This window comes from Sturnira hondurensis, unplaced genomic scaffold (genome assembly GCF_014824575.4).
Source record: "Sturnira hondurensis isolate 20B ecotype Veracruz unplaced genomic scaffold, ASM1482457v3 Scaffold0004136, whole genome shotgun sequence".
Lineage (NCBI taxonomy): Eukaryota > Metazoa > Chordata > Mammalia > Chiroptera > Phyllostomidae > Sturnira > Sturnira hondurensis.
This window is the reverse complement of record NW_028076767.1, coordinates 47857243-47979138: the sequence shown is the minus strand read 5'-3', so window position 1 is coordinate 47979138 and position 121896 is coordinate 47857243. Positions and strand designations below refer to the sequence as shown.

Genomic DNA, 121896 nt, shown 5'->3' with positions numbered 1-121896 from the left:
ACACTGAAAACCCCTAGACACGATGGTAGCTTTTGACTCTTCTAATTCCTATTATGATATACATTTGCCAGATCTTATATACTCAATGTTACTTTATGGATAAATAGTAAAAATACATCAGTTATGATAAGGTAAGACTTAAGACTACTAACATATTTTCTACTATATCATTTTAGTAAACATACTTTTTAAAAATGTGAATAAAGAAAGTATAGGTCATAACCGATTTTGCTTTTCGCTTTTGTTCTACAAACAAATGCTACTGAAGAGTTGACATAGCTGAAACTAGCCAGAAACGGGAAGCCAGGAATCCAAGAGCCATGAAACAACATTAATTCCCCATACCCCAAACAGAAGGAATGAAACAGAAACAGGGCTCCGATCAATCTTTTTCAGATATGGTTTGATTCAGCCCAAGGTCTCTGTGGCTGGTCTCAAAGGCACTTTCTAAAAGACAGCCCTTCCTCTCCCCCCAATTGGCATCTGTGTAGGAAAGTTCATGATTTAATGGCCTGTAGCATTATACTGCTTTTTAAACACCATTCAACATTAAGAAACATGGGGACTTGGATCCCGTTAAGTTAAAGTAGACATAAAATATACAAGGAAGACTCCTTTGCTACTAATTTATACCCCACCTCCCCATCCTCCAGAAGAATCACACCCTGTGAAAATCCTATGGAGAAAACAAGCTTTGGATTATCGCGTGGCACTGTAACCCACCTTAACTCCCTGCAGTGATTTCAAGGGATGTCTGTTTACACCGAATGGGGAAGGGTAAAAAAGTGAATTTAACATGGAGTCTTGTGAAAGCTTAACTTCCATGAGTTGTAAACAACTGATTATGAAATGAAATCTTTCTCTAATCTTTGCTTTTATTTCTGATTTAAACTTTTAACATTTTTTAAGAGATGTAAAGAAAGTGAAAAGGTGGTTAGTGGAATTAGATATGGCTTTGGATAGTTGACTTTTGCTAAGCTTTCTCAGGACAGGCATCTTCTTTGGTAGCTTTGTCTTCCCTGTCATCATCTATCATATGGATAGCTGATGCATTTTTGTCATTTTGCCTCAAACGGTAACTTTTATAAGCACGCTGAATGATGGTTGCCGAGACTGCCTCTTGTTTTCGTTTCAGAGTAGTTGTAATTGGCTCGTATGTGACCTTAAAAGGGCTGGCTAACAAAAACCCAGACTCTATCTCCGAAAGCATTTTCTCCATGCTCACATCTCTACCCATAACTCTCTTGGTAAAAGCAAGTAAGATATCAAGGCAATGAATTCTGTCCCCAACAGCCATCGGAAGATCCATGGCAACAAGCTGACCCCTGTTTGGCTTTGCCATGAAAAGAGGAGGGTCCAGAGCAGCTGCAAAGTCTGAAAGCTTGCTAGAATCTATATACTGGGTCCTGTCAGGATCGAACCTTGTCCATACCTGAAAGAATTTCCTAAAATCATCTTCGCTCAGTGTCCTGGCTTTTTTTTTAGAAGCAATATTTAAAAACTCCGTAACAAAAACAATGTACATGTTTACAATGATCAGCCATGATATGAGGATATAACTGACAAAATAAATAATTCCAACAGAGGGACTACCGCAGTCTCCTTTAACCTGAGTCCCGGGGTTAATTTTTTCAGGATCACAGTCAGACCATTTACTGTTGAAAATGGCATGGAGCATCCCATCCCAACCAGCGAATATTGTGACTTGGAAAAGACAGAGCATACTGCTGCCAAAGGTTTCAAAGTTGGACACGTCGTTAATCCCAGCTTCTTTTTTAACGTAGGCGAAGTTGTACATCCCAAAGATGGCATAGATGAACATGACCAGGAAGATGAGCAGACTGATGTTCAACAAGGCTGGGAGGGAGAGGACCAAAGGAAGCAGCAGATCATGGAACACCTTTGGTCCTTTCCCAGGACGCAGGATGTGGATGATCCGAGAGAGAAGGATGAGTTGCGCAAAGGAAGGAGGTATGAGGTAGTATCCTGCCAGAGGCAGAAATAGTTCTGGGGTGTGGAAGGATAAAGCAGACAATAAAATTCGTCAGATTCGGTGGTATTTAGAGGAATGTAAATTATTTGACATTTGATTTCTTTCTATGTGTTAAGATCATTTTACTCATCCTTCTCATATAGCATTCAGCAAATATTTTAGGTTTGGGTTGGCCAAATTCCGTGGAGCAATGCTCAGAGTATCTGGCAAAATTTGGAAGAGAACTGTTTGTACCATCATCCTGTCAGTATTATGTATCAAGTACTACTGGAATCACAGATGGCATGGATCTGTAATATGACAGTAGTCATTTTTTCTAATTGGAGTTAGATCAAGAAATTTAGTTTAATGCAACTTTCTTTCAATACTTAATAAAGGTGTTGTGCAATTATGCAAAGATGAATGATGTGAATTCTGTCCTCAAAGCCTTTCTAATCTATAGGGGTAGACATTTAAACTAATTATAATGCGAGGCAGAAAAACATGGTTGATAAATATTATTACAAAAATGTTTGTTAAATTGAATTTATTGGGGTGACACTGGTTAACAAAATTATACAGGTTTCAGGTGCACAATTCTACAATACATCATTTGTAGTTCAATGACACAGATTTTAATTTAATTTACTTATTTCATGAATAATATTTGGGCCTTTAAGAGCTTTCGAAGTGAATTGAATTAGTGAGTCTTTGCCCAGAACTCTTTTTCTGACAGTGATGGGTGAATGAGGGAACTATGAAAGTGAGAGAGAGAACTATAAAACAAGGCAAAATTATAATTACCATGAAAAGGGATGTTCTCTGGAGGTACCAGACAGGATGTGGTGCCTTTTGAGTTCAGGAGGTAGGGGAGGGGAGAGTTATATGAAGCTTCTAAATGAGACGGTACGCTTACTGAATCTGGAAGGATTCTGTCTCACATTTCTGTTGAACTTTGTCACTGTTAATGTCGGCGTTCTCTCTGATGTTCTGGTGTATCTATATCCTCATCTCCACAGTGCTTTAATGACTTTCTACTCTGGCTCAAATTTTCACATCTCCTCAATCTTCTAAACTCTCCCATTATGCAGGAGGTAACCCCCTTTAATTATAAGCGTATTTCTCTACCTCCTCTAGAGGGCAGACAGCTTATTCTGCCCCACCCCATATTTCTCAGGGTAGAAAGATGGAATAAGCAGGCATCTTTTTTTCTCTTTCCAATGTGATTTCCAGACACCTTTCCTTCCCATCATTTTTATAAAGGAAAAAAAAAAACAGACACTTTGTGGGTCATGTCATTTAACAATACCTTCCTTCTCTTACCACTTCTTGGCTCTATGATCTACTCATTCCTCCTCATTAATATGCAACCTGAGTCTTTAGTATTTGGCTCCTGTTGCCCTTTCCCTCCCAGCACCTACCATCATCAACACCCGTTCAAGGCCAGCCGCTCAATCTTTGGCTTTCTTAATTGTAATAATCTCTGTCATTTATTACTTCAATCATATACATCGATGGCCACCTTCTGAACCCAGGCAGGAGAACCTGCCTTCTGAGTTCTCAGATACAAACAGCTTTCTCTCCAACTGCAGTTTCCTCTCTCCAGGTCTCTGTTTCAGTCTCTCACTCCAGTCTCATAAGGCTCTTTAATTCCACATTCCCCTGGTACCTTCCTATTGCCCTCTCCTGCCTTTATGTACTTTTAGTCAGGCTTCTTGTACTTGCCTGTTAATACTTCCTCTGCTTTGACTACTAGGTGAATGAGTGAATTTTCCAGAAGCACACCTGGGCTGACAGTTTATCCACACTTTTTACTGCTGACTATACCAAATAGTACGTGACAACAAACATTAAATGCCATTCCTATTTTCATGGAGCTCACATTCCAGTATGTGTCTGATAGGAGGCAGACAACAAAGAAATTTTTCTCTGCTGAAACACTTTTCTCCTAGAATATTTCTTTGCTACCTCTTAATCCAATAAGTAACTGTTTAGATTTTTTTGCTTCATCTGTGAAGTTTTCACTGCCTTCTAGTTACTGATTAGGTGTCCTCACGAACGTGCTGCTATAACAGCCCTTACATAATCTTATCCATTCCTTCATAGCACAGTAAAATGAACATTTTCTGTATCTCTTAACAAACTATAATAAAATATGGCCATAAAGGAATTATGCCTAACTTGTTGACCAATGAATTCTTTGCATACAGTATAATATCTATGCACAAATAGGGTAAGCAAATACATTGGTTAAATAAAAGACTGACTTCTCCAGAATAAAACTAGTGATCCATTTGTTAAGGCCTTACACTCTACTGTTATGAAAGTTGTAAACAATTAGAGATTTGAAGAAAGGGAGAATCGTGAGCTTGAAAGGTCTTATCCTGCTAAGATAAAAAGATACTTGGTGTCATCCTAGGAAACTAACCTAGGTTAATAATGTTCTGAAAGGGTAATTATTTATCTGGTGGTCTGTGAAGTAAAACCTGTGTATTTTTTCAGACAAAATTTTTAGTACCTCCTATCTGTCAGGCATGTGTACAGGTATGAATGCAAACATTTAAAGCATTTCTGTTGGTAATAACAAGGGTCCCTGTCTGTTTTGCTGATTGAGAGGCTAGGTCTCAGGAGATATTTACTGTAAGTACTCGCCTGAATTAACATTTCTACAAACGAAAATCTGACTACACAAAATCTTACCTGTAATGGAGAACACAACCACCATAAAATCAAAAATGTTCCATCCGATAGCGAAATAGTTACAATGGAAAGAGATTAGCTTCAGCACACATTCTGCAGCGTACAGCACAACAAAAATGAAGTTAACCCAGTGGAGGGCAGTGTCCATTTGCTGACTCTGTTCATCACTTTGTATCATAATGGTTATTGCTTGGAAGCAGATAAGAACCATGATGATGATATTAAAAACTTGACTTGTTACCAAGTCAAAGATGAATCTTCGGAACTTGTTCTGCGGGTAAAGAAAAAGGTGTAGTATCCTATTAATAGGATACCTAAACACACACGCAGGCTTTAGATTTACTACCTTACTCCCAGCACAAATGGGAGAAGAAATCGAGGCCTAAGTTTTTACTAAACTAGAACTACAGCATACAGTCAAAACAAACAAAAAGACCATCAAAAGTTTTGTCAAAAAACATATTTTAAATTTTTTTTCAAAAGCATTTGTTGGTGATAAGTTTAAAACACATGTTATTTAGCCCTGGCTGGTGTAGGTCAGTGGATTGAGCGCGGGCCTGTGAACCACATGATCGTGGTTTGATTCCCAGTCAGGGCACATGCCTGGGTTGCAGGCCAGTTCCCAGCAGGGGACGCACGAGAGGCAACCATACATTGATATTTCTCTCCTTCCCTTCCCCTCTAAAGATAAATAAATAAAATCTTTTTAAAAACCCCACATGTTATTTAAAAGATGGATCTATAAAGAGAACTTTTTTAAAAGCTTCAAAAGAAATGGACATGCTTTCTTACTCTTGGGCGAGGTATTGTTTTCAGAGAATCCTCACACATCAGCTTCTTCAGTGCGTGGTATTGCTTGTTCTGCTTTCCTGTTACAAAGATATTTGAACCTCCTTGGTAAAGAAATGAAAGAAATGCATATTAATCACATTTAATCCAAATTTCACTTTATACTAAAATGCATTTTGGAAAGCATGGCAGTGCTTGATTTAATCTTCTTAAAAAGTCTTAACTGCAATGAACTAAATCATAAACACATCTGACTTTCTGCAGAGAAATTCATATAAAACATATATAGAACATATATACTGGTGGTGATTGATAGGCGATTATCTTTTGGTGCACTTCCCTGTGGGTAGTCAACCCTATTTTAACTTTTCCGTCTGCTGAGGCTACCTCCTGCAGACCGAGACAAAGGAGAAATGGAGTAGAGTACCTAGAAAGGTTTACCACTGACCTCTTTAATCCTATCTGATTAGTGAGGGCTCTGAATGGTTTGTTTCCAAGAATTTCCACATGGCTAAACTTGATGATAAGGCTAAAGTTGCAACCTCAAAATTAAACTATTCTTTTCTTTGATGTGTTAGAAGGCTTGTGTGTGCCAATTAGGTCCCTGTGATTAGAAGAAGCAGATTTTGATGACTTTTGAGGCCTTTGCAATTTGTAGAAGCCCTGAAGGGAATATTCATGTGGAGGCACCAACGGGCTGTCCCATTCTGCCTCTGCGTTCTCTCTTATTCTCTTCAAACACTCTTATTTAGGCGACCCAATCAGAATTTATGACTCTACTTCTAGCATAAAAAGCTACTCTAACTCAGAAAATATGTATGCTAGTTATGACTCTGAAGGCTTTGAAAATTTCAGAGAAGAAAAAAGTATGATTTATTTTTCTCAAACTACAAATATTTGTGCAAATGCACAATGATTTTTATTTTTTAGCATGTCATTATTTGTGAACATACACACAGAAATATAAAATTTTTACCTTTTAAACTTGTCTGTGTATATCTGAATATAGAAAACAATGTACAGGATGAATATTTTAGCAATATTTATGAATATACAGGAACATCACTTGTTTTTTAGCTAAGTACCAAATAAAAAATGACATTAAGTTGAACTCGAAACCAATTATTTGAACCAGGACATTTTTGTCAAGGTGTTTGATTTTCTTAGGCGTTGAATGAAACAAAGACTATTTGTACTTATCTTTATTTTATGCTTGTTGAAATTAGCAATAATGACACCAACCAGCATAGTCAGAGGAAGAAATAATCCAATGATAACAAAGTTAATGAAATAAATATACATGTAGATGTTGTCTTCAAAATTAGGCTGCCTATTTACCTAAAAATTAAGTTAAAAATAAGCAAAATTAGGAATAACATTGAGGACTTATAGGGCAGTGAAAATACTCTATAGGACATTGTAATGATGGGTCCATGTCATCATGCATTTGTCTAAACCCACAGACAGCACCACACTGAGTGAACGCCAAGGTAAACGATGAACTTTGAATAATCATTATGCGTCAATGTAGATTTACTCTTGGTAAAAACTACACCATTCTAGTGAGTGATGTTAATAATGGGGAGGGTATGCATGGGTGGAAGAAGGGGATATATGGGAAATACCTGTATCTCTCTCTTAATTATGTTGTAAACCTGCCCTGGCTGGTGTAGCTCAGTGGATTGAGGGTGGGCCTGCGAACCACATGATCGCGGTTTGATTCCCAGTCAGGGCACATGCCTGGGTTGCGGGCCAGTTCCCAGCAGGGGGACTCATGGGAGGCAACCATAGACTGATGTTTCTCTTCTTCTCTCCTTCCTTTCCTCTCTAAAGATAAATAAAGTCTTTAAAAAATAAAATAAAATAAAAATAAAAATAAAAAATTATGTTGTAAACCTGAAACTGCACTAAAAAATAAATTCTTTAAAAATAAAAATAAATAAAAAGTGAAAAATAAGGAAAATACTGATACTGACTTTTTAAAACAAAAGATTTATAAAACCATTTCTGACAAGAAAATCCAACAATATTACTTGAGACAATGTTTCCATCTTTGCTCATTGGATTTCAAAGTTTATTATATTGCTTTAATGATTGTTATGAAGTCTGATAATCCTTGAAATGGTCCTATTGGGGCTCATACAATTTTATATAATCCTGAAAAGATTTCATTGCCCATGAAATACTCAATATAAACTGTATTAAATTTTTGCCTAGCATAAACATTTACTTGTACACTGTTAATTATTGTTATTGCTAGTGCTCTGTTTTGAATTACAAAAATGAGTTTGCTTGAACTTTAACAATGGCTTTAAGATTACATTATACTTACTTGAGTAGAATCAACAGCCGAATTCATAATATCGATCCACCCATTAAATGTTGCCTATAAAAATGGCATGTATTTAATGCTTATAGAAATCTTATGCTTCATAGCAAATAAAAAGTAAAACTCAGTCTGGTATTGATATAGTAAAACATTTGATTAGTAAAGCTAACCACACTTCAATATACTGTATAACTAAGATCTTTACCATTTTCATCATTACATTTATGTTGTCTGTTAACAACCATTTAAAACTACTTGGTGTAAATGTAGTCAATAAGAAATTTATTTTAAAATAGTATAAAAAGAAAGAAATATAGGTAGAGAGATAGAGAGATAGTGAATAAATACATGCTGGCTGAGTATCATAGTTCCTTGTAACTTCTCTCTATGTGCTTTTCTATGGGGAAGCTGAATCAGGAATGGTTCACCTGCTCACACCTACCAGATGTCGAGTAACTGAGTAGCCATTCCTCAAAGCACTAAGAAGAAATAAAACAGCTGGACCAAAGCACTAAGTAGAAATAAAACAGCTGGTCAAAAAAATGATGACCCTATTACATGATCGGGGACAGAAATAGGTTTGGCTAGGAGCTGCCATTTTCTCAGTCAGTCCTGCCTTCACCTCCACTGCCTTCTCCAAAAAGAGCAGAAACTCTTCCACTTTTGTGTCTCTAAATGAACTGATAAAGTATCTGCTGTGTGTCTTAATATTCATAATATGTATCTGCTAACAAATAATAGCTGAAATAATTTATAACCAGTTCTATTAATCTCCCACTTCATCCTTATGTTTATCCACAACATGGACGAACATATAATAGATCACACAATCAAGAACATACTTACTACTTGAAGTAACGAAAGGAAAGCATTTCCAACATTATCGAAGTTCAGTTTTGCATTCTCCCATGGCATGGACTCATTAAATAAAAGACTTTCACATTGATTCTTACTACTGACTTCATGTATAGGAAACCTTTCTTCTCTTGTTGGGTCAATGCATTCATAAAACTTGCCAGCAAATAAGTGTACTCCCATGATGCTAAAGGCCAGCCAGACCATAAGGCAGACCAGGACCGCATTCCAAGTGGGTAAAGTTGTTTTGATCAAAGCTCTCACAACCACCTGGCATATAAAAAGCAAACACGTAAACTTGAGGTAAGAAATGTGAAAGTATTTTCATTAAATTGGGAATACTAATTAATGTGATGTCATGTTGAAATAACAAAAAAAGGCCATCTCTAGAGATTTAATAGGCCACATGCTGGTATTTGAAGAACCTAAGTAACAGATTTTAATTAAAAATACACATTTAAAAGTCCAGATAGTCTCAAAATGTTTTAGTAAAAAAATCATTAAAAGAACAACAGAGCTGATTAGTATAAATACCAGCATAATTAAGTATTTCACTGATTGAACACGTTCATCAACTATTGTGCATGAAATGGGCAAGACAAGTGAACCTGTGTGTATGTGTCAGATTATCTACACGGAATATAAACTGCGAGCAACACAGACATAGTTTGGGAGGATTCTGCCCTTCAGGAGGAACATCCTACCAAGGAGAGAGAAGGGAAATAAGGAGCAGTGGCAGGGAAATAAGAGAAGACCAAGAGATTGTAAATCAGTGAAGTCACGAACTGTGTCAAGAAACATGGAATAGAGAGCTAGACCTCGCAAAACCACAAAGCACCTCATGAACCACTCTGTCATTGGTGAGACACTCCAGACTGGAAAACTGGGAAGTGAATTCACCACCTAAACTTGAATGACAGCAATAGTGTATAATCACCATCTCCATTTCCTTAACTCCCTTCACTCGTTAATACTGCAATCAAAATTTTATTCTCATGACCCCACTAATGCAGTTATGCAATGTAAACCAGTTGTTATATCCAACAGAATATTTCCAGTTTTTGCCATTTCTTTATCTTCTACTTAGCATTCACACTTTTGACTCCCTTCCCCTCAGTCACTTGATTTTCTCTTTTTTTTCTGAGGCGCCATTGATTTTCTCTTATATGAGTCTAACCCTCCCTACCCTCAGCCATTCCTGGATACATATATTTTTGGCTGTAATTATTTGTTTTTATGTTCCTTAATTTTCTGGCCTTGAATTAATATTTTGACTTTAAATTGTGTTTTCAATAAGACTTTTTTATTTCTAAAAGTAAATTACTCATGTATCTAAATTTATTAGGGGGTGCCCTGGCTGGCGTAGCTCAGTGGATTGAGCGCGGGCCTGCAAACCAGACGATCGCGGTTCGATTCCCAGTCAGGGCACATGCCTGGGTTGCAAACCGGTTCCTTGCAGGCTAACTACCAGCAGGGGATGCACAAAAGGCAACCATACATTGATGTTTCTCTCCCTCTCTCCTTCCCCTCTAAAAATAAATAAATAAAATCTTAAAAATAAATAAATAAATAAATAAATAAATTTATTAGGGGAAAAAAACCCTAGTATTATTTTATAATATTTTTTACAATGACAAGTAATTTATTTTAGTTACATTCATTATTATTTCTGTGTGTGTGCTTCTCAGCTTTATGGGGGTATAACAGAGAAATAAAAATTGAATACATTTAAGGTATACAAAACCGTGATTAGATATATGTATACATTATGAAATGATTACCACACTCAAGTTAATTAACACATCCATCACCTCACATATTTCTTCCTTTTTTTGGGAGGGGGGGTGTTTGTGAAAAAAGCTTAAGATCTACTGTCTTGGAAAATGTCAGGTATACAGTATATCACCAACCGCATACAGTCGCCATGCTACACAGTACATTCCAGAGCTTATTCTTCGTATGGATGAAGGTTTGTGCCTTTGACCAACATCTCCCCATCTGTAACCCCCACCCACCACATTTTGACTTAATAGGTCCTGTGTAGTTTATAGCCCCAAAATAGTCTATGAAACTTTTTTATTATTAAACAGTATTTATGCTGCAAATGTGGTTGTCTTGTCATTTTAACCTCACTCTTACAGACCTCTCTAACCACACTTTACTCTTCAGCTTATTTTCTTCCTTATTTTGGTTTAAGAGCAAACCCATGGAGATAATGCTACTTTATGGACCTCCATAACATTCTTAATAAAATATTTCCTAAGTTATAATACAAATTACAATTATAAGCTAATCAGGATTAAATCCTATTATAATGAGTCAACCAGATTCATATGAATTACAAAAATATTATCATCAATCATGTTCTTGCATATATATTAAAATGTAATTAACATACTTAATAAACCCAGTTATATACATATATTTACATATGAGTACATATATATGATATAAAGGTGGTAGGATTAAAATTTCTGCAATATGCTTTTGGTAAAATTCACATTTTAAGTTTTTTTATATTTCTGTGTTGAATTTTTAATAATCTCTCAAATTTTTAGATAAAAAACAAGTGGAAAAATTCAAGTGTTATGGTTTCCTAATGAATGGCAGTGTAAATGTAATGTATAATGTATGAACTATAAAATAATACAGCTTAAATAATATTCTTATTGGATCCTACCTATTTGAACATGTGGCTTTCTGTAATATTAAATTGGAAGGATAATGCTAAATAATATATGTAAATAAGAATACAAAAACCCAAAAGTATAATTATGAAATAAAAGACAAAATTATACTTTTTCTGCCTTTTCTGTATGCAATTGGTCTTGGTATATCTACAAAATCGTACTATTTGTGGTGGCCAAAGACTGGTTTTTCTATTAGGTTGAGCCACAGTATAGTTCCTTTATAGGCTCAAAAGATTAAACATTAGCCATTTTATGTGGTTCGACTTATTAGTTTCTCTCACTGCTTGGAAGAGGTTTTGGTATGAAAGTGATGGAGAGACAACTGGTAAGAATTCAGAATTCGTGATGTGTGGCTTTTAAAAAGTAAATTTATTTTTAATTTTATTTAGTAAATATTTAGTGTATACAATGTTCTTGTAATTTTTGGAGAAAAGGCCCTAGACTGTATGGAACTTAATGGAAAACTGAAGTGCATCAGCGTGCAGCAGAAAGAGCACTGGGCTAGGAACCAGGGAGATGGAGAGTGGCGAGCGGGGAGGTGGGGGGGCTGGGGGCAGGGGGGTGCTCTCACTGTCTCAGTGAATGTGGACACTCCACAATCTCTGCTGACTGCACCTTCCACACCTGGATAAGGATGTGGTCAGATCACTACATGTTCTTTCCAACTCTAAAATTATTTCTATTTTAAGAGAAAAAAAATAAAAATAAAAGTTAGCCAACTGATTGAAGTTCCAACTGCTGACAGTTAAATTTTTAATTTCAGATCATTTCATTAATACTCATACATATCTATGTGGATTAGAATGGTTTTACTTTTGAAAATATTTTCTCTCTCTTATGGACATAGACAACAATGTGGTGATTGCTGGGAAGAGGGGGTGTAAGGAAACTAAATGTTCGTGGAAAAATACAATAAAGATAAAAAAAGAAATATTTTCTCTGAACTATTGGTGTTGTTTTTGCTTATTTTTAATTACTTTTCATATCTTATAAACAATGAAGACCTAAAATCCTAGTAAGTATAAACATAGTTAGTATTCCTTTTTTATCTTTAGCAGAATTAGTATTGGTATTGTCAAAGATAGAAATGAGAAAATCACAGAAGTTTGCAGCTGCATAAATTTGGTAATCCTACATTAAAATTATAGATTAGTTTACAAACCTTCCTCTTACCTTCAATCTTTCAAACTGAGATAGAACTCTAAGTGCTCGAAGGAATTTAATGGAAGTAAGTGGTTTTAGTTCTTCCCGAGATTTGCCTATTAAGCTAAGACAAAACACCTAGATAGAGGAAAATAAAAAATAACAGGATTTAATTTTACTTTAGCCAAAAAAACTATAAAATGAACTTTCTATTTATTACATAGAGATACCTAGTCAAAGCCTACCAAGAAATATGAAAAATCTTTAATATGTATTTAAATATATCTTAACAATGACTTATATAGAAAGGCATACAAAAATCATTTTGTGTTGAGGTCACTTAAAAGAAGATAAAAAACAATTTTCTGGTAATGAGAATACATGTTATTGAAATAAACAAAATTTAGATATTTGACATTTTCTATAATTAATGATTAATAATTATATCTATTTTAGTTTGAAATTAAATAAAATCAGCTTCATGATTATTTTCAATATAGTAATAATATACAACATATTTATTAAAACAAAATTTAGAATATGTTTACACATGAATCTATATATAAATAGTTAAGACAATATGGAGAATTAGATTTTAGAGGAGAGGTATCAAGAAGGATCTAAATATTGTTACATCCAAGTACAAAGTATAGGAAGATAGTAAGGTAATTTTTTAAAGTAAATACATGCATAAAAATGATTCGAGGTTAATAAATGTTAATGGAGATTGAGCAAGGTGGTAGAGTTATGATTAACTTTTACTGTGCCTTCATATTTTCTATATTTACAAGGCAACATGGTGAACAAAATTTATCCTCTATTAAAGAGAAGGTCTTGAAGTAGCCTTTGAAGTAAGGGTTATCATTTACCTAAGCATGGTGAACTGTGGGCACAGGAACAAGGAAGGTGAGTTGCAGTCTGGTTTGGGTGTAGTAGAAGGTTACTTTGAAAAAGTTAATTTGGAAGACAGAGGTCAGATATTTTAAGTTATTATTTACAGACTGAGATGTTTCCATCATTACTGTTGGAATTGGGAGTCATTTGTTTATTCAGCAAAATTACTAAATACCTACCATGTGACATACATTATTCTAAAAATAGGGGATAAGGACAGAACCAATTTAAGGGTAAAAAAATCTGCCTTAATGGGGCTTATCTTTCACTGGGGGAAGAAAGCAATAAGCAAAATCAATTAATAAAGTATATACTATTAGTAGGTGCTTTGGAGATGAAGAAAGCAGAGAGAGGAAAAGGAAGTATTGGACTGGTTGCATTTTTAAATAAGGTAATGTGGAAAGACCTAACTTCAAAGTTTCATTTAAACAGACATAAAGAGGTGAGCCAGCAAAACTTCCAGGTGGACAGAAGAGTAAGTGCAGAGGCACTAAATGGACGCAACCTTGGCGTATATGAGGCACTTCAAGAAGGCCAGCTGGTGGCACATAGACCAAGACGGGGAAAGGGAGAGTGGTGGGAGATAAGACTGGAGTATGTAGAGACTTGTAGGACTTTTATTCTGAGTGAGACATAGCATTTATTGGAGGGTTTCAAGAAGAGAAGTGACTTGAGGTAACTTCCATTTTACGACAGTAAAATATGCATGGCTGCTATGTGGAAAATAGAATGAAAATGTGCAGAGATGGAAGCAAGAATAGTACTTTGGCATGTATTACAGTGATCCAAATGAGCATTTTTGGTTCTTAGATCAGTCTGATACCAGTGCAGGTAATGAGGACTAGTCTCATTTTGAATATATAATGTTAAAAATGTTAAATGTTTCAGGATGCTGATATTTTCAAGATATTGTGCAATAAGTCTGTCTTGTCAGCAGTGGGTACATACTTGACTGTTGGAAACTGCCCTGACTGATTTCAGAAGCTGTAACCCCCCATGGCTAAGGCTGAGTAAAAAGACCTTGGGACCATAAGCCATTACGGAGACAAAGCTTATTTTCCTTGTAGAGACCCTGCCTCTGCCCCCTTTTACTTCACCCTGCTTGGCCCCCTGTGCATGACTGGTTAGCCAATGATGGGTAAGAGTCCTCAAAGGAAGGATGACCTAAGACAGACATGGTCATGAAGGGGCCCTCAGGGAAGGACTTTGGGGGATATAGAAAAAGGGAGTGATGGGCCCTCGCCCCTTGGCTTTGACATAGTCTGAGTCCTCATTCTATCTGCAAGAAATCTCCCAATCTCTTGTCTGCCTTACTCCCCCTGTCTGATTTAAGCCTGAAACAATGCCAGAGGTGGGTGTGGCCCTGTGCTGGAAAGGGCAGGTTCCCTGGGGCAATCAGTCCTAAGAAAGAATGTATAACATCCTGTGACACCTGCTATGCTAAGACCCTCAGTTTAAATGATAAGGGACCAAGCATGAAATGAGTTTGTTCCCGCAAAGTTTTATGGCCCTTTAGCTATCTGACCCTGACTCAAAATAAGCCCTCAGAGTTTTCTGAATGTTATATATAGTTTGATCATTACTGCCTGACAATGATTGATGAGCTTTACATATATGCCCTTTATTCCTATGCAAATTAACCCCAATAAAAGCCCATGGAGGAACAGGCTCCCGGCCCTTCTCTTTTGAGAGATCAGCCACCTTTCCTCCCCAGGCAGATCATGTGTCTTGGCAGACTTATTCTCATCAGTGGTGGCCTGGGGGCCATGTGGGTGGAGCCCTCCCACACTTGACTATTAGAATAACCCAAGAAAGAAATAAGTGCAGGATTTTCAATTTTAGAATGAAAAGACAAGGATGAATATTAAACATTGCAAATGAAGAAACATGGGATGTTGATGATTAGAAGTGTACAAAGAGAGAAAAAAAGGAAGATACAAGCAAATAGAATCATAAAAAAGTAAGCGTAAAAAAGAATCAGCAAATCAAATAGGTCAAATTATTTTTTAAATACGTACAATAACAACCATGAAGTCTAGCCTGTACCAGCCATTAGTGAAATAGGCTTTAAAACCATACGCCATCCATTTTAGAAGCATTTCCAGAATGAAGATGTAAGTGAAGATCATGTCAGCATATTCTAATAAGGTTTTAATAGTCTTTCTTTGATCGATATATATATCTTCAAAAGCCTATGGGCAAAAATTAAGGATTAGTGTACATGTAATTTCTAAAAAGCCTTTTGGCATGGCGGGGAGTGGAATATCATCTCTAGTAAGCAGATGGTGAGCAAAGTCCCAGGTTATAGTCCCAAGGGCTGGTTAATTTTGCTTGGATTTATTCACATGATCCCTAAGTATCATTTTCTGATTCTATTCCTGTAACAGACATTATTTGACCCTACAACCACTTCTTATAGAGATTGAACTTAGTCTCATAATGGTTGTAAATAGTGATCTAAATCAGTTAAATATAATGTAAGAGGCAGAAATTTCAGTCACATCTGATGCGGCTCTTATCTCTAATTCCATGTAGCCAACTTACAGATATACAGCACTTGCTAATAACAGAGTAGATATTTTTTGATGCTTTCAGATATCCATAAGTTATATAAGAAAATGTCACAAAGCTTGTTTCACTACAGAAATAATCAAAGTACACCAGTGGAAACATATAAATATTAAATAAATCTATAATAGTTTCTCCAAAGATTCTCATCTGGCAACTATTAAAATGGTCTCTGCGTTTATGAGTATGTTCCTGTCCTGCTTGTTTTCTCTTCTGTTTCTGTTTCTTTTGTTTTTTAGATTCAGTTGTTTATATGTATGTATTGTCATTTTATTATGCATATTTTTATCTTTTTTCCTAAAGAAGATCCTTTAATATTTCATGTAATACTAGTTTGGTGATAAGAAACTCCTTTAGTTATTCTGTCTTTTTTTCCCTGTCTGGGGAGCTCTTTATATGTCCTTCATATGTCCTTCGATTTTAAATGATAGCTATGCTGAGTAGAGTAATCTTGTTTGTGGTGTCCTTGCTTTTCATCACTTTGAATATTTCTTGCAGTCCCTTCCTGCCTGCAAAGTCTCTGTTGAGAAACACCTTACAGTCTTATGGCAGCTCTCTTGCAGGTAACTTTTTTCCTTCCTGCTTTTAACATTCTTTCTTCATCTTTAACCTTTGGCATTTTAATTATGATGTGTCTTGGTGTGAGCCTCTTTGGGTTCGTCTTGTTTGGGACTCTCTGTGCTTCCTGAACTTGTGTGTCCACTTCCTTCATGAGGTTAAGGAAGTTTTCTGTCATTATTTTTTCCAATAGATTTTTAATTTGTTTCTCTGTCACTTCTCCTTCACATACCCCACGATGCAACTATTGGTTCACTTTAAGTTGTCCCAGAGGTTTCTTTTACTATCCTCATATTCTTTCTTTCCCTTTTTGCTGTTCTGATTAGGTGTTTTCTACTTTTTTATCTCTCATATCTCTGATTTGATCCTCTGCTTCATCTCTCCATTCTCAATTCCTTGCAATCTATTCTTTGTTTCAGTTAATGTAGTCTTCATATGTGACTGGTTCATTTTTATTTTCTAGTTCCGTTTTTGTTTCCTATTCTTTGTTGAAGTTCTCACTAAATTCATCTACTCTTCTAAGTTTACTAAGTATACTTTTCAGCAGTGTTTTGAACTCGATATCCAGTAAATTGCTTGTCTCCATTCTGTTTCATTCTTTTCCCTAATTTTTGTTCTATTCTTTCATTTGGGACATGTTTCTTTGTCTCCTCATTTTGGCAGCCTCCCTGTGTTTGTTTCTAAGTGTTAGAGCTGCTATGTGACCCCAGGCCTGGTAGAGTGGCTGTATGTAGTAGGCATCCTGTAGGTTCCAGTGGAATAGGCTTCCCATTTACTTGATCTGAGCACTCCAGCTGTGCCCCCCGTGAGGCTGAATGCACCCTCCTATTGTAGTTGGGCCTTGACTGCTGTTGGTACATCAATGGGAAAATTTATTTCTAGGGCCATCAGATGGAAGGATTACCTTCAACCAGTGTGCAGGATCAACTGTATAGCAGCTGGCCCCACAGAGCAGGGTTTACTTCATTAAGGCATTGGTAACTGGTGACTCCACCCTTTGAATGTGTTGTTTGTGGAAGTGGTTGGGTGGTGCTTCGATAGAGTCTGAAGTTGTCCACCAGGTGTACTGGCTCTGGATCCTCCAGGGAGGTGCAGACCAAGGTCAGTACCACCTATGTTCTGCCTGGGACCATCTGGAATGAACTACAAAGCGATGTGCAGGTGGCTGCTACTTGTGCTGGGCTTGGAGATGCCCAAAGAGGTCAACTGTGAACCAAGGCCAGCTGATGCTAGTGCTGAACTTGGGGGGGCAGTTAGTAAGAGGTACAGGGTTCATGGAGGCCAGCTGCTATTTCTTTGAGAGATTTTAGGAAAGTCTGAAGCATGAACCAAGATAAGCCTTTCCTATGAAAAAGCCACCAGAAACAGCTATGATGGACCCAAAAGTTGGGTGGGGTGGAGTCTCAGGGAATCACCAGGGCAGGGCAAACAGTGATAGCCAGGTTGATGGAGACTCTGTGGGGGGAGTGCTCTGAAAAGGAGCAATGGCCAATGCCAGCACTTGTATCTGGGAGAAAGCTGCCCCTCCAATGCATGTCCTGATGCATGGGAATTCAGTTCCTCTCCATATGCCCCTGGAGGCTTTCAAGCTGCTGTCCCAGTGACAGAGCTCAGAGAAAGTGAATAAAAAATCCATGCATGGGACCTTGAAGAGGAGGGGTCCTTTAAGAGGAACACCTTGGACTCCAGGAGCCTCTGTTCCACTCAGGCACAGTCCCTGCTGTTTTTACAGTCAGAAGTTACAAGGACTTCTCTTGCTAATACTGGAACACTGGGGTGGGGGACTTGCTACAAGGCTGGGACTCCTGGCTCCTCAAGGGCAATATCTGCATCTGAGATATCCCTCCTGATTTTTATCTGCCACACGTGGATATGGGATCAGCCTATTCCATGTCCCCTTCTACCAGTCTCAGTATGGCTCCTTCTTTATATCCTTACTGGCAGGACTTCTCATTTAGCTGAATGATGGTTTTTCTATAGTTTAGTTGTAGTTTTGATGTGGTTGTAGAAGGATGTACCACATTTACCTATGCTGTCTTCTTGACTGAAAGCCTAAACTTTGCCTTTTACATGAAACCTTCTTAAAGTAAGAAGAATTAAGTATCTTTTTAACATTCCATTTTCCCACTGTCATTCACGTTTTTTAATAATGCATGTCTTTCAAAACTAAAATCACAGACTATGAACTCCAGTTGTAAAATAAGTATTCTGGGGGAAACTCATTTGATATGGAGACTTTGCCAGTTAACAGATTTCTAACATACTTTTGCCATAAAAATCTCACCTACTCTCACTTACCAGAGCACCTGTGCTGAGCAAAGTGACAAGGCCAATGAAACACTTAAAAAAACTGTTTTCTACTATCTTGCAGCAGGTTTTCCTTATGTTTGGCCAAACTTTTCCTTTCTTGGATTCTCTACTGATTTGACCTGTTGAAGATCTTTGTTCATAACCTGTCAAGAATAAAACTGTTAAGAAGAAAAATCTTGGAAATTCATGACAAAAATCCCAAAGTTTCTACCATATGCTCTCAATTACTTATTTACAGAATCTAATATAGGTGGTCTCTGACTTAAAAACATTTGATTTTTACCCTTGCTGTACCAAACACACATAAAAATGCACACATACAACATTTTATGATTATCACATTTTGGTATAGTGCCTGGAAGTTTTATTCTCTTAAAATTCACATGGCAAAACAAACATTCCCATTTAGATTCACAAACTCGTATGAAATATTAAAAGGTATAATATTAGTTAAGTCAGTTAAGTTAATTTCAGTTATTACATAGCATGGAAATGGGAGTCTTGTTTGAGATTCTTTGAGGAGCAGTCCTGGGCTACTTTGTATGTAGGGTACACGTGCATGGGACTGGGACTCTAACTTTCAGTCAAGAGTTAGCATAAGGAAACCTAAGGATAATGGAATGATCAGCCTGTAAGACAATGAGGAAATGAAGGTGGGTTGAGTTATTTTAGAATTTCACTTAATGTCAATTTATACATCTTTGGTAAAAAAATAGGAAATACTTCTTTCTTTGTTTTGGATGATACAAGGCCTACAATTGAAGCTACTAAGAGCAGATTCTTATTTTGACTATAAGAATTTGAGCATTTAACAGTTTCCATTTTGAAGATTTCCAGTAATTTCAAATGTCTAGACCATGTAGTCATTTGTTAATCTTTCTAGGAAATTAACTTTAATTATAAGTTATCAAGAGAGGTATCTTACATATCTAGTGAGTCAACCAACTGGAGTCTTGTAGATTTGTTAATATTCATGTGGTATGCAAAAATATATCACAATTACATGATTTGTTCTACAAAAATTATAAGATGTTTTCATATGAGTATTTAAATGTTTACTCCATTCTAAGAGGCATAAAACTATACACACACATAATCTTTTTAAATAATAAGGTAAGTTGTATCATTATCTTTAAGTGTACATATTAGGCAATGAGTCAGAGAGAGGGAAGTAAAAGTAAAAGACTGGGATTTGAACCCAAGCTGTCTGATTCCGGAGCCCACACACTAGTATGTTAGACACCTTCGGAAACAGGCCCTTTTCCTTTTTTCCAAATGTTGACTTTTTCTTGACACTTACTTTAATTTTCTATCAGAATTCATGTGGACACTTGTACGTGTGTGTGCATACTCACTGTGTGTATTCCTCAACCAAATGAATAAATTATCTAAAATTAAAAGCATATCCAATAGTATTATTTAGTTTAAATAAAATTTAGTCTGATTTCAATATAATAATCAAGGGAACTTTTCTCTTACTGTTTTTACGATGCTTTGGCTTTTCATGTTCATAGATCATTTCTTCTTCAGAGACAGCGATGTCGACTGTACTGCATTCGGATGAGCTGGATGGCTTTACTTTCTGAAAAGTCAAGTCCCACCAAAAATGTGAATAAAGTTTCATTTACTAATTTAAAGTTTACTCAGTTAAAGTTTACTCGTTTTTAGAAATGAGAAAAATTATGCACACAAAGACCATTATTGGGCCAAGTTCATGATTGATGTTAAAGTGTGTACATATCTTAATGAGCTGATGGTTTTAAAAATTATTTTTAAAAATTAATTTAAGATAAAATAATTTCAGATTAAGTGTAACATTTAGTTAACAACACTGTCCTCCCAAATAATGTATTGGCTATCTTCACTTTTCAAAAGTGTTTGAGTTCCAAGCTTTCCTGAAGTTATTCATAAGGTCTTAGTATGCTATTTCAAGTAATGAGTAACATCAGAATAAATTACCCCTTTATGTTAAAGATGGGTAGATAAGTACACTTAGTGTTTATTGTAAATTCCATTCTAAACATTCTTATGTATGTCATCATAGGACAAGATGGATGTGATGTTATCTTGAAGTGAAATGGAGAAATGGCGCAAGGAATAAGGTCAAGAATAGACATGAAAAGTGGTCCCAGCCCTATGGAAAGAAGTTAGTTGCAAAGACTGTTCTTGACTGAAGTTCAAGACTGGCTAGAGTAAGGTAGTCAGGACTTTGTACACGTGGTAACAATGCAAGTGACATGCTTGGCCTTGACTTGACAAGATTTTCTTAAAATGCTTTATTTTGCTTTACTTAAAATGAATATGGAGTATACCATCCTTTAAAATTACAAAAATCAAAAAGTTAATAGCATAAAAATTATTTTCTAGTTATAAAAATTAAGTATTTAAAATATTTGGAAGCAAAACAGTTATTTCTTTTTTTAAAGATTTTATTTATTTATCTTTAAGGGGAAGGGAAAGAGAGAGGGAGAGAAATATCAATGTATGGTTGCCTCTGGTGTGTCCCCTGCTGGGAACTGGCCTGCAACCCAGGCATGTGCCCTGACTGGGAATCGAACCACAATCGTGTGGTTCGCAGGCTTGTGCTCAATCCACTGAGCTACACCAGCCAGGGCCAAAACAGTTATTTCTTAAAAATTAAGAAAAGCTTTATTTAGGTAGGTTATCTAAAAAATTATAAATATTTTGTCCTAAGTCTTTGTCTTATGCACAAGAAGTGTCAATGAAATGTAATTAGAAACTTTGTTTGCTTAAACCTTAATGGTAATTGTTAGTAATATATTATAGTGCTCAATTAAAAATATATACCCATGTGGTATTTTTCTTTCATTGACTGGCTTATTTCACTTAGCGTAATATTCTCCAGGCCCATCCATGCTGTTGCAAAGGGTAAGAGTTTCTTCTTTTTTACTGATACATACTGACATATGATCTTATTTATATATGGAATCTAATGAACACAATAAACTAATGAATAAAACAGAAACAGAAGCACAGACACATGTAACAGACTGATAGCTGCCAGAGAGGAGGAGGGGGACTGGATGACAGATGGTGATGGAATTAGTCAAAGAACATTTATGCATGATCCCTGGACACAGACAATGATCTGGGGATTGATGGAGGGAGCAGAAAGGGTGGAGCTGGGTGAAGGTAGAAAAAGAAAAGAAGCAGGAACTGTAATAGTATAAATAATAAAAAATAAATAATTAATTAAAAATATGAAAGCAGATTACTATTAAGTAAATAAGTTATTTTATTACTTCATTTATCTTAAATTCTCTTTATTTCTTATGAACTAAAGGCTATAGCAATGCACTGTTTTAGAAGTGGACAATAATAAATAAATATTATATAATGTTTGGGCATTCAATAATTGAAAATTTTATATCTTATATTTATGTGTTTTTTAGAGGTCTCAAACCAATTGCACATAAAATTCTTGATGTAATTTTCCCTCAATCTCTATTTACTATACATTATTTTAAATTTATAAATAAATCAAGAATCAAAATTATAAATAATTTGTTGTAGTAGGTGATTAATGGCATAACAATATGACCATGATCTGTAGCTACCTTGTGAAAGTTATAAAACCCAATGCAAAGTTTGATGTTACTTTTATAAAATCTATATAGTTATATATTTATAATAAAAAAGGCTGAACGTTTAAATGCCAAAGATATAACAATATATAACTCTGGCCCTGGCTGGTGTGGCTCAGTGGATTGAGTGCTGGTCTACAACCCCAAAAGTTGCCCTGGGCTAAATCCCCAGTTGGGGGTGTGTGAGAGACAACCAATTGATGGTTGCCTCTCTGTCTCTTTTTCCTTGCCTTTCCCTCTCTCTAGAAATGAACAAGTAAAATTTTTAAAAATAGTATATATCCCAAAATTATCAAATCACATGTGGTATTTATAGTTCATTCTTTGGCTCTTGGTAGATTAAGATCCTAAATATTCATGACCTATATAATCTGGAAAGTGTCTAATTAAGTATATAACTAAACACACAAATAATTGAACGAACCTATGAGTAGTTAAGCAATCAACAGGACTAAATAATTATGCAGAAGTAAATTACAACTTCTACAACAATATTTACAATCATATTTAATTCCTTCTTTCCTTTACATTTTTATATCCCAGACTTTCTAATAAAATTTCAAAAGGGGTTTCCCAGAACATATGACATGATATGCTGTGACAAATAGCAATTTTTCCTAAAGATGGATGGTTATCAAGGTCTTAAGTAAAGATACAGAATTGTGCTGGAGAGGAATTTTTCCTATTGCCTCATAATGATATAAACTAAAGGAAAGTGAAACTGAGAATGGGTATGCTAAGGAGTGAAAGTTTCTCTAAAAGAAAGATAACTTCACTAAGATCTGGAAAGACTTTGAAAAATTAAAACTTGACTTCTACTATTAGGCCAGTTTCACAAATTATTGCCCAGAGCAGCTGTTAAGCCAGATGAGGTTTGGAAAACAAGATGGTGCCAGAGAATTTGGGGACCTAGAAGGAGACGTTCTTTGATCTTCCCTCCCCAGTGTCTACAAGTGATCTGAGTCCCTAGTGAGGCCCAATGCAAGAAGCCTACAGCATGTTGTGATCTATGTAGATGTAGTTTTCCGTTAAACTACATCTCCTACTAAGACAGTAAGCTGCTTGCAAGTGAAGACACTAAAACTGTATGCAGTATGGGTGTATATATGCATGTGAACAGCAGTATCTACCCTTCTTTGAATGTATCTTCCTCTTTTGCCCAGAAGTTTATAAAGCAGGTCAAACTGTTGGTTTCTCTTCATTTTTTAGCCCAATTAAATTTGAATGCATACGTTATATGTTCCTGAAATAAACTGGCAAGAATCTTAAAATTTCAGCAAGCAAGAAAGTATCTTAGGTAGACTAAGGTACTGGATACTGTTGTAGCCCAGCTTCACATTTTAAGGATGCTGGAGAGTTTAATGATTTCTCCAGTAATACATATTGATTTTGAAAATGTAGTTTTTGTCAGTATGCCTTTTATCACCTCACATTGTCTGCTTATTAATTTACAGGATTTTATATTTATATATCTAATATTTATGAAGTGCTTATTATATACGGCATTTATGCACTACTCAACTATTGTTCTTAATTTTTCTACCTTCCCTTAGAAATAGATGCAGTTTTATCCTTATCTTTAAACTGAAGTTTAGAAAGTTTAAGAAACTTAATCAGTAGCAAGGGGTACTATTGCTGGATTGAGTAAATAATCTACCTCTGGAATTTCACTGTTGATTCACTTTCTTATCAACAATGCCATAAATCAATAATAAGCAATCACAATATTGAACATCTTACCTCTTTGCTGCTGCCATAACCCGACTTGTTCTGAATCTCCTTATTATCCAGATTTTCTATATCAGAGTCTCCTGAAGCAATTGGTATAGTTTCAGAGACAGTAGGGCTGGAGATAAGTGATTGATTTGCATTTTCAGTCATTGTGTTTTTCTCCCTGCTACTGCTTCTTTCCTTGTCCTTGAGGAAATCTTGGGTGTTGCTCAAGTCAGAAAGGGTGTGGTCAGAAATATTCTCTTTAACATATGTATCATTTACACTCTCCACTGTGTCCTTGGGAACATTTTGTCTTTTACATAATATTTTAGAAAGCACATAATGTATTCCTTTCTTAATCCTTGCCATTGCACGCTGGAGATTTTTTGCTTCATCATTCTCTTCAATTGTTGTAGCATTGTATGAACTAAAGGAGGTCACCAATGCGAGAAACAGGTAAAGTATCTAAATAAAGAAGTAAATGAGGTAAATCAGGTTAAACATATCTCATTTTTGTTTCTTTTTCAGCAATAAAAATCCTCTAAAAAGGCTGAACTGAGATTTGAAAACAACACGTGAACTACCATGTTATTCAGTTCTTACGTATCCGCAATGGGTTGGGGACTGTGCTAGAGGTTTGCATAGTCAGAACTCATCTTAACATCACACAATTCTATGAAATATTTGTTTCTTTTTTATAGAGGAAAGCAGCAAGGTTTACAGATGTCAATTTGAGCATTTTTCCTATTATGGATGTTTCCTCTCCTTTCTTTAGATATTTGAGTTTAAGATGGCTAATTTTATGCTTTACATATTTTATGCTTTTAGAGGGCAATGTTCAAATGACATGCATATATGTTCAAATGATATATATATATATATATACACACACACATACACACACACACACACACACACACAAGTCCTTATTTAACATCATCCACAGATCCTTGGAAACTGCGACTTTAAGGGAAACATATTGTTTCCCTTAACAAAACCAATTTCACCACAGGCTAATTGGTATAATAAGAGCTAAGTTCCTACAGCATATTTCTGGTCACAAAACATCACCAAACTTCTAAATAAAGACCCAAAACATTTCTAATATGAAACAACAAAATAAATGTGAGCTATACATACATTTAAGAAACATTAATAAAAATAAGACAATTATTTTCCAACTCGCTTGTTTTACTTCAGTGTCATAGGTGGGTGGCCTAAATGACATGGAGCAAAATGACATTATTGGAGGAACTGCTGTATATGTGACTCACAGGAGTCTTTCCTGCCTGTGTTTGATTTTTTTACACATTAGGATCTACTGTTTAAAATAATTATACCAACAATCTATGTGCATGTAAGGTAAAATGAGTATATAAAAATCTCCAAACACTCATTTGTTAAAACTTCTTTCAGAATACTGGATCTATCTGAAGAGATGAAGTTCTCAGATGCTCTGGTAATTGCTTTCTCATGGACACACCTGAGAAAATATGAACTGCCCACCATATGGTGTTCAATCTTAATGGACCACTTTTACTTCTCTATAACTCTACCTTCATATACATAGAAATAGATACATTTTAAATAAGACTCATATAGGAAAAATAAGAATATTATTGCACATACAAATGTCATCAAATATATCATCTTAATCTTAAACATATTTTGGTGTAGCAATAAAATGTAGAGTGCACGATGGCTCAAAATTGAAAATTTCTTACAAGCAAGATTATCTGAACAATTCATGTGTTTTCTATACCGTATAATGACAGAGTTTCAGAAGGCAAACTTAAAAAAAAAGGAAACAAAAGCATAACTGGAAATACAATGACCAAATGCTAATACCCCAGAGATTCGTACAGTTGTTCTCATTCTAGTTTTTTCTTTGACAACAGGTTTACTTACAGATTACGTGAGCAGGGACTCCATGACCCTTATAGAACCTACACTACTAACACCTCTATCATTTTCAAAGGCAGTAAGTTCTAGATATAAAAGAGAAAGACCAAATACAATTTAAGGTAGTTGGTTGTTTCTTTTCCCTCCTTTGTTTAGTTAAGTATTAGGCATGTGGACAAGTAAGAAAAGAGTGTTCAGTAAAAATGTCATGACTAAGCCTCATCTGACCAGGAGCCACATTTTCTCCTAAGTAGACTAGACTAGGGCAGTGTTAGGCACAATGCGAGTGACAAATAAATATTTGTTGGAAAATTAATTAATTAATTGGAGTAAATAAAAGAATAGATTCTGTGCCAGAATTTGGACAAGTGAAAATCATGCTACAACAATTATATTTTTAAGAGTTTGCAATCTAAGCTTTCTTATATTGTAGGTATACACACACACCTCCAAATGCATACCCCCCACATACATGCATAACTACCTAAATAATAGCAATGTTAAAAGGCTGAATATAAAGTTTGAAATACTCTGGAACTGTGGTACAAATGAAGAACTTTTAAAAAATGTAAAATGCTTCTGCTCTGTTCGATGGGCTCTGAATTAAAAGTAGCCCAGTCTCTTAAAGGATTAAAAAGGAAAAAGAGGATGTGTAATGATTAAAGCTGGAGATTCGACTACCTTTAATTTGAGGATTAATAAAGAAGGGGGAACACATAAATTATATTGTATACAGGGTTACTTTCTTTCAGTAACAGTCCTATAATGAGATTCAAAACACATTTTTATTGCTTTTGTGTTAGGAGGTAAAAGGTGAAATAATGTATGTAACACAAAACATTCAAAAGTCTCTCTCAAATTTGCTCTCTCCTTTACCTCAAAGATATCTACCTATTGTGTGAGAATTGAGTAACTCTCAATTCTTTCACACTACATTATAAGTATGGAAGCGAAAGAAAATCAAGGTTTACTTAAGTAATTATTTTTCTGATTATTGTTCAAAAAATTTAAATGTATTAAGGTTCTTTTATTTCAATATTGTTCTAATTATATCTTAACTTATATTTAATTTGGAAATCTATAAGTATATATGGAATAACACACATATTATGATCAAATTTTTATTTCTAAAAGCAACTGAATTTGACTTCAGGTGGTAAACACACAATGCAATATACAGATAATATATTATAAAATTATGCATTTGAAATTTATATAATTTTATTAACTGATGTCACCCCGGTAAATGTAACAAAAAATAAATAAAAAGCAACTGGATTTTACATTGTTTTCTATTTCTTTTTGTGTTTCTGTCCCTCTGGTTTTTGTGACCTTAACCAGATACCGCAATTTACTTGGTGACAACTATTTAAATTGCAGGCAAACCATCTGGAAGGTACCTAACTGAACCTTCTAAATAATGTTAAATAATTAACAAAACTCTGTAGATATGGGAGATGTAATTTTCTAGAGGCTAAAGAAAATAAAACAGACATTTATGAATATTTATAAAGTGCTGATTTTATTTAAATTGCAATATCCTTAAGGCATATATTACTGTTTTGTTGATGCTCTTGTTAGATATTGTCAGGGTTTAAGAAGTTGTATAATATGCACAAAGTTGCTTAACTGGTAACTAATAGAACTGAAATTTGAACCTATGCTTGCCTAGATCTGAACTCTGTACTTTTTTCTAAAACTCAACACTGTTGAAAAGGCACTTTAGGTACCTGCTTTTGTATATGATGAGTTTTTTAAGGCTTCCACTTATGACTCTGAATCACTATTAAGAATTGTACTGAGTAAATAAGATAAAATAAAATTAAAAAATTCTGAATACCTTCTTTATATACTAAATCTGTAGTTTTGGTGTGAAATTATAATGCTTTAGCACAATGAGTTAGAAATATGTGGGGAAAAACCTACAACTTCAAAAATTCTCTCCTTACATTTTTACGTTGTATTTTCTCAATTGTCATTATCATAATGCCCCATAGCTAGATGACTCTTGAGGGCTATAAAGCTTAAAAGATTTAGGAAGCCAAGCAATAGGATGGCCAATCAATTAGCTGTGGAAGAAGTTGATACAACTCTTTATCCTGAAATGCCTCTGTCCATAGACTTGAAGTTTCTGATCAGTAGGAATAAGAAAAATGAGAAACAGGGTGGAATCCAAAACCAAAGAAAAGAAATACAATTACATAATTACCTCAGCATTTTTGTTTCTTTGCTTTTGATTGGGTGTGTGCGGGTGTGGTTGTTCACCTCGACATCCATCAGCCATAGACGTTTCTTTGGGAATGGAAACATACATTTCATTTGGGAAACCACCCTTATCCCATTATTTGGGTTTGTATTGACACCATCTCTACCTTTGAGAGAACTCTGAGTGGAATGACATAGTAACGATATTCCACACCCTGGGCAATAGAGATTGGTTCAGAAATGAGTATTTAACTCAGAGCCAATGAGATCATAGGAGAAACTCCCTGGAACTTCTAAGAAAGAAATAGGAATTTTGTCTTCTATTAGACTTGATGTGATAGGAAGACATGAAGCTTCAAAGAAGCAGCCATTTTGTTAAAACAGACATACCAGCCAGTAAGAGGCATAGAAAAAGGAAGATATGAGATGTTACACAAAAACCTGTTTCTAAAGATCCTGTTTGCCCATATGTGTCAGATGAAGTGAAACTCTGATATTTTGAGTCACATATGCTGATATACATCCTCATCTTTGTTTCAGCCTGTTAGAATGCTGTTTATGTTGCTTGGAGTTGAAAATGTACTAACAGCTACAAATGCAGAGGATATCGAAGTATGTTTACTCGTTAGGCACTGTTCTGGACTTTGCTGATACAGACAAGTGTCTTGATCCCACCTTTCAAGGAGATGTTTAAGAAGAAAGATAGACAAGTACATCAACAACGAAGCATAGCAGTAATGTGATGAGTGTATGCTAGGGGCCATGACCGGGGTGAACAAAAGCAACAAGGAAGGCTACCACTACAATGGAGTCTGACTGGTGATTTTTTTTCAGACTTTTGGGAAACGTAGTTAATCTCTATCACTTATAAGTAAAAAGCAAATATTTAGTCTTGTTTTCTTTCCCTGTAAGAATAATTTTCTTTTTTTAAATTTTATTTATTTATCTTTAGAGGGGAAAGGAAGGAGAGAGAGAGAGAGAAATATTGATGTATGGTTGCCTCTCATGCTTCCCCTGCTGGGAACTGGCCTGCAACCCAGGCATGTGCCCCGACTGGGAATCGAACCACAGTCTTTTGGTTTACAGGCCTGCGCTTAATCCACTGAGCTATACCAGCCAGGGCAGAACAATTTTCTTTTATAAGCCATTTCTTTTCTTAGGAGAAGTAACAGCTACTTACTCAATTCATATAGCACCACTTCAATTAAGGGAAATTTAAAAGTGAAAGCTTTCTCTCTTAGTTAATGCATAACAGTTTTATAGACCAGTGGATCTCAACCTTAGCTGCACAATTTAATTAAACAAGGATTCTCAAAAAATTCTGATGACCAGGCTATGTCCACGTACCAATAAAATAAGACTATTTGTGGAACAGGTTCAAGATATTAGCATATTTTTATTAATACCCTAATATACACCCAAGTTTCACAATCAGTGTTATGTTTAAGTGCTTCTTAACATTTACAGTGCACACAAATCACCTGGGGATATTTTTAAACAGGATTCCACTCCCATAGCTCTGGGACGGGGTCTGAGAGTCTGCACTGACAGCTCTCCCCCACATGGTGCCAAGGCTACTTTGAGTAGTGAGGTTAGAAACCAGCGCTATCCAATAGAAGTATGATGCACATCACATATGCAAATTTTCAGGAGCCACATTCAAAGCATAAACAAAAAGAGGCAAAATTATTCTGCTAATGTTTTATTTCACTAAATTTATAAAAAATATTTTTAAACTGTAATTCAATATAAAATTATTAATGGACTAATTGACCTTTTGTGGGGGGTGAGACTTCAAATTCAGCAGATGGTTTTCTTACTTGGGGCACACGTGACATTAGACCACTCATATTCCAACTGATCAGTAGCCACATGTGGTTAGGAACTACCATACTGAACGACACAGGTATAGACCACTGGATCCCACAAATTGTCATCATGAAAACACTAGGCTATACTACATCAGTGTGTGAAGGAAAACTTGAAAACATGGATTACTTACCAGTAAGTTTCCAATTAAAATGACCATCATGTAAAAAGGAACACAACTGAGTTGGCCTGCTACATTAAAGCAGTCCCACAAAGTCTCTACCCACTCTCCACAGAGAATCCGGAACACATTCATGAAGGAGTGGAAGAAATCCACCATGTGCCAGCGTGGGGGCTGACAGTCTTCATCTAAGTTGTAGATGTACTGCCTGTAACTGAAACCGAACAGCTTCGTGCCGACCACAGCAGAAAAGAACACGAATGTGGACAACAGCAAGATCAAGTCCTTCAAGGCCACCAGTGAGTTAGTAAGAGTCAGCATCAGAATCTTGAATGTCAGCCAGTATTTCCCCAACTTAAAGATTTGAAACTTGTAGAGCAATGTAAAAAACAAGAATCAGAAACAAAATTTTTAAAACTTGGTTACTATTTATTGTAATACACATTTAAAATTTTTATCAGCATTGTATACATTCACATATATAGTCTTTAATGTAATATTCAGTTTTGAGCATTGTTAAAACTAACTACTGAAAATTCATTTTATGTACAATTCTTAGTACATCATACAGATTCTGTAATGTTTTACATGAAATCCATATATGACATATGTCCTCTTCTATTGATCTGCAATGCCCATTCAATAGTGTACTACTAAAATTGCTCTAGCTTATGTTTTAATACCTGGTGGGACAACTATCCATTCTCTGTTTTGCTTTTCATGATATATCAGATATTTTTCCACATTCCAACATACAAATAATATTGAAAAAAAACTTGTCACTTTTCACTGAATTCCACTGAAGGTTCTATTGTGCATTTCTGTTTTAAAGTAACACATTAAAGACCAAACAAAATATTCTAGTTTTAGTCTGAATATTTCCCCCCATTCACTAAATTTTTTATTTCTATGGACATAGCACAGATTACCTTAATATTTTAGCCATAATATAAAATGAACTTAGTTATCTGAAACCCATACATCATTTTTATATGCGTTATACCTTCCCTAACTTTCTGGACTCAAGAATAGAACTTTCCATTTATCCATGTAAAACTTAATTATCTTATATTCAGTCCATTAGTAGCCTCTCAGATATTTTGATCCTGTCTTTGATTGCATTTTCTATATTTCCCAGTCTTGTTTCATCCATATATGGTGGTAACTACATCTTGCATATATTCCTGCCACTCATTAGAAAAGCGTATGTATGAAGATTTTAGACAGGTCATTCTTGATTTTTGCCGCATTCCTTCAACTTGTTATCAGAATCTGACAATATATTACTTATCAAAAGCTTAAGATTTTCATAAAAATCAGTCTCACAACAATATTTCCTTGCCTAGTTTTCTGATTATTAACAACTACCCTTCACAGCAGACATATACTGATTCTGACTTAATAATTTTTGTAACAACTTTCTGCTGGCCTCATTGGTGTTATAAAAAGTTTTCCATTGTACACTTAGAAATACCTGATTCCGGTTTCTTAGTTACAAATTAACATTCAGCTTCTGGGGCTCTTTATTACCATGCTCCTCAAAATGGGCCCAATATCTGGCCCCCATCCCTAGAACTCACATCTCAAATGCTACATATATGGCTTATTTCCTTTAATGCTTTGCTGAAATAATAGCATTGGAGACTCCTTACTCTTCCCTGGGGCAGTATTAACTCATGTCTCAATGGCATTATCATTACTATTCTTCCCGTTTCCTATCTGAGGAAACAGATAAATTTTCATAAAATAAAAATTTGGGTCTTGGATTCTACTTACCACCTGGAATGAATGAAAGGAAGACAATCCATAAACACTCATCACAAAAAGCTCTGCTAAACCATGGAACACGATTAGGCTGTCATAAATGTTCCAACCTACTTGGAAATACCTATATGGATGCATAGCAATTATTTTAAAAATCATTTCTGTTGTGAAAATTCCAACAAAAACCTAAACAAAAACAAAACACATGGATGAGAATGTGATTTCAATACCTCAGTCAGAATCCTCCTGCACAAAAACTGTAACTTTTCCATGTTACTATGTTGTTCTGTGTTCCTCTGTTAATATCTGATTAGTTTTGGAGTCTGTATTACAATAGACTCATACATTTTATTTAATATCAAGCATTGTATACAAATCTTCAATTATTTTTAAAAGCTGGTCTGGGAGAAAATAAAAGAAAATTTGAGGGTAAAATCTTTTCATTTTTGATAGTTCCTGTTGGTTTATGGAATATTTAAGATATTTAATTTTCAACTTGTAAAGGAATAAAAGAAGTACATATGAAAACAGAAGAAACAGAATAAGCATATGAAAACTGTCTTTTAAAAACTATATTGGCAATAATAACTAAATTATGGTTTTGGTATCAAGTAAATGTATAATTCAAAAATGGTAGCAGTTTGGCTATTTGTATGAGTACCAAGCAACTAAGCAATAACAACACTAATAAAAGGGAAAAAAATCAAGCACTATATATTTGCTTAAATGTGACTTGTTCTTAAATTCATAGGAATGTTTTGCCTCTTGCATTGTATGAGATGAAAAGGATAGGTGAATTTCAATAATACCTTGCTACAAACAAGCTCCAATCTAAGGCAAAGACAGCTGGTGAAAGTAGACCGGGTCAGGTGCAGCTGTGGTCAGGAATCAGAATGAGGTAAACTTGTATCTGTTGTTTGGCTCATGCCCTACTCTGATCTATCGGGCTATGTTACCCAGAGAGGGTACACTTGGGGAGAGAGAGGAAAGAAATAATTTCCACTTAACCCGACTACCAAGCAGCTGGCGAGAAATCCCAAATTTAAATGGCAGAATTTTAAACTCTAGGTATAAATCTACTCAGTGATAAGAACATTTATAAAGCAAGGTTTGGGGTGGTGCAGTGGGGAAGCATAACACAATACTCTACCTAGTGATTATGTAATGTATTTGTAATATATTATAATTATAAAATAAAATAATGGGATGACAATGACTTAAAAAATTGAAATTGCAAGTGAAAGTAATGTAGAGTAAGAGCCTTACCAGGTTTCCAATGCTGAGTACATTGATGGTTTCTTCACTCATTGGGTGACATTTCAAGGCCAAAAAAAATATGTTTAGAATTATGCATACAGTCAGAAAAAGATCGGTAAATGGGTGTGTCACAATCACATGGGCAAACTCTTTCAGTTTTAACCAACAGGGAGAACAATTCCAGATCAGAATCATTTTAGCAAATTTATACCAACACAAGGAACATCTCTTCCGAGATTTTTTATGTTCTGAAATAAAAGAGAAGTCAAGCTTAAGCAAGTTGTTTAAGTTTAACTAATAGAAAATTTTCACTTTGCATGCAAAGAGATTTGAAACTAAACTTCGGATATGGAATTAGCAAATAAGTATTTTATACTAATAAAAATCAGAGTAAAGCAAATCCATTTATTTTGTTCATGCTTGTTGAATTGGACAAATGAAAATGAGACAGACTGTATACTAGAAGCAAAACATAGGAATGCCTGCCCTGGTTGGCATAGCTCAGTGGATTGAGTGTGAGCCTGCGAACCACATGATCGCGGTTCGATTCCCAGTCAGGGCACATGCCTGGGTTGCAGGCCAGTTCCGAGCAGGGGACTCACAAGAGGCAACCATACATTGATATTTCTCTCCCTCTCTCCTTCCCTTCCCCCTCTAAAGATAAATAAATAAATAAAAATATTTTTTAAAAAACATAGGAACGCCTGCCAACAAATCACCCAAATATGGGATATAGTTGAGAGTATCACAATTTATGGTTTCTAGATCTATATGTTTTACAAAATAATGTCTTTCAATATTGGCCATGATAATAAGTTTCTTGTTAGATGTTACAAAAGCAGAGTCAATATAAAAGGACCTTAGCATATTAATGTTTTATACAGCTTCGCATTCCAAGCTTTATTTTTAGTTACAAATTGCCACTTCTATGTCCTTTTCAATGTTAAAAAATTTCCTTGGCACTATTTGGTAACCCTTTCCAACACTTTAAAACACTATGTTTATGGAATTTTTATAAATTGTTCATCCTAATATTCTATGTTATTCCTTAAATTTTAGTATACAATAAAATTCTGAAGTAATTATACAATTTCTTTAAAGGTCAATCTTATGAATAGTACCTTTTGTAGTGTCTAAATATTTTTTACTTTACCTTCTTCATGAGTGACAGCAGCAGCATCCGACATATCCAAAGAAGTGATCACAGAAGTTGGTGATCTTTTCTTCATTTCCATTTCTGTGGCTTCGATCTAAAAAAAATTTGATGAGTCTAATACTGGCTGTTTCTCTCTGTAGATCCAAGACTATAATTGCAATAAGTTTTATACCTTCTCAAAAATGCTGATTTTTTTTTTTTACTTCAGAAGTTTTTGTTTAACTTCTGGAAAATGTGTAAAACTTGCCACTCAACAACGTAATTTTATAATATGAGGTCAATTATAAAAAGAGTAAATAAGAGAATGACAGTGGTGTTACCCATATTTGACAAACAATTCCATATATAATTTAGGATTGTTGTAAAATATCACATTGGCTAACATGCTATTGAATAACAATATTATTCTAACATGCAATTTTTTTCTATGGAAACACATCAAACCTCCTCTTAGAATCAATCTAAAATTCCAACTAAATTGTACACAAGTCATCCTGAACAACCAACTGAAGACTAGCTGCAGAGAAGCCTTGTAACAAAGGACTAATGTAAACAATCACATCACCACGTAAGACTGGTAGGAAACGTGGAGGCAGAAGAGGGCTGGCTGAGCTCTCACAAGTGGCAGTTGAAATTTCTGAGGGATGTTTCAGTGGTCAGGAGTTCCCTCTGAGAGTGTGGTAATTAAACACTAAGCTGGGCCCTCCAGCCTACAGCAAATAACCCCACCCGGAAAGGAACCCAGATAACATTCAGCTGTGAAAAGCAGCAAGGTTTCTTTCTGCCAGGGAGAGACAGCTGGAGGGGCAGAGAGCCTCTTAAAGGGCCAGTGCACAAAATTTGCAGCTCCTTACACACATTGGGCTCCAATGGGCAGAAAGAGAACATAGTAGACTAGAGATGATTGAGGATAGTCTGTGGCTGGTGGCTCTGGGGAGAGAACTGAAGGAACAGCTGCCAACATCTTTGTATTGAGTCATTCCACATTCTGCAGAAACCACTTTTCTCGGGCAGAGTACTACTATCAAAGTAGCATCAGCCTGGAGGGGAAGCAGTATCCCCACCCACAGGAATTGATCTGCCACAACCTGTGGTGCTTAAACTGGGTTGCTGATTATAGCTTGAGACTATGCCATTGATTAGTTTAACAACTAAGGCACCAAGGGCAACCACTGAATGCATAAATAAGTGGAACAACTGATGTTTCTCTCTCAATCTCCCTCCCTCCCACCTTGCCACCCTCTCTTCTTCTCTTAAAAACAAACAAATAACCCCCCCCAAAAAAAGATAAGGCAAAAAATACAAAGAAGTAGCCAAAATGGGAAGACAAAGAAACAGACCCCACATGAAAGAACAAGAGAATTCTTCAGAAGAACTAGATGAAACAGAGGGAAGCAATTTATCAGATAGAGACTTTAGAGTAAAGATTATAAAGATACTCAACAGTATGAAAAAAGACATAGAAACCATAACAAAGGAACAGTCAGAAATGAAGAATACAATATCTGAATTAAATAATACATTGGAAAGAATAAACAATAGGTTTGAACAGTAGTAGACAAAGCAGAGGTTCAAATCAATGATTTAGAACACAAGGTAGAGAAAAACACCCAAGCAGAGAAGCAAAAGGAAAAAAGAAGTTTTTAAAAATGAAGAGAGCTTAAGAAATATTTTAGGCAACACAAAGCATAACAACATTCACATGATGGGAATGCCAGAAGGAACAGATAGATAGCAAGCAATCAAAAATCTATTTGAAGAAATAATGGCCCAAAACTTCCCTAATCCAGTGAAGGAAAAAGACATAAGAGTCCAGGAAGCTCAGAGTGTTCAAAAAAAGTTGGACCTAAGGAGGCATACAGTGAGACACATCAAAATTAAAATGACAAGCCTTAAAGACAATGAGAGAATCCTAAAAACAACATGGGAAAAGCAGGTAGTTACATACAAGGGAACACCAACTAAACTGTCATTTGATTTCTCAACAGAAACATTTCAGGCCAGAAGGGAATAGAATGAAACAGTCAAGATGATGAAAAGCAATGACCTACAACCAAGGCTATACAATACAGCAAGGCTATCATTTAAAATTGAAGGAGATATAAGGAGCCCCCTAGACAAGAAAAAGCTAAAGGAGTTTTTTAACACCAAAACAGTTACTGCTACAAATGTTAAAGGGCTTGCTATAAGGAGAAGGAGGAGGTGGAAGAGAAGGAGGAGGATGGGGGAGGAGAAGAAATATACTTCCTCCAAGAGACCCATCTCAGAGTGAAAGATATACTCAGACTAAAAGTAAAGGGTTGGAAAAAGTTTTTCAGGCAAATAAAAAAGAAAAAAAGGTGGAGCAGTGGTCCTTATATCTGACAATATAGACTTTAAAATCAAGGCTAAAGAGATAAAGAAGGACACTACATAATCGTAAAGGGAACAATCCAACAAGAAACTATAACTCAAGGTATATTTACACAACCAACATAGGAGCACCTAAATACGTAAAGCAAATCTTGAAGGACATAAAGGGAGACGCTAATAGAAATACAGTTACAGTTGGGGATTTTAACACCCCATTGACTTCGATGGATAGACATTCCAGAGAAAAAATCAACAAGGAGACAGCAGCCTTAAACAAAACACTAGATTAAATGAATTTAATTGATAACTTCAGAACATTTCACCCCAAAGCAGAATATACATACTTTTTAAGGAACTTGGAAGATTTTCTAAGATAGACCATGTGTATGTTAGGATACAAAACAAGTATCAATAACTTTAAGAAGATTGGAATCATATCAACCATCTTATCTGACCACAATGCTATGAAACTAGAAATCAGTCAGAAGAAGAAAACTGAAAAACACAGAAAGATGTAGAAGCCAAATAGCATGTTATTAAACAATGTATGGGTTAACGATGAGATCAAGCAGGAAATCAAAAGATACCTTTAAATGAATAAAAATGAGGACACAATATTCCAAAATCCAGTAGGATACTGGGGAAACAACCCTAAAAGGGAAATTCATAGCATTGCAGGCCTATAAAAAAAAAAAAAAACAAGAAAAAACTCAAACTATTTAAGTTCACACTTAAAGGAATAGGAAAAAGAACAACAAACAAAGCCCAAAGTGCGTAAAAGAAAGGAAATAAATAAATAAAGGTCACAGCAGACATAAGTGAAATGGAGTCTAAAAAAAACCCAATACAAATGATCAATGAATCCAAGAGTGGATTCTTTGAAAAGATAAATAAGTTTGACAAACCTTTAACCAGACTCTTCAAGACAAAAAGGGAAAGGACCCAAATAAATACAATCAGAAATGAAAGAGAAGAAAAAATAATTGACAGCAAAGAAATACAAAGGATTGTAAGAAAATATTATGAACAACAATATGCCAACAAACTGGACAACCTGGATGAAATGAATAAATTCATACACACATACAATCCTCCTAAACTAAATTGGGAAGAGTCAGAGATTCAGAATAAACAGATTACACCTAGTGAAATGGAAGTAGTCATCCAAAACTTCCAACAGACAAAAACCCTGGAGCAGATGGCTTCACAGGTGAATTTTACCACACATTCTGAAAAGAACTAACTCCTTTCCTTGTCAAACTATTTCATAAAATTCAAGAGGAGGGAAGGTTCCTAAGCATATCTTACAAGACCAGGATTATTCTAACTCCAAAACCAGATAAAGACACCAGAAAGAAAGAAAATTATAGGTCAATATCCCTGATGAACATAGATGCTAAAATCCTCAACAAAATATTCACAAACTGAATAAAGCAATGCATCAAAAATATCATACACCATGATCAAATGGGATTTATTCCAGCAATGCAAGGTTGGTATAACATTCACAAATTAACAAATGTGATTGGCCACATAAACAAAGTGAAGGATAAAAACCATTTGATCATGTTAATAGAGGCAGAAAAAGTTTTTTATAAAATCCAGAACCCATTTATGATCAAAACTCTCAGCAAAGTGGGAATAGATGGAACATTCCTAAATATAATAAAGGCCACATATGACAAACTCAGTGCCAGCATCGTACTCAATGTGCAAAAACTACAACTGCCCCTCTTAAGACTGGGAACAAGACAGGGATGTCCACTTTTGCCTCTCTTATTAGATCTCCTTACCTGGCGTTCTTAGGCTAGTGGGAGGGGTTTTCCCCTATCAGTCCTAGAGTTATAATTTTGTGCATCTGATAATTTTATGATCCATCTCCTTACTAGATCATTAGCTTCATGAAAATAGATACTATATTTGTATTTATTAAAGTTTTTAAAAATCTTCAGTGTTCAGTACAATGTATGAAGATTGACAATAATGTTTTATTTAACTTGGACAGAATTATAGAAATGTCAGTTTGGTGTGCAAATAATTTGAAAATATTTACAATTCTGCAGTTGTATGTATCTGATTCTCTTCCTGAGGTTTTTCCAGTAACTAACAATTTTTAGAAAAGTTTCACATGAGAACTGTGTAATTAATGGTATAATATTGTTTCAGCATTGGAATAATGAAGCAAAGTGGTGAACGCTGGGTTTTCTTCCTCTGTGTTGGGAAATCAAATACCAATAAATATAGATCAAACTTTGCAACTAGAACTCAATGAGGATTTCATTTGAGAATTCATGAAGGCACTCGTGTCTAGTAGAGAGCTGATGTGCAATAAATATTACATTATTATCATCATTATTATTTTAACTTTCACTAAAAAGGAATATAGTCAAAGACTTAACATTTTTAAAAGTTCTTAATATTTTATTTATTTCTTTTTAGAGAGAGGGGAAGGGAAGGAGCAAGAGTGGGAGAGAAACATCAATGTGTGGTTGCCCCTCATGTGTCCCCTACTGGGACCTGGCCCACAACCCAGGCGTGTGCCCTGACTGGGAATCAAACTGGTGACCCTTTGCTTCAGAGGCCCATGCTTGATCCACTGAGCTACACCAGTCAGGGCAAGACTTAACATTTTATGTCAATGAATTATTCTCCATATACTGCTGAGCCTTTTTATGTTTGTTTTCTTGTGTTCCTTATACTTAGCCATTGACATTTTTTAGTTGCTTTGTACATTCTAAGAAGTACCAAGTGCTTAACATGAATTACTTCATTTGAATCCTACAAGAACCTATGAGACAGATACTATTACATATTGCAGATGGAGAAGCTGAAGTTTAGAAAAATTAAAAGAATTGGCAAATATCATACATTCATTAAGTGACTATGATGGACTGATATCCATTTTTACCTGACTGCAAAACTGTGCTTTTAAAAGCCAATATAATCTATTGCTTTCCTATAATGTGAGAATATGAAACACCTAAATACTCTCCCCATAATGTCAGCACTGCAGTTAGAGTCTGACTAGCCTTCATTCAGACGGATCACCTAAAGTGTCTGCAGTGTGTTCCATTTTGAGTTCTCTCTCCAGTGTTTTCTTATTAAAAAAAACGAAAAGACAAGAAATCGTATAAAAATGTTTCTCCCTCTTACTTCCTGGAAAACCTTTTGCATGACAAAATGTTCTAGTACTCTTCTAAGAAAAGAAATCCTTTACAATGGATACATTTTAATTAACATCAGAACGGCTCTGTGTGATCCAGAGCAGCCGAATGAATGGGGATATTGGGAAATTAGGAAGTCATCCAAGTTCTTAAGCAGAGTTCAGGGCACATATCCCAGGATAAGAGAAGCATTGTGCTCTTGGATACATTTGTGTGTAGCCCTTGACATTTGAAATGCCACTTCAAAACGAATGACACATTCAACATATCATTCAGGCCATAATCATTCAATCTCAAGGACCCCAAACTCATTTCTACAAACAGAAAGCTTTTGTAATTTGTTTTCCTGAGACTTTCTCATGAGTGATATAATGGCTATACTCAATAGCCTCTTTTTATACGTGTTTTTCTCATATGGTCTATAACTGCTTCTTGTCTCAACGGTATGTGTGTTATCGAACATGGAGTCACAAGTATCTATCAATAAGTCGTCATTTGGAATGATCCAACCTCATGTTGTTCAGGCCTCACATTTTGGAAGAATGCCTTTCTTAGGGCTTCTTTATTGATAATGGCTTAATAAAAAGGTTTATATATGTAGGCCAGTTAGTATTTTCCTCCTTTTGATTCAGGACACTTTGGTACCCATGAACCTCTTAGCCAGCTTTAGTATCCATTCCAGTTAGTGCCAGAGTGTTTATTGAGCTTTTACTTTTCCCCACATCTTCTACATGAGAGGATTCCTGGCACAGCACCTTTCTATCATTTGTCAGCTCCCTCAATCCGCCCCTTTTCCATCTAATAGAAAGTGTAGTTTGGAAGTTTTTCCCCCAGTATAAACAATCTTTAATAATAGGTATCAAGAGCACAATGTAGTAACAAGTCCAGAGGGGTCCAAAGAAGGCAGGACATAGCTCCCTTCACCCAACCGAGGGCCTGCAACCAGACCAGTGGAGAAGCAGCACTTGACCATGGCCACTTTGGAGCCAGTCCCATTCAAACAAGATCTCAGCAGAAAAGGTGCAAACCCCCTGGGGGGCATGAGNCATCTAATAGAAAGTGTAGTTTGGAAGTTTTCCCCTCCGTGTAAACAATCTTTAATAATAGGTATCAAGAGCACAATGTAGTAACAAGTCCAGAGGGGTCCAAAGAAGGCAGGACATAGCTCCCTTCACCCAACCGAGGGCCTGCAACCAGACCAGTGGAGAAGCAGCACTTGACCATGGCCACTTTGGAGCCAGTCCCATTCAAACAAGATCTCAGCAGAAAAGGTGCAAACCCCCTGGGGGGCATGAGCTGTGCACCATCATAGGTTGCCTGGCTTCTGCTCACCACACAGCTCAACAGCTCAGGTAGGGTGTTAGCAGACTGGGCTGAAACTATCCCTCTCCAAACCAAGGAAGAGGTGTGAGACTGGCAGGGCCTGTGGAATATAAACAAGCTACTTCTGATTGTTTTTCCGGCTCTTATTTTCCCTTTTAGCAAACTCAACAGCACAATATAGATTTTAAGATAATTTTCTACAACTTCTTTAATGCTGCTTCTGTCAATTCTTTTAGATTCATAAACCAAATCTTTTGCTAGGGAGCAAAAAATCTGAAAATGTATTCAAACACAACACTAAAATAATTGAAAATTTGAGTAAATCCTGGTTAAGTTTTACTAAGCATGGATTTAATGATTCCGTGAATAAATAAGCCCTTTTATTTTGACACACAGTTCACTTTCTCTTGAAGGAGCTAGAAAGCCCATAAAGCAGTTTCTTTTCTCTCTTTACAACTTCAATACTGTACCTTTACCCATATTGTTAGTACTTCATGATTTCTAAACTATGGAAGGCATTATTACTTTGAGTTGGACAACAAAATTTTCCAAAGTTAATTCTGAAGTGCTGTCTGAAGCAAGTTTGAATAAACTGTACCTGCATTATGAGAAGTCAAGTTAAAAAATATATCCATAGTTTATCAGCAGTAGTAATGCAAGTTTTGTAATATATATCCATATATATATACACACATATGAAAACTTTCATATATATGTATACATGTGATTTTCATATATATATGAAATCTTCAAACATAAGGTTTTCTTACCATAGTGTATTAAGGAAGGATTGTTATGTAGCAAAAGCAGCATTACCAACATTTTGCTCTTCTGTCATGTACTATACACAGATACCGATCATCCAACAATATACTCCAAGACCTGGAGAAGGTAACTCAAACTCTGTGATTCTAGGAAACATCATACCTCAGCCGCTTTATCTTCTTCTCGAAGGTCTTTTAAAGTGTGCTGAAATTTTGGGTCAGTCTTCTTAGCTTTTCCAGTAGTTGTCTGCTTTTCTTCTTCATAAAACATAACTACTATACCAAAGAACAAGCTTGCTATATAAAAGGCAAACCAAAAACTTATTGCAATAAAAAATACCATGTAGACCTTTCCAGAAGCATAAAGGATCTAAGGAGAGATGGAAAATGGACAAAAATAAAAATGTTATTTGTCTTCTTGTAGTCTCCTGTTTTAAAATAAAAAATGAGATTTTTATGAGAATAATTTAGTTATAAGTGGAATGTAATTATAAAATGGTCCAACTAATGGCTCTCTGTAGAGAAATAAGCAAATAGCTCTTCAACTTTAGACATATCTATGGTATAAAATATATGGCACAAACCAAAGAAAGAAGTAATTTAATTAACACACAGTGAACATTTGACTTTTATGTCTTCATTAATAAACATAATGGAAGAAAAAAGTTGTCTTCTCAATAAAGAAAGATGGATGATCTATATATGGAAGATTATTTTCTTTGCAGTAGAATCTTTAAATATATGAAATTTCATAAAGTTAGAGGATTAATGTTTAAAGATTACTGTCTTCTAATAATCACTTTATGGAAATATCACAAGGAGATGCCAATACCAGGCATTCAAAATGGTGGGGAACAGAAATATTTCTGTTATCTGCTTTGGTAAACAACTTTTGGATGAATCCCAATGGAAAGTCATATGATTTATAGATAGAAGAATACAAAATTTTAGATTTCCAAACTGAGCTTTACTAGCTTTTATTTCATAATAATTACCTAAAATCAGAAAATTTAGAAAATTATAAGGAGATTTGCAAATAAAAAATATAGTTCATTGATATATCCTCCTCATTAATTATAAATATAGAAATATAAAGAAAAAAGGGAATAGTTTATTTTTTCCTTAAACCAAAGTATTCAGTCTCTGTAGAGACCTGTCAAAAATTGCCAGTGCCAACTGTATTTCAACATCACAGCGGGGTATTGGGAAAAGTTTTCAATTAGCAATAATCATGCCTTGGATATACCTCACTGGCTACAATACTGCCACTGAGCAAAGCTGGAATAGTTTAATTTTTAAGCATCCATTTGTATCAACAAATAAGAATTATTTACAGAAAATATTGTGTTGCTATAAAGAGTTAAGAATGTTTACAGACTGACAGGAAGTTTTCACATTCAATCAGAGATAATTTCTTATTAATCTATAGTATACTGTCTTTAAAAATATTTTTATTAAACCCTATTATCCCAGTAGGATTTGGTTAAATATTTTTCCTACTGAAGTAGCTGTTACTTATACTATTCAGAAGTCAGTAGTAGATTTTATGGAGTATATTGCAGGCCATGCACAATAATAAGTACTTTATGCCATTATCTCATTAATTCTGTGCAGCACATTTCTGTGGTGCTTACTATTATTTCCAAAGTATAGTACAGAGATGAAAATTAGATAGGCAAAATGAGTGATCAAAGATCTCGCAACTACAGAAGATGACTGAGTCTAAAATTTTTGCTCTTTTCACTCTATGAAGCTGGTGAATGAGAAAAGTATATACTCTAATTAAGATGAAAAATGTACAAATTCTAGTTCTATTATATTTTAGCATAGAATTGTGGCTAATTTAGCCCCATCTCATGGTTTTCTTATGAACATCAAATAAAACCATGAATGCAAAGATCTTAGGCTATGGAAAATACGCAATAAATCTTAACTACTGTTAAATATAATTCTATTCAATGAGCCAGGTGGTATTTTGTTCTGTTCATTTCTGTACCCATAATATATCAAAGAGTACATGGATCTAATTAAATATTTGTTGAATGAACGGAGAATAATATTCTCCAAAACATGAGCTGTGTTTTCTTAGGGAATAGTTGCTGATTTTCCCTGGCCATAGTTAACTTAGTTTAGGTCAATACTCAGAGAACAAATTCAGTCCAAATAAAAGAAAACCTTATGTACACTGATCAATAAAACTCAGAGTGTAGTGATGATTTAGGAACTGCACAGACACCAATACCAGGGCACCCCCAGACTAATCTCTCATTTCAATGGTAGTGGAAAAGAATTTACTTTACTTTCTTGCTAACAAGAAATTAGCTAATCTATTTTGAGGGTTAACAAAAGGGAAGACATTTGTTAATACATAAAATGACTTAATTCAAAATACTTAGTTTTTTTTTCCTTATTAAAATTTCATTAAACATTCCCGTGTGTTGGATACTGAGGACACAAAAACTAAAAGAAAACAAAATACTTCTTCATAGGTGGTATATCTCCTAGTGGAAGAAAGAACTGAACAAATGAAAATAACCACTATCAGAGGCAAATATAAGGGCCAGTGGACTCCTGCTATAGAATATGATATGAGCTATGGAAAAGCTCAAGAAAGAAATCTGGCTCTGAGTTACAAATTTGAAGCATGAAACTTGAAGATAGATAAAAACTTGAATTTAGGCAGAGTACAACATAGATTTTAAAAAAGAACTTATGGGGAAAGCTCATGTAGGAAACAGCAAATCTTTTTTACACAAATAGAGTAGAAAGTATGTACTGAGATGTTATTAGGAAGTAAATCTGGAGAAGTATGCAGAGACTAGATCTTTAAAGGCCACTGTGTACCATGCATACAGACTTTGAACTTCATCCTATGGGAATCTGGAAACTATGAAAGGATTGTTAGCAGGAGGGTAACAAATGATTATCTTAGAAATAAGAAATTCCTAGTGTTGTGGAGGAGGCACTGAAATTTGTCAAAACATTTGGGAAATAACAATATGTATACTAATATTATAAAAGTAAAAAATATAGTTTGCATAAAAATAATGTCACTTGTAATATTGTCATGTACTACATGTACTACATCTCTGTTTTGTTTACTTGATTTTTATTTAATAATGTATCACGAACCTTTGTGCCAAAAACATTGCATTATCCTATCTTTACTAACGATCTATATGCACACACACACACACACACACACCATTATTTATCCAATTATAAAACCTGTGGGGGTGTTTTTTAAAAGATTGTTCCTCAACTATAAGTACTTTTGAACTTTAAAGTAATTATTTTATCAAATATCTTTTTATATTAAAAGGATCCTTTTATGTATATCCTTTTATATAGTATGCTGCTAAAATAGTATTGCATACTATGGTGAAATATCTCTTAAAAGAAAAAAATGTATCTTTGTTTTAATAGATTCTGGGAAACTATGGCACACAAATAATCAGTTATGAAGACAGACTTTCAGAACTTAGATTTCAAGTTTTATAACAAGAAGCCTTCTGTTACAAGTGAAGCATGGTTGAATATCAAAGAGAAATGGGAATAGAAGAATTGAGAAGAAATAGCACATTCTAGGTATTCAATAAATAATTCTATAATTATTTATTGGTAATCTCACAGTTTCAAATTTATGTTTAAAGAATTGGTACCTAGAAATGTTCTTAACTTAATTAACTATCACAGAACAGGAGAGTGATCCCCGGCACACACATGTGTTGTAACTTTAGGGAGGTTACCAACCACTCTGAACTTAGTATCTTCATATAAGAGGCACACACACACACACACACACACACACACACACTGACCTCGTGGGATTGTTTTAAAGACTAAATCAGATATCACGCATAAGAGCACAGACTTCGGCACAGTTTTAGAATATACGTTCTCTTTCCTTCTGTCTTCAAGTCCTCCTCCACAAAAATACATGATAAACTGTGTTACATTTGACCATTATTTTAGAAGGGAGCAGCATGGAGCATGGTACCGTTCTTATGTGCACAGCAGATTCTCTCTGCTCTTACCTGATGATACAGTGCTTCAGGATAATCCTGTGTCATTAACCGGAATAGGGCTAAGAAGGCCCAGCCAAAATTGTCAAAATTTGTGTAGCCGTTATCAGGATTTTTGCCAGCTTTTATACACATATATCCTTCAGGACACTGACTAAAAAAGACAAAGAAAAAAACCTGTTTATTCTTAGGTGACTTTCAGATTATGGCCAAACCATAAATATAGAAAACCTTCCCATAAATAATAAAGGGCTCCCATTTCCACACCGATCAATCTTCTCCCAAACATCCCAGTGAAAAAGCTGCATATGAGCCCTGGCCGGTGCGGCTCAGTTGGTTAGGCACTGGCCTGCAAACCGAAAGGTCAGGGGTTGGGGCAAATGCTTAAGTTTCCGGTTCAGTCCAGGTCTTGTTGCACACAAAAGGCAACTGATCAATGTTTTTCTCTCAAATCAGTATTTCTCTCCATCACTTTCTCCCACCCTTCCCCTGTCTCTAAAAAAAGAGGGTGGAAAGTAAGCTGGAAATGAGTTAGATTTTGCACTGATGTAAATAAAGTGTTAAGCTAAAAGGAAAAAGGGCTGACAAATAGTTTTTGTCAAGCCTTTGTTAAAGGTTTCTTTATTACCCAACATCAAAGTGAAAATGTAACTGATGAAATATCACACTGATAAAAATAAAACTGTAGTACAGCGGAATGATCAAATATTATTTCAGTTTCTTTCATGGAGTCTTCATACTTTTATCTACTGGGAGCTTGCGTGTTGTGGTCGGTTAGTCCAGTGGTGCCCAATAAATCATGCTTCCCTCTCTCCACATGCCTGCCTAGTTCCCGCCCACATTATTTTGGCTTTGGCCATGAATATGTTTCAGACATTTGTTAATGGTTAATAAACATGATACAAACAAAATTTGTAAAAGTAATTGTGAGTTGAGGCTTGCTAAATTTTTGACCCACATAATCTGAACAAATGAATTTTCATTCTTATCTTAAGGCGCTGACTTTTTCTTTTTTTGGCACTGACTTTGGGGATCATTTACCCTGCAGCAAAGTATGATGACTACAGGTAAAATATAGTGTGACTTGTTCTTCTGGCCTTGAAATATATCATTGTGGTTCTAACTATCCATGACCAGGTATCTTCAATATAGGCTTGGAATGTCCACAAAAAAAAGGATAGCTGGAGTTGCATAGAACAGACACAATGGGATAAGATCACAATTTGGGTTTGAGAATATAGTATAAGCCCATCAGTAGCTGGGAAAAAGAAGTTGAGCAAGCAACAAAATATCTACATCAACTGAATACGAGACTCGTCTGGAAAAAGCTCAGCCATTGTTAACATAACGAGAATGATTTACATGACATTGACATTGATATAACCTGGCAGCCAAGATCAGTGGACTGGAATGCCCATGGGTGAACAAGTACAACTTCACTGTACTAGTCAGCGGGGGCAGTAGATCTGATTGAGTGAGCATGTGTACTGTGTGGCCATCACATTCAAAATGACTGAGCAAGTAGAGCAACAAATCTGCATTAAATTTTGCATTAAGCTTAAACATTCCTGCACAGAAACTATCTGGATGATTCTGAAGGCCACAGTTAGGGAAAAACCATTATTGGCAGTTTCATCACCACGATATGCCTGCTCATGCATCACATCTCATGCAGAGATTTTTGGCAAAACATCAAATCAACCAGGTGACTCTGTCCCTTTAAAGCCCAGATTTGGTTCCTTGCAACTTCTGGCTTTTCCCAAAGCTAAAATCACCTTTGAAAGGGAAGAAATTCCAGACTGTCGAGGAGATTCAGAAAAATATGACAGGGCAGCTGGTGGTAATTGGGAGAACTGTGTGAGGTGCCAAGGTGCCTACTTTGAAGGGGACTGAGGTGCCATTGTCCTATGTACAATGTTTCTTGTATCTTATATCATCTTTAATAAATGGCTGGGTACCTTTGGACAGATCTATAACTAAACTATGTAACTGACCCCTGACTGGTATGGCTCAGACATTAGGCATTGTCCAGAAATCCAAAGATTGCTGGTTCAATTCACGGTCAGAGTACATGCCTGGCTTGGAGGAAGGTCCCTGGTTGTGGGTGTGTGAGAGGCAACCGTTCGCTGTTTCTCTTGCACATCTATTTCTCCCTCTCTTTCTCCCTCTCTTCCCCACTTTCTAAAAAATGAATAAAATCTTTAAAATAAATAAATAAACTATATAACTCATATGCCTCTCCCCATCATGTGCTTTTTGCCAATTGGGGCTCTACAGCTGAAGAGAGTTGAGCCTACAGATAGGCATCAAGTCATCCCAGCTGAGAAAAGTAACCTAAGGAACTACGTAAGTCTCGGCACTGCCAAGAAGCATTCCACTGCTACTTTATCTCTTCACTTGAAATTATAGAGCAAGAAGCCACGAAAGTTGGGTTCTCACTGAAGAATTACGTATAAATACTGTTTTTAAGAACAATAAACTTTGTGTTAATGTAAATTTTAGCCATGAAAGACAGCCAAGCCATAAAATAAGCAAAATAACAGCATATATTTAATATTTCTTTCTTTAAAAGCTCTGGCCAAAGAAAAGATTATGTGTCTTTTGGGGTAATTTCTACTAGCTCTGAGGCACACTGAAAACAAACAAACAAACAAAAAATAAGGTCGTGTTTAAGTCCCAGCTCTGCTCTTTACTAACTTCTTGATCTTGAGTAAGTCATTTAACTAGTTTGTCTATTGCTTTTTTTTGTAAAATTAGTTTAATAGTATTCTAAACTATTCATGTTTTTAATGTTAAAATTTGATAATGTAATCAAATGGGAAGCACAATGAAAATGATGAGTCAATAAATACTATTGATTGGTGATACTGACTCCATAGAAGAAAACATTAACATCACTCACCTGGCATCTGTTCTGTTGCCACAAAGGAGGGCATCTCTTTCTCCTTCCAAATAATAAAAGTTTTCTGTTTCTAAAAATAGGAAAGAAATGATATTCTATGTTTAATCTTGAATGAAGCGCCTATCTAGAATCCGTTTAAACCTTCTATAGTGAGAAGAAATAAGCAGATAGCCTGGCTTTCTTCTTTAATCTAGGAAACTGTCTTAGCATCTTATGTACAGGCAAAAACACCTCCGGCAATCCATCTACCTCACCAACCTGACAGCGATAGAACTCAGAATAGATAGAGGAGGATTCCTTTCAAAATTAGAGTTCAGGAAAATGAATATAATCTGTTAGGTATGACAGGCTCCTGATGGAAAAATTCCCAAGACTAATATGTTTGAAAGCAAGGACCTTTATTTCCAGAATTCATTCCTGAAGCTTTTCCTGAGCCAAAGACCATGTTTTTCTGTCTTTATGTTTAATTTCCACTCTCTTCCCTTTGAAGCTTATTTCTCTACATTGAGCATCCAATGCCGATTTTCTACTTGGTGTCACCTAATTTTGACTACAATTCAAGTTTATTTGAACCATAGCCCATAGAATTTATCTGGATATCCTTGCCAGGCAATTAAAATGTAAAATGTGTATTTATAAATATAAATACACATTTATACACACACATTTATAAATACCAGGATTGGAAATGTGTATGATTAGGTGCATTGGTTTTTAAGTTCTAAATTCAAATCACAGAGATCAAACCCATGAAAGCAGGACCGAGTGTGTGTGTGTGTGTGTGTGTGTGTACATACAAACATATATATATGTACACAAAATTGTAGGTATCCTATATATACAAAATTGAATCATTCCAATCTAAAACAATGTCACATTTGTCACCTAAAATAATTTTTAAAAATTTAAAATAATAAATAATTAGAAACCATTGTTGAAACCCTTTGAATGGCAGTTAAAAACCAAATAAAATTTGACATTAGTAAAACCGAGTAGTCCCAGATACTTTTCTAAGTACAAGCATTATGACATGACAATTAGGTTAATAATAAACATTTTCAGCAATTCCTAATGAGTATTTCAGGAAATGGGCTGACAGATTTTAAAATGGTCATCTTTGAAAAGTGATTTCTTTGTAACAAACTTTAACACAGATGAAAAGAACCTCTTTTCTTAACACTAGTGAAACAGAAAAATTGTTTATTTTCAAGTAAATAGCATATTTTTTACAATGTCAAATAAAAATTTTTAACATACTAGGCAAGCGATTCTCACCTCGAATGTAACACGGGTTTCTGGTTCTGTTGTGCATGGTTTCAGTTGCGTTTTCGTGGGGCCATCGGAAACATTTATGCTTCAGCTTGCCCATGAAGAACCCCATCCCAATCACAGAAAATATGCTCAGAAAAAACAAAGCAAGGATAATGGCACCGGTAAGTTTCTTCAAGCAATGGAGCAGGATCCCTACATAAGACTTCAGGCCTAGAAAGAGACGGTTTGTTCTCAATAAAATAAGATATCTTAGTAAAGCAGCATTAGCCAAGTTTTCCCATGGCAAATACATATTACATGGAAGTCAGTAGCTTTGTGTTTCATAATCTAATTTATCATTATTTGGATCTAATAAATAAGAAGAATAAACCCAAACTTTGAGGGTTTTGTAACATTGCTAATTTATGGCACCTAACAAAGTAATTCAGACACAATATATTTTAAAATCAGTTATTCAATTGTTTCTCTTTACTACATAAAGGACAGGCTCTCTCGTCTACTGCTTTTTCATACCAGTCACCATTGTTTGTAAATATAAGGTATAGAGTTAATCAAAATGGGTTGCAAATGTTGAAACAAAAAATAGCTTGCAATAGCAGTATTCTTTCACTAATTTTTAGAAATTTAATTTTTGGAGGTGATTAAATAAAATGAAAATTTTTAACGATTATAAATTAGACTAACACAACTGTGATACATGCAGGCTGTATTTATATCAGAATATTTACTAATTGAAAATTCAACCTTACATTTAAGGTTGGTTCTTCATTTAAGAACATTTGTTTTTCTATTTAAATAATACATGCTTAATTCTGAAAATGTAAAAAACAGGAAGAAACAAAAACCAAATGAACGTAATTGTGCTTCATAGATGAAACTACAATTTTCCTCCCTCCCTCCCTCCCTCCCTCCCTCCCTCCCTCCCTCCTCTCTTTTTCCCTTGGTCTCTTATTCGTTGGTCTGTTTGCATTTAGGATCCTAATCACTGCTCAGCTCAACAACGAATGAGAATATAGTAGCTCTGTGATGCTGAGCAAGTTACTCAACATTAAGTCTCTGTTTATTATCTTTAAAGTGGAAATAATAATACATATTTCATATTTTATTGTTAGGATTGAACATTTATTTTTTTAATTACCTCCTCAGATGATTGGATACAAGAAAGTTACTCCTATGGTTAAAGAAATGTGATATCTAGATTAAATATATTAATATTTCAATTGTTAGACTATTAAAATACATTTTATTGCCTAGAAATTATAGCATTAGGTTTTATACAAGTCTTTTTTAAGTGTAATATAAGAAATGAAATTTCTGCGTCAGCATATATGTGGCCACACTTAAGTGTTGATACATATGTTCAAATTGCTTTTGAGAGACGTTAAACCAACGTTTAAACAAAAGGCTATATATGTGTGTAGCCAAGCCTTCATTAAAAAAAAAACATTAAAAGTTATTTCCAATTTGTTAGAAGAAAAATGGGATCACTTTAATGCATTTTCTGTGATTACCATAATGAACTTTTNTCCCTCCCTCCCTCCCTCCCTCCCTCCCTCCTCTCTTTTTCCCTTGGTCTCTTATTCGTTGGTCTGTTTGCATTTAGGATCCTAATCACTGCTCAGCTCAACAACGAATGAGAATATAGTAGCTCTGTGATGCTGAGCAAGTTACTCAACACTTTTAAGTCTCCGTTTATTATCTTTAAAGTGGAAATAATAATACATATTTCATATTTTATTGTTAGGATTGAACATTTATTTTTTTAATTACCTCCTCAGATGATTGGATACAAGAAAGTTACTCCTATGGTTAAAGAAATGTGATATCTAGATTAAATATATTAATATTTCAATTGCTAGACTATTAAAATACATTTTATTGCCTAGAAATTATAGCATTAGGTTTTATACAAGTCTTTTGTAAGTGTAATATAAGAAATGAAATTTCTGCGTCAGCATATATGTGGCCACACTTAAGTGTTGATACATATGTTCAAATTGCTTTTGAGAGACGTTAAACCAATGTTTAAACAAAAGGCTATATATGTGTGTAGCCAAGCCTTCATTAAAAATAAAACATTAAAAGTTATTTCCAATTTGTTAGAAGAAAAATGGGATCACTTTAATGCATTTTCTGTGATTACCATAATGAACTTTGAAAACATGTGTATTTGCACTATTCCTTATTTTTTTGCTAACTGTCCTGACTTCTCCATATATTATTTTACTGATTTTTTTCATATTGTTCTGTTGGAATTATTTTAAAGAATTTATCTTAAATAAGAATATATGTGTGTATACAGTATGTTAACATGATATACATATGTATACATACATGCACACATATATACACACATATATATACACCAACTTTTTGTAAGCTTTAATTTATTGGTGACATTTTGTTTGAAGATAAAAAAGTCACCATCCAATTTTACAGAGTACAATTTATTAATAATTTTCATTGTTATCTAACATTCATTGTTATCAACCAAATTCTGAATGAATTTTGATTTTGACTTCCTGGTATAATTTTTCCCTTCATTTTAAATTTTTATTTTAGTTTAGGTATATGTGGTAAAGTTCAATTTATTTCTGATTTAATATTAAAGCCTCTACATCTTGACAGAAAAATTTAGCTCAATTATTTTTATTTTCATAAATAGGCTTTATTTTGGATTGACCTTCAAGTACAAAGCATGCATAAATTTGGTGTGCTTCCTGGTGACCCAGTGGACAAAAATTGCTTATAGATCTTCCTTTTGGTATTATCACACCTGCTTCTCAGTTTATCGATCTAGCTATTCCATAATACTCTGACTCTTAGCAGTCAAAGAAGAGAAAAAGAAAACACACCCTGAAAGACAAAACTTGGAGTGGAGTTGTTTCTATCTGATTCCTTTTATTCATTCTGAATAACAAATTGGAAGATATTGGTGGGCTTCTTTAAGACTGTTCAGGAATGGGAGCTATAAAGTAGTCCCGAGCATCCTCCATTGGTGTGGGCACAGCCTTACTTAGCAGGACCTCCTCGAACTTTCTGGCATGTGGAATGCACCCTCTCCAGGCACTCAGAACAAAGGGGGATTTATTTTATATTACTCTAGTCATTTCATCTGGTTTTTAGATGTCACAAGGAAAAGAAGACAGTAGGTTAGATATCTGTGTAGACTGCTATATCTCTCTGTAGTCTAAAGGTAATTTTATAAATTCATATTTAAGATGTAAGAATAAATAATGAAGATAGAAAAATAATATTTTTGATTGATCTCTACATTTTATCATAGTTAATGAACCCACTTTAATGAAATAACAGTCAAATGTGATATTTTTTCTTGCCTTTCCTATAGTGACTGAAATAAATTTTAAGATCAGATAATTCACGGACTTCAAAATTAAAACTGTATTCAAATTAATATTTCCCCAAACAATAACAAGAATACAAATGACTATATGGGAGTGAAGAAAACAAAATGAAGAAAAGGAACTCAATGCCATTTCTTACCTTGGTTTAAAGGAATAATTTTCAAAATTCTCAAATTTCTTGCAATACTAAGTATTGGATTGAAGTTTAGAGGTGAGTATATTGTTATATGCCTGTGGAATTAAGTGCAGAGTTATTTAGAAAAAAATTATTGGTCCTACTGAGATTATGTTACTTAGGTTTGACTTGTTATATTCTTTGAAACTTATGTTTAAAGCCATATATCCAAACATTTCCCTTGCTTTCATCATTCCATTTTTTAAATAGCTTTATCATTGACTGCAGGACAAAGACTGCTACAATGTGTGAAGTAGCCAGGTAAATATTAATCCACAAACATATTATGAGAGTTGACAAAATTCTGGTACTGTGAGCACTCTGAATTCCATATTTATATCATGTTCATAAATATGTTGTTATCTGACTAATAAAAGATAATTAAAAACAACCAAAAAAAAACCAAAATCTTTTAAAACAATGAGTTTGAACTTAAGGATTTAAACCATTAGGCTGATATTGATGACAGTGATGCCGGTGATGCCGGTGACGACAACGGTATTGATGACTGCAGTGGAAGGCTGGTACACGGTGGCTAAGAGCACAGACTCTACAGCCAAACTGCCTGTGTAGAAAGCCAGGCTCCAATCTTTACTAGCTGTGTGGCAGAAACTCATTTAATTTTTCTTGCCTCAGTTTCCTCAAAAGTGGGGATAATAACACTTTGTTCATCAGCAGCTTTTTTGTGTGGAGATTAAGTAATACGTGTAAAGTGCATAGAAGAGCAACTGAACATGCCAAGGGGTGGACATCTAAGTGTTAGCTGTGTCCGTTAAATGTGTGCTAACCGCAACAGCAGGAATCATGCGAATGATGGTAGGAGTAGTAGTGATAATAATTGCAGTGATTTTAGCCACTATTTTTTGAACGCATACAACATGGCAGACACTAATTATTCACTTTTATAAAGATTTAAAAAACTTTTTTGGTCCAAAAATGTATAAATATGATATTATTTTACATTTCTTTAACAGGGACTTAACACCAGTGATCATTTACTCAGCCACAAAGAACATTAAACAAATGCATTGAAAAAATAAATAAACATAAAAATCATTTTTATATTTATTTAAAAAGTGTTTTTAAAATATCTTATTCTGGTATCTAACATATTTAGTGGTCTTAAGAAATGCAGCTAAGTAAAATATAGATTTGAGATAGAACGAAATATGCTAGGATCCTTTCCTGTCTCCAGGAAATTTTCTTCTCACTAAAAATAACTTAGAAAGCAAAAATTAAACCTCTATCATCTTAACTTCATATAGAAAATGTAGATAATATCTGTTGCTTTTATATGTATTACATAGTTTAAGGCCTCATTCAGTTGGAGCTATCTGGGAGAACTCACTATAACTATAATTTACAAAATATTTTATTTGCAACTTTTTTCCAGGCAGAAAATTTTGTCAAACTCAATTTTTTAGTGAAAGCATTTGCTTAGCAAGGTAGTAAGATGTTTGCAACTTAAATAAGTACTCACTCAAATAAAGTTACACTGAAGTCAAGCCAGTTCCATGGATCCCCAAAGAAATAAAATGGTCCAGTCCAGGTGCCTCTGGCAATGAGTTTTACAAGGATTTCAAGAGTGTAAATTCCAAGCAAAGTGATCCTGCGGAAAAAAAATTTTTATATATACATTAAAAGTAATACATTGCCATTTCTTAAATACAGTGTCTATGATTACTATCTGGAAACTGACCAACAAACAAACTAATCAACCAACCAGACAATAATCAAAAAAGCATGTGCCTTTGTCCATAGGATAGCGCTTTGCACAGGGCTTTGAGAGTGGCCGAAGGCTCCTGGTATTAACCACAAAATTTGACTACCAGTGTTTCAACAACTCCTAGCTCAGGGTTATAGTCTTTATATATATATTTAGGTAGATGATGAAAATATCAAATATCAAATGTATTTCACACTGGGAGTCACACAATAAATAACTCTGAATTGTAAAGGAGTTTAAAGAACTAATTTTACTTTATGTATATATAAGGATTTTTATGGTAAATCAGAATTTATTAACTTTCCAAAGTCAACTAGATTTAAGAACAGAATTAAACTTGAAAGGTAGTATCAATAAAGCTTTCATTCCTGGAAAATTTAATGAGTCTTTCCATCATTGCAGACTAGTGTAAGTCAAACTACTCATATTCCCCAGGAAAGAGAAAATAAGTACATAGAATAGAAAGGAAAATTACTTTCTTAAAGAATAAAAAGAAAGTAATTTGCATTTGAAGCAAATCAGGTATGGGTTTGCAATAGTAAAGAAAATCTGAGGCACTGGTATATTAAATATTAGTAATTAACTTTAAAATGAAACTTCACTTGTATGATTGTATGATGCAACAGGCATAAACTTATAGCCAAAACCTCAAACATTTACATAATATAACCTAAGAGGTTGGGAAATAATGAAAGGGCAGAAAAACTTTAAAACTGATTAACCGACATGTATGTAGATTTGTTTCAACTTGGAAAATTTATTAATAATGGTATGTGGATAAATATTACATTAGGTACAATGAATATATTCTAAATGAAATAAATGAATTAAATTCACAACATTATGATATTGTAAAGAATTAAATATACAATATTATAATATTTAATATATTGTATTATAATTATATATATTTATTTTATTTTATGGTTCTATTTATTTATCTCCAGAGGGGAAGGGAAGGGGAGAGGGAGAGAAATATCAATGTATGGTTGCCTCTCGTGCATCCCCTGCTGGGAACTGGCCTGCAACCCAGGTGTGTGCCCTGACTGGGAATCGAACCACGATCCTATGGTTCACAGGCCTGTGCTCAAGCCACTGAGCTACACCAGCCAGGGCTATATTTTTATTTTATTATAATATTTAGCATATAATATGCTATAATGCCATGTATTAAATATAAAATATAATCATATGAGATTATGTGAATAAAATTATATAACATACTCTAAATTTTGCCCCCAGTGTGGAAAATCAGTCATGGTCATAAATATGCAGTCACTCAGGACGCTAATCAAAATGAACAGTCGAAAAAAGGTAGGTTATAGTCAAGGAATAAAAGACAATGCACAATATTGGAAACCTGTTTCTAAAATCTGCTTATATGTGTATACATACATGAAATACAATCGTTTCTTAAATTATAAAAAATATATTATTCATAGTGAAAAACAATGAAGATTATGTTTTGTTAATATTTATTGCTGTTGTGTGTATGAGAACACATTTCAATGTATTTTTAAATATGGAATACTTAGTACAGTTATAATCCAGACTTCAATATGACATACAATGAGATAACACTTCAAAAGCGAAAGATGGCAGCCATATTTGAACAGAAGCGTTGCCTCTGATTCTTGCACATTCTAAAGCCAATGGAAAAGGATATGGGTGCACCAACATCTTAATAGTTATTCTTCTGATTGGATTGAAAGGGGACAACGTACACCAGGTGGCATTAAATCTGAAAATTGTTCTCTTTTTATTTAATACCATGAAAGTCTGCAAAGAGAAAAAAAAACATCAAGTGACATTAGAACTATGAACTACAGTCAGACCAATCATGCAACATATTGACAGTGGTCATTTCAGTCATGAATGGTAAGTCACATTTCCCTTATATTTTGATATTCTTTTACAGATAAAATAAGTGGAAAGGTCTTTTTTAAACCCTTTCCAGTGATTTTTAGGTTTATCCAAGACTTTTTTGGGGCAGTGTTCTACCTGAGAAAGCTATCACCACACACCAATCCTCAAATAGTATACACAAATAGTATGTTGGGATATAAAAGCATTAAAACAAAAAATAATGAGAGATCAAAAGTATCCTAAAAACAAATCATATATGAGGAGGATCCCCTAAAATACAGAATTATCTTTTGTAGAGCAGGTCTCTTATAGTACGAGTTTTCCCCACTAGGTGAGTGTTCCAGGAATCCATCAGTATCAGTGTACCATCTGGTGTTGTTGTGAGAGGCTGTGTTTGGCTTCAGTTAATGTTTTTTGAAGACTCTTTTAACACATTTGCCTATTTCACGATGGGTGATTTACCAGTGTACCTGACCACATCATGTTTTCTTCAGCAGTTTTTGACCAAAAATGGTATGGCCCCCATTCTCCACCCTCTCTATTCACCCTATCTTGCCCCAAGCAACTTTTTTTTTGTTTCCTTGGATAAAAGAAGTCTTCAAAGGGAAATGTTTTGATGATGTGAAAGAGGTGAGACAAAAACATAAAACAAAAAATGGCAGAAGCACTAAAAAGCATAAAAATTAACAAGTTCAAAAACTGTTCTGAGCAGTGGAAAAAATGCCTTGATAGGTGTATTGCATCAAATGGAGAGTACTTTGAAGGTGAGTGAAGTTAAACATGTAAGAATAAATACACAATTTTTACAAATAAATTCCATTTTGGAGGGTCCCCTCTAGTATCTGCATATATGTATATATGTGTCTACAATATAAATGTGGGCAAAAGTAGGTTTACAGTTTTTTATATTGAAAATAACATAATTATAAATAATGATACAAAAATAAACTGTTTTACATGATCATAACTGTAAACCTACTTTTGCTCCACCTGTATACTATAGCATTATATTTTATATTATATAATATATAACTATACATAAATGTATAGTAACTATATATTGATATTTGTATTTGTGTATATATGCAAATATATTAGTGTATATAAATGTGTATTTGTCAATCATTTATGAATACATGTTCTAAATGGAAACTTTTTCTAACATAATAATCTGTGGATATTTGGCCTAGATTGTAGATATTTTTCCTCTTTGCATTTTAAATGCAACAAGAAAATTATAAAGGGGCCCCCAAATAAATCTGACTAGTTAAAATGTGCTTTCTGTGTAATTTGCAGAACAATTTCAAAGTCCACAGAAGGATGTGCAACCAAGCAGCTGGTATGTCACTGTGAAGCAATGAGCAATTCCAGGCATGATATTTTCCAGTTGATGATGAAGTGCTAAATTGTTTGTTTAATTTTAGAATCACTAACTTATATGTCATCTTAAACAGAATAAACTGAATATAACTCAAAATTTTAATAACTATGCCACCATTAATAACTACTTTTATACTAAGCTATACTCCAGTTTTTGACTTGTTTTATTCTTCAAACTCCTTGTTATTTTCCTTCAGTGGGAAGCCTGATCTGCTTACCACTTCTGCATATACTGTTCAGCACTCAGAACTCTGTAATATTAGAGTTACCTCTAAGGTTACTGTGTTGTATTAATTTTTATGATTTAAGCATAGCAAAAACTGAAAACAGAAGTAATTGAGATGAGGATTTACCAAGATTTTACAGGTGTTTAATTAATAATGTTGTATAATGTCCATGGAAGTTACCACAGCTACTGGAGTCCTTTTTATGAATACATTAACACTGTAAAATGCCAATAGTCTTCTACCAGGCAAAGATTCAAAAGAGTTGTGGTTATATAATAAGATCACTTTGCCTTCCATCCAGAGTCTTGGTTCAATCTCATTTCACTACTTGTTACTATCTGTTGAGTGTTCTACTTACAAGAATATCAGATTGCATTTGTCTACACTGGAGCTAATCCTCCTCTCTAGATCTTTTCTACAGTTATTGCATTTTTATCAATGGGGCAACTATTTTTTCGGGCTGAAAACCTTGGCATTATCAGTCGATCTTCAAATCCTGCTGATTCTTCCTGGGATTTTTTACTCTTTCTCTTCCCCTAGACACTCCAAGAATCCAGACCTTTGAACATCAGGCCTGGCTTCCCACTTCTCTCCTATTTCATTTTTCTGATGATACCTCCTCCATGCAACAGTCATTTAGAAATCTTCATAGTAGTCTTATTTAAATATTGTATTTGGCCATTAAATCTATGCTGAAATTTCCCCTATTTCATCTATTTCCTACAATGTGCAACACAGCTGCGGGGGTTCCATGCTATCATCCCGCATTCCTTCTCCATTCCACAATTAATCTCTGTGGTTGCTTGTTCATAGATCTTCCCTTTGCCTTGTTAAAATGTGAAAGGTTCTCTAAACTGTAATTCTCGTTCTATTTCCTTAATGAAGATTCTTCAGCTGTCAGTCCACACAGATCTCTGACTTTTCTAAACATAATTATTCTTATTTTTATCATTGTGTGCTTGTCATTAGATTGTTCAAATATTTAATAGGTTTCACAAGGTATTCTGGAGATAAAATGGGGTGTGAATGTATGAATGAATAAAAATGATAAATAAAATACAAGTTAGCTTTATTTTCCTAACTACTGAGCAAGCTCATCAAGTTGAGCATGTGAATTTGTGTACATATTATACAAATTTTATACTATAGTTATTTTAAAATTGATAAACTTTAGTAGCCAATCATCATACTCCCATAAAACAAATAATTATATTAAGGTATAACAGTATAACCTATTGCAAAGTAAAGTAACCCCAAACAAACTAACCAACCAGGCAAACAATGAGTTTTGATAAAAATCTGAAATATGTATGAAATTTCTTATGTAGTTTTGTATAACTTAAAATTAGTTGTTGATCTATTCTTCATTCTCCCTTAAAACATTTTTATTGTATTTTTCCATTACTATTTAGCCTCCCCGCCCCCCACCCCCCGCAATCACCACACTGTTGTCCAGGTCCACGAGTCGTTTTTCCTTTTTGCTCAATCCCTCCACCCTCTGAGCTCCCCCTCATCCTCTTTTCTCATCCTATCTCAATTCTGTTTTTAGAATTTCTGCAAAGTAAAATAATAAAAATGTAGTCATGACAAGTCCAATTAAACCTTACATTTTGATTATGGTAGTATGCGTCCACATCTTCCAAGGGTTCTGACACCATTTCTTGAGGAAGAGGTCCATAAACAAATGGAAGCTCTTTCCCAACTTCCAAGTCAACGTTTGGCTTTAAATCTTCTTCGTGTTCCTCCTTGTGTTTTTTAGCAATACGCTGTTCCATACATTCAAGAGACTCTCTGGTGAAGGGTATGAGGCCCTTTGGTTCTGGGGAAGCCATTTTTAATTTTTTACCTGCAACAAATGTATTTTCTTTAGTTCTGTATACTAAAAATTTGTGTATACCGTATAAAAATTTTAAATTACAAAAGTTTAGAATATAAATAAAATATAATAGTGAACTAGATACATGTATTCAAAGGAAGTTCCTCAGTTTTGTAGAAAGCCGAGTTGTTAAGCTAAGTTCTTTTATACTTAACAACAGACTTAATTTGTAATTTCATGAGTTACTCATTCTGTTTCATTCACTTATCCATTGAATCCTTTTCTGTTTCCTGAAATCTTCCTTTCCATTTCTTCCTTGTAATGAAAGAATTCTAAAGTTACTAGAGATTCGGCAGTTGGAGGAATCCAGTCTTAGCTGCATTTAACCATTGACTGGACTTTTTTTCCCTAAAGGCAGTCTTTATTGGCTCTAGGCCCCTTTCTTCTTTCTTTTTTTTAAATTAAATTTATTGGGGTGACACTGATTAATAAGATAATTTTATTTTGTTAATATGTAGGGTTCAAGTGTGCAATTCTTCAGCACATCATTTCTATATTGCACTGTGTGAAGTCCAATCTCCTTCTATCACCATACACTCAACCTCCTCTACCCTTCACCACCCCACCACCCACTTTCCCTCTGGTAACCACCACAGTGTTAACTATGTTCATGAGTTTTTTTCAGTTTGTTTGTTTTGGTTGTATCTACACAAAAAATGTGAAAATATTTACTTGCAAAGATATATGCACCCTTACGTTCCTGGCAGTATTATCTACTCTTCTCTTTATACAGCTCTGTTTACTCCTCTTGACTCGGTTCTTCCTTCAACTTTAACTCTAATACCCCATAAAGTTATGCCTTTCCCCTCTGTAGTGTCTTTCTTTTTGGTGAGTGCATAGGGAAACACAGGGTTTCAATTACTGTACACGGATACTTACTGAGTACACTTCTTAAAACACTGTTTTTCCTCCATCATTTATGGCAATCCCACCAATCACAACAATTTAACAAGTAAAAGTGAAATTTATTGTTTTTCCCCATGACTAAAATCAATTTTTAAGCTTCTAGCCATTGTAAAAACAAAAGCACAAACACAAAGTAACCCTCTTGAAATTACTCGTGAAATGTTTTGTCATTAATTCCTCTGGAGAAAATAATGTTCTTTCAATTATTTTTCATTATATATTTAAATATGACCCAACATTTCTATATCTACATAAAGGCAAGTCATCTTTGTAATTCTATATATGGGTTGCAGTGGTCGTTTTTACAGGTTTCCCTCAATTCTAGTCTTTATCTATTTTAAATCATCCTACAGGCCACTCAAATTTGTGTTTATTAAATATAATTTTATGCATCAACTCCCCATTCATAAACCTTATTCTTTTATCTCACATAAAAATACGTGTTTTGCTAATTTTCTCCAACCTAATTCTTGTCAAAAGTGATCCCATTCAGCAAAAACTGATTAGCACTTATATATTTCCCTCAACCCTCTTTGTAATTTTATTATTGCAGTTACCCCTCTTTGTGACTTAATCTTTGCATTGAAAGATAAGAAATTTTGTACTTGATATTGTGGCTTTTGTATAAGTATATTTTGTTTCTAATAGTGCTGTTCTCGGTTGAGTTCCTTCTATACGGGTTCCCTAAAACAGAAATCACACACACATGTTCTGCACCATACTTCTATCCTGTTCAGTGAAACTGAATTGTTTAATAGTTCAGTCCATTACTTATTTATTAATGGAAAGTAAGAAAAGATGTTAGTTAATCTTAATGGAGTACCAGTTGTTATAAAATTCAGACTCTTATGCATAGCTTAGATAAATGGTGTTTGGCAGACATTTCAAATATACAAATGGCAATCTCACACACATCCAAGGAGACAGCACATAGTCCTTTTCTGTGTGCTGGGAAATAAAAATGAAAATCCAGTACTTAGGATGACTCCTTATACCTTTCATGGGACCACAGTTTTCTGGGCTTTTCCTTTTTTTTTCTTTTCTTTTCATTCTTTCTTTTTTTTTAAATTTATTATTTATTTATTTATCTTTAGAGGGGAAGGAGAGAGGGAGAGAAACATCAATGTATGGTTGCCCTCTGTGCGTCCCTGCTGGTAGTTAGCCTGCAAGGAACCGGCTTGCAACCCAGGCACGTGCCCTGACTGGGAATTGAACCGCAATCGTCTGGTTCGCAGGCCCGCGCTCAATCCAAATCCACTGAGCTACACCAGCCAGGGCTACATTCTTTCTAAAGAAAGGCTTCCTTTGCTTACTTCTAAGACTACATTTAACAATGGCATCCCAGCTTCAACTTTGATTTTTCAGTTTAAATTCACACCATATGCCTATAACCTCTAACTCAAAAACTGTAAATAAAAAGGTATTCTTAATTGGTCTAACCCAGCCTATTGGTTTATTTCCCTTGGTTCAGTCATTCATGACCAGAGAGGGGACATTTTTACAATAGCAATAGCTTCTCGTGCCTACTTTCCTCAAGTGACGTCACAAGAACAGGGTGTGAAGAAATTTTAAGGAGAGGAATATGGGGTAGGAATATTGACGTATATCTCCTTGGAAGTATCTCTCCAGATTAGCAGTATAAAACCTAAAACTTGTTCATATTAAAATTTGCTTTTTTCAAATACCTTGCTCAGTATTATGCACAAAACTAACACATTAAACATTGGTCAAGAATAATTTATATATATATATATATATATATATATATATATAAAATGCATAAATACAAACACATCTATAACAACATCTCACTTATCAAACTTTACTGAGAGGAGATAAATTCTTTGCATAAGTACAACTTATGAACATAGGCTACAGATACTGAAGTTTGTTCTTATACATAACATTTTCTTCTTTTAAAATATTAAATGTGCTTTCAAAATTGAGCTCCTTACATGGAGTTACTTGAATATATATTAAATAGTTTCTTAATGATTCATGATTCTAGGCTAGTGTAAACAAATAAAATCATGAACTTTGGAGTTAGGCAGACCTACATTCAAAACCTAAAAAAAAACCAAACAAACTAAAAACCTAAATACTATTACTAATGTTCTAAGAGGTCTCAGTCAAATCACTTACTATTCTTGAATCTTCAGTCACAAAATTGATATTCCTCTTTGGATTTGATAAGAATAAAATAAAATAATATGTTGAAAATGCCTCCTACAATGACTGGCACCTAATAAATAGGAAGTAAATGTAAAGTTTGAACTGTGATAAAATCTGTAAATCTTAGAATGATGGGCAAAATCTAATAAAATAATATATAATGGAAATATATGTAGGGTTATGAAATTTAGGCCAAAACATCCCATCTACACAAGTATGGTAAAGTTACATTTTTGTAGCCAAGGGATTTTACCTAAGAGTAGTTGTGATGGAAATCAATATGGACTTGTATCTGCCAAGGAAGCTATATAACCTGTATGTGCATCGAAGGAAGATGGCAGCCCCTTTCTATTCTGCTGTAATCCAAGACCATAGCCAACAGGCACGTTAGTAAACTGGAGGGTCTTCAAATAGAATCCAAATAGTGATTCGACTCAAATCACAGCATCTATAGACCACATAAAAGAATGGAGGATATATTCATTGAAGTAGAAAAGACTCAAGTGAAACACTATTTTTGTCCAAGTATCATAACGTAGCCGGAGTCATATTTCCTCACACGTAAACTTTGGAATCCCTCACGTGTTGCATGAGGTCATAACGGTCAAACAGACCATACAGAGAAAGCCTGCCCCACAGCGCTGGTCAGGGCTCATGCTCTGTCCTGACCCAGTCAGCAGCAATCCACAAGATTTCTTTAGTGATAGTTTTGATGTTGAATGAAACTATTCTGGGTTGTTGACTACGTAAATGAGTTGATAGCAAGTCCTTATCAAATGGAACTGGCTTGCATCTGACTTCTAGGTGGCTAAGAAAAGATGGTAAATTATTCATCATTAAGTCATAATTTGGTAAAAAGCATTTCTGTGGGTAATTTATAAAATATGGTCCAGGCACTATGCTTTCCAGTGAGTGATCTTAATATAGTGCACTAAAGCCTGAAAAATATGTCCAGATTAATAAATAGTTAATTTGTCCATTAGACTTCCTTTCTAAAAAATCGAAAGCTAAAGTAAGCTTCTGGCAAGAATCGTATCAAATTCAACTGAGGCTTGGACTCTAACTAAAGTTCTAGTTGAACTAATATTTTATATTGTTGATTAAAGTGCAAACCATGTATCTTGGATAACAGTTGGAAGTAGCACAACTAGCAACAATACAGGGGAAAAAGGTGCATTATTATAGGAAAAAATCTCCTTAAAACAGTTTTCAAGCATTTGAAAAGGAGCCAATATTTATTATAATTAAGGCAATTATAATTTTGGTAACACTATGTGACTACCATTTGCAAAGCACTGGACTAGATATTTCTATTATCTCGTATTCTCACACATCGTCCTTGTGATCAACATTTATAAGTGAGGAAGCAGACTGATGAGTTTCATGACTTCTCCATCATAGTGTAGCCAGTTGAGTGGTAAAGATAAATACTCACCCAGGTGTGTCTAAATCTAAATTTAGGTAACATTAAACTACATCAGAAAACTCACAAGCTGTACATTTCTAGACAAATGCAAAAAATCAATACCTCAGTATGGCTACCAGAGATGTCCAGAAACCAATTGGACTTAATGGGGTAATTTAGACACCAATTTGCATCACTGGGTAGCTGACAGATTCATCAGGTGAGATTGTCTAGAAAACTTACTTATGTAAATGTTGTCAAAGTCAAATATTTTGTAAACTTGAAAGGGAGCAAGAATATTGGCAATAATTTGGAGCAGAAAAGGTGCCACCTAGTATGAAGATCCTCTACATAGATTTAGGATTTGCTATCATGTGAATTATGGTGGAAGACCACCAGCAACAGAATTGGAAAGGACCAGATAATGCACTTAATGACTTTTCCAGGGTCCCACAGAATCTAAGAAGTGAACACATGATGTTGGCAAGCCAATCAAATGTATCAGGTCAAGGTTACAAGTTTGGATTTAATGACATATAATAAGACAGGCAGTGGAGAATCCATTTTTACAAGACAGACAGAAGCTTCAGCAGCCACTTTCAGCAATTTGGGAAACATACTAGTAATACGGTAGCAGTGCCTGGTGCTATATTTTTGGTAGATTGAACTGAAATATTACTAATGCTCACTGGACTGCTCTGCCATATGAGATCAGCTGTGATATTGGCTTTGACTTAGTCCTTCCTCTCTCTCCCTCTCCCCGTACTTTCTTCTGTAGATGGCCAGATTTAGGATGATTGAGAGTTGAGTTTAAATGTATCAGTGGTTTTATTTCTCCCAGGCTGATTTATTACTGTCATTAAGCATATTTTGAAGCATTGACAAAATATACGATCTACATAAAACCTTAGAAGTTTATTTCAAATCAGAGTGATAAAATAAAGCCTACTCAGTAACTAATATGAAGAAATTAGTGGAAAAATGCTTATATTCCCCAGTGTTTTTTCACTGTTAGTGTGCTCTCTTTTGTCTGCCATTTTAATTTTCAATTTAGATCCCATTTTCCATAAAGCCTTTGGAGCACAGGAAAGAGTGCAAATGAATTGGGTTTTACTTCTCCTTTACAGCTATACAGACATTTAGAAGTCTGAATATTCTCTGACTTCTAGTTATGCTGATAGTGTGGGTTTTGCGTAGTTTAACTGTTTTTGTACTGTATTGTTTGTGAAGCATATATGGGGAGGGTCAGAATTGGACAATTCCCATTATTCTTGGCTCCATACACTTCTAACAGCCATGCACATTTTGGATGGCAGAATGATTTAAATGCAAAGCAAAATTTAAATTTTAAAAGCACAAACTAATAAAACTCATAAAAAAGCATAAATAAATGGTTTTATAATGATTTAAAATGGAAGTCCTAGTTTGATGACGCAAAGCGATGGCTAGGACGTGATGAAGTAAGTACTCTAACATAAAAATGTGACGAAGTACTCTAATATAAACTTTTTTGGTAGTAGAAACTGGTGCATCTTTTCCAGAAGGAAACCTGGCACTAATTCTTGAAATTAAAAATTATAAACCTTACTCTAGCAATTTGAGCAGTAAGAACTTACCTAATGGGTACTCCTTTAACCAATTAATGTGTACAATGTTCAGAGTTGTATGTTTTGTTCAATTTATTGAGGTGATATTGGTTAATAAAATTATATGTTTCCATGACACCTCATCTATATATTTGCATTGTGTGTTTACCACCAAAAGTAAAATCTTCTGTTACCATACATTTGATCCCCTTTACCCCTTACTACCCTCCCCACCCAGAGCTGTATTTGAACAGCTAAGAATAGAAAGTCAACATGTTTTACAGGTACCGCTTCTAAACAAAATATTCTAGAATACACCCTTATAAAGGAATAGTGTTAGTTTCTGTGCTTCTGTAACCACGTGGATTTTTTTTTAAGTATATGTGTGTACAGTTATTTTAAAAATAGAATCAGGTGTTAACTAAAAATGACGTAGTTCTTCTTAATATGTTTACCTTAGTGAAATAACCTAATACTTGATTCCTAACCATATACATTGGTCACAGGCTTTGACAGTGACATCTGTGAGATCTTGATTGTATTATTGTCAAGCCACATGGAGAACATGGAATCTGGGAGAAGTGCCAGTTTAGAAATTAGGGGAGGGAGGGATAATGCTTTATTTTTTGGTGTTGAATGCACATTTAAAACATGCAAAAGTAAAAATTCAGATATGAATTGAAAATACAGACTTGGAGTTGAATAAAGATAATAAAATTGTATATATGCATGCATAGGTTTTACATACCAGTATAAGTGTATGTATATATATATGAGTATATGTGTATGTCACATAATATATGGTTATATAACTACATGGATATATAAATAGGTAAAATCAATGTAGTACAATAGATCACGTGTATTTGCAAAATGTGTGAAATTCCTTACATACTGATTGTAAGGACAGCCAACTGAAAAGCTTCTACCCATCATTTAACAGTTTAGAAAGCAAGTGGTTATATATCACTGCTAATAAATGTTTTAAATCACATGGGTTTAATATTAATGAGAAATACCACAGTTAAAATATTGAAAACATTTTAAAAATGGACATTATATATTAAGAAGCAATGATGATAATGATTACTGGCTTCTCATAACAATAAAAGTAATACCAGAAGAGAGAATAACAATATCTTTAAAATAAAAAAGAAGCTAGCACTCCACATATAGCAAAAGTATACTTCAAGAATGAAGACAAAATAAAGATATTCTCAGATGTTTCAGATGCAAATTTAGATTTTCAAGAAGGAATAAAGTGACAGAGAAATGAAGAATATGCAGGAAAATATAAACCATAATTAACAAAGAGTAGAAGCATCCCAGGTAACCATCGAGAAAATAGACAGAAAAATAAAAACTGATATATTTATACAATAGAGCACAACTCAGCAATAAAAAAATGAATGAACTACTGATACACATAAAATGACTGAGTTCAAACCATTACATTAAGTGAAAAAAACCGTATGCCAAAAGTTATGGCTTACATAATCTCCTTTATGGGAAGTGGTGGAACACACAAATATAATGTCCAGGAGGGATGATGGAGTTTCCTGGGGTCAAGGTAATGTTCATCCTGTTAGAGGTTTGGAGCACACAGGGGTGTACACTTGTAAAAACTGACAGAATGATCCTCTTAAGGTTCATGCATTTTACTTTTACCTTTTAAAAAGCCCATAAACAAATACTGAATTCTAATAAATCATATGGATTATGAAGTGTTTATGGGTGAGGACTACTAATGTCTGCAACTTATTTTGAAAGACAACAAAATATAAGAAGAATGAATGAAGTATTTGAGGAATTCATACATATTTATGTGATAAAGTAAATACTATAAAGTGACAATGGAAGATTCTAGGTATTGAGTGGGTATTTCTTGTCCAATTTTGTTTACTTTTCCATAGGTTTGAAATATTTTAAAATAATTATTTGAAGACAATTAGCTTCATAACCAAATGGATTCAAATATAGACTTTAGAACTTTTTACCTGTGACTTTGGGTAAGGCACTGACCCTCTCTATGCTTCTGTTTCCTGAACTATAAAAATGGGAACAATAAAAGTACTTACCTCATGGAGTAGTGTGAGCATGGAATGATTAAATATGAAGCATCTGCCAGGTAATATGCACTCAATATATACTAGCTGTTACTATTTTAAAGTAGTGTACTTTAATGTTTAACCATCTTTTAAATTAAAATCACTGCCACATCTCCTGGAATTTATAGAGAGAATATGCTGAATATAAATTTAATTTCTTCCTCATAAGTTAAAGTAAGAATAATATTCAATAAAGAAGCCACTGCAATACTGTGATTTAGATCATTTTAAAAGAATTCTACTTTTGACATTTTTCATCGGCTTTATTTATTTGTATCTCCTGTAGCACTAGACTTTCAAATTTTTTTTCTGTTGCGTTTGAGTTGCTTGTTTCTGTTGGCTTCTTCTTCTAACATTCCTCTCTAATTTGCTAGGGGTAAACACCATAGCAATGGCCCATGAGTGAGAGCACAAAATCTCCAATGGAAAAGAAATCAACCATACAATAAAAGTTTTAACCCTTCATCAGTCTTCTCCCTCCTCCCGAACCCCACGCCCCTTACTTTCTTGTCCCGAGATAGAGCTTGGAGGGTTGACACACAGGGCAGAGCATATGTCACTTTAGATCCCAAGGTTTCAGTCTTGTTTAAAAGAAGGTGATGGTATTTATTTTTAATTATGAATGTAATACAGTGCTTCACAGTTATTACTCCATGACTTTAAGTCCCAAGTAGAAACTTTTCTAGTAGGAGGCGTTAATGACAGGCAACTAGTTGGACAGACCTACCATCTAATAGCAAATAGCCATAGACCCCTGTGAATATAAAATCTCTAGTCTCCAAAACTTGCTTGGATTTCATTTTATTTATTATATAATTAATGTATATGCTTAGATTCTTCCAGAATTTGCATCTTTTTAGTCAAGTATAGCTAGCAAGTTTTTTTTAAATTTCAGCTCTTCTTCTTGCCCATGAGATTGTTTTGCTCTTTCCTGCCTAAAATGACTTTTGATTTATAGCTCTTGTTTTTCACATTATCTGCAATTATTTTCTTCCCAGGGTTCAGTTGGTCTTGGCTAAGCTCCTCATATGTGTGCCTGACCTAGGATTGACCCATTCTGGATGGATTTTCTGTGCTTTTTGGTGGCTTCAAATTTCCCAATTGCTCAACTCTATCCTTCCTTAGTTCTCTTGTCCTGACCCCTCTCAGAAGTTTTGGAACATATTATTGAAATAGGCTCTCTTACAGAATGAAGTAGTAAATTAAAAAAAATTGAGTCTCTCAAAAAATATATGTACATATATATGTATATACTCACATATATATATGATCATCTTTACTCATTTAAATTATATATTCTAACATTTTAATATCAGATATATTTTTAAAAGTGAGCTCTAATTTTCCTTAAAGATTGTTCTTACCATTTGATATACTATGTAGGGCAACCATGGTATTTGTTTTTGACATTCATTTATTTGGCAATCATTTGAGGAATATATATTTGACTTATTAAGTGCCAATCACTATGCCAGACAGCAGTGGCATAAAATCTAATCACTGAATTTAAGGAAAATGGGAGACAGACTTGCAAACAAATAAGAACCAAGTCATCTCAGTCATCTCTGGAATTACTAAGTTTTAAAAGCAACATTGACTGAAATTAAAAGCATCTCCAACGCAGGTGGACCTGGATTCTAGACAGTGTTTGCCAAATTTCCTAATAGTCTGTAAACAATTAATATCTCTTATTTTGAAGTAGGGAGCAGTCTAGGATAATATGCTTCAGAACACCACAGTCAGTATACACAAAGCACTAGAGGTCTATAACCAATGTCAGATAACGAAGATTTCCTGTCTGTATCTGAGTGCAAATTTGTTGAGAACAGTGAACAGGAGGAAAACTTAGTGGCAGCTGAAACACCAGGAACGGGCATAGATCACTGGAGAAAGGATCCCAGTGAGGGTCTCCTGACTCACTCACAAATGCCACTGTAAGTGATGAAGACGACACAATGTGAGGCTCCTAGGAAGACAAAAATAAAGTTGATTTTATCTTAAATATTCCCACTTTAATCTTATAAGACAAGTCTTAAAAGTGACTTTTCCCAGCAAGTCTGGGAAAGTGTTCCAAACCAACATTCTAAACTGTTCAATGACTCCAATTTCTCCAGATGTTTTTTGAACAGATGTTCTTCAGACAGATGTCCTTTGTAAAAGTGGCCTCTGGGGTTTCTGAATGACCCCTTGTTACTCCAGCAAAATGAACAAGTTGTAGAGGAGCCAGGGTCTTCCTAGAACTGTATTTCTGGTGAGCCCAGTCTGCCAGATTCTTAACCAAAAATTCCTGGCCAGTGGTCACATCAGGGCTCAACAAGTAAAAGAAAAGTACCATTTGTCACTTCCCAGTGGAATGCATAGGGGTTTTGTCATGCAACCTGATTCTAAAACTTGCTTTCAACCCTGAAGTCCATGATGCAACTGGCTCCCCTGAGATGCAAGACCTGATCTCAACTTCTGTTGAATAAAAACCCGACTGGAACTTTCCCTGGAGCTCTTGGGGACCATTCACAACCAATTGACCTCTGTGAGCATCCTCTTCACCTGCAGTGAGACTCTTGGATTTCCCTGAACCCTCATTGTTGGCCAGGTTCTGAGCAGTGGAACGAATCATGCCCTAAACCTGTGACCAGCTGAAAGAATCTGAACCAGTTGCCACATAAGACAAACCATAAACCTCTAGCACCTAGTCTGGCTGTGGGTTAGTTTGAGATATGTACAAGACCTTCAACAATGTGTCAGATTCTGGATGGCTGTCAGGATGTCACAGGGTCTAATCTACAGTTCATAAATCCTGGGGCCTCTCAAAGGACAAAGGTAAAAGAATGGTGACATTGGGTCAAAATCTTGGTAGAGTTGTAGGGAAAGGAAATTCTCTCAGTGCAGCTGATTTGAATTATATCAGCTCCTGACTACCTATTAGAAATCTCCTAGTGCTAATATTAAAAATCTGGGAACTGGAGAGCATCATGTCTGAAATAAGCCAGGTGGTGAGGGACAAATACCATATGATCTCACCTTTAACTGCAACATAATCAATAAAAGAAAAAAGCAAGCAAAATATAATCAGAGATATTGAAATTAAGAACAATCTGACAGTAACCAGAGGGGAGGCAGGAGGGGATAATGAGGGGAAGGGTTTTCAGGAACTACCATAAAGGACAGAAGGGCAAAACCAAGGGGGAGGGTGGGAGAAAGGAAGGGAGGTGAGTTTGGCCAAAGTTGGAGGAGGGAGTGATGGTGGGAAAATGCAGACAACTGTAATTGAACAACAATAAAGTAATTTTAAAAATCTAGGAGCAACCAGCCCAACCCAGACAGGCAATTTCAGATTATGTCGGGCTGAGCCCCTTGAGATGAGTCTAATGCAACCTGTCAGACACAAGGATTCCTTTGGATGATAGCCAGGCATCATCCAACCACCTTTATAGAGCAAACGGAGGCATCCATCATCACATGTTCTTTTGTTTTTTCTTATCTGATATCCAAAGTATGAGAGATGAAGCACATACTGGAGGCAAATGCCTGCTTTAGAACATTGCTTCTCCAGAACAGCCACATTCTTTTCACCTCTTTGAGCACCTCTCTCCCTTAGTTCTGGACTTCCCTCCTTCTCTGGGTGCCTGTTTAGCAATGACCTTACTGGACACTAGCAATATGCCACACAGATCCTGTTTGAAGAACAGCTCCAAAGCTGTTTGATTTCTTTGAAATCAAAGAAGTGCAGTTGGCACAGTCACGTTATCCCGCTGCTCCCGGTTCCTACAGAGGAAACATATATCTCTTTCCTTCCACCCTTTTCTCTCATTTCCGACACATCCAATTTCATATTAAGTATGGTGATTAGAGGTCATGGGTTCTGGGGACAGTTTGGGTTCATACTTGTTATTGAAAACTAATTATTAATGGCATCCTCTTTCCTTTTCAAAACATCCTGAATTGGAAGATGAATGACACGGCCACCCAATCAGTGAGGCCACCCAATGACTGGCCTCTGTTCAGCTTTGTCCTCAGGGAAGAGGCTGTGTGGATAACATTTTCTATCAGCAACTGCAGCTGCATCTTCTGAGAAGTAATGAAGGACACCAAAGAAAGGTAATGCCAGAAGTCAATGTTTTTCCTTTGTCCTCCCCCTCCCTACTTCTTCTCTTGTTTCTCAGTTTGATTCTCAGAGGATAGCCTGCTAGGAATGCAGTCAGGCTAGGAAGACAGATTCTTCACATGTAGGAAGTGACTACCTAGGGCAGTCATAGCCTCCTCACTCATTTTCCTCCCCTTAGTTAGTGAAACTACAACATCTATGAGGGGTGTCCAAACTTTTGGCATCGCTGGGCCACACTGGAAGAAGAACAATTGTCTTGGGCCACACATTAAATACATTATGACAAGTAATCACAAAAAAATTCTCATAATGTTTTAAGTAAATTTAAGATTTTGTGCTGGGCCGCATGCATAGCCTTCCTGGGCTGCATGTGACCCACGGGCCACAGGTTGAACACCTCTGATTATTCTAAATAATCAAACTCTCCACTTTCTGGGAAGCTGAATTTGACCCCAGGGATGAGAGACGGATGCTGGATTAGCTTGGCCAAAAGAAATTATAAAATATTCTACTGTATACCAGATAGTATGCATTCATGTATTCTCCTAATTTATTTACCAAAAGATTTAAGGTAGCTTACAAGGGTGTAGGCCACAGAACAAGATAATGTAAATTAGGAAAAGTGAAGAAAAAAATAGTTAACTTGAGACTAGAATGTGCTACATGCATAAGTGAAGGAGACAGTTAATGTGCTCATCAAATGGAAGCTATATTGTTGAGAATGTAGAAATCATACCTACGTTAGTGAAGAGACCAATTTCAATTGACATTATTGTTCATTTAGGGCTACTTGACTGCACTTCATAGATATTTTATGGCTTACGTTTCATCTTTCCCACATTCTGTGAACACTCACAACTAAATTCTCTAATGCAGAGTCTCTTCCCTCAGAACTTTCTATTGTCTTTTTTTTTCTCTCTCCAGAGTTTAGAACTCAAATGATATTAGATGCATTGCTTCTTATGGAGGACATGATAATATTATCATTGTCCTTTGGGATGCAGAAGAATATGAGCAGAGGTGATCGAAACTCATGAGATTCTGAAAGACGTGGATAAGATTAAAATAATCAATAACTTCAGCAGTAAAGCTTTAGAGACATAACCGAGACTCTTCTCAGTGGATATGACCATTGACTGGCTGGGACATGAAAACAATGGGTACCTTCACACAGTTTAGGTGAAAGAGTAATTAAGTCCATTTTAAGCTGAAGGACTTTGTTTGTGAATAGTTACATGCACTCTTGGGCGCCCAAGTTAAACTCTTTGAATATTCTTGCTGAAGTTCAAGAAGTCATGTTTGCAAAGATGTTAGTCACAACAGGCTTTTAATTTCAAAGACTGGAAACAATCAAAGTGTCCACTTTAAGGAGCTAATCTCATAAATTCCAGTAGGCTGCTATCATGAAGAAGAGATATGTCTGTGCTCATATGGAAAGATTCCCAAAATAAATTACTTAGTGAAAAATGTAACATTGAGAATGGCTTGCCATGTTTACCTTTGAACAAAATGTCTTATAAGGATTATATACATGGTACTATATATGCTACCAAATGTATAATGTTTCCCTCTGGAAGAAACTAAACTGCTATATCTATAGCAGTTTTAAAAAGGGTGTCAGGAGATTCTGTTGCTCTCTGGCTAATATTTCTCTACTATTTGAATGTAATTCACCATGTATGTATTACTAAAATCTGGAAATGAAATGCTTACACACTGAAGGTTTGCAAATAAAGGGCAGATTAACTAAAATGGCATCAGTCCACCTGCAATTTTGTAGCTGCATGCTCCCCTTGACTTCAACCTGGGTAGTGTTGTGCTTTGGGGTCATTTTTTTCCACTTGAGCTGCTTACTTCCTGTTTAATTTCAATTATTCGACTCCTACTCTTTAATCCTTTCTGGCATACACTTCATCTTGCCTGCCTTAGTTGACATTTTTTTCCTTTGTCCCTGGACCTGGATTCTGACTGCAGATGTTTCTGCTCCCAGGTCAGCCTATTTGGGCTGCAGTGTCTCCACTTAATTCTGGTCTCAACTCCCTCACTTTGACAATTTCAGCCAACACATTCCTAGAACATGTCATCTGGCAGAGGAAAATTATAAGTAACTTTTTCAAAAACATAAGTATGCACTGCCATTTTGTCTTGTTTTCTATTTCTTCTGAATTTTAATGGATTCTTATTCATCTATTCTCTAGGATTCAAAAACTAGGAAAACAGCCGCGTAAATAAATAAGCACCTGCAAAAGTCCAAAGGGACAGGTCCCATCTCTCCCCAAACGAAAAGATCTCCTTTGAGGACAGAACTCCCCTAAAAGTCTGATGAACTTGGATTCCAGGGATGGTTCATTCAATAATCAGGAGCTGAGGTCTTTGCAAATGTCTTCTCTCTGAGGAGGAATCTATATCACACACACACATTCAAATGGTACAGCTCGTACAAGGGGAAGAAATCTGGGTAAGTGTCATATGACAGTCTTAGCACCCAGTCTCAAATTCACTAATGAGAATGAGCTCAAGGAAAGCTCGGTGGGAGTTCCAGTGCCTTGAGAGAATACGGGACAGTGAGTCTCTATGGTAGACAGAGTCTCACTAGGGTTCCTGGTGAGGCGGTGGAGGCAGGAAGAGACTTCCAGGAACACGAAGAAAAGCTGCCTTGGTTTTCAGCGTGTCCTCTTAAGCTTCTCTATGGCAACCTCATGGTTCACTAGCAGGGTCCCTTGTTTCTATGAATATGACAACAATTTCCAAGCTGTACCCGTCCAGCCCACCAAAAGGCCAGAATATCTCCAGAACTAACTGTTCTGTGACCCTGGTCAGTCAGACCCTTGAGAAGAAATATCTGGCCACAGGCCATTTAAGAGCTCAAGAGAGAAGAATGTATTGTTGCCCCTGCTAGAGTAACACAAAGGAGAGCCTATCATGCATGCACTTCTGCACTAAGCAGCAATCCTAAGACTTTTTAACCTATGGGTTTAGGTGCCACTGGATCTGTGGAATACAGATACAGATTTTTTTTTAAAAATTCCACAAGAGGTACATTCACTGGAGCCCTAAAGGCCAGAGCTGGCTATTCATCTTGGCTCCTGATCTCTCCCAAAGAGTTTGTCTGCTCTTCCAGGACCTATTCCCACACCCCAAAACTACTCTAGCTTTTCAAATGAGGAACCAAACACAGATACCCATCCACTTCTGGAATTTCAGAGAAATACGAGAGGAGCCTTGAAACATATTAGGGCAAAACTAGATATGGACTAAAGCCAAAGTTATGGCCTATAATTAAGCACTTAGATCATGTCACTTCCAGAAGAACTCAGAGAATGAGAGACTGGTGGGCTGGGAGCCTCACCAGTATCTAAAGCAGAAAGGAAGGAATATTCCATTCAACACCACATATTTACCGAGGGACTACCCCCCCACCCCGCACCATAAATCAACATCCTCTTATGTTCTACTTTAAAGTCAGATGCCCTGACCTATTTTCAGATTTTAAAAAACAGAATTTCCCTGGGCAGGAAGGGCCCTAGCTTCATCAAGCTCTTGTTTGATGCTAAGTTTGGCAGCTGCCTGCCACCACAGAGCTGGTTACCCTCAGTCAGCAACAAGCCGGGGCAGTTGGGTCAGAAATACTGTGTATACAACAGGGATATCTGTTAGCCAGACAAATGAGCACCCCATCAGCATGGAATACGACCAGAATAAGCCTGTATTATAAATATCAATGATTGAACAAATACATGGAAATCATAATGCCAGCTAAGCCAAGAGATATGGACCAGCTAAAAAATAGCTGTAGAAGCCCTCAGGTGAAAATTTTCTCTTCAGCCTTAAAGGTTCCCTCTTTTAGAGAGGGATGAGAGCTTGAGATGAGACCTTGCTTACCTGGCCTTGATTAGCCCACACTAATAGAAGGGAAGGAGAAAAACTCAGGGAAAAATGAGATGTCTGTATAAGTTAGTGTCATAGGATGGTGGGTGACTATGTATTGCTGATGGCTAGTCAGGGTGGGTAGGGTTCACGTACGTCCTCCCACAACTGACCAGTGTTGATATTGGTTAGTGGAGATAATGGGACCAATTATGAATGTCCCTTTTATGCTAATGTCCCCACTTTCAAGTGAGAGTCTATGCTGGTAGGGACAGGATTACAGATCAGACTTTGAGTGTCTTGTCCTAGTGAGATCTAGGGCTGGGATGTAGTAGGGTACCTCTCCCTGGGCAAGAATTGAGCAAAAACTGTTGTTTCCATTTCCTGTGTGCTTTAGACCTCTATTTATCCTCCCCAATCAAATGCTATGAGCGTATATAACAACCACCCTCCCAGAGCTTCTCCCACAGGGGGCCGTGAGACAGATGCCAGGTTCCTAGATGCCTGGCTCTACTGTCCACTCTCCAGGGGGAGACGGCATGCAGTGGCAGGTCCTGGGGCCTGCCCACGTTACCTGGGATCTATTGGACTCTTTTTCTGAGCTTATATCCAATTCTAGGATTTTCTCCTATTGTTTTAAACTCATTGACAGGGAAGAAGGGGCTCAGAGCACTTCTCCCGTGAGTGCAGGGTTTTAATGAATCCCGGCCATCAAGAGTTGGGTATTTATGCCTAAACTTTGATATTTCCTATATTAATTAATGGGCCAAAATACATTCAGCTGTATCCTATATACTTGATGGTTTCATCTCAAGGATCTAAGACCACATACCTAAACCAAAATTTAAAACAAAAAAAAAAACAAAGAAAGAAAGTGGGTAAAGCATATTTGAGAGCATTCAAAGGTGCTTAATATGAAACGTTAGCTAAAGTATGCAACTTTGCAATAGTATACACCTGAAATTGTACAGATGGCAAAAGAGATCATGACCTGCATTTACATTTCACTTCTACTGCATTCCAGTGAGTCCTGTCAGAGCCTCTTTCATCTAGACATTGAACTGGACTTGAATTTGTAAGAGCTGGAGCAGTGGAATGGACAACAACGTGGAACAGTTCTCTATGCAAATAACAGTTACACGTGACATTACCTTCACAGAATCCTTCATATAATCTCTGTAATTTAGTCCTTATTGAACATGTAAGTTTTTGATGTGTGATTTACAAATGAGAAAAATACAGCTTAATCAAAAGTTAAATAATTTGCTTCACTGTCACAAAAGTGGAAATCAAGTTTTATTATTCTCAATCTCAAACTCTTCTTCAGTGGCCTTCCAATTCATTATTGATTAGCTAAGTAGTAATTACTGGCTAATTACTCCTTATGGGCCATTATCTTCTTGACTTGCAATTTTAATTAGGGCTCATGTAGTGGGCACAGTACTCAGGATTCTCTTTACCACGAGGCCCAGCTTCCTTCTGTTTTTATGGAACAGAAACTACTCTCCCACACGATAGTCAGGGATAAAAAATAACCACAAAAAGCACTACCCAAATGCCTTCCCATTTCAAGAGATTTTTCTGACCAATATCCAAACTTGCCTCCATCATTTCCATTCAGAAAGGGAGCCCATCACTGTGCCATTCCACCTGTACCCATCGTTTGTCCTGCTTTGACCAATATCCTAAGTATTGGAGGCAACGTGCAACCAGAGCCACAAGGAATTAGCATCGCCTCTGAAAGAAAGAGAACCTCCAGAGCATATGACTTTCACAGAACTCAACAATGAGGAAAACAAAACAAAACAAAAAAACAACCCCCAAACCTGTGGATGCAAACACCACCATCTCCCATCACATTTATGCCTCCAATTTTATACTGTCAATTCCTACCTGAAAAGCACCAATCTTGAAGTCACCAAGTTACTCAAAACAAGACACAAGTATATTTCCTTAAGAGAAGTATGTACTCTCCATCTTGCATAAGGTTTATTCCTTCTCCTCGGTTATCGTGTCATGTGATCTAAACCCCACTGACATAAAGGGTTTCTAGAGATTTGACACTAACAGAGCATCTTGGTTTCAGAAGCTTACCTGGTGGGATGAGAAAACTGACCACACATACAGTGCAGGGCAAACACCCACAGGCCGCTGCTGCTCTGGGAAGTAGCTCTCTTAATTCCTGTCCAGAGTCTTAATCTCCAGCTGGGGACCTAGGGGTGTGCACAGGGTGGGGCAGGTGGGGGTTGGGTGGGAAAGACTGGCAGCAGTCGGTGGCCGTCACCATCCTGGGACTGGGCACACAGAGCAAGAAAAAGGCACTTACTTGCTACCATGTTACAGGTCTCCACCAGCACCTGGGCTCCTCGGAGCCCTCAGGGCTGGGCTCCTTGGAACCCTCAGGGCTGGGCTCCTTGGAACCCTTTTCTCCTCTTGGCCTTCTGTTTCTGATCTCTGGTTTCCTGGGCTCTGGTTGCTCAGGAGGTATTCCTAGGCTGGCATCTGCCCTCACCAGCTGTCAGCCAAGTTATGATGGCTCGCTGAATTGTCAGCCAGATACCGAGACACTGGGGCAAGCGGCTGCCCAGCCACCACTGCCCAGAAACCCCCTCCAGCCAGATGCGCAGTGGAGCCGCGCCCGCAGCCTGGAAGCTGTTTTTGTGTCTTTCCCCACTCCTCCCTCCCCTCTCCCAGCCTCACCACCCTCTCCCCCGCCCTCAGCTCCAGGCCAGTGCGCGACTCGGTCCACAGGGGCGTGGGCGGGGTGGTGTTGACAAAAAGCCCAGCAGCTGCGGTGTCTTGCGGGGTCAGAGGAGCAGGATCTGTGAAGGGGTGAAACGGGGGGAAGAAGTGGGCTTGAAGAAAGGGAGAGGCGGATTTGAGCAGGAAGGCAGTTAAGGTGGAGGGCTGAGGAGGAGGGGAGAGAGATGTGAACTGGAGGGAGAGCGGGGGAGAGAAAAAGAGGAAGGCAGCAAACAGGTCCTTCACCTCCAGCTGCTTTCTCTCTCCCCTCGCCTAGCTGCCTCTGCGGAGGAGCCTGAGCGTTCAAACCTGGGCATGGCTGCGGTGTGATTGTGAGTCTGTGTGTGTAGGCATGCGTAGGTGTGCGGCCGTTTACGAAAGAATGGGCTGGAGCAATAAGCTCCTCTCTCTAGATTGCTTTCCACCTCTGGCGATTTGAAACAAAGGACAGAGGGAAAAGTAAGCACTTGGGAAATTTTTGGAAAACTGGTGGACAATCAGTAATTCGACGGTGAAGGGAAGAGCTGTTGAACCTCCTTTCCAAAGAGAGTTGGAAAATTTTGCCGCACCATAGAACATCCACTTTATACTCCCAATTTGTTTGAAAAGGGTGATGTGTCGTTAAAAAAAGAGTCCTACAGCACGCCAAGAAAAGATAACAACGATGAGGAAAAGGGAAAAGAAATAATGTATATTTATGTAAGAGATTTCAAATTTTATATTGCAAATTACAGAACAGAAGAGTAGAGTGAACTCAGGTAGGACTGGTTCTGTGCAAACCGTCTAAGGGACAGCAGGTTTCCTCTGTGATTCACAGGAAGGGTCTCTTGCATGCATTTTGTTTGTTTAAATTAAAAATTTGTTAGAAAGATTTTCTAACACATACAAAAATACAAAGGAAGGATAATAAACTCTTACGTACCCAGCCTCAACTAATGTGAACACATAGACAATCTTATTTTCCCTGTACCCTTGTTCCCACGTTGAGTTACCTTAAAAGTAGCTCAGCTGTCATATCATGTTACCCAAACATGATATCCAAACATCAGCATACGTCTCTGAATTATAAGGACTTTTAAAAACCATAATCCAAGACCACAATCATACTAAAAAGTGAACAATAATTCTTTTGTAGTGTCACACGTACACTTAATTTCTTTTTAATAGCCACTATGTGAATGACCAGCCTCTCTTCCCCACACAGTGTGGTGACAAGTGAATTTTCATGAAGCAAGCTGACTGACACATCCCTTCTCACTCAGCCAGACCCCATGCACCTTTTAGTACACTCAAAGCCGGAGAGCCCGCACCTGTGCTGCCTGTCACTATGAGAACAAATGCCAGAGACAAGGATTGAATCTTTATGGGCGCTTTATTCAAATGTTAGTGGTGGGTTATATGCCCTAAAATCCATCTTAACATGTCATTTCCAGCCAACCTTTCTATAAGGGGAAGAAAGCGTAGGTAAGGGGTTTGGCAGAAAGGTTAATTGTATAGGAGTTGCAGCCCAGTGGTGATTTACTAGTAGTTTTTTGTTTTAATTGGGTCAGCCAAAAAGTTCATTTAGTTGTTTTCTTTTTTTATTTAATCTTTATTGTATGTTTTTATTACCATTTAGTCCCCTTACCCCCGGATCTCTCCTTGCAATCACCACACTGTTGTTCCTTTCTATGAGTCCTTTTTCCTTTTTGCTCAATCTCTCACTCCCTAATACCCACCCCCACTACTTTATCTGTTGATCATTGAATCTCTATCTGCATCCCTCCCTAGAACACAATGGCTCAGATACCATCTCCATTTCTTGCAGACCCTCTGGAAGGAACACAAGATTGAATAGCTTGCTGACCTTCTGAAGTCATGTGGCCATGCATTCCAGTTCCTAGAAGAAAGAAACATACCTATACATTAATCACTTAAGCCTCCCAACTATGACTGAAGCTAAAATCTTTAACTCTTGAGTTCCTCTGTCACATTCAAGTGTAATAAAAACTTAAACTTAATAATGCCAAATATTTGATAGCTTAAATAAGATATCTGACATAAATAAAAAGAGGTAGAGTAGTCCCTTGTATCTGCAGTTTCTCTTTTTGTGGTTTTAGTTATCTTAGGTCCACTGCCATCTGAAAATATTACATGGAAAATGCCAGAAATGAACAATTTGTAAGTTTTAAATTGTGTGCCATGCAGAGTAGCGTGAGGAAATCACAAGAGCCCTGCTCTGTCCTGCCAGACATGAATCCTCCCCTTGCCCAGTGTATCCACACTGCACACACTCCTCAGCCATCGGCCACTTAGGAGCCATCTTGCTTTTCAGATAGATTGTTGTGGTATCTCAGGGCTTGTGTGCGAGAAACACTGTCTTACTTAATAATGGCCCCAAAGCACAAGAGTAATTATGCTGGCAATTTGGATACTCCAAAGAACAATGAATGTTCTCTACTTGATAAGAAAAGAAAAAATCATATGCTGAGTTTGCAAAGATCTCTGGTGAGAACAAATTTTCTACCTGTAAAATTGTGAATAAAGAAGAAGAGATATGTGCTGGTTTTGCTGCTGCGCCTCGAACTGCAAAAGTTGTGGCCATGGAGTGTGATAAATGCTTAGTTAAAATGGCAAAGGCATTGAATTCATGGGTGGGGGACGTGAACAGGAATTTGTTCGGATTGAGGGCAACTTGTTACACCAGAAACCCCTGAGCCTACAAAAACTGCAGCAACAAATACCCTGAAACAAGGGACACCAAACCATTTATGGCAAGTAAGGGATGGTTGCACAGAGTTGGTGTTTTATCATCTCACATCATCACACTAAGGAGGATGGGTACACGACAATAAAGTGTCTTGAGTGTGTGTGTGTGGGGGGGCCACATTTACATAACTTCATTACAGTATATTAATTGTTCGATTCTCTTACTAGTTACTTTTATCAACTAGATTAATTGTTAATCTCCTAATGTGCCTAATTTATAAATTAAAGTTTATCATGATTATATATGTATTGAAAAAAGTGTAGTATATATAGAGGTCTGTACTATCTGTGGTTTCAGGTACCCACTGGGGGTCTTGGAATGTATGCCAATGCATAAGGGCAGATTACTTTACTGCTTCGTATAACGTGTAAGGAACAGGCAACTAATCTAAAGATATTTGCACAACAATAATAGAAACAGGAGGCAAGTAAAAGGGAAACCAATGATACTGGATGTATCTTCTGAGTTGGATACCGTTTTTTTTGTTGTTCTGGAACAAGTTATTTTACTGGCACTGTTAGATAATGGTACTAGGCTGGATCTGATTGATTTTAGCAATTATTGAGCTACGAATAATGACTTGATGAAATTTGTTTTGCTCAATAAGGTGTATCGTAAGAAGAATGTGGTGTATAGTGGGAGGGGTCAGTTGCTATTCGTTTTCCACGCTCCTGCCTTCAGACCCTTAGAATCCCCTGTTCTGTGCTGTGCTTGCTGAGTACATATTCAGAAGATGGAAGGTCTAGACGCACATGTCCTACTTTGTCAAGAGAAACATGCTCTATCACACTACACTTGAACCAGATAAGCCACTGGGGACATTACTTTCCCTTCAGTCTGCTTAGGTGGGAGCTGTTTATACTAAGGATAAAGATATCAGTCTTTGAAGTGTAGATGAGTGTGGTGTTCATTCCCACTCCACATCATATCTACAGTTGGCGAATTCTTGTGTAAAAAGTGACTGTCAGCCAGGACTGGCATGTCTCAGTGTGTTGACTGTCATTCAGGAAGGTGAATGATCAGTGGTTCTTTTCCTGGTCAGGGCACATGCCTGGGTTGTAAGCAAATCCCTGGTTGGGGGTGAGGAGGTGGGGGGCGGTCAGCCAATCGATGTTTCTCTTTCACATTGGTGTTTTCTCCCTCCCTTGCCCTCTCTCTGAAAGTGAATAAATAAAATCTTTAAAAAAATGAACAAACACTTCTCCCCAAATACAAACGAATCAAACCTCTTCCTTTGAAGATGCTGTATCATTCTCTCCTTCTTCTACTATAGCAAACATGTTCTTACTTTATAGGCTTTCTCATTATGGGTTTATTTTCTGGTTGACAATTTTCCCCTTCATCTGAACTCTTACTAGGATCATGAACAAATTTCTCATCCATTTGGAAGCCAATAACCATTTGGATGAAACATCTCAGAGCCTAGCATCTGATTTCCTTCCTGATAGATGATCTTTTCCTCCACTTTGCCTCACCTATTAATTCCTACACTCACACTTTGATTCGTGTCACGGCTGGAGAGTGAATGCTTACGTGTGCTAAACACCAGTAGCTTATTTGTTTCTTTTCTGCCTTGTTCCACTTGAATACATTATGCACGACAACAGGAACTTGTTTGTCCCTATTATAAGGAAGTGTTTAGAACAAAGGTTATGACATAGTAGGTACCCGGTAAATTTGCTAAATGAATGAACACCAAGGGTGCTCCCACTCCATTATATGCTCCCCAGAAGAATGTGCTGATTCATCACTGGCATAGACCATAGAGGGCATATAATATGAAGAACTTGAGAACTGTTTGTTCATCTGCTTTCATTCTGCTTAATGCCTGATACTTAAACACTCTAAAGCTTCTGTAATGCGTAGGTGTGAAAATTTCCCTGGCTTCAGAATATTTTTTAACTTCTTATTTTATTTTACTTTTGTCTGAGTTGTTTAGGTAGGGAAAGATAAAACTGCAGTGGCAGCCTCTGGAAACAAGCCTTTTATTCTGTAATCCAGGGTACTCTGAGATTTGCTGGGATTATCATAAGAAGTATATTTTCATGTTGTTTATACCATGAAAATTTTATATTAAGTCTATTGACCTCACGCGAAGATTTTCAATAAGTAAGAATTTATCTATTAATTTTCAGAATCTCTCTTTTTTTTCACCCTCACCCAAGGACATTTTATTCATTGCTTTTAAAGAGAGAGAAAGGGAGAGAGAGAAACATTGATGTGAGAAACACTGGCTGCCTTTCAGTCAGGGGATCAAACCTGCGACCTTTTGGTTTACAGGACATGGCTCCAACCAACTGAGACGCACTGGGCAGGGAAGAATCTCTTGTATTTCGCATTGAGGGGTCTTTATTTTCCTCCACATCTGCAGGATATCTGGCATGTGGAAATAAAACCTTAATTTTCTGACAAGTGTGTAAGCAAGGCAGGAGTGAGGGGAAGTAATCTTGGGTATACTTTTGTTAGTCTAGGTTTATTATTCACCTACTTTAATTTCTAAGCTGTGTTCAGAAAATAGTCCAAAACCACTAAATGCATTTTCAAAATATAACTAACTCTGAGTAAATTGACTTATTTTTATGCTTTCAGACTTAGATATAAATAGGTAATAGTGAGGATAGTTAATATATTCTCCAACTGCCAAAATATTAAATTGCTTTCAGAGGTGACCGACCTTCAGCGGTGGCCAGAAAACTCCCTTACACACGTGTGGCTTTCCAGGGCCCCCAGCACCATTTGCTGAAGAAGCTTTCTCCTCTCCAATGTATACGTTTGTCTCCTGCATTGAAAGTTACAACATAATGGACCTGGAGAATGTTATGCTAAGTGAAATAAGTCAGAAAAAATTAAGAACAACACGATTTCACTCATGTGTAGGATATAAAACTGAAAGCAACAAATAAACAAACAAAGGAAACAAGCAAACAAAAACTCATAGATACAGACAACAGTATAGTGGTTACCAGAGGGAAGGGGAGTGGTGGTCACATGGGTAATGGGGGTCAACTATACGGTGACCAAAGATAATTTGACTGTGGGTTGTGGGCACACAAAGCAATATACAGATCATATATCATAGAAATATATACTTGAAATCTATATAATCTTACTAATTAATGTTGCCCCAATAAATTTCATTTAAATAAAAAATTAGAGATAAACAATTAAAGGGAAAATAATGCAAGAAGCAAAATGGCTTGCAATACTGTGGAAAAAGAAGCTGACTCACACTGAGCTGATAGTTGATTCTTTGTTTTGTATCACATGCCGAAGGAAAAAAATTGACTTCATCATTTCTAAACATTTCATAAGGTTATATTTAGATGAGTAATTATGTATCTTAGCTGACGTTTGTTGTGCAAACCAAGGTACTGTTGACAGAATATGAACCCTGAAGCATTTCAATCCAAGTCCATTCAAGATTTGTTCTCTTCATCAGCTGTAATGTTGGGGGTCGTGTAGGGGTGGCAGTTCTTAAAGACAATTACAGTGTTTCTGCAAGTGATGCAATTATTTCTGGGAGGGAGTTGCCAGTAGGAAGGGGGTTACCAGGTGGAGTCTGCAGACAGCCTTCAGGGAATATGGGAATGGAGTTTGGGAGGATGAGGAGGTGAATTTCTCAGGCTATGGTCACATACTCAATATTCACTTAAGACAAATCCAATTTAAGATTTGGTGGTTTTTCTGGAGATTCCTCTCATTTCCGGTGAGCTGAAAAAGATGAGATGGTCTCTCTTTGTAGAGTCATCTCTTGAATAGTTTTTTTGTGGAATCTATCACTCCAAGTCTGTTTTTAACTCTGGAGGACTATAAGAGCGATCAAGGGTGGGACGATGTTTCAATTTTCATGTTGGCTTTAATAACTTCCTGGGAAATTATTAACTTTAGTTTCAATTTATTTTATGTTCTGTTAAACATAAACAATGTTTAAAACTGGAACTATTCCTGAAAGACCTATATATCAAAAGCCCTCCCATTTTCTTCACTTTCCTTCTCAATAGGCAACTGTTTAAATCATTTTAGCTCTTTCATCTGTCATCTACCAAATTTACAAAGAATGTGTGGATACTGCTCTCTTCTGACTCACCAACTTAGTTATTATATATCACCTTTCTGCCGTGGAAAATGAACACTGTTCCTCTTTCACCTCCTTTCCACAGGCATCTGCCAGTGTGTTTCAGAGACACCGATTAAACCCACATCGATTGCTTTCATAATATGATTCTGGTAAGACAGAAAAGTAGTGCAATTATATTTCCTCAAATATGTGATTCTGTTTTTACTAGAGTTAAAACTTGCATAACTTTTTGAATTTTTTTATTTTTTAGTCCATCGACTATATTTTTCTCATACTTTAAAAATGTTCTGTAAATTGCCACGTGCACCTCCACCTCCAGTCTGGACTGGATGCTCTCAGGACCCGCTGCATGGCTCTCATTCTCAGCTTTTTTGCATTTTTCGTGTGTTGAAATCCTGTTAATTGGACACCAGAAACATTTTTTTATATTGCTCTCTTCTTGGATAAATTATATTTCCTAATAATCCTTAAGTATGAATGCATAGGAGTTGAAAAACAGCATGGAAAATAATTTTTGAGAATCTCCATACCTGAAAATTATTTATATGTTTCTCTTACATTGACAGATGGCTTGGCTGTGTATAAAATACTAGATTGGAGGTAATTTTTTTTCTACAAATTTGAACATACCACTCCCTTGCCTTCTGAATTCCAATGATGCTGTTGCTAAATTCTGTGCCATTATAGCTCAGTCCCTTGTTGTTGTAGTTTTAAACTTACGCACTTTATTAGAGTTTCACTACTTTTTCCACCAATGTCGTTTTGTTGGTTTAAGATCTAATACAAATGTCCACATTTTATTTATGTCATGTCTCCTTAGTGTCCTATACTCTACGACAGTTCCTTGGCCTTTCTTTGCCTTTAATGACTGACACCTTTGAAAAGTATTGCTAAGCTGTCTTGTAGACTAGCCCTCAGTGTGAGTTTGTATTATGTGTTCTGGTTAAGTTTATGCACATTTGTCAAAATACCACAGCAGTACTGTTGTTTTTAGAGAATTATAGCAGAAGGAACATGAGATCTGCATGTCTTATTATTGATGATATTAACTATTATCATTTTATTATATTGGTCTCTACCAGGATACTCTACTGTGAAGTTGCTAGTTTCTCCTTTGTAATTATTAAATATTTGTGACTGAATTCTTTGAGACTATAACAATATCCTGTTTGTCACCCTACTTTTATCCCAAATAAAAGATTTTATTTTTCAGAGTAGTTTTAAATTTACAAAAATAAAAAAGAGAGAGAGAGATGCTAACACAGAGAGTTCCCATACTCGGCATGGCCATCCACTCCCTGCCCCAATGCACACTCATGGCTTTTCCTATTACATCATCTTCTATCAGTGTGGTACAGTTATTACAACCCATGAACCAATATTGATACATAATTATTAACTAAAGTACATAATTAATTCAGATTTCTTAAATTTTTAACCTAATGACCTTTTTGTTCTGTTCCAGTATCCCACCTAGCTGACCGTGTTTACTTATAGTTGAGGTATTCTTAGGCTCCGTCTGGATATAAGTTTCTTAGACTTTTCCTTGTTTTCCTGGTCTTAACAGCTTTGAGGAGCACTGGTCAGATATACTGTAGATTTCTCCTCTATTAGAATTTGTCTGATGTTTTTCACTTTTTTCAGGGGATTTGAGTGTTAGGAGGAAGGTCAAAAAGGTAAAGTACCATTTTCAAGTTGCCTCAAGAGTGCATACTATCTATCAACAGGATTTATAAGTGTGGATGTTGACCTTGATGACCAGGCTGAGGTAATAATATTTGTCAGATTTCCACACAGTACAATTTCTCCTTTTTCCCAAATTCCATATTGCACACTCTGGAAGTAAGTCTCTATGTGCAGCCCATACTGAAGGAGGGATTCGGATCCCTTTCCTTCAGTGTGGAGTTTCTACATCAATTATTTACAATTCTTCTGCATGAAATATTTGTCTCCTCTCCCATATTTATTAAATTATTAAATCATTTATTTATATCAGTAGGGACTCATGGATATTTTATACTTTGTGTTATAATCCAACACTACTTTATTTATTTTGTAGTTCAAATTGTTCCAGCTCTGATCATTAGTAGCTTTTTCAGTTGGCTTCTCTGTCCCTCTGCTTTAATATACCTCCATTAATGTGAAGATTTTTAAAGCACTACATTACTTTCTGGAACTACTAAGATCCTCCAGACTCACCTTGTCAATATCTTACCCCCATTTCTCGTATGGGTCCTGGTTGCTTTTAACTGGAGAATGATGTTAGACCCAGAATTCGGGAAGTAGTTATCTTCCCTAATCCCTTTTCTTAGCTCAATTTTTTTTTCTGTCTGGGGACTGTAACATCTATTGCTTCATGAGGATTCTTTTTGGTTGACACACTCTTTTCATTTAAACTGATTGACCATCTGTAGGCTAATTCACTGGGGAGACTCGGGTCCTTCAAACCTGAGAAATTTTCTTGTATTTTTATTTGGGGATTTAATCTCCCTATTCTCCATTCTTTCTTTCTGGAATTCCTGTCAGCTGAAGGTTAAACCTTTGGAATTTATTCCCTATTCTTATCTTTAGTATCCTGTCATCTATTTCTCTGTACATTCTTTGTGATTTTCACAGTATTTCCTCCAAACTCTTCTTTCCCTTCTAGTCTTCCCACTCCCTCCTCCTCCTCCATCTCCCTTCTTCTTCCATGTAATTTCTTTATAAGATTCCAAGAACTATTTCATGCAGTGTTTCTTTAAAATAGAGCATCCTATCCTTGTTCCGTAGACATATCACTCATTTCCAACATTAATTATGTTATCTTCAATTTTTTTCCTGTGCTTTGCTCTGTCTCTACCTGCATAGAATTACATCTTTCAATTTGTTTCACTTCCTCTCTGCCATACTGAAAGCATTCCTTAAATGTCCAGTGAGAGTTGTTTAGTGATCACTGAGTAACCCGTTGGATACTCTATACATTTGTGCATGTGTTTGATGGTAGGTGAAGTAAATTTTGTGGACTAGAAGGCTTCATTCTAGAATGATCCAGTAACCAGTTAATTTTTTTATTGAAGACCGAAAAGCTCAGTGTCAATGTGTCAATCCTGTGGGGTGAGTCAGGTTTTCAATAGGAAGATACTAGAATCTCCCTTCTGAAATGTAAAATGTGACTACCAGAATTCTGTGTGCTGATTAAGGAAGAGAACCTAGAGTAAAGAAGGGTCTCATCCCTTAGAACATAAACTTTTACTAAGGTTTCTCTTTCCAGCCCAGCACGATTCTTCATTCTTCGGTTCTTAGCATAATGCCTAGAGGACATACTTTCCAACATAAAGTGAAGAAGAGAGTAGTTAGTAGGATGGGTAGTTACGTATGGCTTGAAATTGCTAGACATCCCCCAGTATTTGTTCTTAGCACTTTCTACATTAATAGAGATATACTAAATATACTAAATATCAACTCTTGGCTCAATAAGTGGGCACCAGAGTAAGTATAACACTCCCCAGCTTCCTTGCAACCAGTTGTGACTGTGGGTTTAAGTTCTGGCCAATGTGATATGAAATCAAGAATATATCAAATAAAACTTCTTGATTATAACCTTTACTGGAATGGGCATGAAGTCCATTCCCTCTGTTCCCTTTCCCACGACCCGGAAGACCCATGGGTTGATGAGCCACCCTTGATCGTGCCAATGAGGCTATAGTGCACTGGAGATGGCACATCAGCAAGATGGAAAGACGGGTACCAAGATATTTGGCAGCTCTAGACTGCTGATACTTGGATTACTGGTTTTGAGAGGAATAAATGTTTTCATGTTAGAGCCAACATTATTTCAGGTGCTTGTTACAGCAATTAAATCTGACTTTTGCACACTGCATGCATATATGCCACTATTTCATGTATATGTACACAGATTATAATGGGATGTCCAGATAAATGACAGCACATTGTACTTTTGTAATAATCATTGTTTTGATTTTTCACTCGATAATATTTGGGGGGTTCTGCTAAGCCTGGTTAGGAATTACTTCAGAGATGCTTGTTGGATATGAATTTGCAAAATGGAATGTATTTGTGCAGGAACGTTTTTAAACACAAACTATAGATGTACAAGGTCTGTCCAGAAAGCATGCAGCCATGTAAGATGAAAGATAGAGACATTTATTGAAGAAGATGCAAGATATAAGAAACATTGTACGTTGGACAACAACACCTCAGCCCCCTCCAAAGTAGGCACCTTGGGACCCCGCATGCTTCTCCCAGTCACCATCAACTGCTTCATTATATTTTCCTCAATCTCATCAGTGGTTTGAAATCTCTTCCCTTTCAAAAGAGATTTAGTGTGGGGAAAAGCCAGAAGTCACAGGGCGCCAAGTCCGGGCTACAGGGGGGCTGAGTCACCAAGTGATTTGACGTTTCACAAAAAAACTGCAGGAGACATGATGCATGAGTGGGCATGCTGTTGTGATGAAAGTGCCAATCACCGATTTCCCATAGCTGTGGCCTTCTGAATCATCCAAATAGTTTCCACAGAGGAATGTTCAAGCTTAATGCAAAGTCTGATGCAGATTTGTTGCTCTACTCACTCAGTCATTTTGAATGTGATAGCCACACAGTACACATGCTCACTCAAGGGTGTCTACCACCGGCACTGACAAGTACAGTGGAGCTGTCATTATTATTCACACATGTGCATTCAAGTCCACTGGCCTTGGCTGCCAGGTTACACTGGTGTCACACAAAACTTTCTCTGTATATTAATAATGGCTGGACTTTCTCCAAACAAATCTTGTATATGTGATTTGTGTCATTTGATTCTTGGGACTAGAGTGAACTATGAAATAAGTATAAGCACAAAACAGTCCACCTTATACTATGACTGTGTGTTTTTTCCAAATGATATTTGACATATTTTTATCTTTTCTTCTCTGATATTTAATTTGGCTTTTTGCTGATATTCTTTGTGATATTCTTTCTTTCAGGTGGAACTGTGTTTTGTGTCAAGATGTATGGTGACAAATTTTAACTAGACCTATTGTGGGGATCATTGCACAATGTATACAAATGTTGAATTTATGTTGCATGCCTGAAACTAATATAACATTGTATGTTAATCATTTCACTCTTAAAAAAAAGGAAAATGCAATGACATGGGAATTTCGAATAGGCCATACTTGGAATGACAGCTGTCATATCCACTCAGAGGCCACTAGCCATGCCTGACTGCCAGGAAATAGGTGAATAAGGACCACTTAGTGGCACAATATTGTACAGAGTGCACTATAAACAGAATATGCCATTTTACTACATATCTGGGTGGTGAGGAGGGGGGTTTGCTAAAAAGATGGCTGGACTGTGTGATGCAAAACTGTTGTCTCTTTCTAAAGACTTCCCAAAGACTGACTGCTTAGGTTTGGAGCATTTCACAGTGGAGAAGGGGAGTGTCTAGAAGGAAATTGGAAGAAGAAAACAAGGAAAGACAGATGAAAAAAGCTCATCAGTATTGAAACAGCAGCATTATGCTGGAATCTTTTTATAAATTAAACTTGTAGTTTAAATTGTACATTGTGTGAGTAAAACCATCATACAACAGACAAATATGGGGTAGTTCACCACTGCCTCTAAAATGTAAGAATCATTTGTATTTATTTGGTATATAAGACTATCCAGATATGGCTTTAGGTATTTCTCTACTTGCCAATGAAATCACCTTTAAATGTCTGTTTCTGAGGACAAAAAGAGAAAATAATAATGGCCTCTCTGTCTTTCACAGAGAACATCATAAAATTATATAATATTTTGTGATGGATCCTGGCCAGCAGAGTCTGCCTGTTGTGGCTGATGATGGGAATGAATGCACAGGCTACAACAATCCTGTGGAGAAAAAGGGAACAGGCATGACTACTTTCTCAAGGGGAGAGTGCCTATGGGTGCCTCGGCCACTCCCTCAAGAGGGGAGCGCCCTGACCCTCGCCTAGACAGGTTTTTATTGTTTTCCTCGGGTCTTACATCAGAGAAAGATTTATTATCTACTACATAGAATATTATTGTCTACATTTTAGGTACAATGAAGGAAATGAAAATAACATGCAGAGGGGAATGGCGATGAGCTGATTACCTCTGCCCTTGGGAAAACTCATACAGGCTTTGGATATTGCCTTGGAAAACATACACATTTGTTGTTTTAGACCAGGGTGATGGAGTTTTAGCAAGAGCAAGCCATAACAATCTGTATGCATTTTCTAGGCCTGATTCTCACAGGAAAACTCGGTTTGAAGGTCTGGCTCCTGCCCACCACTTCGCTTCTGTAGGTTTTCCATACAGAGCTGAGTCACATTTGCTAGACCAAAACAAACCAGTCCCCTACAATATTTATATAAAATATTATCCTATCAAGACCACAGAAAATCAATATCCTACCCTTGTCAGAGGTACCTGACATATTCTACATATATCTTATGTTTAATGGAATTTTTTCCTTCATTTAATTGTTTAGTGGGATGACATTGGTTAAAAGATTATGTAGATTTCAAGTGTACATTCCTATGACACAGAATATTCATATTGCATTGTATGCCCACCACTCAAAGTCAGATTATCTTCCATCACCATATATTTGACTCTCTTTACCCTTTACTACGTCCTATCCCTCCCCCTCACCCATGTTGCTGCAAATGGCAGTATTTAATCTTTTTTATGTTCAAGTAGTATCCCACTATAAAAACAAGGGGGACCCCTCAAAAAACAGAATTTATTTATAAAAATTATGTATTTATCCTTACATCTTTAAACTTCGGTCACCTTCAAAGTACTCTCCATTTGATGCAATACACCTATCGAGAATTTTTTCCATTGCTCAAAAATTTTGAACTTGTCAATTTTGATGCCTTTTAGTGCTTCTGCCATTTTTTTTCACCACTTCCACATTGGCTTAACATTTCTCTTTGAGGACTTTTTTCACCCAGCAGGGAAAAAAGTCACTCAGGGTGAATAGGGAGGGTAGGGCACAGGGGTCATGCCATTTTTAGTCAAAAACTGCTGAATACTCAGTGCAGGTGTGCTTGTAAACCACTAATCATAAAATGGTCAAAGCACTGAAAGAGTCTTAAAAAAAATTTTTACCGAAACTTAACACAGCCTCTCACAGCAATGCCAGTTGGTACACTGATACAGATCGGTTCCTAGAACACTCATGTAGTAGGGGAACTTGTACTACAAGGGGCCTGCCCTCCAGAAGACAATTCTGGTTTCTTGTGGGTCCCCCCTTGTACACACATCTACTTTATCCAGTCATCTATTGAAGGGCAGTTCAGTTGTCTCCATGAATAACACTGCAATGAACGTAGGCATGCATATATCTTTGTGAATAAATGTTTTCATTTATTTTTAAAATTTTTAGGGAATCTTTTGCTCTTCCTCCTATTGGACAGAGTTAGATACTTCAGCTATGGGCTTTCATATTACATATTGTAATTAAGTTATTATGTCACTATTTGTTTAATTTATATTTTCTTTCCAAAATGTAACATCCAAGGAGTCAGAGCATTTATTGTTCTTACCACTATTCCTCAGTATGAGCTCTGGAGATTTAAAAATTGCTGCATGTATTATCTGCAAAACAAGGTAATAACATAACTATGTCTAAAGTCTTTGGGATAATTAAATGATGCAATGAATTTAACACTCTTTAATGTAGTCATTACTCAATAAATATTGTATTTTTATTGAACCTTCAACTACAGATTATTAAGGATCAATCAGAACAATAACAGAACAACAACACAATTTCCAAACATCTACTCTAGAGTCAAATACAGACAGGTTAAAGAAAATAATATCACATTGCAATTAGGTAGGCTACCTAGGTATTATGATTACTTAATGTAACATACAATGAGGATTTTGGACAAGCTAAAAGAAAGGCAGAAAATAAATTATGTAATATGAAAAGGAAAGAAAAGTAAGATTCCAAAATGTACTAAATCTATTAAAATATTAAGGTTATATTGCACTAGGTCTTTCTCTGCATAGTTCTAGTCTTGGTACAAGTAAACATGTTTAAGTATATTAAAACACAATATTGATCATATCAGCTTATATTAAGTGCCTAATTAGGATGTATTGATAAGCTCATATATAATCTGTGCTTTTCGGTATTTTCCAGAAAAGGTAATGTATTGTTCAAGAGAAACAATTTTCTATGTAGAGATCATATTTCACAAAAATATTTGGGGAAAGCTGGGGTGAAACCATGAAGAAGTGTGAAACTCTTTGAGAAGTGTTGCAGAACTTCTCAACTCAATCATTCAAGACTATTTCTCTCTGTTTACCCAACCTTTCTTTCCTATGATGATCAAATCTGAGGCTTTCCTAAAATTTATTCTCCCCTATCTACCTGGTTTATTTTCTTACCTGCTTTCTCTGGGACCTTGCTCAGTTGACTTTCTTTACCGTCAAATTCTCCCATCTAACTATCCTATGAGAGATATGCTACCCACTCTCTCTACAGAAAAGACACAAATGCACAAACCTCAAAAGTTTCACACTTAGTTTCATAAGATTCATGAACTTATCAGAAGCTCATTTATTAATCTTAGGGTAGAGAGTGAAGTGAAACAAAGTGGTCTTCCATGTGCTATGGTCCTCTCTTTTCCGTCATCTTGTTAGAAGAAAAGCTTACACTTGATGTCTGCTTCCTCCTCTTTGGTTCTGCAGTTCTACTCTGGAACTTGGCTTTGGGCTCTTGCTCTCTCACTGAAATGCACTCGCCAGGGTCACCAATAGGAGCATCTTCTATGAATAAATAACTCTCCAGAGGGCACACAGACAGTAGTTGATGTCTCCAAAGGATGCCAGATTAGTTTATCTTCCCTTCAGTTTATATTTTCACAAAAATGTTGCCAAGTTTACACTACAAAAATTAAAATTGGATATGTTTTGATACTGCTTAATTGATATATTTTATAATTCAGCAACTTCATGTATTGCAGTTATTTTCCTTCTCTGGGAGATTGTGATGTTATGTTAGGACACTGGGAAGTGGGGAGGCACTGCATAGCATGACAGAAAAGGTTCTCAAAATGCCAGAATCAGTGGACCCCTTGGTTTCCATCTGCCTGTTGACTCTGTTGTATTATTATTTCCTTCCTGAAACTATCTTCTCTGTTGTGTTTGCTGACACCACACATTTCTGATTCCATTTTTCTGGCACAACATCTCAAGAGATCTGGTTTCATTCCAGCTCTTTCTCTAGTGTGATCCAAAAGAACCTTCTGTCGTGATGGAAAAGTTCCATCTCTGCTTATCTGATGTGCTCGTCGTTAGCCATGTGCAGCTCCTGAGCATTTGAAGTATAACTAGTGAAACTGAGGAACAGCACTGTAAAATTGTAACTGATTTAAATTGAGATAGTGACATGTGGTCAGTGGCTACAATACTGGACAGTGTAATGATAAAGAACAGTGTGATATTGGAGAATTTCTTCATCTACAGAAGTAGAGGGGTCAGAACAATTCTTTGTATTTACTTTCTCTACCTTTTAGCTCTGCCTTTAAATGGATAATAAAAGACTTCCTGGAAACATAAGTCACAAAGATTTTCCTTTTTATGATTTCAAGCAGTTTGAATACTGGAGAAGAGAATTAGCACTCAGTTTATTTAGAGAGTATTTGCACAAGAAAGAAGAAAGCTACTCAAGAAGTTATAGTTTAGTTGTTAAGAGAGTAAATCTTAAAAATTCTTATAATGAAAAAAATTGTGACTATGTGTGAAGATGGGTGTTAATACTATGGTGTTCATATATATATATATATATATATATATATATATGTGTGTGTGTGTGTGTATACTAACACTGTAATATATATATATATATATACATATATATATATATATCATGTTGCACACCTGAAATGAATGTGATATTATATGTCAGTGTATCAAAACTTAAGGGGTGAACAGTCCAGGGACTTCTGGCCAAGATGGAGGCATAGGTAGACACACTGTGACTCTTCTCACAACCAAAAGAAGGACAACAATGATTTAAAAATGGAAAACAACCAGAACTGACAGAAAATCAAACTGTATGGAATGTCAACAACCAAGGAGTTAAAGAAGACACATTCATCCAGACCAGTAGGAGGTCTGGCAGCAGAGACAAGAGGATTCGTGGCAAGGCCACGGCTGGTGGACCCAGTGAGATGGTAGACTGTGGAGGAGTGCAGTGTGCAAGGCTGCAACTGGATGGCAAGGAAGTGGTTGGTGGACAGGGTGGTCCCACATTCATGTGCAGACAAAGCAGGCAAAACTGGGGAGCAGGACTGACGACACAACCCAGGGCCCCAGCACCTGGAAATAAAGCCTCAGACCACTGATTAAAAATACCTGTGGGGATTGAGGTGCCAGGAAAAACTCCCAGACTCACAAGAGAGTTTGTTGGAGAGACCCACAGGGTCCTAGAACGTACACAAGCCCACTCACCCGGGAATCAGCACCAGAAGGGCCCAATTTGCTTGGGGGAAGCAGCAGAAGTGACTGAAATCTGGCAGAGAGCCAAGCAAGCACCATTGTTCCCTCTCGGACCCCTCCCCCACATACAGCATCACAACCCACTGTCTGCATTGCCCCTTGCTGGTGAACACCTAAGGCTCTGCCCCTCACTACATAACAGGCCTGACAAGACAAAAAAATGGCCCAAATGAAAGAACAGACCAAAGCTCCAGAACAAATACAACTAAGTGATGAAAAAGAGATAGCCAACCTGTCAGATACACAGATCAACACACTGGTAATCAGGATGCTCACAGAACTGGTTGATTTTGGTTGCAAATTAGATGAAAATATGAAGGCTATGCTAAGTGAGATAAAGGAAAACCTACAGGGAAGCGATAGTGATGGGAAAGAAACTAGGACTCAAATCAACTGTGTGAACCAGAAGGAAGAAAGAAACATCCAATCAGGAAAGAATGAAGAAACAAGAATTCAAAAAAGTGAGGAGAGGCTTGGAAACCTCCAGGACATCTTTAAACATTCCAACATCCAAATTATAGGGGTACCAGAAGGGGAAGAGGAAGAGCAACAAGTGGAAAAGTTATTTGAATAAATAATAAAGGAGAACTTCCCCAATCTGGTAAAGGAAATAGACTTCCAGGAAGTCCAGGAAGCTTGGAGAGTCCCCAAAAAATTGGACCCAAGGAGGAATACACTAAGGTACATCATCATTACTTTACCCAAGATTAAAATTAGGGAGAGAGCCCTGGTTGGTGTAGCTCAGTGGATTGAGCGCGGACCTGCGAACCAGAGGATCGCGGTTCGATTCCCAGTCAGGACACATTCCCGGGTTGCAGGCCAGTTCCTGGCAGGGGCCAGTTCCCAGCAGGGGATGCACAAGAAACAACCATACATTGATGCTTCTCTTCCTCTCTCCCTTCCCCTCGAAAGATAAATAAATAAAATATTTAAAAAAATAAAAAAAACCTATTTTAAAATAAATAAATAAATAAAAGTAGGGAGAGAATCCTAGAAGCAGCAAGAGAAACGGAGAGGGTTACCTACAAAGGAGTTCCCATCAGACCATCAGCTGATTTCTCAAAAGAGACCTTACAGGCAAGAAGGGGCTGCAAAGGAGTATTTGCAGTCATGAAAGGCAAGGACCTACATCCAAGATTGCTCTATCCAGCAAAGCTTTTATTTAGGATGGAAGGGCAGATAAAGTGCTTCTCAGAAAAGGTCAAGTTAAAGGAGTTTGTCATCACCAAGCCCTTATTATATGAAATGTTAAAGGAACTTATCCAAGAAAAAGAAGATTAAAAATATGAACAGTAAAATGACAGCAAACTCAGAATTATTAACAACCACACCTAAAAGAAAAACAAAAACAAACTAAGCAAACAACTAGATCAGGAACAGAACCACAGAAATGGAGATCACATGGAGGGTTAGCAACAAGGGAGTGGCGGGGGGAAGAAAGGGAGAAAACGTACAGGGAATAAATAGCATAGGTAATAGGTAGAAAATAGACAGGGGGAGGGTAACAATAGTATGGGAAATGTAGAAGCCAAAGAACTGATATGTATGACACATGGACATGAACTAAAGGTGGGGAGGGGGGAGATATAGGGGTGCAGGGCAGAGGAAAGTGAAGGGAGGAATGGGACAACTGTAATAACATAATCAATAAAATATACTTAAAAAACTTAAGGGGTGAGCATTGCAGGGGAGAGGAATGTGGGAAAAATTGGGTCAACTGTAACTGAACAGCCACAAAAAAAGATGAATGGAGCAGCCAAAGAACATATATATGAATGACCCATGGACATAGACAAGTGTGTGAAGATTGCCTGAGGGAGTGGGGGATGGCTGGGTAAAAGGGCGCAAAGGGGGAAAATTGGGACAATCGTAATAGCATAAATAATTAAACAATAACTTCAATTAAAAATAAAGAATAAAAAGGAAGCAATTATAGTTTACTATTCTAAGAGGCATGTATATTACCTGTTTTTGTTTTAATGAGATTAGGAAGCATTACTTGTGTGAGGTAACATTGGAAGGATAAAGCATTTAATAATCATTGCATTTTAAATACCTAGGAACTGTGCGCATATTTATTTATTGAAGAGTAGCCTCAACATACATGGTAGGGCAAAAGTAGGTTTATAGTTGTTCCTATGGAAAAATAATATAATAATTAATAAACACTAATACAAGAATAAATTTTATTTTGCACACTCCAACTGTAAACCTACTTTTGCCCCACCCTGTATTTTTAGAGTCTGTACACACAGTAGGCATTGAGTAAATGAGACTGATTGAAAAATATTTTAAATTGAGTTTTTCCTTTAGATACAACATATTTTATTTTATTTGTAGGCACTGTAGAGCAAGGGTTCCCCAACCTCTGGGTCTCGGACCAGGACAGATTTGGGCCTGTTAGGGACACGTGGCACCACAGGAAATGAGCTGGAATGTAAAGCGCTTGAATCATCCTGAAACCATCCCCAGCCCACTCCTGGTCCATGGAGAAATTGTCTTCCACAAAACCAGTCCCTGGTTCCAAAGAAGCTGCTGTAGGCAACCTATGGGAAATAGGCTGTATTTTGATGGTGTTACAGTATATTTTAAATAAGAAAATCCCCTACTGCCCTCTGGTGTTCAAATTAAGTCATGTTCTACACAATCTGCTTCCACCCCACATCCTCATCATTTTAGTAAGCTTCTCATTAGAGGCAAGGTGCAGTTCAAAATTTTGATTCCAGTAGATCTATTTTCATCCTACTTGTCACTTTGGTGAGATTGTTACATCTGATACTTTTTTAAAAAAATTTTATTTATTTATCTTTAGAGGGGAAGGGAAGGAGAGAAGGAGAGAAACATCAATGTATGGTTGCCCTTTGTGCATCCCCTGCTGGGAGTTGGCCTGCAGGGAACCGGCCTGCAACCCAGGCATGTGCCCTGGCTGGGAATCGAACCTGGATCCTGTGGTTCCCAGGCCCGCACTCAATCCACTGAGCTACACCAGCCAGGGCTTACATCTGATACTTTTTAATTGATTCAGTTGGTATATCTGACATAATTCCTGTCCAAAATCTAAATTTCAGTGTTTGCTCTTTCTTTATCTCATTCTCCTTCCTTCCTTGCTCACTTCCTGCTCTCTACCTCTCATTTATTACATATCCACATACACATATCTATATCCATATACATATGTATGTGTTCATGAACATTTTCAAAGATGCACAGTCATTTAACTTGCTTTTCTCTCCTCCTGTTCAAACTAACTCTAAGGGACATCAGAGATCAGATGTTGTTAGACATTTAGAGTTGCAGTGATGTCTAGGTAACATCCAGCTCAACTTTCTCATTTTAGAATTTGAGATGTCCTTTATAAGTGACATTTAAAATAACAGAGCGTCAGCGATAGAGTGTCAGATGTCCTCCTGCTCGCCACTCAGACTTTGGGTTTCTCAATTCCCTGGAGGCAAGCAGAAAGGGAGTTTTACTAGTCAGTTTACACAAAAACATCTGTAGGATGCCTACTCTGTACCGGATTTGTGTTAGGTATAAGGCAGACCTCTCCTTTGCGTAATGAAAATTACAGTCTAATAGAAGCTACAGATAAATGAATAGGATTTACACTGTGATGTGATAAGCGCATTAAAAGAACAAATACAAGGTATCATGGAGGATTCAGAAAAACACCTGTGATCTAGATAGCAGAGATAAGAACTTCTCATCCGGAGTGATGGTTAAGCTTTGACCAAGGCGACAATTTCAACATCCCTATAACAGTTCGTTTGTAGCTGCAAGAAATTTGGTCAGGAAGTATAACAGCAAGGGGCTTGCATTTCTAGAGACCACAGTTGTTTAGAAACAGAGAGTAATGTATAAAGGAAACAACAACTCCAAATTTAGAACCCATTCTCTTCCAGATTAAATACGTGAACCTCCCTAATTCATGCATAGGGGAAGATAAGGAAAGAAGAAGACAGACACAAGTTGGCTGAAAAGATATTAGAAGGCTTTAAAATCACTTCAGTAAAAAACAACAGTACTAAAGTGCTTCCGAGAATGAATCACATTTGGAATTCTGGATGGACTACAGGTAATTTGTATGAAAACAGTTCTCAAACTTTATTTTAAAAAGATAATTTGTTTCAAGAGCTCAGAATGCAAGGAAATTTTTGTTACATTTTGGGGGGGGCGGGTGGTTGTGAAAAAAGTTACCATTTTATTGGGAGCCAGGAAAAAAGAACAGCATTTGGGGTCAGAATTAGTCACAAGTTCCAGATTTTGTTTTTAAAAAACACTCATTTTGGAAAATTATATTTCATATTTTAATGACAATTGAGAATTTTTTTAGACAACTACAATCGCAGATTTTAAATTTTACACAAATGCTATAATTGTAACCAGAAGAACCTTCTGTATATAATCGATTGTAATTGCTTTTTGTCTTCGGCCATTAAGAATAAAGTCAGTATTTGTAACAGCACAAAAATCCGTCTCACTGCAATGGTAATGATCTTCAATAATCCAAGAGCAGAGAAGAAAACTGCAAGTGCATTTAGAGAGCGAAGATAATGTACAAAAATATATTCCTGCCGAGGCAGTCCTCTGAGTCTCGGGGACTTTGAGACTAAGGGATTGTGGTTCTCTCAGAATTCACAATTGTATCTGAGACATGATGGCTTTGTTTTACTTAAAATCAGTCATTTTAAAAATATTATGTATAGTTTGAAATGTTATTCAGAGCATCATCTACAACACATATTTCAGCTCCAACTCAAACTTATGGTACGTATTTATTTCATAGAGGATTAATTATTTACTGAAGTCAGAGGCATCATGGAGTGTTTGAATAATGCTGTGTATTCTATCTTCAATAATTGGTTTGCTTGACAATAGCCTAGATCCTTTCCTTAATAGGGTTCCTCACCCCTCACTCATTCCTCCCATAAGATCTAGTTATTCTTCACCTGTTTTGAAACTTCAAATAGTCCTGAATGGCTTACCTGGGTCCTAGTTATTTGGGCACAACTCAGCCTATTCTCCTCCGACATTTAATACAGCTGAACAATATGCTTCTGTTTAAGTAACTCTGGGCTTTCCCATGTGCAGACAAATAACTAGACCATAATAAACAGTCAATTTTCTGATGTCAGAAAAAGGCAGAATATAATTTTTAGTTAAAAAAACATCTCCAATTATGCAGGTTTGAAATTTAGTTATAATAGTCATTCAGAGAATTCTTAAAGGGGAAGTGAATTCATTAGAAGGCAACATGCAAGGAGCAAAGGCATTGAAAATATGGAGGTTTGCCTTGGTGATTAGCATTTCACCCAGCACTCACTGAACACGTATTTATTATATACCAACCTAAGGGCTCAAATCAGAAGTCAAATCATCAACCCAGCATAAATAGTGACTCCCAGTAGACTTATTTCAGGGCCCATGTTCTTAACCCCTAGTGTATAAACCCTTTTTCCCCCAGTTTTTTAAAGAATTTTTTAAAATTTATTTTAATTGTTTTTTGTGTGTGTGTTTTAAATTTATTTAATTGTTGTTCAAGTACAGTTTTCTGTCTTTTACTCCCATCCCAGTCTACTCCCCCAGGGCTCACCACCTCCCTTGCATTTCTACCCCACTTAATTTTTCTCCATGTGTTTTTTATACTTGTTCCTATAAACCCTTCCCCCTTTTCCCCTGAAATTCCTTCTCTTCTCCCTTCTAGTCACTGTCAACCTGTTCTCTATTTCAGTGTCTTTGGTTATATTTTGCTTGCTTGTTTGTTTTGTTGTTTAGAATCCTGTTAAAGGTGATGTCATGTGGTATTTGTCTTTCACACCTGGCTTATTTTGCTCAGCATAATGCTTTCCAGGTCCATCCATGCTTTTGCAAAGGGTAGGAGCTTCTTCTTTCTTTCTGCTGCATAGAATTCTATTGTGTAAATGTACCATAGTTTTCTGATCCATTCATTTACTGATGGGCGCTTAGGTTCCTTCCAGCACATGGCTATTTTAAATTATGCTGCTATGGACATTGGGATGCATAGGTTCTTCTGGATTGGTGTTTTAGGGTTCTAGGATATACTCCTAGCAGTGGAATTGCTGGCTCAAGAGGCAGATCCATTTTTAGTTTTCTGAGAAAATTCCATACAGTTTTCCAGAATGTTGTACAAGTCTGGAATCCCACCAACAGTGCACTAGGGTTCCCTTTTCTCCACAATTTCTCCAAAATTTGTTGTTTGTTGCTTTGTTTATGATAGCCATTCTGCCCGATGTAAAGTGGTATCTCATTGTGGTTTTAATTTGCCACTCTCTGATAGCTAGTGATATTGAGCATCTTTTCATGTGTCTCTGGATCCTCTGTATGCCTTCCTTGGAGAAGTGTCTGTTCAAGTCCTTTGCCCACTTTTTAATTGGATTAGTTGTCTTCTTAGAGTGGAATCATGTAAATTCTTTGTATATTTTGGAGATTAAACCCTTGTCTGGGGTATCATTGGCAAATATGTTTTTCCATACAGAGAAAAACATATGGTTCCCTTTGGTTCCCTTTTTATTTTAATACTGTTTTCTTTAGCCGTGCAGAAACTTTTAATTTTGATGAGATCCCATTTGTTTATTCTTTCCTTTATATTCCTTGCTTTAGGAGACATGTCAGTAAAAATGTTGCTGCATGAAATATCTGAGATTTTTCTGCCTATGTTCTCCTCTAGGACTTTAATGGCGTCGCAGCTTATACTTAAGTCTTTTATCCACCTTGAATTTATTTTGGTGTATGGTGTAAGTTGGTGATCGAGTTTCTTTTTTTTTTTTTTTGCACATAGCTGTCCAGTGCAAAAAACTGGACACCATCTGTTGTCCCAACACCATCTGTTGAAGAGGCTATTGTTACTCCATTTTATGCTTCTGCTCCCTTTGTCGAATGTTAATTGACCATAGAGACTTGGGTTTATTTCTGGGCTCTCTGTTCTGTTCTACTGGTCAATGTGTCTGTTTTTATGTTAGTACCAGGCTGTTTTGATTACAGTGGTCTTGTAATACAGTTTGATATCAGGTATTGTGATCCCTCCTACTTTGCTCTTCTTTCTCAAAATTGCAGCAGCTATTCTAAGTCACCTATGGTTCAATATATATTTTTGAAGTATTTGTTCTATGTCTGTGAAATATACCATTGGTACTGCAATAGGTATTGCATTGAATCTGTAACTTGCTTTGGGTAGTATGGACATTTTGATGATGTTAATTCTTCCAATCCATGAACAAGGTATATATTTATATTTGTTTGTGTCTTCCTTGGTTTCTTTCTTCAGTGTTGTGTAGTTTCCTGCACTCAGGTCTTTTACCTCCTTGGTTAGGTTTATTCCTAGGTATTTTATTTTTGTTTTTGCCAAATCGAATGGGATTTTTTTTCTTGATTTCTGCTTCTGCTGTTTCATTGTTGGTATACAAAAATGCCTTTGATTTCTGTATGTCAACTTTGTATCATACCATTTTGCCAAATTCATTTATTAGGTCGAGCAGTTTTTTGGTGGAGTCTATAGGATTTTCCATGTACACTAATGTCATCTGCAAACAATGACAGTTTTGTTTCTTCCTTTCCAATTCAGATGCCTTTTATTTCCTTTTCTTGTCTGATTGCTGTGGCTAAGACTTCCAATACTATATTGAATAGAAGTGGTGAAAGTGGGCAACCTTGTCTTGTTCCTGACCTTAGTGGAAAAGATTTTAGTTTTTGCCCGTTGAGTATGATGTTGCCTGTAGGTCTCTCATATATGGCCTTTATTAGGCATATTATTCTACCATAGCGAACTGCTGTGGTAGAATACCTGTGAGATTCAGTGGTGCCATCTCCTTGACCTTCGGAGCTCACTGGTCTTGGGCTGTTGTGTAAGTTGGCTCTGTGTTTGTCTTTGGGTGTTGATTGTTGTTGGGTCTTTCTTTGGTGGGTCCTTTCCACAAGCTGGTCACTCTGTCCACCACCTCTTATATTTTGTTGTGCTGGTGAAGGCAGGTTGTGTTGAAGCTGGTTCTTCCATGTGTACAAGGTTTTGAGGATTCTCTCTTGCTCTTATTCAGTTGTTTCTACTGGGTAGTTTCTCCACTATTTAGTTCTATTTCCAGATAGGTCCTGGATTGGGGTTTGTGTTGTTTCCGCTCCCTCCTTCACCTTCCTCTGTTATCTGTTGGTGGTTCCTTTGTTGTTGGGTTTCCTTTTCCAGTGGGTATCCTGGTGTTGACCACTACCACCTACTCTTTTTTGTCATCAGTTGGAGGGGAAGGCAAAATGGTTTAAGACAGCAAGAGAATATTCTGTGATATTTACAGTAGCAGCCAATAGAGAAGAGTTAGGAGATCCTTTGTCTATGTACAGTGTTAACTGTGATCTTCCACCCAGCTAGCCACTTTTAAGAAAGGATGGAAAGAATATAAGACTCTTGTTGGGGAGGGAAGGATTATGAGTTGGATCTAAAAAGCAGTGAGGTTGTGAGAGGTCAGATTCTGAGGTAAGGTGAGAGTAAAGGATAGTAAGTAGGTGTAGTGTGGAGGGATAGAGTTAACCCCTTCAGGAAACCGTGAAGTGGGCTAAGATCTGGGAGGGGTGTTGTGAAGTATTCACAATTGTATGGAACAGCTATTATTTACAATAGTATTAGAGCAACAATCATATAACAGAATCTATGTGATCTGGATAACAAGAATAGGAGGTATAGGACCTTGAGTACTTTTCTAATGGAACACAAGTGAGGTGAAGGACAGTAAATTAGCAATACATTATGAAAGAGAGAACAGGGAAAACCTGTCAAATGACACAATATAACCAGCCAAGCAAAGCAGACTATATGGAAAGAAGAATACAAAAATACTATTAAAATCAAAGTTGTAAGAATAATTAAAAAATAATAATACAAATGTGCAATAACTTGCAGGTTCTCTGTAACAGTAAAGTGAAATTTGTCTCACTGTCTCAGCTGTTGTGATGCCCCTTCTCTGGGACCAACTCTGGTCTTTCAACAGTTCCAGGGTTTGGGGTTTTTTTTTTTTTTTGTCTCACTTGTAGGTATCAAAAAAAAAGCAGAAGAAGAAAGGGAAAAGAGATGAAGTTAGAAAAAAAGAATAAAACAAGAAAGAAGGACAAAGAGGAAAAAGAAAGTGAAAGATAAAAAATAAGAAAATTTAAAAAAATAAAAAAATATTTTAAAAAATTAAAATAAAATTTAAAAGCCTCTTGGTTTCAAAGTGGCCAAACTGGTTTTTCTGGTCTTGCTGGCTGCAGCAGGCTGAGGGGCAGATGGTATGGTCTTTCTTTCTTCCCAATCTGCGCTCAGCCTGCACGCTTTCTCTGGAGCTAGCATGGTGCCTCTCCCCATTGCCTTGGGTGTGGGGTTTAGGCTTTCCTGATCGCTTACTTTCCCCAGGGTTAGCGCTGTGCACTGGGGTGAGGGCGCATGCACTTTCTTCGCTAGGCTCCTTGTCCTGAGAGTTTGTACCCTTCCCAGTGCTATGGGGGTGCGCAGGGTCTTCCGTACAACCTTCTGTGCAACCTTAGGATCACTGTCCAGCTGGGTGGCAGGGAGGCCTAAGTGATTGCTGCAGGAGAATTCCCCAAACAGTGTTTCTTTTCACTTTTTCTTTTTGAGAAATTCTTCCTACTCAAGCCTGCAGCTCCTTACAGTGGCTTGGCCTCTCCCACAGCCCAGTTCTCCAGCCATACCAGTGACTATCTGGGTCAGTGCTGTNTAACTTGCAGGTTCTCTGTAATAGTAAAGTGAAATTTGTCTCACTGTCTCAGCTGTTGTGATGCCCCTTCTCTGGGACCAACTCTGGTCTTTCAACAGTTCCAGGGTTTGGGTTTTTTTTTTTTTTGTCTCACTTGTAGGTATCCAAAAAAAAAGCAGAAGAAGGAAGGGAAAAGAGATAAAGTTAGAAAAAAAGAATAAAACAAGAAAGAAGGACAAAGAGGAAAAAGAAATTGAAAGATAAAAAATAAGAAAATTTAAAAAAATTAAAAAATATTTTAAAAAATAAAAATAAAATTTAAAAGCCTCTTGGTTTCAAAGTGGCCAAACTGGTTTTTCTGGTCTTGCTGGCTGCAGCAGGCTGAGGGGCAGATGGTATGGTCTTTCTTCCTTCCCAATCTGCGCTCAGCCTGCACGCTTTCTCTGGAGCTAGCATGGCGCCTCTCCCCATTGCCTTGGGTGTGGGGTTTAGGCTTTCCTGATCGCTTACTTTCCCCAGGGTTAGCGCTGTGCACTGGGGTGAGGGCTCATGCACTTTCTTCGCTAGGCTCCTTGTCCTGAGAGTTTGTACCCTTCCCAGTGCTATGGGGGTGCGCAGGGTCTTCCGTACAACCTTCTGTGCAACCTTAGGATCACTGTCCAGCTGGGTGGCAGGGAGGCCTAAGTGATTGCTGCAGGAGAATTCCCCAAACAGTGTTTCTTTTCACTTTTTCTTTTTGAGAAATTCTTCCTACTCAAGCCTGCAGCTCCTTACAGTGGCTTGGCCTCTCCCACAGCCCAGTTCTCCAGCCATACCAGTGACTATCTGGGTCAGTGCTGTCACTGCACAACTCTCTGCTCTCCCAAGCCTGTGACCACAGACACGATGGGGGACCACAGCCCCGGTGTGTTTGCCTCTTTGTCCTTATTCCCCTCTCTTCAACTTCAAGCAACCAGGTCTCTCCCAGTGCTGCTTAAACTTTGTTTGGCCAGGGAAGAAGGGAGGGAGCAGTTGACCTGGCTCTCTTCCAAGGACTCTGTGGCAGACCCAGTGGCAGTGGGTGCAGGGCCTGGGGCTACAGCCGCCCTGGTCCCTAAGCTGGTCCCTGGGACTTTATTGTCCTGCAGCAGTCTCCTTACTGTCTGGTTTTTCAGTATCCGCTACAGTTTCTGGTCTCTTATTTTCATATATGCTGGAAACAACATATATGCTGTACTGTTGGTTGTTTGCTATGTTCCTCCGTAGATCAGCTAGGTTTTTCTCCCGTGTATAAGAGGAAGTGGAATCTGCTCCCTCCTACCCCATCGCCATCTTCCTCCTTTCTAAACTCTTTTTTAAAAATAATATTATTATTGTTCAATTACAGTTGTCTGCATTCACTCCCCAGCACTCTTCCCCCACCCCAGCCAAACCCTCCTCCCTTCCCTGCTTCCAACACTTCCTTGATTTTGTCCAGGTGTCCTTTATAGTTGTTCCTGTAAACCCTCCTTCCCTTCCCCCCGTTATCCCCCCTACCTCCCCTCTGATTACTGTCAGATTGTTCTTAATTTCAATGTCTCTGGTTATATTTCACTTGCTTTTTTCTTCTGTTGATTAGGTTCCAGTTAAAGGTGAGATCATACAATATTTTTCCCTCCCTGCCTGGCTTATTTCACTTAGCATAATGCTCTCCAGTTCCATCCATACTGTTGTGAAAGGGTAGAAGCTCCTTCTTTCTTTCTGCTGCATAGAATTCCATTGTGCAAATGTACCATAGTTTTTTGATCCATTCATTTAATGATGGGCACTTAGGTTGCTTCTAGAACTTGGCTATTGTAATTTGTGCTGCTATGAACATTGGGGTGTGTGGGAAGACACAAACAAATGGAAGCACATACCATGATCATGGCTTGGAAGAATTAACATCCTCAAAATGTCTATATTACCCAAAGCAATTTATAGATTCATTGGTACTATTAAAGTACCAATGACATATTTCACAGATATAGAACAAACATTCCAAAAAATTATATGTAACCATAAACAACCCCAAATAGCTGCAGAAATTTTGAGAAAGAATGACAAGGTAGAAGGCATCACAATACCTGATATCAAACTGTACGATAAGGCCACTGTAATCAAAACAGCCTGGCACTGGCATAGGAACAGACACATAGACCAATGGAACAGAACAGAGAGCCCAGAAATAAACCCAAATCTCTATGGTCAATTAATATTTGACAAAGGGGCCAGCATCATAAAATGGAGTAAAAATAGCCTCTTCAACAAATGGTGTTGGGGGATCTGGACAGCTTCATACAAAAAAATGGAACTCGATCACCAACTTATACCATACACAAAAATAAATTCAAGGTGGATAAAATACTTAAATATAGTCTCAGTCTATATAGTCTCTTAAATATAACTCAATTTCATCCCCCTGTGCATCACTGCCCACCCAGCACAGCCAGATTCCCTCCTGAGTCTGCTCTGCTTCCTCAGGAAAAACAGCACTGGCTTCCCTGAAATATTCACTTTTCCTAATGTAACAGCTTTGGCCAAGCATTGGCATCTTAGACTATAATGCCAAGGGGTGGAAGAACATAATACTACCCACAGGCCCATTGGGACTGTCGAGTGGGAAGTGGTGAAAAGCAACTCTTTCCAAGCTTTACTAAGAGCCATAAGTGACAAGTTAAATTTAAATCCATTTTCTAAACACAATTAAATAGAGTTGCTAAAAGGAATGGAAGGATGGCAGTAGCCATCTATTATGGTATAGACATAATTTTCAGTTTTATTGTAACTTGGATATAAAAGAGAAGTGTTAAGTTGTAAAATTCATGAACATATTGGCCATTTTTATTCCTTCTAACCACCCAGTTCACTGTTTTCTAAATGTATTTCTAAATTTATTTTACTGTGAATACTGTTGCTACCTGTCTGAAAGGGATTCCATTTTTGTCATCACACCCAATTTTATAATGTCTCAGAAGTGCATTGTGTACTTAAGAAGTTAACATAACCACTGAGAGTATTCTAAGAAGTGCTATAAAAATAAACAGCCCTGGGTGGGTGGCTCTGTTGGTTGGAGCATTGTCCCATACACCAAAATTTTGCAGGATCCATCCCTGGTCAGGCACACACCTAGGTTATGGGTTCCATCTCCCTTTAGGATGCATAGGGGAGGCAACAGATCAATGTTTCTCTCTCATATCAATGTTTCTTTCCCTCTCTCTCTCTCCCCCTTTTCTTTCTCTCTAAAATCAATAAACACATCCTCAGGTGAGAATTAAAAATATATAAATAAGAAACAAAAATGTATTTGTGAAAATTATTGGTTTTGGTAAAGCTTGCTATTAGCACAGGTCTTATTAATATATTCTGAATTTCAATGTATAATTTATATATTTTTTAAGATTTTATTTACTTATTTTTAGACAGGGGAAGGGAGGGAGAAAGAGAGGGAAAGAAGCATCAATGCGTGGTTGCCTTTCGCACACCTCCTACTGGGGACCTGGCCTGTAACCCAGGTGTATGCCCTGACTGGGAATTGAACCAGTGACTCTTTGGTGCATAGGATGGTGTTCAATACACTGATCCACACCAGCTATGGCTAATTTATACTTTTTGAATGATGAATTAATAGGTTAATAATAAATTAACCTAGTATGCTCTGCTAGGATATGTGATATGTGTCCCAGGTCTTAAAAAAACGTAGTAATACGGAGTTTGTAAAATAGTTTGAGAGTCAATCTAACAGTGTTCTTGAGTATAAAGAACACTGTCAATCTAACACTTTTCTTGAGTATTGAAAACCAGGAAATAATTTTATTCATTAAAAAGTCACCAATAAAAGTGGGGGGTATATTTCTGAAGTTTAACAGGAAGACTCAGGCTATATGAGTACACCTGGCACCACTTAGTGTCACTATAGGTCTTCCTGAACTCCTCTTGGTTCCTAGGCCAATTCTTTGGTCCCAGTTGTTGATCTGTTAATTTTACGTGGACCCTGCCCCAATTGTTGCAGTACAACCTAACGTAAAATTTGGGGGTGCTTGTTCCTCCCACCTCTTCTGACTGAATGTTTCACACAGTGGGCAGAGGAATTGGGCTTCCCGATGGTAGCTGAAACTATCAGGTGAAAACCCTGGAAATGAAAGCTAATCACTCTTCCATGGGGGAAACTGGCCGATGAGGACTAGGACTCCAGAGTGACCCAGAAGAAATGACCTGTCAACATCCTCCTGGTTCGGATTATTTGAGATGAACTTTTTCATACTTTGATGAGTGTATGCAGCAAGACAAAAAAAAAAACATTCTTGTTATGAAGCTGTGGCTGCCTCAGTAATGCACCCTACTTATCTGTTCTCTCTTCCTTTGTAGAAATCAGAACCTGAAGCAAAGCCATTTGCTTATGCTTTATTGGTGATTGCAGCCCCTCAGACCTCAGTTTTAAAAAGAGGGCAATCACCAGGAAAAAAGCACATAAGCTTTTAGTTCAGATTCTATTTTCTATGTAATTCTATCTAAGACAATATGGCAGGCTGGGTAGTATTTAATAATATAATTTCAGTTCTAATGCAAGTTTCAGTGAGTGTCAGGGTTTGTTCAGCTCCCACTAGAGGGAGCATGCAAAGCTATACACACACACACTTTACCAGAGAAGTTTGAGTTAGGGAATTCAGAGACCACCCAGTAGGGAGAGACGCATGCCTGACACTGTTTGTTCAAGCCAGCCTGAGTATTGGTGGAAGAAGAGATTGGGTTATGGTTGATAGGCACATCTGTTTAAGACTAGGGAGATTCTGAAAAGCAAAGGAAAGAAAAATATGATGATATAAAAAGTGAAGTTGGGAAAAGCAAGAAATGCAAGAAGCGAATGGTTCAGAATCCAGCTGACGGAAGTAACCCTGGCTCGGAAAAGGAGTCTAGAATAAACTGCTTTAATGTCAGACCAGCTGATCATGGTGGATTTTCCTTTTATATGTGTATGTTATTGGTTTGATTTACTAATATTTTGCTTAGGGCTTTGCATCTATAATCATGAGAGACATTGCATATAATCTGTCCTTATAATATCCTTTCCACATACTGGATTCATGGTTATAGAGACCTTGTAAAATAATTCAAGCATTTTTTTTATTTTCAGGAAAAGTTTACGCATTTGTTTAGAAAAGTTCACATGTGAAACTATCTGAATATGGCATTTTGGGGGGTGGGTAATGGTTTTAATGTCTTACTCAATTTCTTAAAGTGTATAGAACTATTCATTCTCATTTCTTCCCATACCAAACACAGAAAATTTGCCAATTCCACTCATCTAAATATTTAAATTATTGGAATAAAATTATTCATTATACTCTCTCCTTATCTTTTAGACCTAAAGGATATGTAGTGATGTGCACTTTTAATTCTTTATTTGGTAATTTCCTTTGTTTTCTTAATTAGTCTTTTTTCTTTTTGGTCTTTTAAAGGAAATGAATTTGTTTTTATTGAGTCCTCTGTTGTTTGTGTGTTTTTTGTTTCATTGCTTGTGTGTCTTATCTTTATTATTTATTTTGTTCTCTTTCTTTTTGTCTTGATTTGCCGATATTTTTCCAGCTTCTTTAGATGGATTCTCTGATTAATGTTTAGGCTGTCTTCTTTTTCCACAATAGGCATTTAAGGCTGTAACTGTCAGTTAGCATTGCTTCTGTGACATTCTCTAAGTTTCTGTTTATGTTATTTTCATTTTTATTTAACTCAGAATATTACCTTATTTCCATGAGAATTTTGTCCAATGGGCTACTTAGATGTGTGATTTTTAATTGCTAAGCAGATATTTCTTTTTAGTTGTTGCTGTTTACTACTAGTTTAATTCCATTGTGGTCAGATAAATATTCTGTATGATTTTTAATCCCTGGGCTTTCTGGCCAAAAACCTGATCTATTTTGTTAAATGATCCATGTGCCCTTGGGGGAAAAGTGTATTCTGTTGCTAATGGGTAGAGTGCTCTATATCATTTTTGCTAATGGTGGTGTTTAGTTATTTTATATGCTTCCTGTTTTTATGTTGCCTTTGGATTGAACGGCTTACTTTGTTTTTCTCATTTTATTCTTTGGTCATTCTTCCCTTTCTTTCTAATACATTTATGATGAATTAATCCAATGCATTTTAAAAATATTTCCATTTCCCCTTATATAAACTTAACTATAGATTGTGTTATTATTTGGGGAGAAGGAGAAGGAATGAGCTTCCTAGAGACTGCACAATGGGTCCTTAATTTGTTTACCCCACCTTAAATGAATATTTTACCTTTTCAGGTAGTACAAATGAGTATATAAATTATGGTATATTCAAATTACTGCTGCATACAACAATTTACATGAATCCCTAAATCATAATATTCACCTAAAGAAAATATATATGAAAGTTTACATGCTTTAGGATTCTATTCCTATAAAGTACTGCAACCAACAAATCTAATTTATGGCGATAAAAGTCAGGATGGTGGTTTCTTTTGGGGGAGGTAGAGAGAGGGAGCACAAAAATGATTTCTTATGTGCTATTTTGTATATTTTGATCTGTATATTGGTTGTTTGGTTGACTACATCCAATATAAATTAACTGAGATGTACACTTACATATGTACTTTTCTATAGGCATATGCATATATATATATATATATATATATATATATATATATCAGTCGTCTTTAGTTAGATATGAAACAAAAATCTACTTTATTAACACCTCCTCTGGGTTGACTTCTGTAAGTTGTCCCGACAGGGGGAATCACTCCCTTTGAGCTCATAGCACTCTGCTCCAGTGCCTTTTTTGACCACTCATGTAGCTATATTGAAGTGTTCCAGTTTACTCAACAGAGTCACATTTAAATCATTAATTTTTCAAAGAAGATTCTATGAAAGTCAAGGGCATGAGTCCCTAATAATCATAGTCATCTGTCTTGTAATAAGCCTTGATTTCAGGGGTAAAATGTAAGTCATATTTTTCAGCTCTACCCTACGCTTGCTGTGGAGAGCCTAGAGACAGGGACTGGCTGAATAGCCCGCTAGGACCTTGCATTCTTTCTACAAGAAAGCGAGGCTTACCTGCATGCCATCCAGCTGCAAAAATCTTTCTGCTTTTTTCTTAGTCCTAGAATCCTGTCTAAATTCTCTTCTATTTTCCCTCCTTATTCTTCATTAACTCTACCAAGTAATCAAGATGTGTGCTAGGTACGTGATTAAGACAGGTTTCTTCCTGAAGAAAGATTCCTCCACATCATGGTTCAACTACTTGACTTACAAATCAGAGTAGACATGTCTCCTCTTTAAACTCATAAGCAGGTTCTTTCTTCCCTTGTTGTATAAAGAGTTATAAATTCTGCACGTGAATCANATATATATATATCAGTCATCTTTAGTAGATATGAAACAAAAATCTCCTTTATTAACATCTCCTCTGGGTTGACTTCTGTAAGTTGTCCCGACAGGGGAATCACTCCCTTTGAGCTCATAGCACTCTGCTCCAGTGCCTTTTTTGACCACTCATGTAGCTATATTGAAGTGTCCTAGTTTACTCAGCAGAGTCACATTTAAATCATTAATTTTTCAAAAAAGATTCTATGAAAGTCAAGGGCATGAGTCCCTAATAATCATAGTCATCCATCTTGTAGTAAGCCTTGATTTCAGGGGTAAAATGTAAGTCATATTTTTCAGCTCTACCCTACGCTTGCTGTGGAGAGCCTAGAGACAGGGACTGGCCGAACAGCCCACTAGGACCTTGCATTCTTTCTACAAGAAAGCGAGGCTTACCTGCATGCCATCCAGCTGCAAAAATCTTTCTGCTTTTTTCTTAGTCCTAGAATCCTGTCTAAATTCTCTTCTATTTTCCCTCCTTATTCTTCATTAACTCTACCAAGTAATCAAGATGTGTGCTAGGTACGTGATTAAGACAGGTTTCTTCCTGAAGAAAGATTCCTCCACATCATGGTTCAACTACTTGACTTACAAATCAGAGTAGACATGTCTCCTCTTTAAACTCATAAGCAGGTTCTTTCTTCCCTTGTTGTATAAAGAGTTATAAATTCTGCACGTGAATCAAACTTACTGTACTGCCTTTAGAGTAATGAGAGTGTCCTCTGCTGAAACTTTGTCTACTGATGCCTGACCCTGGAGCCCTTCACACAATCAGCTGGATTTTTGTGTCATCTTTCTTCTGCCACAAGAGCTTATTGTTCTTTTAACCAAATTCCTTTTCTCCTCTTTTTTTTGCACAGAATTACCTATACATTTGTTCAATCTCTTGTAAAAAACAGCACTTACTATCCTCAAATTCTCCAGTAGCAGCCGAGTCACCAGCACCAGCTAGCAGGGCGGTGAAAGGGCTGTACATCCATCCAGCCATGTCTAATACTGACCATCTCTTTCTAGGCAAGAAAAGCTTTTGCTGATTTAGAATTTGGATTTTGCTGTAGGTCGGTTGAAGATACTGTTCTGTTTGCAATTTTACAGAGAAACTTCCCTGGCTTTCTCTATGCAATGAAAACAAACAAATAAAAAAGAAAACTTGCACAGAATATTTTTGTCTTCTACTTGATAAACAACCTTTCCCCCCCAAATCACAACTTCAGCCTGGTCAAGTTGAGTGCCTTTCCATCGTAAATTTTAGTATCATATGTTCATAGTTAATTAGTATTCTCCGCTCATCTCTAGGGTGATCATTTTAATTCTAGATAAACTCTGCATTCATGTTGAGGAAAAATTTGCCAAACAGTCAACAATAACTTCAACACCAATTTCTAGTCCTCGCCAGTCTTCCCAGGGATATAGCTGCTATCTATCCAACTAGACACTTAAGCCAGAAACAGTTTTCAAAGCCGCATACTCACCCCCATTTAGCCTGTCACTGCCCTGTTCCTAGCTACCATCAGCCCTCACCAGCCTCCTACTGCTTTAGCTGGATATTCCTGGAACAGTTTCGTATTCCAAGCAGTCTCAGAAGAAAAGTCTTTTCACCATATAAAACACACTTCTAAGGACAAAGACAAAAATCACTAATAAGACTCACATGGCCCTGCGTGGTCTGGCCTCTTTCTGCTCCTCCTACTGCTTTCACCCCGAGTACCACCTCGCTGAAAGGAGCCCTATCCCACTGTCTTCATCCCCTCGAATGGGCTATGCTCAATCCCCTCATCACTTTCGGATCCCAGGGAAAGCTTTGGTGACCATCCGGAGCGGATCAAACAACTCTACTTTTACAGTGATAGCAGTTGCAACATTAATAATTTAACAAGTGCACAGATGAGAGTATTCAATCATTGTCTGTCCTCCCTGAACAAAACTAAATGTAGACAGGGAAACCTAGTTTTTTAAATCTTCATTACCGTCTCAGGCTCCTACAACACCATATAACATGTGGTTTTAGATTACCAGCTTTCCCTTTTACACACTATTAGGATGAGTATGGCGTTCTTGGTTAGAAGATAATTCTTATAGTCCTGACTGGTGTGGCTCAGTCGGTTGGGTGCCTCCAAAGTAAAAGGTCGCCATTCAATGCCCTTGTGCTTCGAACCTAGTCAGGGCACATGCCTGGGTTCTGGGTTCGGTCCCCAGTCAGGGCACATATGAGAAGCAACCAGTTGATGTTTCTCTCTTGCACTAATGTTTCTCTCCCTCTCTATCTCCTTCCCTTTCTCTCTCTCTAAAAATAAAATAAATAAAATTTTCAAAAGTTAAAAGAAGATAACCCATATAGAAATAAGTGAGGATGATAGTGGTTAACATATGTTAAGAGCACTCGTTTCAGCACTTTGCATGGATTGGCTTATGTAAATTTCAAAACAACCCATTGGGAAAGGCTAAAACCATTCTCATTTTATTAAGAAAACGTAAGGTCCAAAGGAGTTAGTCATCGGTCAAGATCATGAGGACGACGAATGGCTGAGCTCCTCTCTGAACCATAGAGAGTCTGAATCCACTGTCTATGACCTTCCTCACTAAGCAGCACTCTACTGCCCCCTAGAGCAGCAAAGTCATTCTCAGCAGTGGTGAACCTCGAAAAGGCTGTGAAAACATACGCATTTTTGTAACTTGTGTGCTCATCAGACCCTACCTCACACAGCATTTGCACAAACTTTAGAAAGTGACCTATAAAATATCAGTAGAATGAGTGAACTAATGAAATAATTGATTAAACAATGACTCACTCTGTGAAGAGGTATGATTTAAGCAGCTGAAGCAACACGGTGATTGATAAATGGCATAGTGTTAAGAATAATAATCTATAAGATAGGTTGCAGGTGAGAGCCTTGAAAAAACACTAATAACTAGACACTTATAATCATTTACATATGAAGTGGTGGGGCTTGGACTAGAATATAATTAAGAAGCTGATGAGATAAATACCTTTTACAAAATGTCTTAAATGTGAAGTACTTTTTCTATTTTTCCCCTCTGCCTTCCATTTACTTATCTGTCCTACAGATAAGGCAAATAATTGGAAGGGGAAGGCAATTTATAAATTCTTTAAATATCTCATGACCCATATTAAAAAATAACCCTCCAAATAAAAGGCCGACTTCTGTCTTAATGGAACTTAATACTCACTTAATATCTGAGAGGAATTATATTAACCTCTTTTTTTGTATTTTTTTGTGATAAACGGTTTCCCAGAAGATCTTTCTTAATCTCCATTGCTTTTTTTCTCATTAAATTTAAACTCAAACTTCAAATGCTATTAATAGACAAAATAATGTCCCCCCTTACCTCCCACCAAAGATGTCCACATTCCGATGCTCAGAACCTGTCAGTATGTTGTTACCTTACCTGGCAAGGTGACTTTCATGTGTGACTAAGCTCTTGTGAAGGGGAGACTATCTTGGGTATCTGAGCAGGTCCAGTGTAATCACCAGGGTCCTTATAAAAGTCAGGTGCAGGTATCAGAGTTGGAGAGAGTTTTGAAGGTGCTATGCTGTTATCTTTGAAGGTGGAGGGAGGGCCAGGAGCCCAAGATTGGAGGAGGCCTTACAAACTGGAAAAGGCGAGGAGACAGTTTGCTTTAGAGCCTCCAGAAAGAATGCAGACCCGCTGAGGCCTTGGTTTTAGGATTTCCGGTCTCCACTCTGTTGGATAACTAATTTGCATTGTTTGAAGCCACTACCTGTGTGGTAATGGGCTATGACAACACCAGGAGTCTAATGCCTTTAGGGCATGCCCGTGACTTAATTTTTTTTTAAGATTAGAAAAGGAGCAAAGAACTAGTATTGATTCACCTCAGAGAATCAATTATTTTGCTGTTGCTGAGGACACAGACAATTAAAGCAATTCTTGGAACATTCTGAAGTTAAAGATATCTTGTTTTTTGTTTTTCAGAAATGCTTTAAGTGGTTTCAATACATCTCAGTTTTTCAAAACTGGATAACCCTGGAGAAGTAAGTGATTGATAATGGAGGAAGGAGAAAGAGGCAATGTTGATGTAAGCACACGTAGACTTATTGAAGTAGATATGTGCTTAATTTATCAAGTACTGATATTTTTTGTTCCAATGTTTATGACCAGAGGAAAACAAATAATACCTTCTTAGCATTAATGATACATTGCACATATCAGTTTCATATAAAACATTATGGAATTATATTGTTTAAACTTTGCTAGTGAATTAGCAATATTTACTTTCCTCGGTGTTAATTACTCCCTCTATCCACATCCTAAACTACAATTTATGTTTTAAATTGTATATTTTTCATTCTAGTACAGTCTTTTATTGATTTATTCATAATCTAAATACTAAATTTCTCCATTGTATCCAATTAATAGATGGTTTATCTTTTCCTATATTTTGCACATCTGATTTAGCTACCTACCTTCCCAAGACTGATCAAATATGTATTTAAACAATAGTAGAAATGACTCATGTTTTAGTATAATCTTATATTCAAATCCTACAGACTTGGGGGAAAACCCTGTGTTCTTTATGAATTATTACTGAAGCTGTGTAGATAAACTGTGAATAGTTCCAAAGTCCCTTCTGACTGTGTTTGTTAAGTGATGTGTGATTAGTAAATTTTAGTCCTCAAAGTAATTTAAGAAAAAAAACCTTCTACCTGCCAGACACCCCTCTCACCTCTGTTACACTTACCTAGGGAAGAATTTTCACAACCTAAACAACGTTTTGCTTTCCTGGTAGCTGCATAATGCAAAATGAGAGGTCATGATCTCACTAGATGATGTCAAGAGTGTCTGTTGTTTCTGCCCAATTAAATTCTAACGTGATTCTGATGGATGGCCTGAGCCATAGGGTTAGGCAAGACCTCTACACTCTATAATCAAATAAGGGGCCAGCTTAAGTGTTCATTTAAAATGTAGACAAATGAGGTGTTTTTTTGGCCTCGTCTGTGTAATTTATGGATCAGCCATCCTTTTGTTGTTGTTGTTAAAGAATGTATCTTTGTACCTGAATTAAATACCTCTTATATAAACATTCTAACTCAATGAACACAGAATTGGTAAATGTCCTTCCTTTTATGTACTCGATCTTGTATCAGTCATCACTTTTTGGTTGAACTTCAAATCAAGCAGTTCCTTTAAGTAGTGACTAGCACTGACCTTGGTAATTCATTCTACATTTCTTTGCAGTTTCACGTTGTTTCATTTGGTTCAGTTCTAGCCCATATGGAGGTCAGATTGTTAATCTGTTAGTCTGGTATAAACTTCATTATCAGCTATCCCTTAAAAAGCTCTCTTAAAGAGTTGCCAAATGGAAGGAAACTGCAGGGTTTAGAGCTACTCTGCCTTTGGGTGTACTCTAGGCAGATGGTAACATTAGAGAAACAATGTGGCTTGTATGGTAATTCGTTCTCAAATCACCACTTGTTCTCAAGTAGCCTTAGGCTTGTGTCGTAATTTCTATGGTTCCTCTAGTCAGAGAGGTTTGAGTGAATCTGATGAATCACTCTTTTCATCTTTGAGAATGCAACCAGTTGGAGTCAGACAAGGACCCAGGAAGTATTAAAGCAGGCTCATAATTTTACCAGTGAAGAGTTCATTCTGAGCCTAGGAATGAGACCCCTAAGTCTCCAACCTGTTCATCATGTTGCAGGTGGACAGGCTCTTCCTAAAAGAAGCCCTGCTTCTTCAGCTTACTCCGTGAAATTTACAAAAGCACGCATTTACTGTGCCTGGTCAAGGTTCTCTCCAAGAGGACAAAAGAGAGTGTGGTCCGTGCTACCTAAATTATGCTGGGGGCCAAACATTTTTGATTATGTAATGCAGGGAACAGAAGATTCTTAATTGGAATGTTCACTTCCACAATGAGAACAAAATGCAGGGGCAAGGTGGGAAGGAGAAAGGGATGAACTACTCCTGGGAAATAGAGTGGAAGTGCCTTCATTGAAAAAAAGGGAGGACTTGGAAAAATAATTCCCTGTACCAGGAAAAATACCCTCATGTGCCAGGTATACAACACCCTGACTTCCAAGTATTTCTGTATAGCTGCTTACGAGTTGGACTCAACCAACATGATTTCAAATCCTAAACTGCCACCTTTCTAATAGACCATCGGATAAATATCTTAAGTGGATAAACCTCAGTTTCTGCATCTGGAAAAGAGCAGTGATACCAGTAGCTACTCCACAGGGCTGTGGATATTAAATGAGAAATTACACGTAAAACACTGTAGAAGGTGTGTGGTCTGTAGAAAAGGCCCTGCCAAAATGATAGCTACGTGGCAATTGTAATTATTATTACTTTATTATTATCATTATCGTTGTGCTTAAGTGAATATCTTTGTTTTGAACTGAACTTGCTTGTATATTCACATATAGATCAGCGATGCCTGTTCATTTGTTGAAATCAGTACTGAATTCTAACCCAGGATCAGCAAACAAAACCTGCAAGACAAATTCGTCCCCACATTCTTCTTTTTCTTATAAATAAATTTGTACTGGATCACAGACGCACTTATTCATTTGCATATTGTTTATGGCTGCTTTCGAGCAGCAATGGCCGAGGTGAGTAGCTGGGAGAGACCCCGGACACCATCTAGCTCACACGGCATAAGATGTTTACTTTAGGGCCCTACACAGAAAAAGTTTAGTAATCATTCCTAACATCTCTACAGGGATATGTGCAACATCAAAATGGGCCCAGCTTAGGTAGAAAGAGACACTTAGGGAAATTCAAGATTAGGTTGAGCATTGATGCCCTTTGAACAAAGGTAATGAGTAAGAATGTTTGGCCTTATAGGTCAGTCAGACTTAGAAAACTTTGGTGGGATGACTGAAATAGTGTTGTGTTTGGCCCTTCTAACAAGCTACTAATAGTCATGTTTCTGTTTGATCGAATTATTTCTTTAAAAATTTTTTAAAAGATTTTATTTATTTATCTTTAGAGGGGAAGGGAAGGAGAGAGGGAGAGAAATATCAATGTATGGTTGCTTCTCTTATGTCCTGTGCCGGGAACTGGAGAGAAACATCAATGTTGCCTCTCATCAGTTCCCTGCTGGGAACTGGCCTGCAACCCAGGCATGTGCCCTGACTGGGAATCGAACCATGGTTGTTTGGTTCCCAGGCCCGCGCTCAATCCACTGAGCTACACCAGCCAGGGCTGAATTATTTCTTAAAATAAACAACAACAATAAATGTATTGGGGTGGCATTTTTTAATAAAATTATATGTGTCAAGCATACAGTTCTATGATACATCATCTGTATATTGCATTGTGTTTCCACCACCCAAAGTCAAGTCTTCTGTCACCACGCATTTGACCCCTTCTACCTTTTACTACCTCCCACCCCTTTCCCTCTATTAATCACCATACTATTGTCTATGTCAATGAGGGTTTGGTTGTTTGGTTTTCCCGTTTGTTCATTTGTTGCTTTTAGTTTTATATAACACTAAAGAATCATATGATTCTTGAATTTTTCTGTCTGACATTTCACTTAGCATAATATTCTCAAGATCCATCCATATTGGGCAAATAATTTTCAACAAAAAAGCCAAAAATGCAATGAAGAAAAGAAAACCTCTTCAATAAATGGTGCTGGCAAAATTGTAAAGTCACGTGCAAAGAATGAAACTAGACACCTGTTTGTGCCCATATACAAAAATTAACACAAAATGGACCAAAGCCATAATATGGGACCTGAAACAATAAAACTATACTATTGTTTCTCAATAAAATGCTTTTAAGCATATTAGTCCTTT

General features: G+C 36.6%; 1 protein-coding gene and 1 non-coding gene across 3 annotated transcripts; both read right to left on the bottom strand.

Moving 5' to 3' along the window:
• Window positions 1-241: 241 nt before the first annotated feature.
• On the bottom strand, window positions 242-79605 carry SCN7A (sodium voltage-gated channel alpha subunit 7). 2 transcript variants are annotated; one of them, XM_037044554.1, is made up of 25 exons: window positions 79290-79605; window positions 60549-60787; window positions 57135-57247; window positions 56693-56782; window positions 55223-55351; window positions 53707-53798; window positions 50206-50412; window positions 48931-49000; window positions 46041-46182; window positions 42167-42373; window positions 34398-34494; window positions 33254-33492; window positions 32000-32173; window positions 30236-30592; window positions 24154-24591; window positions 20288-20390; window positions 18797-18951; window positions 15391-15564; window positions 12509-12616; window positions 8637-8915; window positions 7794-7847; window positions 6662-6799; window positions 5465-5569; window positions 4673-4943; window positions 242-2007 (listed from the first exon to the last, which is right to left on the bottom strand). In XM_037044554.1, the coding sequence occupies exons 1-25, from the start codon at window positions 79297-79299 to the stop codon at window positions 974-976; spliced, it is 5025 nt and encodes a 1674-aa protein (XP_036900449.1). In that variant the 5' UTR covers window positions 79300-79605; the 3' UTR covers window positions 242-973. The 2 variants fall into 2 exon arrangements, with proteins under 2 accessions (XP_036900449.1, XP_036900450.1); XM_037044555.1 differs by having other exon boundaries at window positions 5465-5566.
• Window positions 43145-43283, bottom strand: LOC118985999 (U4 spliceosomal RNA). The gene has a single exon (XR_005066243.1). It is a non-coding gene; the product is annotated as a U4 spliceosomal RNA (small nuclear RNA).
• Window positions 79606-121896: the final 42291 nt, after the last annotated feature.

What these genes read in the sequence shown, in the direction of transcription:
- SCN7A (XM_037044554.1), bottom strand. An exon ending in TACTCAGCATTGGAAACCTG is followed by an intron (nt 32,174 to 33,253) that starts GTAAGGCTCTTA and finishes GTTTTTGTTTAG; the next exon opens with GTTTTTGTTGGAATTTTCAC. An exon ending in AAACAATACCTCGCCCAAGA is followed by an intron (nt 4,944 to 5,464) that starts GTAAGAAAGCAT and finishes CTTTACCCGCAG; the next exon opens with AACAAGTTCCGAAGATTCAT.